The sequence below is a fragment of the Vigna angularis genome, chromosome 10, assembly GCF_016808095.1.
Source record: "Vigna angularis cultivar LongXiaoDou No.4 chromosome 10, ASM1680809v1, whole genome shotgun sequence".
NCBI lineage: Eukaryota > Viridiplantae > Streptophyta > Magnoliopsida > Fabales > Fabaceae > Vigna > Vigna angularis.
This window is the reverse complement of record NC_068979.1, coordinates 27586744-27698244: the sequence shown is the minus strand read 5'-3', so window position 1 is coordinate 27698244 and position 111501 is coordinate 27586744. Positions and strand designations below refer to the sequence as shown.

The 111501-nt window shown below is 32.1% G+C and overlaps 6 protein-coding genes across 7 annotated transcripts; 4 read left to right on the top strand and 2 right to left on the bottom strand.

Moving 5' to 3' along the window:
- The first annotated feature begins 25405 nt into the window (after window positions 1-25405).
- On the top strand, window positions 25406-27067 carry LOC108334646 (AP2/ERF and B3 domain-containing transcription repressor TEM1). The gene has a single exon (XM_017570541.2). It carries the CDS (start codon window positions 25629-25631, stop codon window positions 26799-26801), a length of 1173 nt encoding a protein of 390 aa, XP_017426030.1. The 5' UTR covers window positions 25406-25628; the 3' UTR covers window positions 26802-27067.
- Window positions 27068-33461: 6394 nt separating this feature from the next.
- LOC108335687 (methionine aminopeptidase 1B, chloroplastic) lies at window positions 33462-59704 on the top strand. Of its 2 annotated transcripts, none has more exons than XM_017571790.2 (11): window positions 33462-33700; window positions 33808-33889; window positions 36067-36304; window positions 38140-38301; window positions 38402-38443; window positions 44474-44545; window positions 44726-44805; window positions 53481-53578; window positions 54350-54397; window positions 59136-59285; window positions 59398-59704. In XM_017571790.2, the coding sequence occupies exons 1-10, from the start codon at window positions 33565-33567 to the stop codon at window positions 59279-59281; spliced, it is 1104 nt and encodes a 367-aa protein (XP_017427279.1). In that variant the 5' UTR covers window positions 33462-33564; the 3' UTR covers window positions 59282-59285; window positions 59398-59704. The 2 variants fall into 2 exon arrangements, with proteins under 2 accessions (XP_017427279.1, XP_017427278.1); XM_017571789.2 differs by having other exon boundaries at window positions 33463-33700; window positions 59387-59704.
- A 1276-nt stretch (window positions 59705-60980) lies between these two features.
- On the top strand, window positions 60981-62181 carry LOC108335689 (allene oxide cyclase, chloroplastic). The gene is made up of 2 exons (XM_052870099.1): window positions 60981-61292; window positions 61408-62181. Exons 1-2 carry the CDS (start codon window positions 61055-61057, stop codon window positions 61929-61931), a joined length of 762 nt encoding a protein of 253 aa, XP_052726059.1. The 5' UTR covers window positions 60981-61054; the 3' UTR covers window positions 61932-62181.
- A 2461-nt stretch (window positions 62182-64642) lies between these two features.
- On the bottom strand, window positions 64643-65326 carry LOC108334958 (uncharacterized). Its single transcript, XM_017570878.1, has one exon. It carries the CDS (start codon window positions 65324-65326, stop codon window positions 64643-64645), a length of 684 nt encoding a protein of 227 aa, XP_017426367.1.
- A 6523-nt stretch (window positions 65327-71849) lies between these two features.
- On the bottom strand, window positions 71850-73590 carry LOC108335446 (zinc finger protein WIP6). The gene is made up of 2 exons (XM_017571467.2): window positions 72991-73590; window positions 71850-72368 (listed from the first exon to the last, which is right to left on the bottom strand). The coding sequence occupies exons 1-2, from the start codon at window positions 73435-73437 to the stop codon at window positions 71874-71876; spliced, it is 942 nt and encodes a 313-aa protein (XP_017426956.1). The 5' UTR covers window positions 73438-73590; the 3' UTR covers window positions 71850-71873.
- A 20356-nt stretch (window positions 73591-93946) lies between these two features.
- LOC108334724 (transcription factor HHO2) lies at window positions 93947-96459 on the top strand. The gene is made up of 5 exons (XM_017570650.2): window positions 93947-94359; window positions 94518-94810; window positions 94918-95212; window positions 95317-95393; window positions 96055-96459. The coding sequence occupies exons 1-5, from the start codon at window positions 94245-94247 to the stop codon at window positions 96382-96384; spliced, it is 1110 nt and encodes a 369-aa protein (XP_017426139.1). The 5' UTR covers window positions 93947-94244; the 3' UTR covers window positions 96385-96459.
- The last annotated feature ends 15042 nt before the right edge of the window (window positions 96460-111501 follow it).

The following is a 111501-nucleotide window of genomic DNA, read 5'->3' as shown; positions in this document are numbered from 1 at the left end:
AGATACACCCTAGTCATATCTTCCAACAGTGAATCCTAGTCCTATAGTGAAGCTAAGACAAATCGTGAGTGGGTAAAACCTATGCAGAAAAAAATTAAAGTTTTACAAGACAATGACATCTGCTTTTTAACTCAAATCCCTCCTAGAAAAACTCTCATTAGGTGTACAAGATCAAACAGAAAGCTTATGGCACCATAGAAAGGTGTAAGACATGCTTGGTAGCCAAAGGTTATACACAATAAGAAAGAATAGACTTCCCTATATTTTTTCTCCTGTTGTCAAGCTCATTATTGTCAAGTTATTACTTGTTTTTGCTGCCTCAAAAAATTGGTTCTTACACCAACTTGATATGGATAATCCTTTCCTACATGAAGACCTAAATGAAGAAGTGTATATCGAGTCACCACCAAGTCTTAATATCTGTGAAAAAGATTAGGTTTACCGATTAACTAAGTCTTTATATGGGCTAAAACAGGGTAGTAGGTAATGGTTTGACAAATTATCATCTTTCCTTCTTTCTGTTAATTATACTAAATCTAAATCTGACTATTTTATTTTCATTAAGAAAACATATATAGATTTCACAACCCTTCTTCTATATGTAGGTGACATTATTTTGGTAGGAAACTCAATAATAGAAATTGACCATATAAAGGCTCTTCTCCACCATAGTTTTCGGATCAAGAACCTTGGAGAACTCAAATACTTTATGGGCTTTGAAGTGTCTATGTCTAAGAAAGGAATACATCTATGTCAAGGGAAATATACTCTTATGATTATTGAAGAAACATGAATGCTAGGAAGCAAGCCCTGCTCTACCCCTTTCTAAGTGACACAAATTCTTTATATAAAATAGATAATTACTTGACTAATCCTAATTCCTATTATAGATTAATAGGGAATTTACTCTATCTCACTGATACTAGTCCTAACTTATGTTTCTCTGTCAATTTGCTAAGTCAATTTATGCAATCCCCCACTGACTATCATTATTAGGCTTTGCAGCATTTACCTAGGTACATCAAGTTCATCCCTTCAGAGGGCCTTTTCTTTGCTTATGATTCTCATATCTAGATAAAGGTTTTTAGTGACTCGGGCTACTTGTCCGAACACTAGAAGTTTCACTACAGGTTTCTGCATCTTAGAATCTTCCCTCATATCATGGAAGTATAAGAAACAAAGCATTATTTCCAAGTCTTCTACTGAAATAGAATATCGTGTCCTAGTTGTTATAATGTGTGAAATATAGTAGATTCACTATCTTCTACAAGATCTTAACATCGAGACAGCTGCCACTGCTACTCTTTATTGTGAGAACAAGTCAACCAAACATATTGTCCACAATCAAATTTTTCATAAAAGAACAAAACACATTGATTTGGACTGCTACATTGTGCACGAGAAAATCCAAACCAATTCTTGTATCATCTTCCCATTCACTCGGATGAATAGTTGGCGAACATCTTCACCAAGCTTCCCATCGCATTCGTTTACGATCCATCATTCCCAAGCTCAAATTGGTGAAAATACACTATCCAACTTGAGAGAAGACTATTGAATCAGTTAGGATTACTTCTTAAAAGCAGTAATCAGTCAGACAATTAAGTTTTTATTTAGGATCTTGGTTGAGTTCTTTGGTTTCGCCCTTTTCTCCCTTTTTAGTTTACAGTTTAAGTTAGAGATTTCCTTCCTCAATATATAAGAGAAAATTACAAAGCCTTAATCATAAGAAATCGGTTTCCTTACCTCTGTTTCTACCCCTTTTACTTTTCTCGTTTTCTTCAAGATCTGGCAGCCATGGAAGCCCCTTCCGTTGCAACTCCAAGGTTTGCATACCATTTCTACCTGAGTGATCGAATCTCCATATTATTAGTGAACAATGGGTATGGAAATATTTTATATGAACATATCAAATATAAAGCTTTAGAAGTTTTAATGTCATAATTGAAGTTTTGTATTTGAAGGAGTGTTACTGAATTTACGTGATGCATAAACTTTTAGTATAAGATTTTGACTTGTTATGCAAAAACATATCAAACTATTTTTGCTTTTATATGAATTTACATATTATATATATATATATATATATATATATATATATATATATATATATATATATATATATATATATATATATATATATATATATATATATATATATATATATATATATATATATATATATATATATATATATATATGCTGATAAAAGGACATTGTTCTTCCCTTTTTTTCCAAAAGGACAATAAATTATTCTGCAAACAAGTATTTTGTTTGAGTTTAAGTATGGTTCGATGTTTGGGTAATGAAATAAAATGATCGAGAAGTCATTAATTAATCACAAAGTAAATTTTACGGATCCAAAATATATTTTAACCAAAAATAAGAATATGAAATCCTAAAGTTAAAACGAAAATGATATCAAAGTAATGCTTCATTTTAAAGCCATGCTCATTCTGATGATAAGTTTAATTATAATAAAAGATATTCACTAAGCTGTTTGTTAAAGAAAAATAAATAAGTATACATTGAAAAATATGAATTACTTTTATTCTAGAGTATAACATGCTAAAAAATAATTGTTTTCTGTACTTTTTTCTCTAATTTTCCAAAGAAAGCCATTATGTTTTTTAATGTGAAATTAAATAGAAAAAATATATGAATAAATAAAGTATTTATTTTATTTATAGAAGTAAAACTGAAGAAAAGTACAACAGAATTTCAATACTTTTTTACTTTATCTATGAATCTTGAAAAATTCATAATGTTTCTTATCTTTCGCTTTCTTTCTTGCAATAATCCAGAGCATTGATCTTGTTCTGTTTTTGCTTGCATTTGTCATGTCAATTTATTACACATTGAAAAAAAGAAAAGTGCTAAGTAAGAGAATTATTGCTAAAGAATTGCTTCATTTTCCTTTTACTGAAAGGACATAATTATTAGTATAGATTTAAAAATGAAAAAAAATAATGTCGATTATGTCATAGGTGACGTCATAGACAATCCACTGTCCTGTCCTATAAACAAACAAATAATGAGGACTATTGTGGAACAAACTTCCAAACCTCCAAATGTTGTATCAGAAAGAAAATAACATTCTAAAATAATTTTATGCTTCCCTTTTGACTTAATGAATAGTGGAGTTTGATTTCATGAAACTAAAGGGACTTATGAAAAGGGCATTTTTTTCATAGAGGATTTAGGAATTTTTAAAATTTCACAATATTTTTAGTTTTTATTATTTGAGAGAAAGAAAATGGGTTAAATTTAAATCTTAGTTTTCAATTAGTCCTCATAAAAAATGGAAGAAATATAGAAACAACAAAACTATGGTAACCAACCATTTAATGTTCATTATTCCCTCAATTATAAACATCACATGCACATTTCTCTAGTCTTGTTTATGACAACAAATGCCATCAAATGTGCTGGCTCTCAGTGTTAGTTGGTTAATTAGTATTCTTTGTTATATTTAGATTATTAAAACTGAAAATAGAAAAACCATGAGAGAGAATACAAATAAAATATAGTATGTAATAGACAATTTTAAATTTTAATAATTTATATTAACTTTTTTATGTTAACTTTTATTAATATAAATCATTTATAATGTTTTTAACTATCCAAAACATAACAATATACAGTCGAATTTTTTATTTTGAAGTACATATTACATATTTTTGTTTTATTCTTAATTATATTTTAAAATTGTAAAGAAAATAAAGATAAAGTATTCCTATATAATCCAACCCGGCAAGGCTGTTTAATCAATAAAAGACATGAGAAAAAGAAATGAAGTGTTGTTAATGGTGATGGCTTAATGATGCAAAATCGTACACTTATTTATCTGCGTAAAAAAATCTTATCTGCATCAATGGGACAAAGGTATTGACTTAGTTGACCTCGAATTCAAAGCCCACCAAAAGGTCTTCCACGACTAAAACCAAACACAAATTCCGCTGAATTCGAAAATATCAAGGATTTATTCAATTTTCTTATAATAGTGGTTGGAGACAGCCTTGAGTACGTGGATGATATTAACTAATAATTAGGATCCGTCTATTAAGTTTGTGAACTTTGCAGTTTTGCAGTTTTCCAGATTATTACAAGTTTTGTATATGAAATATATGTGAACATAATAGAGTTAATTCACACATATATCTCTCAATATGGAAGACTTGTAAACTCTTTCAAGGCGAGATCCGGGGTAATAATAAAGTATTAATCGAGTTTAATATACAAAAGATTAGCTAACTTTTAGTAAGATTATAAAATAATAAAAGAAAAATTAATGTTTCTTTTAACTAATTCATGTATTTATAATTTTTTATTAATGTATATGAAATTAAGAAATGGATTCACAACTTAAAGAAACATATTTCTTTATGTTATATTTAGTTTTATAATTTTATACATTTCACTCTAAACATTCAACAAAACATTTAACAATGTCAAAATAAACAAATGGAACTTTGTAACTTCTGAGTTAATTTCATTCATCACAAATTTGAATTCAAGTTTGTTTAAAAATTTATATTTTTGTTTATTATGAGTCAAAACAAGCATGATTCACTTCATCTATGAATTATACAGGTTTGAGTTTGGTTAAAGTGAACTAACACAATTCATTTATATTTCAAAAATAGAAAATAATTCTCTTTTTCTAACATTAAACCCTAAGTTTTATCGACTTCCTTCACATTTCTCTCTCTATCATTCCTTCATGTATACATTCTTTTATTGTTCATAGGTGACTGACTACCTTAGAAGGATTTGTCGTAACATCACACTTTCCACAATGACAACTAGATCGTCGACTCCATAAGAATTTCAAGAACACTTGTTCTTCTCTCACACAACACTCCTCCCTCTGATCTTGTCTCAATTCAACATCCATGAGCTAGCCACAACGACTCCTTCACTCTTTGTCTTTATGGTGAGTGTTTCCCTCTACCTAACCCTTCTGTGAACTTTGATCCATCATATTCCATCCTTTGCTGCTTCTCTGTCTTCTTTCACCATTAGTCCACCTTCTTCTACGATTCTCTACTTTCTTCCAACGCTCCTCCATGTTTCTTTTATAAAGCTTCATAATGTTATAACAATGTCTTCTACCCCACACTAATGCAAAAAGGTTACTTAACTTTGTCTAGTTCGCTTCAGTTTCAAATAAAAAAATGAAACTTTTAAAACCACGGTGGCATTTCTTAAAGTATTTGTACAACTATAGGCTTCAGTTCTAAAATAACTAAAGTCTATACCTTGATTGCATGAGTATAAGCTTTGGTTCCTCCCAAAACCAAAGTCTACACTCATCAGGTCAAGTTTTAGGCTTCATTTATTTTAGAACTCAAGACTATAGTTGTGCAAATATTTTCAAAAATGTCATCATGTTTATGAAAACCTTACCTTAGGTGTGAAAGTATAGACTTTAGTTCTAGGTTAAACCGAAGTTTATACCTTGGCTACATGAGTATAGGTTTCGGTTGTTTGAAAGAACCAAAGCCTATACTCATGCAGTTAGGGTATAGATTTGGTTTTACTTAGAATTGAAGCATATACTTATTTGTAAATGGTAAATATGTGAATTTTTACAACTTGCGAAAGCTCCTATTGCATAGCAATATTGTTGCATTCTTTCCTTGCACCATTGCAAACTCGTGTTTTCCTCCCTTGTTGCCTTGGTTAAGGATTGTTCTTGTTTATTTTCTTTCCTATTTCTCGTGTTACCAATAGATGGATTGAAGCCTTGAGAGATTTTGATGATGATGCTTTTAAAGACTTGAAGAAAAAATTACATGACTGGAAGAATTTATGTTAAAACTTTTTGTTGTAGATTTCATTATAATAGCTTTAAATTTTCAATTATAACTTAGAGAAATCTTGTAACTACTCTTTAGTATAGAATACTTACGACAATAATCAATTATCACTTAAGATAATTGATTATCACAAGAAAACTAAGAAAACAATTTGATTTGGAAATAATTGATTATCACTTAGGATAATCGATTATCACCAAAAGCATAAATTACCAAAGGTTCGCAGATAATCGATTATCACTTGAAATAATTGATTATCCCCTAAATGAAACTCTTTTTAAGGGTTTGAAATAATCGATTATCACTTTGAAGAATCGATTATCACTAGCAGTTGGGAGCTGTTTGTCTCCAACCACCTGAATACCATAAACTTGTATTTATAGATTTCGGGATAGATTTCTGATTAGTGTTAACCTAATTGTGGTCAAAACGGTAATGGTCTAACTTAGTAATAATATAATTACCTTTAATATTAATTTCTAGTCTTTTTATAAAACTATTTCAAGGTATTTTATTATATATATATATATATATTATTTATCGAAGTTATTTTTTGACATACATTATGAAAAAAAGAGGTAAATTAGGAAGAAAATTAGCGAAGAATTTGGTAAATAAAAGGTATTTGGCCCGTTATAAACGTGGAGTTGAGACACGAGGGCATTAAACAGGACCAACACGCCTGTAAGAAATATAATATGGCAAGTTGAAGAACAAGAAGATGAGAGGAAGACGTGGTCGTTTGAGAGAGAAACAGCAGCAGTGCTTAGAAACGCAATGCTTATCTGCAAGCAGTACCAAACAAAGAAAAGAGAAAATAAAAACAAACAAACAAACGAGGTGGTAAGGTAACTACTAATAATGTGAATCCATTATATACGACTGAATTAATGTTGTCTTTCTCTCTCCTCAATGGCCACAGCTTCATAACCATTATGCTCGCCAGTTACGACACCCTCCACTTGGCCAAATATTATTTGACTTTCCAACACGTTTATGCGTGCCATGTCGGCAACATAACTTCAGGTCTTTGCTTCTCACTAAATTATTACTACTTCTTCTGCTTCTTAAATATATACCGTCTGATTAAGCATGGTCCCACTACCTTCTCGGTCTAGAATAATCAACTTGTACGTTACAACTGAATAACACAGTGAATGGATGGTTCAGATGAGATAACTATAATTTTTTCCATTTTATTACAAAGTTTGTTTCTTTTGTTCAATTTTATGTGTTTTTAATCCTTAAATTTTGATCCAAAAACATTTTAATGACGTTCGTATTTAATATATCTAATATAAATAGACACGGAATACATTTATGATTGTTAACTACTTAGCTTAATTTCACAAAAAATCCCTTTGATAAAGTCAAACACAGTGAGACCGGATAATGAGATATGCAATCTGTGGATCTAAAGTCCAAAACCACGGAAAGTTCAAATATCAACAACCAAAAGCTGTTTTGTGTGGTTTGGCATAATTCAAAGAAATAAACCCAAAATTAATTTAAAAAAAGAAGCAACTAATACTTCTGGAAGAAAAATATCTAATATGAAAAAGCCATGGGACAGTGTTGTAGTGAAGTCTTCTCTTGTTCTTTTCTTATTTTGAGGAAAGAAAATGAAGATGAAATTAAGAAGCATCTTCTTATCTTCTCACCAGTTCTCACCTCATCAGAGTGCAGGAAAAGGCTTTATCTGACACAGCTCTCTCAAACAATGTTGAAATGGCTATGTGGCACATCTAATACTTAGTCAACAAAAGCAACTTATTAGGGTTTTTTGAGAGAGGCACATGAAGGGCTATAGTAGCACTAGCTTCCTACTTGCCATCCTAAGCCAATCATATGCTTTCATCAACAAGTGGCTCTCTCACTCTTCTCATTGGTTGCTTTACAAAAACAATGCACTGCACCAGCTGTCACTTTTCTTCTCATTGCCTTACTCTAACAGGAATGGAATGGAAACAGAATCTTCCTATTTTATTTAAGGGAACCTTCTCACTCCCATTACCATTTTTTCTTATTTTACATCAAATATCTATACATTACTTCGATTTAAGAATTTTTTTTTTAATTTTACATTGATTAGAATAAAATCAATTTATAATATATAAATGAATATAAATTTTATTTTATAAACCGATTTTATAAGGTTGAATTAGATTTAAAATTTATTATTTAACAAGTTTTTAATTAGGTTTTATTGTTCAAAACAAGTCTTAAAACAAATAATTGCTCTGATTTTTTAATGACTTCAAACTATATCTATATAACATGAATTTTCTTCTTGTCAACTAATAATACGATTTTAATATTTTTTTTAAAATTTGTTATTGAATTATAGTTTTTCTCTCTTTTCAATTTCACTATATAATGTTGATCTTTTTCTTTTTTGCTATTTTAGTTTCCAGTTCAGAGAATTCACAATTTTTTATTTTATTTAATTAAATTTCCTTTTTATGATAGCTTAAATAAATATGTTAGTTTTTTAATTGAGTTGAATCAGAATAAAAGAAAAGATAAGTAAAATTAAGGATTGCATCAAAATTATAATATTTTAAAATTTATAAATTTGGTCCTGAGAAAATAGAAGAGCAAAATCTTATATACAAAAAAAGGGATCGGGATTTTAATTTATCCTAAATAAAATTTAAATGTGCTTTATTGAAACAAAGTCTCACATGCTTTACTGAACTTCGAATAAATTGAACTTGATAATTAAAATATGTCATAATTTCATTCCATTATTGAGGCCTTAAAGAAAATGGTATCCCGATGGTACAGTATTAGAGCTAAACTCCACCACGTGAAGCTTTGTGGACATGGTTTGGTGAAATTTATTTAGATTTTTTATACTACATTTGAGGAAACAAATTTAATTAATACGTAAAAAATAATATTTATTTTTATTTTTATTTTGCCTACAACGTCAAAAATTAATTTGATTTCAGTTAGAAATATACATACCATGATAGAAATAGCTTTCTTAACAAAAAATAATATTTCATACACAAAGCTTCAACCTATACTTTTATTTAGAGAAAAAAAAGTATGTATATGTTATTTAAACTAAATATCGTGTGAATTATACACACAAATTAAAATTCGAATCTACGTAATATCATCTTTTTTTTTATTTTTATGTTCAAAACGTATTTTTTACATTACTTCAATATATGTACAGGTAAGTATATTAACATATTTAACATAAACTCGCGTACATTTTATAAACTAAAAAGAATCTTTCATGCATATATAACTGATAACATTATGTTTTTTTTTATTTAATTATAATTAATGATAAGTACTTTTAAATATACACGGCAGTAATTTCAAATAATGAATTTAATTTGCACTATCCATTTTATTTCATTTTATTAATTTACAAATAAAAAGTAACTAATTTTTAAGTAAACCTTTGACCACGAGTGAACAAACTCATTTTAATAGTTAAAAAATGTCATGAACTAAAGTAAATTGATTTTTGGATATTAACTTAACTCCTGTACAATGATAAGAAATAAATTTAATTCTAGATATGTAAAATGAAATTTGACCTATTAATATAATATAAATTAACTTTATCTTTTTTTTATGTTAGACTTTCAACATTAAACTTTAAATTGGGTAATTACAGAAATATTAAATCCTCCTTGAATGTTCAACTAATTGAGGGGGCCATGAAAGTTACCCCGAAAATACTCATAAATGATGATGATCGAAATCAATTATAGTATTTTTGAAAATCTGAAACTTATGTATGACCATGTAAAGTAGTTTACGTTTGTAGAGTATAGAGCTACACTTGGCCACATGATTATGTCATTCGATGATCAGAATCAGTTAATTAATCAACATCAACAATGGTTTAATTAATCACACATGCGAATATTTAATGTTATAGGATAACCATCAAACTGCCCAGTGAGTTGTACAGTTTATACTATCACGTGCTTTGACCACAAAAGATGGGCTATTTTCCACGTCGGTAAGGCATCAAGCAACCGTCAAAGATATAATAAGCACATCATATTCATATATACCATCAATTTATATATCGTATGAGTTTTTTCTTTTTCCTTTTCTGAAAAGGAAAACATAAATAAAAACAATTGGTGTATTAATTAATTAATTAATATAGTACCTCGTTTTTGGAGCTTTACGACGTCGTGTGAATGGGCAGAAGAAAAACGGAAATAATTGAATCCAACAAATGCGTGTAGTTGACCCATGAGAAAGTTCTATACCATATGTAATTGACAATTTCTTTTTTATTTTTCTATAAGTAGAACGGGTGGCTCTTTTCTTCTATATATAAATAATAATTAGAGAAAAATGTAATATTGTGATTTTTATCAAGTAAAAAATGTAGTATACTTCGAACTTTTAAATAATGTTGATGGAGATTTAGAATATTGTAAAATATTAAGAGTAAATGAAAATTTAGATTAAGAAATATATGAATAGATAAGGATAAGTGTACCCTCAAGATTATATTGGCCTTTCCAATCACCACTAATAGGCATGCATATGAGCTGTAGCTGATAAATATTAACCAATGTTTAATATTATATTTAGTACTAATTATGGTGCTACTCAATGGGTACAATATTAACTATAAAGAGTTACTGCATTTTTTTACTTAAAGAAAAAAAAGGTATCCGACGGAATCCAAAGAAATACGAAGTAAATTTCAACGTATATAAGTGGGTAATTCTAAATAAATAAAAATGAGCAAAATAGATAATTACGACCGAGTTTGAATAATGAATTAGAAATATGATATTCATTTCAATCCATATTTATATTTTAATATTTATAAATATATTTTAAATTTTAAATTTTAAATTTTACTTTTAATATGATATATTTGTTAAAATTTAGTATTAAGTTATAAAATTATACTCTATTATAATAATTATTATTAACATTATATATGTTATTTTTCATAGTTAAAATTAACTATATTTATATCATTTATTTAAAATATAAAAAAATTAAAAAAAATAATTTAGGATAAGTTCATAATTTGAAAAATTCAATTGAATTAATCTATTACTCGAGCTGAATCCGACTAACTTGATAGATTAAATGTTCAAATATCAATTTTAAAGTATTAAATTTGAGTTATACTAGATTGATCAGGTTGAATACAAATCTCATCCAACTCCACTCATGCTCACTTCTATTGCATTTTTTGAAGGGCATGTGACAATAAGACGAGACAAAAGGGAATGAGGTTTTTTACGGGTTTTGTTAAATATGTATGAATTTAATCTTTATTGTATTATACACTATTTATAATAAAATAAATATGGGATAAACCCAAAATAAAATAGACTTTGTTTTTATTTGTATACTGTATAAAGCCTTGCGGAAATAATCGATTACCTTGGAGGATAATCAATTATCATGTGTAAAATGAGAAAATACACTAGTACAAAAACACTATATAATGTCGGTGTTTTTTGGCCTATCACGTCAATTTGAGGACAACATCATATCGGGAGACGTTAAATTGATGTCAAATTTAAAAAATTCGACATTAATTGACGTCGAACATAGAACAATCCGACGTCGGATATAGAGCAAATTGATGTCTGTTATAAGAACAACCGACGTCAATTTATGGGTTTTTTTATTTTCGTCAAAATTTTCTTTCACTAAAACCATGAAAAATCAATATACAACACAAGAATATACAACAAAAACTTTCATAATTTTAGAAGTAGTAACAACCAATGAAAAGTGCAACAACAAATAAAAATGCAACAACCAATACACACAAAAAATAAAAAATGAAACTAACCGTGAAGGTTAGGCAATAGATGACAGGTGTCGCTGTGAGGATGAGGAGAAGACAACCACTGCCGAAGAGGGAAAAAAGAGAACTCAACGATGCTTAAATTGTGTATATGCACGAAACTAATCGGTTAAAATGAAAGGAAATCATACATAAAGTCATCAATCAACGGACATTTGCGTTAAGTGGAAGAAACATTACCTTTGGTGGTCGCTGAAGAGAACTCAACGGTGCTCCAAATGGTGCTTATGCACGAAACTAATCGGTTAAATGAAAGGAAACCATACATAAATTCATCAATCAACGGACATTTGTGTTAAGTGGAAGAAACATTACCTTTGGTAGTCGCCGAAGAGAATTCAACGGTGCTCCAAATGGTGTCTATGCACGAAACTAATCGGTTAAAATGAAAGGAAATCATACATAAAGTCATCAATCAATGGACATTTGTGGTAAGTGGAAAAAACATTACCTTTGGTGGTCTTCAAAAGCTTCCCTAGAGACGTTCGACCCACAATGAAGAAAGTGCACACAAAAATAGTAAAGAAGGTATTCTTTCTCGCGCTCTTAAAATATCTTCGCACTCAAATTAACGTTTATTCCTCTGACCAAAAGACGTGTAATGGGTCTCTTAAAATATCTTCGAACTCAAATTTTTATCAATTTAAACATCAATAGACATTTGTTCTTTGACCAACCGACTTCAAAAAGACAATTAATGTTTGTTCCTTCTACAGGTTTGAGATAAGGAGATAGGTAATTACATCTACTGCAACATTAATATTTGAATTGTCAAATGTTAAATTAACTTTGATATCCTTATGTAGGTCTTCTCCAAAGAGTTTGAACGAACTACTATAAAAGACTTAGAGCAGAAGACATTTTTTAGACTCCTTAGACTACTTTCTTGAACCTTAACCTCGACTCTACACTCTAAAATACTTCTATTGGAAAAAGTTATATAAAAGACAAAAAAAAAACGTGGTGACGTGTAAAGGATTGTTGTGTGCACATCGTGTTACACATTTCTGCGTGTGTGGTTGTGTTGTAATTTATATTGCAGGATTACAGATTGATGACAGAACTCCAAAGAGTAAAAAGAGTGCAGTATTACAAATTGATGACACAATTCCAAGTGGTTAAAGGGATATAGAGAAACAGATCCTTCTATCTTGTTGAAGCCAATGAAACCAAAAAGGAAATCCCATTTGAAAAATTAAAAGCAATTGATGATGCGATCATCGCAGTGAGATAATCAAGTCATGATTATTAAACACACTATATGAAGCACGTTACGAAGAAAAAATGTTAATATATTAATACGTGTGTGACATCGTTATCTCAATTGCGAGAATATGTGCTTGTAAGATTATGTTAAAAGCACCTCATTAAAGATTCCACGAACGATGATGATTTCAGCACAAAACGTGTATGTGGGGATCGACCCTTTTCTTTAGAAACAAACGTGTGGTGTTTTGTTTTTTAGTAATTTGTTGCCATGCCATCCCACCTTTGTTTTTAGTTTTTTCTTGGCTGACGCGGCAACATAATCTCTGCTCATAAATCTAAGTCATCACCAACTAGAAAGCAGCCTTAGGGAAGTGAGAAGAGAAACTAATCTCATATATTAATTAAAGATAAAACAAATCTAAAATATATAAGTGAGTGTGGATTTTATTTTATGAATCAATTTTATAAAATTAAAATAAGCTAAAATTTATTTTTTAAAATTATATCAAAATTATGTTAAAAAAATCTATTCATGCAAGTTTTTTATTATTTGTTAGGTTTATGATACTGAAATATAATTTCAAGTCATAAATCTTAGTCATGATCAATTTGAAAGCAACCTTTGGTAAGGGAGAAGGGGAAGTGGAAACTAGTGAAGCACTTAAATGAAATTAATTACTTGAATAGTAAATAAAATTAGGTATATGAGATAATTATAGAACTTTTTTTAACAGGGAGAAAAGTCCAAAGATAAAGATAATAAATGGGAACTTTTGCTTTTGCTTTTGGCGAAGAAGGAAAAAAAATATATTAAAGTAAAACATAGGGGTGAAAGACGTGGAAAATAATGGGGTTCCTCACCTCAGCTCACTCACTTATTCTTGTTGTTGTTGTTCCGTTGAAGAGGGTTTGTCGGAATTTGTTTGGTTGATTTGTGATAAGGGTATTCTGACATATGGGAAGAAATGAAATGGCACCCAATATCCTTGAGATTACCTTTTGGATTCTTTATTATTAAAAGTGAGAAAGACACTTTTGCGCTGTTATCTAAGATCAAAAGGTGACTTGCGTTCATATTGTGAAAGAACATTAACAACATCAACCACCTTCAAAAACTGGATCAGATTAAACAGATTAATTATTCACCAACTAGTTACTATACATTCAATTCTATTGGTTGATTATACTTTTTGTCGATTTTTATATTTAAACTCTTATTAATTCCAACACTTTCATTTGATTGAGTTATGCAAGCATCTCAAGTGTATAATACTAATCTTAATTAGTTTTTAATTGTTGTAAATTGAATATCAAATAACATGATTGTAGGATTTAGTTTCTTCTTTAGCTCACATATGTTGATTTTAAATGATGTAATGGCACGCTTAAAAAGTTTGAAATGGTGTAAAATTGAAATATGTTAAGGATTCAGTTGCTAAAATTATATTTTAGGAGACTAAATTTTTTAATCAAAATTTAAGAATTGATCTCTTCTTTAGATATGGAGATATAATTAGGAATACCATTGTATTTAAAAAAATAAAACCAGATTGATCTTGTGAGAGGAAAACTTTACCTTCTAAGTATAGGGGAAAAAACTTTAAATGATTAAAATTTCACATTTGCAACCATAAAAAAGACCTAACTTATATAATTAGTATATATAATTGTGATATTCTATGATCAAGATGCTAATTAGATGCCGAAGATTAAAACATCCCATTTGTAATACTGAAAATATTAAATTAGCAAAATTAATTACATATAAAAGATACTTGAAAAAAAATTACAATCAAAATTTTAATATATATAGTGTAAGTAAGGATGGTAAAAAAATCCGCGTCAGCAATTATCCGCAGATAAAATCCGTAATGGATACTATAGATATTTACTACTCGTAGGTTGTGGGTAATAGATATTTTAATACTCGCTTATAAACGGGTCTGGTGCAAGTATTATATTACTTGACCCGTGGATACATGTTACCCGCAAAAAATAAAAATAATAATTTAATTTATATTTAATTTAATTTAAAATAAAATTAATTTATATTTTTTAGATTAAATTTAATTAAAATTAAATTAAATTTTATATTTTATTTCATTTATATTAAATTTTATATATTTTTTTGTAATTTTATTTAAATTTTATTTTAAAAATGTATAAAATATATATTTTTTAGTATTTGCAGGTATCCGCGAGTACTCGCAAATTTTAAAATATCTGCAATTTATTTTAAATGGATATTCGTATGGATAGTAAGTTGAGTTACTGTCAGAATTTTCATTTTTGAAACAGATTACGAATAAACATTATTTGTACCTCACCCCTTTTCATTCCTAGATGAGTTCAAGCTTTATTTCCACTTAAAACTATTTATTTCACTGCCTTAACTATATAATTTCACGTATAGGATAAAATAATAATAAATAAAAATAAAAAACACTCTGCTGCAAAATCCATTATAAAAGGTTGTGGAAAGAATATGATTATAAAGAGGAAAGGGTAGTGGTCGTGCTTAAGTTGTGTGCATGGGATTAGTTAAAAGTGGTTTAGGGCATGATTGGTTTGGTGAATTAACCACACCTTGGTGCAGTCTAAATTCGGTTTTGAAAGTGATTAGACCCACAAAACACAAACAACATAGTTTCAAGGATTATTATTGAAGAAAAGAAAAGGAAAAAAAATATATTATTTATTTATTTATGATTAATTTAATATACTTGTGGTGTGTAAAAGGCCATAGTATCTAAAAGTATTACATGTTTGATGCAACCATATAATTTTATGAGATTTGGTGGACTTTGACGTTTATATTATTTTATTCAGCAGCCCTAAAAGTGCAAACCGACAATTGACCTATTTGATATGATAAACAACAATCTAATTATATATTCATATACTTTTGCTTGCCACAGGGGCATGGGGGAGAAGATGCTCACAAAACAAATTATATTAATTTTTAAAATTAAATTATTTATTAATTGTTTGGTTTTCAATTTTAATCATTGTTGAATGATGTTACAAGAACGAAATAACACTTCAATAGGGTTTTGAATTTTGGATAGATAGCCTTCTGAAAAATACGGAATAAAGTTGAAAACCCTTATATTTTAATTTCTTGAGTTTCTTTTTTTTTTCTTTGCGATTTATTTATGTTTCAATCCTTTCATCTCGTGAATTTTTATAAGAAAATAGAAGTAGTTTTCACATGGAATACAATATTGAATTAATAATATAACAAAATGTTCAGTAAACATCATGAAAACATTATTCTTGGAAATAATTGCACATAGGTATCTTGGAGAAATAATAATCAATTTGTTATCAGAAAAAAAAAATGGAATATTATATTTTAATGAACATAGGAAATAGTGAATATGTGATCGTTCTTGATGAGATTGAAACACTGGATTCTAAAGAAAAAGAAGATTACAAACAAAAATCTCAAGAATCTTACACAAGAATAAGATCTTATCTGAAAGAGATTTAAAATGCAATAAAGATTGAAACACTCGTCTCTGAAGATAATTCCGATGAAGTGAGTAACCGTCCTAATCTTTTTCAGATAAACCTTAAGAATATCTCATTCTTAGGGAAATTTAAATACCATTAATTGTAGATTCCAAAACATCTTTGGTAATTAGCTCTGAAAATAATTAATGATGAACATGTGGAGTTGTTTACGACAGCAAAATCATGCATTTTAATTCTATTGATTCCCTTAAGAAAGGTTTAAAAAATATTGATTAATACTATACTTTATACACATAATAAATTCATATAAATATATTTAGATAATTAGCATAAAAATGAAGTGCAAACCAATGATTGTACTAGGTGTTCACTTCCCTTGTCTGGAAGTCTGGTCTAATCATTGGTCAAGCTCAAACATCAACTTTCAGGATGCAAGCAAAATTTCATTATCAAATTAACATGATAAACCAAAACTAACATTTAAATACAATTTTAGCATAATTATGAATCCAGTATTATATCAAACGTATCAAGTAAAATTTATACAGTCATCACATGGAAATAAATCTCTCTCTCTCTCTCTCATATATATATATATATATATATATATATATATATATATATATATATATATATATATATATATATATATATATATATATATATATATATATATATATATATATATATATATATATATATAAAGAATATATGATTTAATTGATGGTTGGTGCCAAACTTGTGAATCAACGAAATAATTAATATATCAAATGTTTATAATACATGTGGATATGTGTGTGCATATTATGGGTACATATAAATGCACAAAGAAATACATGTATATATAACCCACTCAAACACAAACACACAAGCGCGCACCAACATAAATTCACACACACTAACATATATACATATTCGAATAATTTATATAATTTAATTTTCGCTGTTCTACCAAAATTTACATCTGGATGATAATCATAAAGTTGCTAAATCATTTGTACACATTCCATGTATACGTATTTCATAGGATAATATGATTTGGATGAGGTCAATGCCTCCTCTTTATGAACAATAATATTAACGATTTTTCAATTTTGAAGTTCTTTGATATTCAAATGCAAGATTCCCAAAAGGAGCAACAAAATTCCAAACTTTATATTTGTTTAGTTATTTTTGAGAATTTGTTATCTTTTCTTTAGATGGATTTGATTTTACTCTTATAATAATTGTTCTGTTTTTATGTATAACTTTTCATGTAATGACATATAATCATTGAATCTCTATATAACAACTTAATTCAGATGTGAAAATTCAAAGTGGTGAATAACATAAAAAAATAATTAAAAAATTTTGACAATTTCAGCACGTTAATCAAAATTAATCTATGAGAATAATTCATAATAAAAAGATATTAACTAATTCTTAAGCATACTATATAATAGATACATCAACTCATGGATCACAATCCATAATTATGAATGAGTACTATCTCTCTACAAATAAAATAATTTTCACGAGCATGAGTAAAAATCATAACACTCAAAAGAAAATGTACCAACAAACTTTTGTTTTTTTGTTTTTATTTTGCATTACTCTTATGTTTTGTATCCCATGACTGAAATTATCTTTGCTCATTGTTAATTTTACGAACTTACACTACTTTCTTGATTTAGCATTACTTTAAATATTACAGTAAGCGGTGACATTTTTGTAAATAAATACAATTATTAAATGTTGTTTATAATTGTATTTCAACGTAAAAGGATATAAAACGTCGAATGCCGTTTAAATTCGACGTCAAAAGATTAGTGAATTTAATAAAAAGTTTGAACGGGAGATTGAAAATTCATTCACTTCATCTTAGCGCGTGATACCCTCTTCTCTATCAAACTTTTCTAGAACGAAGTTTGACGAGCATCACATGTAATATTTCTTTCATTTAATACAAATGCATGTTAATTGTGTATGATTTTTGTTTGTTTTAACCGATTATTTTCGTGCTCTTATCCTTCATAGGCGCATTCTGTTTTCTCTCTCACTGGTGACGGAACTTTATTCCAATGAACCCACCTTTTGAAGGTTAGTTTTCGTTTTTGTTTTGAAGAACTTATGTGTTGAACTTGTTTGTTATTTTTTTTTTGTTGTTGTTTGGTTGAACTTGTTTGTTGTTGGTTATTATTGTTTGTTGTTGATACTACACTATACGTTCACGGTTCATGTTTTATAAAATACCAAAAACTGAAATTTGTTGTTTTTTTACTTTTTCAGGTTTTCGTAGAGTTGTAGAAAAGGATCACAATTAATTAAAAAAAACAAAAAAAAATGATTAACATCAAATTTTTTAAATTCGACGTCAATTTAACGTCTCATAATATGACGTCGTTCCTGAATTCACAGTTAAAAACCCAAAATATTCTACGTACGCGATTTTTGTAGTGTTAAACAATTCTTTTAGGTGAATTTTGTCAACGAAAACATAATTTGATTAATATTTGAAAATAAATAACTTAATTTGATAAATATTTAAGAAAAACGATAGTTTACTTCAAGGCGTATTATCCTTTATCATACATTCTTTACCTTAGGTGTAATTATTAAATTATTATAAATTATAAATTAAACATAAATATTCACAGACATCTTTATAAAATAATAATATAATTTTATCCGACCTAATATATATACAAAATAGTGTAGTGTAACAAGACTCATTAAGCTTTTTTATTTTGGAACCGTCCAAAATTCATCTATTAAAGAAATATTTACATATCATAATTAATAACCTTTTTAATCCATCAATCACTCAATCTCATACTCATACTTAAATTTTAAACTTTTTTACTGATCTGAGTATCGAAAAGTCTGTTTTATAGACGAATCTTCACCTGTACTCAAACTCTCGAAAAAATCTACGCCCCTAGAATCCCAATAAAAACAAAATATATTTCTCAAAACAACGTGTATAAACAATAAATAGACAAAATGTATAAATTAAATGATAACAAAAATAAAAGAAATAGACAAAATGCATAAATTAAATGGTAAAAAAAAGTAAAGGAAAACAATAAAACTACGCAAAATAAATTATTAAAACAAATAAATTGAAAAAAAAAATACTTGAATATAAATAATTGAAATGCAATTATTGAAAACATCATCTTAACTCGTCACAAAATTTAAAGATTTATCTGGATATATAATTTCCAACAACACTCGTTACGTGATAATTGAAGCGTTTATAAAACTCTAGTTCTAACTATTCATAATTTCCTTGTCTTACGCATTTAATCTTTATTAATAATAGTTTTCATGATAACTTCCATATGATATCCATTTAATCTTTATCTACTTAATCTTTATTAATAATAGTTTTGATGCATGACATACACCATTAATAACAATTTGTTCTTCATTTTTTTAAAAACAAATTATAATATTGATCAAATTACGTGGATTATCCAAATGAACAAAATATTCATTTTCATGCAAGCAAGCAACATTCCTTAATTCTTTTTTCTATATATTCAATTCATAAACCATCTCTTCTTCACATTAAAATATTATGTTGGAAAAAATGTTTGAGTTTGGAAGAGAACGTAGAAAAAGATGTAAATTCAACTTTTTCACAACTAAAATAGTTTATTAAAACAATGTTAAAAAAATGTTAGAAATTAGGTTAATTTGGAAGAATGGCACGTGCGACGGAGTCACTTAATCGGAAAGAGATAAGAGTCCGATAAATACGTTAACAGAGTGTAATATGACCAAATCATTGGCCACTATAATAATTATTATTATTATTACTTTTTAAATTTTATCCTCTGTGTATGTGGCACCACAAACTCTTGTCACACGCACGTTCCCACTTGGTAGGAAATAGGAAACGGACATTATACAACGTGGACAACTTTTCCGTATGTACGTCTTTCTTTTGTTCCTTCTACAACAACAACAACGTATGTCTACTTTTCTCTCTCTCTCAAATACCATTTATTTCAATATATATATATATATTCCTCTTTTAATTCACTTAGATAATCAAAATTATTATATATGACAACTAATAATTAACAATTTTTTAATCAGCCAGAAGAATTATGTCTCTGTTATAGCATAACTGAGTGTATTGAGGTAAGATTTTAGGGAAAAGATTCCATTTAAGGATTATCATTATTGCATTGCTTTATGAAAACAAAATACTAAAATTATATAAATCTAACATATCTTATCAAAATAAACCTAATAATTTATTATATTAGAATTAAATTAGAAATACAAATTTATTTTAAATTAATATTTTGCATTAAACTTATTTAAAAAATTTGAATATTAACATATTGATAAAAATCTCCCATTAACCAAACAATTTTGTCGATAAAAGATTTTTATTTATAACATATAAATAAATATAAATCTACATTAAAATCAATTTAATATGATTGAATTAAATTAAAAGTCAATTTTTTTAAAATACTATTATGATTATTTAAAGTTTAATCTAACAAAAATTTATTGTGTTTCATCCAAAGAGATCTATTAAAGATCTTACAAGGACTAAAATCACTCTCAAATAAAAATGATTTTTCCAATAATTATCATATGTTCATTTAAAGCACAAAAAAATACCAATGCTTTAGTCAGTGTATCTGTACCAAGCGAAAACTGAGTATAATAATATAAAAGGTGAATCCAGTTCACAATGGTAGATCCGTGAGGATGATATGTACCTATAAAATTAAAAGAAAAATTATAATAATTTTTTTACTATGAATTGAGTTTATTTTTTTATATTAATGATAAATTTTTTAAATATTTATTAACATGTTGACTATATTTTAAAAAAATAAAAATGATGAATCACATTTCAAAACACTATCTAAATAAAAGAAATATTTAAAAACCCAAATTTATAATTATTTTTTATCTCAAATGAAAAATTCGATTCACTTTTAAAATTTTATATTTTTTAATTCAATTTTTATGTGTGGTGACGGCAACTATTAGAGTTTTATCTTTATAAATATAGAAAAGGAATATATTTTTTACTTGATATCAGATTTAACTATTTGAATGGGAAATTTTTTGTTTTTTTATTGATAGATTTTTTTGACGAAAAAATGCTCAAATAATAAGCATGTTAAATTATTGACAAATTTTACTGAAAGATGTTAACATTTGTAATTACTATTAGAAAAATTTATTAATGAATTATAATAAATATAAACTAAATCTATCAATAAACAATAAAATCCACTGATAATTCATAGTTATTGACAAGTTTATTTTTGCTGTTAAAATTTTATTGATAATTTAAAAAAAAAATTAATAGTGATGTTAACATCATTTTCAAAAAAACAACCAAGTTTTGTTAACATCAAATTTGCACAAATGTTTTTGGAAAAAAAGTAGGATCATCAAAGTCAATAAGGAAAATACTAATAAATTTATAAATAATTATATACAAATAAATTTATAAGTAATTACATACAAATAAATTTATAAGTAATTACATACAAATAATTATATAAGTAACGTATTTATTTATAAATAAACTTATTAATAAATTTGTAAATAATATTAACAACGATCAATTTATTTATGATCTGTTAAAATTCTCTTATTTACAAATTTTGTAATTACTTGCCAATTTTGCAATAGAAATAAAAAATGTTCTTATAATATAATAATTACTATAACTTTTACATCTAAAAATTACATATATACTTTATTTTTTTCTACTTTAGTATAAATCCTCAATTCATCACGTCTTATATAATTTATAGCATATCATAATAGTTCTTTTTGAAATATTAAGATAAAATTTAAATCGAAAAGGGTGATAACTATTTATTTTAATTATTATATATTTTAAATATTACATTATTTGTAAATAAAAATATTAGTTAGAATTTAACTGATAAATTATAAATTATAATTACCTAATTTTTTTTTGCTACATATTCAAAAAAGAAAAAGAGCGTTTTTCAATGTTCACACTAATTTATTCGCTTTTAGCATGTTTGTTTGACTTATTTATTTTTCTCAACAAATTTCACTATTTATTGAAAAATGGGTGTGTGTTCAAATTTCTTTTTCATTTTCATCATCAATATCGATCGATTTTTAGTTGAAATAATATCATTAAGTTTAATTATTATATTTCAAATATTATTTAGTTTATAATTTAAAATGTTTTAGGCTTCAATTAAAAAAAATAAAAAAATAATTAACTTTAATAATATTATTTGAAGGAACTTGAAGTAAAAACATTGACATTAATTGTGAAAATAAAAATAAAAATAAAATTTTAAATAAAATTTTTCATTTCTAAGAGAATTGAAATTCTCATTTTCTTTTAACCTCAAATGAGATTTGTTACATACACTAAATAATCTCAAATCTCTTAAATTTCTTAAACGTCTACACTAACAACAATTTAAATATGTTTTATTTTCTCAATACTTCTAAACGTTATTTTAAAATAAAATCGTGTTAAAATTTCGAGTTTCAAATCAAACAATCTTCCAAATGAAATAATTGACTATATCAATGATGTATGAATAAAATCTAAATGGTTCAAGTCGGAGTTTTTATTGTTTATAATATTTTATTTAACTTCAACAAGATTGTATTTTGTATAAATTGTACCTTGTAAAGAGAATAAAATAAAATATTTTAGAAAAATAAAAAACATGTAAAGAAAATCAATCTTGCTACCTTTACTACTTTTTTTTTCTCAATTATATTTTTAATTGAAAAAACTGATACTTAAAGAATCTAAACTTAACAGATTGAAAAAACTAAGATATTTGAATCTTTTAACATAGAAGATGCAAACTTTAAACCAACGCGTTTCTTAGCGATACTTCTTTGACTTGTGTAGAAAAATGTGCTCTTTCTCTTTCATGAATTCTATGTTAAATTGCAAAATATACAATATATATATATATATATATATATATATAAATATATTCTCAGTTATCTAGAAAGTAATCAAGTCCAGATTTGATTTGATGACGTGACTGAAGTTAATTAAAATTAAGATTATATATTTAAATAATGAGTTGCGAAGACAACTGAATTAATTAGGTTTGGTCATTCTTAACCCTATTAATCTGAGTAAATTCATTCAGTGAAACATTTAAAAAAAAGGGTATTTTAATACAAATATATATTGTTTTCATTACATTTATACCCTACAAAATAATTTTTCCATAGAAAAACAAATTTATGTACAAGTAAAAAATATTTTAGAAACTTATTATGAACAAATATTTCTACTACTTTGTTTATAAACGAATTTCAATTCTAGAAATGTTATGAATTAATTTACCAAACATACAATACTAAAAAATTCGGACTTAAAATGTTTTTAGGATTTAAAACCTCTTTATCAGTTATGGTCTCGTAAAATGAGGAAGACACAAACATAACTAGTAAGTCTTATTAATAAAAGTTGGCTGTTTTTATTGCTCCGACAATTAAATTGAGTGAACATTTTTTTTACTACTTTTCTCTGTTTTATTTCTAAAATATAATAATTTCAATATATTTTAAAATACCACAACATTAATATATTTTAAAAACACAACACTAAACACCAAAAACTCAAAATATAAATCATAGGGCTATAAAATATTGTTTTAAAATGAGATTATCCAGAATAATTACTTAGAGTAGCAACTAAATACAAATGGGTGAGACAAGTGAACCATATTTCCCATTAATTCAGCATTTAAACAGTACCATCTTTAAAAACAAGGAAAAGACATTATGATAAACATATATTTATAAATATTTTATTTAAGTAGAAATTTATGATATGGTATTATTGAAAAATTTGGTGAGATTATTATTGTTAGTATGATGTAGAATTGAGGGCCCACGGTCTGTAGCACCATGGTTTTATGAAACTATTCCGTGTGAGTCCCTGTAAAGAGGAAGGACTTGTCCGTACATAATAAAATAATAATAATATTATTATTTTGAAATGCAATTTCGGAAGGCATTCGATAATGGATAATATATTTGGACAACATTTTTCATAACATTTTAAACACCGTATGTATTATCATGTGATTGATTTATATTATTATTATTATTATTATTATTATTAATTATGAAACAATTTTGAACCAAAAATAAAATTATATGATGATGTTAAAATGTTATTAAAAGTATTATTATTTTTGGATTATTAACCGAGTAACCGTTGTGTGAAAGTATGAGGTTATCCAAGAGAAGAGAGTGTGGCCCCAACACAGTTTGTCTGAATGAATGAATAAAATGGGTGGGATGGTTATATAATGCAGCACAAGGGTTGTCTCAATCTGTACCTTGAAGCGTTCTTCCAAGTCATTCTAAGAAGTTTCATTTTGGACAATGAATGCAGAGAACAAACAAGAGAAAGCACCCTCCTCCCACTTGAAGGAAATATGAGATTTTTGTGTTTCTAATTTTGTGGTTGTTTTGTTTTATTTTGGAGAGAAGATACTACTGGGCTTGAACCTGGCTAATAAGACAAAGTGGAACGAATGAGATGAAGGCAAGTGGGGACAAATTAGGAGGGAGAGGGTAAGAATTTGTTGTTGGATCACCATGTCCCTTCTTCAATGCATATCCATGCCTCCAATAAAACTAAAACCCCACCACCACCACCACCACCATCACCACCACCACCCATTTACCTCTTTCACTTTCCTTTTTTACACTACATATTATGTTTATCAGCATTAAAAGAAGACCAAATAATAATAGATGGGGGTTAAAGAAAAAAAAAAAGAAAAGAGTTGTACAGGGGGGATGAACTTCACTAAATCAAGGTCCACCCTCCTCTCATGTGAACCCCATCAACTTGATAATAAAGTAGGACCCACCTCACATACAAAGCCCACAACACTCAGTCTTCTTCTCCTTTTTACCCTCTCCTTCCCACACCATGAATCTTCCTACTCCCTCACCCATCCATCCCAGTTGACCCACACCCCACACTTACACTCTCTCTTCCATTTACAACATTATTATTATTAAACACATACTATATATCCAACTACACCTCATCATTAATAAATTCTCCCAACTAAGCATATTTCCTTTTCCACTTAGGATAATATTAAAATAACACATTTACTAGGGACACCTTCTTTCTCTATATATTACCCCCTCAAACAACCCCTATTCCCACCCAAACACATCTCTCCTGCTACCTCTTAGTCAAACAAACTAACAAACCATCCTTCCTCTCTTCTTTCCTTTCTCACTTCAAATTCATACAAAATAATAATTTACTCAAAATGGACTGCATGGATGAGAGTACCACCACTGAATCACTCTCCATCAGCCTTTCCCCCACCGTCTCATCCGAGGACAAGCTCCTTCTGCTTTCGTCCAACAATCCTTCTCCTCCGCCGCCCTCCACCACCTTGTGTCGCGTCGGCAGCGGCGCCAGCGCAATCGTAGATCCTGACGGCGGTGGAAACACCGAGGTCGAATCCAGGAAGCTTCCCTCGTCAAAGTACAAAGGCGTCGTGCCGCAGCCCAACGGCCGCTGGGGCGCGCAGATTTACGAGAAGCACCAGCGCGTGTGGCTGGGAACCTTCAACGAGGAAGACGAGGCGGCCAGGGCATACGACATCGCCGCGCAGCGCTTCCGCGGCAAGGACGCGGTCACCAACTTCAAGCCGGTATCCGGCGGCGCCGGAGAGGGCGACGACGAGGACGGCGAGGCCGAGTTTCTCAACTCGCATTCCAAGTCGGAAATCGTCGACATGCTCAGGAAACACACGTACAATGACGAGCTTGAGCAGAGCAAGCGCAGCCGCGGAGTCGTACGGCGGCGCGGCGGAGCCGCCGCGGCCGGGAACGGTAACTCGATCGCTGGCGCGTGTTTTGTAAAGGCGCGTGAGCAGCTGTTCGAGAAGGCGGTTACCCCGAGCGACGTGGGGAAGCTGAATCGGTTGGTGATCCCGAAGCAACACGCGGAGAAGCACTTCCCGTTGCATAGCGCTAACGGCGTTAGCGCGACGGCGGCGAAGGGCGTTTTGTTGAACTTCGAAGACGTTGCGGGGAAAGTGTGGCGATTCCGGTACTCGTATTGGAACAGTAGCCAGAGCTACGTTTTGACCAAAGGTTGGAGCCGGTTCGTTAAAGAAAAGAATCTGAAAGCCGGTGACACGGTTTGCTTTCACCGGTCCACCGGACCGGACAAGCAGCTCTACATCGATTGGAAGGCGCGGAATAATAATGTTAACGAGGTTGGGTTGTTCGGTCCGGTGGGACCGGTTGTTGAACCGATTCAGATGGTTCGGCTCTTCGGCGTTAACATTTTGAAACTACCCGGTTCGGAGCCGAATGGTAACAATAATGCAAGCGGAACTATTCCCGGGTTCTGCAATGGCAAAAGAAGAGAAATGGAGCTGTTTTCGTTGGAGTGTAGCAAGAAACCTAAGATTATTGGTGCTTTGTAACATTACGTTAGAAACTTCGTTTTTGTTTTGTTTTTGTTTTTTTTTTCTTTTTGTGACTGATGAAAGGAAGAAGGTACAAGAACGGCGGTGCAGAGGCAAGTTGCAAAAGGTGGATTGTATATTACTTAATTAGACGCAGAAATTAGGTGTAATGTGACCAAACTGTACAAGGGAAAAAAAAGGAGAAGTAAAAAAAAGAAAAGAAGAAAGGATAACTGTTTAATTGTACATGTTGAATCGTTTGAATGATGATTATGTTGATGGCATCTGATGTTTCTTTTTTTAGTGTTGTGGGGGTTGAGGGAAATATGGGACATAGGTTTCCCAAAATATCAGTGTTGACATACAAAAAACAAGTTTTTTGTTAGGCGAATGAAAAGTATGATGGTTAGAGGGGGTTGTAATTGTGGAAACTAATTAATTTTGGTGGTGTGTATTTTGGGTAATCATCATAATGAGTTGTTTTGGCATGTTGTGAGAAATACTCATAAATAAATAAAAAAATGGTTTTGGTGGCATGAAGGAGAGGGGGACCCTTAGCTAAGAAAGTGTGAACAAGTTGATAATGAGACATTTGTCCAATAAAGAAAGAGGCTTGTTGGCAAGTGGGCATGGTGATTGTGTTGTGTACACTGTACATACCCTCATTGCTTCTAATCTTAAAAACCCTTCCCAGTACGTCGCTTTTGGAACGGTCAACTTTTCATGAAGCTTTCTTTGTGGCATAATTCGGCACTACTGCAGAATCTGGAACTCAGATTTTGCTCGAGACATGTTATTGCGAATACCAATATCATTTTGAAAACCACGATTCTTCGCATATGCTCCATTTCAACCTCACCATATTCATATCACTTCCACATTGCTTCTAATTCTTATATTATTTTTTTAACCTAAACCTCATTATATACTTATCCTCTTCACTACTATACTAACCATTTTTACATAATGTTCTTATCCCCTCGTCAAATTTCGGAAAGAATAATGTTGACAGGTATCAGATAACTTATCCGTATTCCTTTACTACACAACATATTCTTCTGTTTTGTTCTTCTTTATATTCTCTTCACCAGTTCAGACAATGTGCTTTTGGAATCAATGAACTTTTAGTACAGTTTTTTCTCTTTGCCTGTTGCCATATTGCTTACCGGATTATGACTATATTTTTACACTATTCTAAATTTGTTAATCTTGTAAACTTGGTTTCCGGTGCATAACTACAACAGTAATCATCCATTTCTTATTTTTGAAAAACTCTACTCTAAATATGCATGATTGTGTCGTTGTAGAGATTACTTAATATACATATGTTAATAATAGTTCATTGTCCCTTGCTTCTTTTAAGAAAATTTCAAAGCATCTCAATGGTCAAATCGCTATCTACAAGTTGATATATATCGAATCGAAAGGGACCAAATTAATTTTCCACATTATTCTTTTCGTAAACTACTATATACATATATGTTGATTCATCATATCCATAAAGCTCAAATAGTTATAGATATATAATTTTCGTAGTAGCATACTAGCTACCTACTGTTCAGATTCAGTTAATTATTTCTTTTAAAAATAACCACTTAATTAAATTATATTAAAGATATCATATTAGTCACATATAAGATGAATTTTTAATATATAAACTGAGTATAAATATTATTTTATAAATAGATTTTATATAATTTATTTAAGTTTAAAATTATTTTTTAAAATAATATCATAATTTTTTAAAATATGATAAAAATTTCAAATTAATTAAAAATAAAAAGAATTTACAGCATATAAATAAAGAAATGCAAACATCAATTTATATACTTTTTTTAAACTTAAAAGTTAATCTCTTAAAAATTATTTTTTATACCATGGTAATAGGCTGAACTCTTGTACCGTTTACCACGAAACTTCAACGCACTTATAGTTGAAAGCAGGGAATAAATCATAACATGATACAAAATATATTAATTGTTTTGAATGGCTTAACGTAGTTGGTCTTTCATTCTTACATGTTGTGTGAAACTAAGAACACTATAAAATGTTTGAGTAAATGCACCTAATAAAAACAATTTCAGATGCCATTGCAACTATTACTGTGAGATAATTAACAATAAAATTTTACTAATATTTTGGTTAGTTTATAATCATTGTTCTGTTTATCTCACACTACAATAATATGATTTTGCAGTTGACAATATATATATATGATCAGTTAGGACCCAACTATCTTGCTAGTTAGCAACGTTGACAATGTTTTTTTGCCTAAAATTTCCGTCGACGAGGTTTTTGTCAAACCCTTTATTATGAATGAGCAGCTACGTCATTTTTTAAAGTTGACAATGTTCCAACATTTATATTATATTGCTTAAAATGAAAGTTTTGTTAATATTAGTATATATAATAATACAGAAAATGTTACAAGCTGAAATTTATTTAAAATTGATACTAATTCTAAATATAATTTGCCAGTACCTTCCTTACAGTTTCCACGCAAGCAAGAAGTTCACGGGAACCTTATAACAATTGTCCTCTTGTTTTTATTGAGATTTTTAATGACTTAATTGTGCAGCTTATGTCCTGCCACATGTTGCATAACATCATGCTACGAAAATTGTTGATTTCAAATGCTTGCTTTGAATTGGGTAGCACAACACATGATTAATTAATTAAACAATTCTCAACTACCTTCAATAACAGCACATATATTAATAAACAAATCTAAATATAAAAATAAATCCATCTCAGTTATACACACACACACACACACACACACATATATATATATATATATATATATATATATATATATATATATATATATATATATATAAAAAAAAATCTAAAATATAACTTTTAATATACATGAAACGGTGAGGAATTGGTGAAAATTTTCAGTTTAGAAAGTCTTTATTTAATTGTTTACTTAAATGTCAGAACTGAATGGCCAAGTTAAATAGGCTAGTAGTACACATCCAACTGAGAAAATAAATTATGCAAATATACACTCATCTAATTATAAATGGTTTTTCACTACACTATAATTTTTACAAGATCAAATAGAAAAAAAGAAAAAAGTGATCTAAAAAAAAATTGAGTCAAGAAATTAAATTTCGAAGTCAAAAGGAGCAATGGCACAAATTTAACTTGCCACATAAGCAAGTCATATCTTTCATGCTTGTAGGCTCACAATGAAAAACATTAATCATAGTTTTCTCTCCAATCTATCGCACCAAATTAGGATTAATGTATCTCCTCTTCTCAAGCCCAACTCTTTCTGGATTCAAACTCCATTCTAGGCTCAAAAATCATCTAGGCCCAAAGAAAATCCTATATTATTAGGTCTAGAATATAAAGATTAAAACTACAATCATAATCTAATATTTACGAATATACAGTTTTGGCTAGTTCTTCACATCCTCCTTAGCTCACGTCAACTTTAGTTTGAGTCTGTCATGTTAAGAGAAAATTTAGTTTTTTTGTATCCTCTTAACCATAACTCTTGATGGTAGGTCTCTTAATCAGAGGTATGTCATCACACTAGTGTAAAACACGTTTTTTATAGCGACTTTTTATACTAGTTATAATTCACCAAGTATAAAATATGACATGGTGGCATAATAGTAAATATTGTAAGACTTCTTTTACCGGTTCTAACTCCAACTGGTATAGAAAGAGGCACAATGACAAAATTGTGATAAATTACAAAGTTTTTCTAAACTAGTTGGACCTACAACCAGTATAGAAAGTGACACAATGACAAAATTATAATAAATTACAAAGATTTCCTATACTAGTTAGACCGAGAATTGATATACAGAGTGACATTGTTTTATACCAGTTAGTCACTGCAACCAGTATAGAATGTTGAATTTTCTTCATTCCAGAATTCGTCCTTCTCATTTATCTATGCAATAAAACTGACAAAAATGACTAATACATTAACTAACAATGAGACTCCAACAACTAATATATTAACTAACTCCATTCGAAACCCAAACAATTATATGGTGTGCCACAACCAACACCAAGAGCAAACGTCGTTGTGAAGAGCTAAAACTTGATCCCATTGTGAAAAGTGATTCATAATATCCTTTTCAACATCATCCTACAATGCACAATTTAGGAGTCACGTCTCTGAAAAGAGTCGATTCGTGTTTTTTCCATCCACTACTGACAAGGTCAATCAACTTGTCCTCTTTCATTCTAAAATGTGGGAGTCTGCCTTCAAGGACAAGTTTGTACGGAAGTGGAGCAAGACTTCTATTGCATACTGTATCCTATTCATTAGGACCATGCATCCAGTTGGCATATACACATAAGAGCTACCAATGAAGATAATGGAGAATTGAACTGCTCCATTCTTTAAATGAAAATCCTAGCTTCATAATAGTCATTAACCCCTTCATTTAGTTTGAGAAGGAAGCTGCCAAAGCACAACATTAAGCAAACATTGAACAAATGCAGTTGGATATGACTCTAAGGTTGAGTCTTGTGGTTAATGATCTTCAACAATGCATGATAGACGTTGTTCAATTATCAATAGAGATATAAGTGATTGAGGACAATAACCGTGGCATAAGACGATTGACATCCCTCATTAGATAAGATGAGAATATAGACATGAATGATATGACCTGGTATGACAAGGTCATTGATGCAAGGCCTCTATCCATGGTGTCCTATGGTGATGTAAATATATATTGAGATGATTGATGCTTAAATGATGATCGTTTTACCCAATGCAATGCATATATAGATTTTTCTTTGCTAGAACATGCTTCTAAGGATGGTGATGATGATGATTCTCTACAAACATGTGACTTCACACATACACACCCACCCACACACAATATTAATACTTATAACACTTTTTATATTAAAAAACAAAATCAACAGTCGGCTCTAAAAGTTTTATAAAAATAAAAGGTTTAATATCTTATTTTGTCCTCAGTTTTACTGAATAATATCAATTCAGTCCCTTATTATAAAAGTGTTTGAAATTAGTTATCAATTATTAAATTTTGCGTCAACGTCGTCCCTTCTGTTAAATAGAAATAAACGGTGTTAATAATAGATGAATTTGGCAGAAAATATTAGTAACATGTCATTCTTTTAAATTGTATGGGTGGTGACGTGTTTAGTATTTGCTTTAATTATAATTAATTTGGATTATTGTTTTCTTTTTAATCACTTTTATTTATAATTAATGTTTTTGGCAGAGAAGGGAGACACCTTTTCTTGTCCCTCATCTCTGCTGCTGTTTTGATCTTAGCAAAGTAGCCTTCTTTTTCTTCCCATCCTGGTTCGTTTCGTAGGAAGGGAGGCTAGGTCTAGTGGCTCAAACGCGACTCATCTCCACGATGTGTGGGTTCGTTCGCCGGCATCTCTACAACGACGACGGTCTTAGTTAGTGGGTGTTTTCGTGGCAGTGCATGGCGTTGGCTTGGGGTTTCGTTTGGGGGATCTTGGGGTTCCTTTTCGGATTTTCGTTTTCTCCTTCTCTAATTCGACTCTGCAAAGGACTTTTGTTCTTTCCCTGTGCTCTGTTTCTGACTAGGGTTTATGAAATCTGGAATTTGGGGATTTTTGAATCTGGTTCTTACAATTGGGGTTTTCCTTGGGTATTTGGGTCTGCGAATTGGGTTTCTTTAATCTTTTGTGCAAGTTGCGCGATTTGGGGGGTGAGAGTGTTGATTTTGTTGATGAACATGAAACTGTCTGGCATAACTGCGTTTGATGAAACCAAAATTTTGTTGATGTCGCTCCATGACCTTTTAACATGTCCATTTTGTCTACCTGATACCAAAAGTGTAACCAAATGGGCTCTGTATGATCCAAATGAGTCCAGATTTGCAAGCATCCATCTTTCTTTTGACAACACCAACACCATCTTCTGCCTAATGAGAAGATCTTGACGCAACTTAAGCTTTAGAAACGGGATTTTTTTCGAGTTTCGATAAGGAATTGAGAAGAATAAATGTTGGGGCATGAGCTTTTAATGAGATTTTTACAATCTGAGACAAGTTTCTGGTCCCCTTTGGATTTTAACAAGATATTTCTTTTAGAAAGATGGGAACAGGTGCAAGTCTTGCTTAAGATTAAGCTTGTAAACGAACCAATGCCAGTACATGTTTTAATATAGTTTTAGTGGGATTGATCAATTTTATTTTCTTAACAATTAGAAAGAGGAATATTGTTCATGACAGAGAAGGAAAGAGGGTGAGGGTGGGTGATGCATGGTGTTGGAAGAAGAAGATGAAGATACAAATTTGTTTGGCTATGGTGGGAGAAAGAGGAAGAAAAAGCCATTTAACATTTCATTTCATAACTCCATTTCATAAGTGACGCAGATAAACCAAAACTAATAAAAAAATAATAAAATCACCACGCATACAACTTAAAATTCCACGTGTTGACGTAAAATTTAATAAGTGAACCAATTTTAAACACTTTTAAAAATGATGGACTGAATTGACATTATTAAAAAAAAATGAACGTAAAATAAAGTATTAAACCAAAATAAAAATAAAAACTTTATTAAAACAAAAAGCAAAATATAAAAGATTATTAAAAATCTCTACTTTATTTTTATAGATATCCATATTCATAAATATAAACCCTAAAGATCAAAATTAAGAAACAAAATTTACAAATTTACCAAAAATAAAAATTATTTAGCCTGGACAAAAACATTCTAAAACCTCAAAATCCCCCGAAGATTCGAATTCCGTTATCCTCTAACCAAGACTCACACATACTCCCTGCTTCCACTATGGCGCTCACTGCTCCTCTAGTTCACAACGCATTTCCAAAAATCCCAATAATACCCTTTCATGGCGAAGCTTTACCGTCTTCCTCATCCTTTATTTGCTCTCCGCTTACACTCTCGCGTTCTTCTTCCGTTTTTGGTTCGTCAATTGCAACTCTATTCATCCTTATTTCTTCAGAACAATAAATAAATAAACTATTAAATGAAAGCTAGCTCTTATTCGAATGCTTTTGCGGTGTGTTGCAGGGAACCATTCGCTCTCGAGAAAACAGTTCGTGGTTTTCGCGAGGAAGGTTTCGGGTCTGGAGGAGGCAATGAATATCAAAAGGTAACAATATTCTATACCGTGGTGGAGTTATGCTATTGTTTTTATAGTATTTTAGTGGATTGAATTTGGAAGTTTCAGTTCAAAAGGTAAGCTAATGATCTGGATTTCGAGAGCATGAAAGGGTTCAAAATTTTAGTTTTTGTTTGGTGTTGTAGGTTTTAAATTGTTTTTGCGGTAGTGTCTGGCTGATAGAGTCCACACTTGCAGCCTGACGTTATGGCGCTGGTCGCCACGACTGAAAATTCCAAAATGTATATTTAAAATTTGTTTGGCTATGTGCGTGTTTGAGTGTTGGCTTAATAGGGGTCAGCAAAGTGAGTCTATCTAACTGATTAATTATATTCTATTTATTACTAATGAAACTGAAAACCCTTTTGAAATCTGGAGAGCTAAAATAGACATAACAAGAGTTGTTATTATGTGGAGTATACCATATTTGGGTAGTTAAATTCTTGAAATAGAACTTCTCCTGTATGGAGGTATTTGATGTTAGAATAAGGAGTTCAAGAGGGGATGAATAGAACTATCATAGATTTTTCTAAAGCTTTAGAATGAAACTTTATTAGTCCAATTACTTTTAAGATTTAGTTACTTTTACTAAACTTTTTTAGAACCAAGAACACTCAATAACAAGTATAATTCGCAAAAACATCAATAAAGAGAGAGGGAAAAACAAATGCACAGGTTTTTGTAGTAGTTCACTCCATGCATGAGCTACATCTAGTTGTCCAGCCACACCAGCCAAGCTCACAGTATAACAATATTGGAAACACATGACCAATACAAACAGTACAAGAAATCAACTCTTGAACCCTACAAGATTGAATTTCTAACCTAGTAGCAGACTCCCTATTCCTGTATTGTGACTTGGAAACCCTATCTAGAAACAACAACACAAGACGAAAACAAAAAATATACAATGAAACAAGTTCACTTGAAACACAACAAGCATAACAGTAGAAGAAAATCATGGTGAAACGCAATGTTTCTCTCTTACAATGAGAGAATGATCTTGAAAATCACTCGAAGAAAACCCCAAGAAATGTGTATTAGCTCAATAATAACTCTCTCAACAGTAGAAATGTAAGTTCAAAAGTCGTGTCAAAAAGTTTCAGAATAAGAGAGTTACATAGATTTTAAACTAGCAATTTTAATATATTAAAATTGCATTTTAATATGTTAATTTCACTTACTAGTGAAGTTAATGATTAAACTGAGTGAGTTTTAACATATTGGAATAGAGAAGCTCAAATTCATTTGAAAGCACCAACAAGACTAATATATTAAAAACTTGTTTTAATATATTAAAAAAAGTCCCACACAATTACTTATGGATCTGAGTAATCTTAAGCGATTAAAACAAATATCTAATCAATTAAAATGCTCTCCATTCAATCCAGACTAAAATAAGACCATTTTAATAGATTAAAAATATCTTTTAATAAATTAAAAGCTTCCTATCTCCAAGATAAGTTCTAAACTGATATAAAATAGCTTTCTTGTAATTTGTAAGGTCAAGCTACTCAAAGAGAAACTTAAATACAGTCGTGTTAAGAAGTGAACTTTAAACCTAACTCAATCCTATAAAACTTGCTTGTAAGATGAGGTTTGTCACTTATATACTCTAAATTGGTTTTATTTCTAGTCGATGTGGGACTTCCAACACAAGTCCTAATCAACAAAACACACTCCCTAAACACATCTAAGTCTTCAATCTTCAAGGAAAGTTAGATTCATCAAATCTTGCTCAAGACCAACATTTGATAGTCCTAATTTGTATTTTATATATTGTATGTTGAATTGTAATTGCGTGGTATATTGTAAATGAGAAATAAAATTGTTTAGATCTCTTTCTTTTATGAAAAAAATTTGAGAGATATCAATGTTGTACATTTCTTTCGTTTGTTCTTTCTCATAACTGCTTCATGTCTAGTAAGTGTTCTATCATTTAGGTCTTAGAATACAAGGAATTGATATCAAACAATCTATTTATTCTTTCCTCCCTTTCTTCTTTGATAAGCAATATAAAAATGTTTTGTTCTGAAAAAAGTTTTTGAACTTCTTTACTCTTGCATATGCTTTCTGATTTCCAAAAATAGGGTTTATTTCTATTTAGAAGTAGAAAAAAGTTGATGCAACTTTACTATAGATTCTTACTTTATGTTTGGTCTATGAAGAGAGCGTGAACTTCGAGTTGTGACAAAGTTCAAGAAAAGGCCTCCATTAAAGCGGGGCCGAGTGTCTCCAGGTCTCCCTGTCCCTGATCACATACTAAGGCCTCCTTATGTTGGTACAAATATACTTCCAGAAATTGCAAGTGAGCATCAAATTCATGATTCTGAAGGCATAGCTAAAATGAGGGCTGCATGTGAGCTTGCAGCACGTGTCTTAAACCATGCAGGAACTTTGGTTAGGGTAAAGTTTCGTCCTTCAAGCATACTTCCTCCGTCATTTATTTACCTGTTGGGTGCTTTCTCTTGCAGGATAGTGGTCATTGCTAATTTTTTAATTATTCTCTTTCATTTGAGCTTTTCTAGACAAATTTATTAGTATAGTGCCTTTACCATGTGTTGGTGTTTGATTTTATTAGATTTGATATGAGGGGCATTGACTGTGGTTTCTTCTTACACTTAGACTAATAGGTTTGATACAGTTTACAAAAAGAAGGAAAAAAGAGGGTAGTTAGTACAATTGTAATTACATAACTGTAACAGACTATAATAAATAGTCTTTTTAGGAGGTGAGCAGAGAGTTTCTGGAGTGTTTTGAAAAGGGGAAAAGTTAGGGCAGGCAGGTCCTCTCGAAAGACCTTGAGTGTTGTACGTGATTTTTCTTGTTCTCACCACATTGGTAGAACTGTTCTGTTCTGTTTCTATTAAGACATCCAAGAATCTGTCTTGGAATTCTCTAGTAAATTCTGGATACCTATCATAGACACTGGTGCTGATCATCAAAAGTACTTTTTTCTCCCTATGTTGGAATTAATGACCAATTATTAATGACTTTTGGTTAATAGAAATAGTTGTCTGGTTAGTGTGAAAGACCGGTGGGTGAATTTGGTGTTATATGTTTTGCTTATCTTGATGGTAGGTCATGGGTGAAAATGGTACGTAGCAATTTGGAGACGATGGAAGTTTGAATGGTGGTCACTGCAGAATGACTGCTATTTTTGCAAATTTAACCTTCTTTTGGCAAGTGAATCATTCGCAATGAAAATTAGTTTTCAGGGATCTCTTCAAGGGTTATTATATAAACCAGTTGCTTCTTGCAAACTGATTAGTTTTAATCCACATTTTGTTTATTTTTCTATTGACAGTGGAATGAAGAAGTTTTGAAACTTCAGATTGAGGTAGTCAAAATTGAGTGTTTGGTTGGGATTATGAGGGCTTACAAAATCATAAATTGTGGGATCGTAATACAGAACATATATCCTACTGCTACATAAATATGGCATATGTACTCATATGAATACTATAAATAATTGAAAAGATTAAGGGACAGGTAACACTTTAAAAGACTTAGTCAAACTTAAATGCAACATAGACCATAGGAAAGAAAGCTTTTCAACATTAGTCATAACACATGAGTGATAAACAAAACTTAAATACCTATTTACATATGTCTAAGTAGCCTAAACAAAATACAAAATTATCAAATACCAACTATCAAGTTCAAGACAAGGAGCACCTTAATAGCTCATTCTTCCACAATCACATAAGCAAGCTGGGAATGACAGATATCTATCCCTCTGCTTGAGGGGATGTGTCAGAATATGTGTATATATTTATTGTACAATAAATATAGAGATTATTTGAAATCCATAAAATTAAGGGATTGGGATAAGGAGTTATTTGGTAGATTTGCTCCTGATTTAGGATCTTTATTTCACGAGATTTATTTCCTTAATTAGGATTTTTTTCCTTCTTAAATACCTATGTATTATTCTTCAAATAATCAAGGAAAATTATTACCCACTTATTGTTCTCTGCCTACCTCATTTTGTAACACAGGACTCCCTTATCAGTAAGATGCACCAACCATAAGCAATGTTAAAAGTTTGGTCAATTAAAGGATGTTTTTTGGCAGTGAATGTTTATAGCTTATTTAAAACTGTAATGGGCTTTTTGTCCACAGCATTCATTAAATTTTATTTATAACCCAATGTTTTATATTTTGGGTTTGGTAATTGGTATGATAATCTACTTTGAGCTGATATTTTAATCTAACTTAATCTTACTTTAAACTGTCAGCCTTCTATAACAACTAATGAGATTGATAAAGAAGTACACCAGATGATAATTGATGCTGGTGCTTATCCCTCTCCCCTTGGCTATGGTGGATTTCCGAAAAGTGTGTGCACATCAGTTAATGAGTGCATGTGCCATGGAATACCTGATTCTCGACAGTTACAGGTTTGTCAAGCCTATATTATTATTATTATGATTACTATTTCTAACATTCCCTTTTGCATTCATTCTTTCCATAACTACTCATAATTGTCACTTTTTGCAGAATGGTGATATTGTTAACATTGATGTGACAGTCTACCTGGATGTATGCTTCTCTCTTTCTTAAATTTTATTTAGGTGTAAGTATAGGTGTTATGATGTCTGTTATTTATACAACTATTTGGAGTTTTATTATAAATTACATTTTCATCCTCCTCTAATTCTCTTTTATCCTTTTCCTCTGTCTTTATATTATTATTGGTGCTTGCAGCTACAATGTTTAGTTATTAGGGTTGCTCTTGTACTTGAACTTGGTTTTAGCTTATTTATATTAATTTCTTCCCATGTAAACATCCTTTGATGGGAAGGAAAATATTCCTTGGTTATGGATAAACATGCATTGGTAGTGGTGACTAAAGCTAAAATAAGCATCTTATTGATAGTGATTATTGTTAGAGATCCCACGCTGGGCACCACTCCTGGTAGCAGCATATGGATGGCCTCTGACTCAATGTTGACCTTCAACCTTCTTTAACAGCTTCAGGTCAACCATGCAGATAGGCGTAAAAGCAGCCCGATAGCTTGACAACATGACAGCTCGGCAGCATGGTAACTTGGGAGCATGTTAGCTCGACAGCATGGCAACTTGACAATATAGCAGCTTGACAATATAGCAGCCCGACAGCGTAGCAGCACAGCAGCCCGAAAGCACCAAGTCAGAGCACAACTTGGTAGCTCGGCAACTCAGAGACAGAGCAAACTGATATTAAACAAGGTCAAGGCATGGAAGGGTTTGTTGACTTATTGGAATGCAACCTCTTCATGCCTCTTCTCTTGGTTAAGCTCTCATTGTGAGGTCCTAGCCATGCTTCCATCATTGCCTTTGGGTTGGAGAAAATTGACTTCAAATTTTGGCACTTTATTAACTACAGACAAATAAGTGTTGAAAGTACGTAAAATTAATGTAGTCTAAAATCAAAATGCTATCTAAATTGAGATTTGGATCCTGGAAGAGGTCAATCTCTTATTACCAAATGTTTGGAGATCCGCCTTCAGGGTCAAACACCTACCTGCAAAACACATTAAACAATTTTAAAGCAAAGATCCTATTCACAAATAGCCAAACTAAAAGAATGACTTTGACTATCCAAAGTAATTGGCAAACATGCTAATAGATTATTAAACACAAGTTCATCTAGTTCCAAGCTTGTGTCTTCTTTTTCTGTCATCCTTCCTTCTTCCCATTTTTTATGCCATTTTTCCTTATAATCAAATCTTCCCTAGGCAACAAAACAAGAAGAGATGAGTTAGTATGTTTTTCCAATGAGAAGTCAAAATGTTGTTCTTTATTTTCTACTTCTTTTTTCTCTTGTCCTCTCCCTCATTTTTTTCGTATTCCTCTTTTTTTCTCTTTTCTTTTTCCTCTCTCTTTTTTTCTGCTTTTTTTCTCTCTCTTTTCCTTATCCTCTCTCTCTTTTCTTGGTCTTCTTTTTCTCTCTTTTCCTTTGTGTTTCTCTCTTTTGTAGTTCTTATTCCATTTTTCTCTTTTTTTAGTGCTTTCTTCTATTGTTTTCTCTTTAGCCTTTGCTCTTGTCTTTCTTTTTCCAACCCTTCTAGCTTTTGCAATGTCCTCCTTTCCTCCTCTTTCAGATATAGACTATAGTTCTTGAGGTCTTCATTAGTCCTGCAACTTTCATTCCAATTAGGACATTGATGAGTTTCATGCCCATAGCTACATTTGGAGCATCTAACAGCACTTGCTTTGACCCTTGGCACTGATTTGCTGTCATGTTGGTGCTTTCTTCTAAGCTCACATGTTCTGCCATTTAGATGTATTATGCATGACACAATGTGTTACGATATTAGGTGATAGGATAGGAGAAAGGGAAGCCGAACAGTAGGGTAAAGCAAGCTGAACGGTAGGTGGTAGGGGTATGCAAGCCGAACGGTATCAAGAATGGGGAAGCAAGCCGAACGGTTGGAGGCAGAGTGAAGCAAGCCGAACGGTTGGAGGCAGAGTGAAGCAAGCCGAATGGTAGGAGGCAGAGGCACACAAACCAAACGGTAGGAGGCATGGTGAAGAGATGTAACCGATCGGTTGAAGAGTTGCGGTCCTAACAGGTAGCGGTGAAGATGGGAGGGAACAATTACAGTAAAAGGAGCCACATTCGAGGAGAATATCCAATATAAGTTAATTAGAGTAAATAAATATATATTCCAGGGAAATATTCAATATAAGATATTTATAATTAAGGATATATGCCAGGGAAATATACGGGGGGATATTTATATTAAATATAGGGATATTTATATTAAATGCAGATATATTCTAGGAAAATATTTAGTATGAGATGAGCGGGAAATAATTAGTATAAATAAAGCTAGAGGTTATTGTTAGGGTTATGCTTTTGATTATTGAGTTTGGTTGACATGCGACTATGCGTCTTGTGAGGGAGGTTATGCTCCCAAGTAATTGAAGGAGGTTATGCTCCCAATTATTGTTTACTTTTGTTATTCAGATATTGCCATCAATAAAAGAAATTCTTTAGTTCAATTTCATTATGTCATTATTATTTTGCTTACTTTGAGTGTGTGAGAGGTTGTTCTGGTTAAGTTTCGTACTCAGGTGCGTAACACAATGGCATTGACATCTTCCACTATAGCCAAATCAATGCTAGGTACATTTCTTCATTCCACTCTCTTGGTTCTTTTAAGTTCGTTAACCATGGATCCCTGTGAACAATAGGATAGGTAAAACCACGTCTTGAAGATGGCCTCTGTTGGAACATGTTGAATTGCATAATTAAAACAAATTACTACACTTAGATGTTGTGATAGGAGATTGAGAGTATATGAAAGGAGAAGGAAGAGTTAGTTAGCCTAACTGTCCTGACAGTTAGGAAAGGCGGGAATGGGTTTGTATAAATAGTTAGGCGCGTTAGTTGTGGGGGGAACTTTTGGACTGTTAGTAATCTGTACTGGAAGAGTTAATCCTGTAGGGGGAGGTTAGGCTCTCATAGTGGCTCTATACTTGTATTCTTTCTGTGAATAATAAAACGAGAGGTTATACAGTGTTCTGTTAGTATTTTCGTAGTATTAGTTTGGGTTTCTTTGTCAGAAACCTATCATGTTGCCACCTAGAGCAGCAGGAAATGGCTGCTGCATTGGCTGTGTTGGTGGCTGGATTATTTCTGCTATCACCGCCTAAGCCAAGTGTGGCTGCTGGAAATTGCTGCTGCTGTGTGGAATTTTGGTGGCTGCCACAGAGAGTTCTATAAGAGGTGTTGGCTGCAGCAGTTTGTTCGTTTGGAATGCTGTCACAGCTGTTTGATGATGCCAGCAGTAGATATTGTAGTTATTACAAGTGTGTTACTTTAATATTGATAGGAGTTAATATGATAGGTTATAATGGGTAATAGGTGTGCAGGAGAGAGAAAACAGTTGAAGAATTAATTGTTCAGTTTAGGAATTAATTGTTGTTGGGTAGCTAGAAGTGGGCTGCCTTTATAAGAAGGCAAGGGGGGGGTCTGGTAGACAGAGTTTTTGATATCAATTGTATAGACAGGAACCTTGATCCTGTGGAGGGGGATTATGCTCCCAGTTACTGGTTGTACATGACATTGGTTGATGTGAATACATATTTTCATTCTTTTCTTACCATTTGGGTGCTATTGTGTGAGTGTGTACTGTGAGACAGTTAGGTTTCATACCCAGAAACCTAACAATTTGGTCCGACCTGCCGGATCAAAGTGGGGGTGAAGGATCAAGAAGCTGCTCCGCTTAGGAGGGGACTGCCGGATCAAGAAGGGATCAAGAAGTGATCAAGAAAGGGTGGAAGCATGGAAGGAAGAGACAATACCTTGGAGAGAAGGGTCAGTGAACAGAAAATGGGGATGGCAGAATGGAGGAGAGATATCCAAGAAATAAAAGAAATGTTGCAGGAAATCAAGATTCACATAATGGGCTCAGAAAGAAGTGAGAAAGCTATCATGAGAGGAAAGAAAGATGGTTCAGAGGAAGAGCTGGAGGAAGACAGGGGCAAAGGGCAGCAGAATTGGAGGCAGCGGGTAGAATTGCCCAGGTTTGAGGGGTTGGACCCGTTGGGATGGATCTCTCAAGTTGAGAAGTTTTTTGACACCCAAAATATCACAGAGAAGGAGAGGCTCAGGTTGGCTTACAGCTGCATGGAGGGAGGCACAATTTATTGGTTCAGGGCCTGGAAAAATAAAACCAAGAACCTTTCTTGGAAAGGGCTGAAAGAGGCATTGATAATGGGGTTTGGAGAAAGAGATAGAGGTTTTGTTTTTGAAAAGTTAGGCCAAACTGCAAAAATCACCGAAGCTGCTGATGAGAAAGTTGTTGGTGTTACTCCCAGGAAGTGGCAAAAGCTGCTCTTTCTGGGAAGGAAAGAGAAAGAGATATCAGTGCAGAAGACAAAAACTGTGATGGAGGCATTGTTTGTGTTGCTGCCCAGGAAGTGGCAGAAGCTGCCGTTTCTAGGAGAGATAGTGGGGTAGGTTGTGATGTGTATGATAAAACAGTGAAGAAGGGTGAAGACAGAGGAAAGAAAGCAGAATATGGTGGGAACAGGGTGACTATGATGGCTGGAAATAAAGTAGAAGATGCAGCTGTCTTGAGTGGGGAAAAAATATGGTTGTCACAAACATATAAAACACTAGAAGACCAATGGTAGAGATATTTCTTTGCAGGGCTGCAATTTAACATTCAGAGGAAACAATTAGCTCAACATGATGATGATGAAGGAATTGGATGGTCACATCAACAAGTTCTTTCCTTTTTAGCTTCTAGGATGAACAAATTTGGGCAAGGAGAGGGCTTCGCCAGTACTGCTGCTATAAAAATACAAAAAAGGTTTTGGGGGTGGAAGAAGAGAAAAGAATTCTTGATCATTCATCAGAAAAGAGTTAAAATCCAGGCCCATGTAAGTGGTCACCAGGTCAGAAGGCAATATAGAAGAATCATAGGGTCCATGGGAATTCTGGAAAAAAAGCAACTCTTAAAGGAGTTAACAATTCTTTCATATAGACCACCACCCAAGCCTCCAGACCTGAATTGGAGGCAGCAGCCAGTGGGTTCCCTTCCTATGATGAAGATGAGCCATGGGAACAAGCATTACTGTACCAACCTTGAGGACAAGGTTGTTTTGCAGCAGGGTGTAATGATAGGATTTAATATGATAGGTTATAATGGGTAATAGGTGTGCAGGAGAGAGAAAACAGTTGAAGAATTAATTGTTCAGTTTAGGAATTAATTGTTGTTGGGTAGTTAGAAGTGGGCTGCCTTTATAAGAAGGCAAGGGAGGGTCTGGTAGACAGAGTTTTTGATATCAATTGTATAGACAGGAACCTTGATCCTGTGGAGGGGGATTATGCTCCCAGTTACTGGTTGTACATGACATTGGTTGATGTGAATACATATTTTCATTCTTTTCTTACCATTTGGGTGCTATTGTGTGAGTGTGTGCTGTGAGACAGTTAGGTTTCATACCCAGAAACCTAACAAATATACTAGAAATCATTGTAATCTTTATCTAGGGGTAGAGTTCTTTGTATATATCCTCTGGAATTGATTTACGTTGAATCAGTTCAATAAAGATCTTTTTCCAATGATAGCTAACCCTTTTCAAGTGTGGATATTTGGAGCAAAGAGATTCCTCTCTTGCCAGGGAGAGCTCTGCTTTCTGGAAACTTGGCTTCCTTTCTCTCAATTCTTTTATTTTCATTCTGTGATTGCAGGTACCTCTATTATATATTGTATCATTGTTGGTTTAATTTACACTTTTGTTTATAACGTGGTTAAAAAGCTAGGTAGACACTGAGGGAGTAGGAATTTCTTACCATGTTCCTGTAAAAAAGTATGTTCATGTTATTCGTGGTTGTAATTTCTCATGATAATTTAGGCTCATTAAATTTTATTTTGTGAATTTATTTTATGTTCAGTATGGTAGTTTACGTTTTTTTGTCAAACAGAATAGCTGTGTGGTCTAGTTTATTGGATTTTGGATGTGGGTTACCTATATTCTTTCTATGATGTTTACTTCTTTTAGTGTTAATGATTAATATGATGAAAGCCTTTCTATGATTATATGAAATTAATACCCTTCTGTATGCTATAGGGATATCATGGAGACACATCAAAAACATATTTTTGTGGGGAAGTCAGCGATGAACTGAAAAGTTTTGTCAAGGTAACTAATTATCCGTTGATTATGGGAGAAAATAAACTTTGTTGTATTACTGATTTGACTGTGATAGTATGGGCAAACTATTATTGACCAAATATCACTTTCTTTATCTCTTTGGTTTTTTCTCATCAACATTTCATTTATTTAAATTTTTCATTGAGTAGATGCTTTATGTGTTGGAAGGTAACTGAAGAGTGTTTGGAAAAGGGAATAGCTGCGTGCAGGGATGGTGCACTTTTTAGGAAAATTGGAAAGAAAATCAGGTAAATTATTTATCATACTGGAAAAAACACCTACATGCATGATAATCAAAATCATGAGTCAACATGCAAACTCAAACGAGTTTCCATTCTTCACCATTGAAACTGGTTAACTCATTTTTCAGTAAGCTTGGGCAAACTCGTCAAAAATCACGAGTCTAGTACATAGCTTTGAGCTTGAAGCATATGGTTTGGAGATGTACAAAAGCAATGGTTCCCTTAAAATCAAAGACTGAATTCAAGAGGGGGGACGCAATTGAACTATCGCTAATTTTTGAAATAGGATGTCAACTTTTTAATTAATTGATTGATTTCACATAATGTGGATAAACTTTTGGCAAAAATTAGAGAATATTTTGAATATTTCTTAAGATGCAACATGTATGTCGTGATAGGTGATATGGCAACTGTATGTAGAGAGAGAGATACACCAAGATTTATATTGGTTCACTCTTAAAGAGAGTTATATCCAAACTATAAGCCAATCCACTAATCTTTCAAGATTTTCCAGTCACTAAAAAACAAGAAAAACACTTAAGGACTTAGATCTTAAACCCTACAAGACTTTAGGTCGACCTGTTTGTGACACCCTATCACAAGATCAGCTGGGAAGCCCTATCCAAGCAGACAATGAGATGAAAACATGCACTACTAGAACAAGATCACCTGAAAAAAGATTGAGCACAATATAGAAGAAAGATTAAGGTGATCGCACAAAATGTCCTTCTTGAGTCATCATAGACTTTAATCACAAGAAGAAAGCAAGACAACTTCAAGAAGTGTTGCTAATCTCAAGTCAAGGTCTCTTTCGAATGTAAAGTTTTTTCTATTTGTTTGATTAATTTTTTAAGAAAGGAGATATATATGAAAACTTGATGGTTTTAATTGATTAAAACCAGTTTAATCGATTAAAATTGAACTTATATTCATGATGTATGGGTTTTAATTTGTTAAAATAATATTTTAATATGTTAAAATCACTGAAGCATTATTTTTAAATGATTTGATTGCATTAAACTTATTTTAATCAATTATAATAGAGCCAAGTAAACAAAATTTTTCTTTTTAAGTGATTTTAATCTATTAAAATATTCTTCTTTATTTTTTCTAGTAAATCTCAGAACATTTTAATAGATTAAAACACATTTTAATCTATTAAAATGTAACTAAACCACAAAGTTCTCATAAGATAACCAATGGCTTTCTAACTTATCTAATGATTAGATCAAGATAGAAGGACTTGGAAGAAATAAAAATCTTAAAAAACACTATGCAAACCATCTCAAATTTAGCCAGAGTAATATATTTATTCTATATTTCAACAATAAGGCCATTATAACTTTAAAAACATTTGCCTACTAGTTATTTTAGAAATTAGAGAGCTGATTCTAAGGAAACAAAATCCCCATAACTATGGGATCATTTTTAAATACATATATTAATAGCAAGATACACCTGTCATAAATAATGAAATCGTAACAAGGATAAAATATAAAACCTCCTAAGCAACATAATTTTGACACTACCCCTCAAGCTGGTAAGTGTTCTCCATTTCTCTATTTCATATAATTCTTTCAAAGTTAATGCATTATAACCTTTTGGGGAGTATGTTTGCAAATTGATTTTTTGTGGACACATATGGCATGCAAATCAAACCATTATCTACCTTTTCCTTTATAGAAATGTATATCTGCTGAATGTATTGTGTCTAATGCAGACCACACAATATGTATTTATACTAATTTTCAGAATCAATTATAATAAATTCCCCTTAATAATTAGGAATTAATCATCCTAATTTCCTAGAATATGTAACTGTTATTTCCTACAAATTTTTAACAGTTGATAACATTGTAACACTTTCCCTCAAGTTCGAGTATATATGTCATATGCACCAAGTTATTACAAATGTACTCAACTCGAAGGCCTCTAAGGAACTTGGTGAACATGTCAGTTAGCTAATCGCTAGAGTTAACAAAATCAGTAGCGATTTCTCTAGAGAGCACCTTTTCTCTAACAAAGTGACAATAAATCTCAATGTGTTTGGTTCTTTCATGGAAGACTGGGTTTGATGCAATGTGAAGTGCAGTTTGATTGTCACAAATAAGCTTTGTCTCATGGATGTCCCTTATTTTTAGCTGTAGTAGTAGTTGCCTAAGCCACGTAAGCTCACAAGTGGGAAAATCTTATTGCTAATGGTAAAATTTACACATTTTTGTTTAGCAAAATCACACACCTCACAATGGACTCTTCACCTTTAAATTCTTAAGAAAGAAAGGAAAACTCAAATTTACAACTTGAAATGATGTCCTAGTTGACAATTCTATATAGTTGAGCTTTCTCTTTACGGGTCATGGTGGATTATGATATAAGGTAGTGACTGTTGATAGGTTGATTAGGGTTCTCCATGTAGTGAAGGCCATTCCATTCTCTAGCATGTCCAATCATCCCTTGAGTTCTTGTCTTGTAAAATACAAGAGTTGCTATGAAAAACCACTTTAAATGAAAGATCTTGTGTTTTTGTATAGACATAAAATTCTTGGACAATTTAGGGACATGCGAGACACTTATGGAGGTTATGATGGGCTTATTTGTAGCTTTCTTGGTCCTGCTGCTGTTGTCAGATATCTCCTATGGAAATTTTCTTGTTTAGGGTTTAGAATTTAGGGTCTAGTATCCAATAATGAGTAAAAAGTGGAATTGAAGCATTAAGACCAAAAGAAAATGGAAACTTATTAGAATATTTTAAAAAGTTAGTACTTGTGAGCTTCTCCAATTCACTAGGGAAGGATTTTACCCTTTCTATGTCTTCATCTTCATCTTTTTGTTGGACAGAGGCAGGTCTGTCACTTTGTTTATTATCAATGAGTGCTTGCCCTTGCCCTACCCCTCTTTTGGGGTCATTTTTATGCTCCCATTCTGTTAGGTTCCTGGGTTTGGAACCTAACAAGAAAACACTCAAAAGATAGAAACAGAAATGAAAGAATGAGTTTTGCTATTATTCACCGTAAACGAATCTCTTTACAAGGACTGGGTTTGGGAGCATAACCTCCCTCTAGAGAGCCTAACCTCCCTCTAGAGAGCCTAACCTCCCTCCTCAGGATGACAAACCCTGTTAGACTACAATCAAACCAAAACCTCCCACTACAATTGATTATTTGCTATTTATACAACCAATAATCCCGCACTTCCTAACTGCTAAGGCAGTTAAGGCAGTTAGGCATTTAATGTTTTATTCCTTCACTCGTAAACTCTCCATCCCTAACATTACACCCCGCTGCCGAACAACCTTGTCCTCAAGGTTGGAAACGGGAGGCTTGATCTCATGGCTCCTCTTCATCATCGTGTACTCATATGAATGGAACCCTCTGGCAACTGCCCTCCAATTCAGGTCTGGAGGTTTGGGGGGTGGCAATTCCTCCTCCAATGACTTCCATTCTTCTTGGATTTTATTAGCTTCCAGCATTCTGGTCACCTCTTTTCCAGAATTATAATCCCTGAAGAAATGGTCTTCGATGTCTTTCAAAGCTTCAAAAAGTTCTCTCCCCTCTGCAGGTGCCTCACGAACGGCAAAGCCCTTCTTTTGTTCGCTGGTCCACCTCTTCACAAAATCCATCCTTCTCTCCCGGCCATTGATTCTTCCATCCACCTTTCCCTCCTTAGCCTTCATTCTAATTGTAAGCCCGTTCGGCCAATTACTGAGAGATTGTTTGGACTGTAAGACCGTTCGGCCTTTGAATGTAACTATAAGACCGTTCGGCCAATGACTAGGAGATCGTTTTGAGTGTAAAACCGTTCGGCCTTTGACTGTAATTGTAAGATCGTTCGGTTCCTCCTGTCCTTTCACGTTCGGATTCGGCAGTTCTTTCCCGTTCGTTTCCGGACCGTTCGGTTCCTTCAGTCCTCTCAGGTTCACAGCTTGTAGTGCTAGCCCGTTCGGCTTCGTCAAGCCTCTCCCGTTGGGTCCAGCAGTCTTCTCCTATTCGGATCCGTCCGATCGCTCGGCCACTCTCGATCGACCTGGGCTATAGCGCTTGGCCTCCGACCGTTCGGTAACTCTCGATCGGTCTGGGTTATAGCGATCGGCCTCGAACCGTGTCACCTCACCGCTCGTTCGTCCCCAAGACGACTTGTCTTCTATGGCCTCGGACCGGTCGGCCACTCCCGATCGGCATGGGCTATAGCACTTGTCCTCAGACCGCTCGACAACTTTCGATCTGCTTGGTTTATAGCAATTGGCCTCGGACCGTGTCACCTCACCGCACGTTCGTCCCCCAGACAATTGGTCTTCTATGGCCTCAGACTGCTCGGCCACTCCCGATCGGTATGGGTTATAGCGATCGGCCTCCGACCGTGTTAGCTCACCGCTCGTTCGTCCCCAAGACAATTGGTCTTCTATGGCCTCAAACTGCTCGGCCACTCCCGATCGGTATGGGTTATAACGATCGGCCTCCGACCGTGTCAGCTCACCGCTCGTTCGTCCCCAAGACGACTGGTCTTCTATGGCCTTGGATCGCTCGGCCAATGACTGGTAGATCGTTTTGACTGTACGATCGTTCACGTTCGATGCTGGGAAGTATTCTTCCGCGGTTCCCGACTGCTTACTGGCCGCCACCCTTTCAAAAATGGTACCCCCGTTCCGTTCTCCAAATCGCACCACCACTGCCCCCTTCAGACCTTCCCAAGAACGATTCTTGGCTTTCTCCTTCCATGCTCTGAACCAGTAGCCAGCGCTCCCCTCCATACTGATGTCAGCTAGGCGCACCTTTTCCTCCTCTGCTACACCTTGCAACTTGAAGAACGTCTCTGCCTTAGAGACCCACCCCAACGGATCAAACCCTTCGAAAGTGGGTAGTTCTACCCTTTTTCCCCAGTTAGGTTGGGCGTCTCTTCGGTCTTCATCCAGTTCCTCCTCCGAGCATTCCCTTCTCCTTCTCTGATTCTCGTTAACAGAATGTTGATCTTCATCTACAGACCCTGGACTGCCTTCTAATCCCTTTTCCTGGGTCCACACCCTTCCTCCAAGAACTCGCAAGAGTTCTCTAGTTTCCTACCGCATTTCTTGCATATTTTTTGTCCATTCAGCTAGCTCCCTTTTCTGTTTGCTGATCCTCCTTTCCCAAGAATTGTCTCTTCCTTCCATCACGCTCCTTTCCCCAAGAATCCGGCACCCCTCTCCAAATGGGATCCGGCAGTTTCTTGATTACTTCTTGATCCTTCACCCCCACTCCGATCCGGCAGGTCGGACCAATTGTTAGGTTCCTGGGTTTGGAACCTAACAAGAAAACACTCAAAAGATAGAAACAAAAATGAAAGAATGAGTTTTGCTATTATTCACCGTAAACGAATCTCTTTACAAGGACTGGGTTTGGGAGCATAACCTCCCTCTAGAGAGCCTAACCTCCCTCCTCAGGATGACAAACCCTGTTAGACTACAATCAAACCAAAACCTCCCACTACAATTGATTATTTGCTATTTATACAACCAATAATCCCACACTTCCTAACTGCTAAGGCAGTTAGGCATTTAATGTTTTATTCCTTCACTCGTAAACTCTCCATCCCTAACACATTCTATATCTTGGCTTCCTTTTTGCCCCATTCTCTGCTTGGGGGTCTTCCATGTAAATTTCACTATGTCTTCCTTGTGTGACTTGGCTTGTTGCAATAGGTGCAACAAACCTCCTCATGTTTTTTCTCCAAATTCGGAACCCAACTTTTTCTGTAATTAGAAATAATTGGTGTTCTTTTTTCAACTATCGCTGCTGAGTTTTCAGTAGTTAGAGTAACCAACATCAGTCCTCTCCTGCTTTTTTCACTCTAGATAATGGTTACCACTTTAATAATCCCTAGAACCTTCTCTTTTCCCAAAATTTTGACTCGAACATGATCATATTTAAGATTCAAGCTTACCACAAACTCAGATTCTATCTTGTCCAGCATACTCTTTTAGGATTGCTAAGTCTGCTGAACACTATGCTTTTATAACTCTATAGTGATCCGATTCTATCCATAGACTTAAGTTGATTGTCATACTTTGTAACTGATTTGCTTCCCTTTTCAGCAGCCATAATTTTTACCCTTGTTAGATATATTGCATTTTATGTTAATTAGGGAAACATGTCCCTATGTTAATTGTTACTTTTACATATTTATTTGTATTTGGGGTTTAATCCACGTTCTCTTTATCATAAATACATTATGCTATGTGTATTTTTTATACAAGGGAGATTAACCTTATAACTAGTTATTCACTATATTCCACAACCCTTGAATAATAAATTTGGGCAGCATCCTTGGCCTTAGAATAGGTTTATTCTACTCCCTCCCAAATTTCCTTTGCTGATCCCAGGAACATGCTGGTATCACTAATTTATGGAACCATTTTCATCAAGTGCATTATTAGTCAGGTGTCTGACCTTGCCTTTTCGTTTTAGGATACAATAAGTTTAAACCATTTTAGATAATTTTTTCCATTTAATCTGTAAGCAAAATAAAGATTTTGAAATTTTCCAGTAGTCTGGGATCTGTTCCTAATTTCAATTCCAAAATTCACAAATTCAGCCATTCAAAAGCATTGTGCTGCACTAAAGGCTGTAATCAGGATAAGAGAGGTGCAGCAATGAAGGCTGCGTTTTAGGATTGATAAACACGGTCAAGACTCCAAAAGATAAGGAACTCTGATAGTATCTCAAATTTAGAAAGAATAATATATTCCTTTTATATTTCAATAATGAGGCTATTGGACCTACAAGTACATGTTTTTGTTGGTTAGTTTAGGAAATAAATAACTAATCCTAACGAAACAAATCCCTGTAATGATGGGATTGTTTTTAAATATGTAATGCTAGTATTTAATATCACGATACATATGTAATAAATAATAAAGTTATAGCAAGGATAAAATTAAAACTTCCTAAAATACATAACGAGCACCACAATTTTGACAAACAAGATCAAAACATTATTGGTTCAAGATCTCCAACACTTCATCTTCCATTCTTCATTTGGTTTTGTCTCAAACAATATCGAGGAGGGTGGAATCATAAATACTTCACTCTTATGTCATCACTTAGGCTATAAACAAAGCCAAAAAGATTATACTTTATTTATTAAACTCTCCATTAGAGATAAAATTATACTACTATTGATCTATGTGGATGACATGATTATTACAAGAGATTGTAAAACAAAGAAAGTGACTTTAAATAAAAACTTGGCAGTTTGTTTTGAAATAAAAGACTTTGGGAAAATAATTATTTCCTTGGAATAAAGGTTGCTTATTTAGAGAAGGGGGATTTTAATCTTTATAATACAATATTTACTTGAACTTCTCAATGAAATAGGAAAGATGGGATGTAGAACCTCAGGTTTTTTATTGAACTATATCATAGAATTGTGTTGAGATATTTTTGGAAGTTTTAGATTTTATTTTGTCAATATATTTTAGGAAGTTTAAGATTTTAATCCTATTGGTTTTAGTTTTGTATATTGGTTGTGTCTTGGTTTTATTACTAGCATATCCAACAATCTCAGTGATTTGTTTCCCAGAATAGACTGTGCTGGTTTCCTAAATTATCCAATTAATGTGTGTGTATATATATATATGTATATATATATATATATCAGATGTATGTATATATATATATATGTATATATATATATATATATATATATATCAGATGTATGTAATGATACCGAATAAGAGAGAAATTATTTTCTTCTAATTTTGAGAAATTGGAAGTGGAGAGTTCTCTTATAGAAAACATCCAATATAAGAGATTGGTTGAAAAACTTATTTATTTATCACACAAGACACTAGACATTGTTTATGAAATTAGTCCAATAAGTCAATTTATGCATGATTTGAGAGAAAGACACATGGAAGCAGTGGACAAAATTCTTTGGTATTTAAAATTGTTGGATGTCTCACATAGGCTAGAGATAAGATGAGTTTATAGTATATATATGGGTGCAAATCTCACCTTACTAGTTGATTTTTTGGGATTGAGTTAGACTTAAAGTCCACTTCTTAACTTGGGCTCAGAGCCATGGGTTAGAGTCTACCTATCCTAGCGAAATTTGTTGTTTGTTGGGTCTATCGTTCCACCCGTCATCGGGTTACTATTAGACCATCCATTAATGTCTAGTCCCTCGATATATATACCTCGGTGTGAGATGGTGTGTTGGAAGTCCCACATTGACTAGAGATAAGGTGAATTTATAATATATAAGTGGGTATAAACCTCACCTTACAAGTCAGTTTTGTGGAGTTGAATTAGGTTAACTTCTTCATAGAAATCAAACACATGGAAGTCCATAATAATTGAATACTTCTAAATGTATAAATTATGATTTAGATTTAGGAGAAATAATAAATAATTTATAGTGTTGTTTAAATAGAGATTATATTTTTTTAAAAAAGTTGACCAGTGTTATTGCTTAATAATATCTGGTAAAAGTTCTTTCGTTTAGGATAATCATTCTAGTTCCAAGACACACATATATATGCCTTTGGATTTTCTACTTTCATTTGAAGTTAAAGTTGTTAATTATGCATTTTCCTATTTGTAATTTCTTAATGCAATAATTGTGTATGTTAATTGATCATACAATCTGTAATTGATGGCTTATATATATATTTTAAGCATTTTCTTTTCTTTGAAAAATGATCTCAGTGAGCATGCTGAAAAATATGGCTATGGTGTAGTGGAGCGTTTTGTTGGACATGGTGTGGGAAGAGTGTTCCACTCAGAACCAATTATTTTACACAATCGTAAGTGGCCAGTTAACTTGCTTAATTTCTTCATCGTTTTGATTTTCAATCATAACATAACTGTCTAAAATTGCTCTACATTAAACTGCAATATTTATTTCATGGTTGGCTAAAATATGTTTTTAACTCCTCAAAATTTTAGGTCACTTTTTCTTTTAATACTCCAAATATGAAATTCCTTTTTATATTCCTTAAATTTCTGAAAATGCTTTTTATAGGTCATTATATTTTAGTCCCCCAAATGTAAAAATTTGTTTAGTCCCCAAAATTGAAACATAAAATGAATTAACAGTTCTAGTTCTATATTGAATGTGAAACTTTCATTCATTCGACTCCATTAGGTAAAATGTTAACGGATAGAAAATTAGAAAAAGAAATCAATCCATTACATCTATGTCAAACTTTTAATGTTGTATGAATATGTTTAAGTAACTAACGATATGTTTTCTAACCATTTGTATAAATTGTTGTTGTAAATAGCATATTATTAGAATAAAAATATTCTCAATATCTCCATAGTAATTAGGAAATATTCATTTTAACATATTTTTATTTCTTTACTTATAAGTATTAGGATATGAACTTTAAACATAACCCAATTTTACAAAATGTGCTTGCAAGGTGAGTTTTTTACGACAAAGTGAATGCGGGTGTAATATAAAAACCATTTATGCAACTTCACACAACATAGATTGTCCTCCTCTGTTACCTCTTGTTTTCCTTGTTACTATTTTCCTTACAGATTTTTAATTTTGTACCATTTCTTTACAGGAAATGAAAAGCCAGGCCGCATGGTTGAAGGTCAAACATTTACTATTGGTAAGTGAATTGTTAATTGTACCAAGAATATGAGGTGATAACTAATAACTATTTTAGTAGTTTGTCAAGTAATTATAACCAATTTAGTTAGTTGATAACAACTAACTAGTAGTTAATTAACTCTAAATAGTTAGAATGGAAATGATGTGATGCACTTCTCACTTTTGATAGACAATTGTGGTTCTCCTTCTCTGTATTTTTTAAATATGAAGAAAGTCTCAAGATTCTTTCTATTATAGAGCTTCCTGCAATTTGATAGTTTTTGAGCTCATTAGTTCCTAGTATCTTGTGCTCCATTAGCTACCACATCAGCTAGTATGGACAATCTTGTTCCTGTGGCACACTCTTTCAGCCATCGAAAATTTTGTGATCTGAAGCAGCTTTGCATGAAGTAGAGGAAAGATTGGAAACTTGCATTTATTCAGAAAATCGAAACCAAGACAGTGGAACTTGCAGATGCAATGTAAAAGACATTGCACAATTCATTGAATGAGACATTAACTGAATTGTTGTAGAAAAATCATGATGATGGTGAATCAGGAGGAGGAAGGCATCACAATTTAGCGCATGATCATGGATCATCTCATCAAGATTCTAGTTCTAGTAAGCATTGTTATCACTCTTGCGCTCCTTAAGCTTGTGGCACTAGGGTGGCTAGAATCAATTTCCCTAATATTCAATGCTACAAATGCAAGTCAATGGATTTATCAATGCAAAATGTATTTCGCAGTTGACCTAACTACTGAGGAATTCAAAGTGCAGTTAGGAAAATTTTGCATTTGCATCATGCCTTTGCAAAAATCCATAATAAACTAAAGTATACAGGAAAATACTAGAGGGGGTTGAATAATGTTTTCCAAAATATTTTCGCAAGACGGCGTCTAATGACTTGTAATGAGAATATACAGAAGTGAACTATGTTTAGATGCTAGGTTTATAAGATGAGAAAATAAAAATTCTTTCAGACGATGTCATAGGAAACTTAACAATAGTTTTTAGAAGAAGAAAACAATAAGACATTTTTTATACTGGTTCACTCAATCTTGAGCTACATCCAGTTCTCCCTTAACAACTCTTAAGGGGTTTCACTAATCTCTTCAAGATTACACGAGTTTTACCCACTTCTAATTACAAGTATTATTACCACTCTTTATCTCCTAGTCAACACGACTAGTCCAAGTATTCTTACACCACTCCTGGTCCCCTAGACAACACATCTAGAACGAGTTTCCCCACTCCTGGTTGAATATTATTCACCACTCTTGGCATTCGAGTATTCTAACCACCCTTGGTTTACAAGTGTTTGATTACTAGATGGAAAATAACTCTTTTTAAGTAGGATGTTTATCTAATACAAAACATTCCTAGAATCTTGTAATTACTCTCTCTTTTTGATTGAGGATATCAGAAGATATAATAAGAAGATATAAGCGTAGAGCCATACACTTGATTTTGGTTGACTCTCTTGTCATTTCTCTTCTCTTTTTTGGAATTTGCGTTAGATGTTATGAGCACAAAGATGAACTTCAAAGTAGATTTTCAACAAGGCTTTCTTTTCTTCTCAACTTTCTTTCTCTCCTCTTTTCTTCTTTTCTCTTTCTTTATGAAAGCTTTAAACTTTGTATGCTTGAGATGAAGTAGTAAGATAGATATGTGATGATGATTCTTTTCTTCATTTTTTCTCATCACTCTTCTCATTCTCTTCTAATAGAGAATGGTTTCATTTCTTTTTCAAATCTTCATCATATTTCTTGAATTGAAGAGCATTAGACGATATAAGCTTTGAGATGAGGCATAATTGACTAATGATGATCTTTCTTGAGCATACTCGCTCTCTCTCTTTTTCTTCTCTTCTTTTCTTCCTTTATTTTTCATCTCTTCTATTTTCTGCTTCAACCACCCACACACCTCTTTCTCTTTAGTTGATCTTCTTTATATAGGCTCTCTGAAGATCTGAGCGTTGGATGCTGAGTTGATTTCAAAAGAACAAATAGCCTTTGGGTGGGAGGTCAATCTTTAGTCTTTTCTGCAGAGGTATAGTGCTTTATAAGAGTTTTCATTGAAGAGTAGCTTGTATGATTTTGTCAGAGTAGAAGTCTTCAAGAGTGTTGATATTCGTGTTGTCTGTCATTCTCTAGCTGTGCCTAGTCCACCATCAGATTATCCTCTTCCACCTCCACTTCATGTTTATAGTCGAAGACATCGCTCCCAACAACCACCAAGTGACTCACTTTAAGTGTCAACTATTTTGTCTCTTCCGACTCCAAAAACTGAGTCTAACCTTCCAATTACCCTTCGTAAAGGTATACGTTCTACTCGTAATCCCTCTCCATATTATATTGCTTTGAGTTACCATAGATATTCTTTACATTTTTATACATGCCTTTTGTTTATTTCTTTTGTGTGAATTCCTAAATCTGTCAGATCATGCTAGATGAACTATGTTCTTTTTAGAATAGTGGAACTTGGGAGTTCATCCCATTATCGTCTGGAAAATCTGTTGTTGGTTGCGGGTGGGATTTTGTTATCAAAGTTGGTCTTGATGGTACTATTGATCGCCTCAAAGCTCGACTTATAGCCAAAGGCTACACACAAATTTTTGGAATGGATTATGGAGATACTTTTTCTCCAGTGACAAAGATGACTTCTATTTGTATATTTTTGGCCATGACTACTTTTCAACAATGGTCTCTTTATCAACTCGATATCAAAAATGTTTTTCAATGGAGATTTATTGAAAGAAATTTATATGGAGCAACCTCTCGAATTTGTTGCTCAGGGGGAGTCTTCCAGATTTGTTTGTCGTCTTCGCAAATCTTTATATAGCCTAAAATAGTCTCCTAGGGCCTGGTTTGACAAATTTAGTAGTGTGGTTCAACAATTTGGTATGACTTGAAGTGAGGCAGATAATTCAGTCTTTTACCGTCACTCAAGTGTTGGATGTCTCTATTTGATAGTATATGTTGATGACATTGTTCTTACAGGTAGTGACGACCATGACATCTCCTAGATGAAACAACATCTTTTCCACCATTTTCAAACTAAAGATCTTGGCAAACTTAGTTACTTCTTGGGTATTGAGGTAGCACAATCAAACAATGGTATTGTTATATGTCAAAGGAAGTATGCGTTGGAGTTTTTTTGGAGAAAACTGGGTTGATGAACTCAAAATCTATTGACACAACCATGGATCCTAATACCAAACTCTTACCAAATCAGGGGGAGCCTATTTCAAATCCTGAGCAATATAGAAGATTGGTTGGGAAATTAAATTACCTTACTGTACTTGTTCTGACATTTCCTTTGCAGTTAGTGTGGTGAGCCAATTTCGCAATTCCCCATGTGAAGATCATTGGAATATGGTCATTCATATATTAAAGTACATTAAAGGATCTCCTGGAAAAGGTTTGTTATATGGTTCCAATAAGCATACAAAAGTTGTTTGCTATTCAGATGTTGATTGGGCAGGATCTCCTTCTGATAGAAGATCTACCTTCGGGTATTGTGTCTCCATTGGTGAAATTTGAATTTCTTGGAAATGCAAGAAACAAAGTGTTGTGGCAAGATATAGTGCCAAAGAAGAATATAGAGTTACGGCCTCATCCACTTGTGAACTTGTTTGGCTTAAGAAATTGCTTAGAGAATTACAATTTGGAGATATTACTTGAATAACACTTATATGTGACAATCGGGCGACTCTTCACATTAGTTTTAATCCTGTCTTTCATGAAATGACCAAACACATTGAAATTGACTGTCATTTCTTCGAGAAAATATTGTATCTGGAGACATCAAGACTGAGTTCATTAACTCAAACTATCATTTCATTGAGTCTTTAAGGAGATTGAGAATTCATTATATTTGTAATAAGTTTGGTATATGCACCAGCTTCAGAAAGAGTGTTATATATATTGCTTTACGTTAATTGGAGAAACATAGATGTTCGATATATTACATTTTATTTTAATTAGGAAAACATAGACTTTTGATATTGTTTAATATTGGTAGATATTGTTTTTAACAATATATATAAGGGAGATTAACCCCATACATGCTTTTCATTATATTTAACAAGATATATATATATATATATATATATATATATATATATATATATATATATATATATATATATATATATATATATATATATATATATATATATATATATATATATATATCGTGAGGGGAGTGTCTTACAAGTTTTACATTAACTACTCATGTAACAACAAAAACGTGAAAATTTTCGACTCACTCATTCCTTTTTTTTATGTCAACCTGTGGGTGCTATAGCATTTTTTCGAGATTCATCAACATTTCTACATGAAATAAAAATTGTTACATCATATTTTAGAATTAAAATTGTCCTTGTTGCAAAATTTTGTGATACCTTTATTGTTCGTATCCACCTGTTTCCATTTCAGAATGTATGAGATTGTGAAATTCTGTTATTAAACTAAGCCAATGCAGATGTCATGACAATTGTGTTTGTGCTACGCTTCCTCATTAGCCGTGTCCTTCTCATCCGTAGATCTTGTGTTCAAATGAAAATGATAATCTAAATCATTTGCCGTTAGTTTTTGTTAGTGGCGGAATTCACCTAGAATCGATCCCTCCTTCCTTTCATTCACCTATACCATTAAACCAACCTGATATCTCCCCTTTGCTCTGTATTGATGAAGCTGGGTGTTTAGTCTTTTAAGGTTTTGATCCCTTATGAACTCTACTTAAATTTCAGAGCCGATTCTTTCTATGGGAAGCATTAAGTCTATTACATGGCCAGACAACTGGACAACATTAACAGCTGATGGTAGTCCAGCTGCACAGTTTGAGCATACAATTTTGATAACCAAGACTGGAGCCGAAATTTTGACTACATGTTGATATGGTAATTGTTCTTTTAATTTGACTTCTCCGTGTTATGAATTCTGAGTAGAGTTTGTGTCTAAATTGTAAATATGTGCCTTAAAATCAATTTGGTTTTGGAAGACTATGCTCAGGCAACTAAAGACTGTCTTCCGGAGCTACAATACCGAATTCTCTAGTGCATAAAATTTCATATATGATGGCAGCAGTTTAGAGACATATACTAAGAACTACATATTTCTATCAGAAAATACGAAGGTATGACAGTGCATTCAGAGTCCTCTGCTCAGATAACTAGTGGCTACCAATTGCTTAATTTTATGTTAGGAAGTTAAAGAAAAAAAAAGTTAAACTGAGTTTTCATATAAGACATCAGCCATGGAACTCCTTGAGTTTTAAGCTTAATTTTTTCATAATAGGATTCTTCAAAATTTAGATTTATATATGCCTTTTGGAAGGTCGTTTCATCTTATCTACGTGGGTTTGGTATGATTTCCCATATTTTGTTTATCTTTGTTATTTTTTTAAATAAATTTTCATGTGATAAATTATAAATATATTTTGATATGTTAATGCAACTGTGATGTTAAAAGTACGTAATAATGTATAACACGAGTTTTATTAAAAAAATTGAAAAATCTCGAATTAAATTTCATATTGATATAGAGAAATTTAGAATTAGAAAAAGCTTAATCGATAAAAAATCGATGTGCGGCTTGCCATTCAGTAATAATCCCCCGAGACAATGTTAGTGTTGGCGGTGTGACAATGAGAAAAAATGGGGAAAAGGGAAGAGAAAGATAAGGACAAAAATGCCTTTTCAGCTTGCCAGCACTGTGCAATTGGAATTGGGTTGGACATATGTTAAATCGAGTAGTGCTGTAAGGGAAATTGCTTCCTGAACCCCTAAATTACTAAATGAAACCTCCGAATACTGAGAAAATCACTCTTCACTGTTAACACCACACCACATCATCACTACCACCACTGCCTTCAACACATCACTGTTGTAGAGGAAGAAGAATAGCGGAAGAAATATATAGAAAATAAAATCATTTCAGAAAGTTATTTTCGAAACATTTTATTTGTTTTGAAAGTTTATTTTAAAACTTTATTCTAAAAAAATGATTTTTAAACATATTTCATACGCTATGAAAATCACGTTTCAAATATTTTGTTCCAAAAAAATTGTTTTAAAAATGTTCCGGAGAGCTTCAGAAATATGTAATCCGAAAGTCACTTTTTTTAATAGCTAAAATATTTATTTGAAAAATTTGAGGTGTGCAAGAAAAAGTTGTGAGGTGCAGGAAGTAAAAGCCGTTACATGTTTCTTATTGAATCCAAGCTATTACATGGTTTTGCACATTAAATTAACAGCAGCAGTAGCTAAGGAGTACCAACTTATCATGAAACCTAGTTTATTGACATTTAGTTACATTTTCTAATAAAGAAAGACCAAGCCAAGCGATGAGTAGTGTGATATTTATGCGTATGGAATTATATATATATATATATTAAAATATAAAATAGCAGCCAAACGTGACATGTCCAAGTTTTTTTTACTCTAATACTTGAGAAAAAGGACCAGGGAAAGAAAATTCACGAAGATGGTAAAAGGAAAACTCCTAATTTGGGAGAAAAAAAAAAGCACTAGTGGGCCTCTTTTTTTAACCTTAGCGTTCATTTTCCTTTCACAGGTCCCAAAATACATCCACGTTTCAAAAGCTAAAGCAATAATATTCTGAGTTTTCCATTTATAAAGCTCCTTTGACGAGTCATTCATCACCATCAATGGCTTCCATGAGCTCTCTGAAAATGATTTCTTCCCTCAAACTCTCCCGTTCAAGTTCTATCTCTCCTCTTCAAAGCCGAAAGAAAATAGGTTCTAGTCTCTTTCAATCCCTCCCAACAAAAACATTAAAATTCTCACCTACTCTTGTCTCCACCTCTAGAAGAAGTACCAACCACATCACAACCACAGCATTCTTCTTCAATAACCAAAAGCAGCATCAAGATTCTCAAAAGCCAGGTAAGTGCTTAGAGAACTAGTTTCCTCTCAGCAACCGCTTTGAGTAGCATTTTTTTAACATTAGTTGTAGAGAACTAGCTAGCACTCCTCACAAATAAATTTGTTCATTTATCAGTCAAAGTTCAAGAACTCTTTGTCTATGAGATCAATGAAAGGGACAGAGCCAGCCCTGCATTTCTGAAGCTAAGCCAGAAGGAAGTGAACTCTTTAGGAGATTTAGTGCCTTTCAGCAACAAATTATACTCTGGAAACTTGGAAAAGAGATTAGGGATAACTGCAGGCTTATGTGTGCTCATACAGCATGTTCCTGAGAAAAAGGGTGACAGATATGAGGCCATTTACAGCTTCTACTTCGGAGACTATGGCCATATATCAGTTCAAGGAGCTTATCTCACATACCAAGACACATACCTTGCTGTTACAGGAGGTTCTGGAATCTTTGAAGGTGTCTATGGACAAGTCAAACTTCAACAACTTGTGTTCCCTTTCAAGTTGTTCTACACCTTCTACTTGAAGGGTATTCCTGATTTGCCTGCTGAACTCCTTGGGAACCCTGTTCAACCTTCACCAGCAGTTGAGCCATCTCCAGCTGCTAAGGCTACTGAGCCTCACGCCTGCATCACAAACTTCACCGATTGATGATCCAACCGAGCCCTTTTTCTTCTTTCAGAAAGTTTTAATTTTTCTTTGGTCCCAGAATAAAGTCTTGCTGTTCAATATTTACTATATCATTGAATCTTCTTTTGGCTATGTTGGACTACATTTAGCAGATGTACTAGGTTAAACATCATTGGAGTTTCGTTTGTGCTCATAACTGGGGGAGGCTATTCTTGAAACAACAGTTCGATCATGAGTTTAAATTTGAAATAGTGATGAATCTTTTGACAGCTATTATTTTTAGTTTTCTTTTTCTGAAGTTGGTAAGAGGACAGACAGAGAAGCGTACTATAGGAAGCACTGTTTGAACAGAACATTGATTGATATTTGAAGCCTGTTTGTGATTAAATTAATGAAAGGTTTCATCTATGTTCATGTGACCCCTTATGGAATGAAATTATTCGTACATATTATTGGACTTAAAATATTTAGCGCTGCACTCTTTGATTGAAAGTAATAACTGCAAAAGCTAGAAAAATGTTAGTCTGAATGAAGAAACGTGGTAGGGCACACTTTTAGATGTGCAGTGACATGTGGGTTGTGGCTGAGAAAAACAGCTTCGACCAAAGGAGAAAGGCAAAATGACATTGAAGATGACGACAGATAATAACTCAGTTGCATAATAATGGCTGTTACATTTACAAATCGTGCATAGTTGACTATTTTATGTGGAGAATTCCATCATGCTATAAATTTTATTTAAATGGAATCCAATGTATGGCCTACAAATATTAAATTTTATTTAATATATAAGACTGGGCAAGTGGTTGATATTATCATCTTTATTAATTGGATTCTCCTTTGTCCTTTGTGGTGTGTTTGGTAGAATAGTGAGAGTAAAAATAGAAATGATACAAACAAATAGGTTTATTTTTGTATCTTATTGATAAATTTTTTATCCTATTTTTCATCCATTTTTTACTATTTGTTTCTATTATTTTCTGTTTGTTTTCTACTAAAGAAAAATATAAGCTTTCGTGTAAGTTCGAGTTAATCTTATTGTTTTACTTTTTTCGAAAGCTTCTTCTTCATGAACTCTTTCCGTTTGAAGTCATTTTCCTTCTTTAACTTTAAAAAATATATAAGTTTGAAATCAATTTTCTCAAGCAATTTGCCCTTCCTAACAAAGATTGCATTTGCTTTCTATTTCTAGACGAGACGTCGAAGTCTTGATTATTGCCTTTGTTTTATTTTTTAACCTGAATTCCTTTTACATGAACAATTAATTCTAAAATGCCACAAATCCAAAAACAACTTTTATATTCATTTGCAATTCATATTTCTTATTCTTCAAAGGTTAATTATGTTTTCTCATTTTTTCAAATGATAACATTTAGTCTACATCCTTCTCTCACTACCAATTTTCAAAGCACAGTGAAAGAAATTTCGTGTCGTGTCATTTCTAACTATAACTGCAGTTAAACAATTGCACCGAAACTATCCTGTTTGCGGTATTTCTTCCTGCACCTCATCAATTTCTTCCTGCACTCCACATTTTGTAATTCCATTCCTACCCTTCTGGATTTTATTTGAAGTTGTCTCCGTGGAGACCTTCCCATGCGCAGCTTACATGTGTTGTGGTATGGGGTCTTTGAAAACTATGGTGAAAGTGTTGCTTAGCTGTTGGTGAGGTATTGGGAAGGTGGTGACGATTTGCACAAGTGAGGGACGTTTCGGGATCGTGGAATGCAGTATGGTTCTCCTTTTCATGGTGCATTATTGGTTACCCGGAAAATACAAGCAGCTTCCGGAAAACATGATCCAGAATAGGGTTGGGAGGGGTAAATTGGTTTCGGATTACTGATTCCAGACTAATAGTATATGCTTCCATTTAGTTTGCTATATAAACAACCTTTTTGTAAGACTTAATATACACTGAAATAAAAATACTTCTTAGAATAATTATAGATATAGACCTAAAAAATAAACATACTTCTTAGAATAGTTATAGATGTAGACCTAAAAAATGTATGGGTAAAATTCTGGTTTATTTTTTTTTTCTTCTTATTTATTTTTTTCTAAAAATTGGTATCAAAAATCAATTTCTTAGTATGTTTTTTGGTTGCAGCTTTGTCCGATCTTTTACATTAAAAATATTTAGTTTTTTTTTCTTGACAATCTCATTTAAAGAAATAGTGGGAGCTTTCTTCAAAATAGCATAGCAATGGCATGGGAAGAAGGGAAGAAGGGAAGGTGAAGATTAAATGGTAGTGACTTCTGGTTTTGGAAGTATATAAAAGACTACCTGTATAAAAAAAATTGTATCTACCCTTAACACGTCATAATCAGACGACATGAAACAATTAGATTGGGAGTTGTGTCGGGAAAATCTCACGATACATACACTCAAATATTTTCCTGAAATTGAGTCTTATTATTCATTATAATTGAAGGGCTTTAAATAGCCATAACACTTACAATATTACGAGGAATAAAAATAAAATATCAACTATCTTAAAAATAAAATCTGCTTAATCTATCATAAAATAATATTGTATTTAGATAAACCGAAAATCATAACTACGTGTCTCTATTTTATCTCTATCAAATCAAACTAAATATTACTATAACCAAAAACTAATAAAATAAGATTTAAACAAAATTATTAATAAAACCCTAAAATTTAAGTTTATCCCAACAAACTCCCCCATAAACTTAAATTCTTCCTTCCTTCGTTCGACTTTCCATGTGCATCATCCTACTTCGGGTTTGCATCTTCTCTCCAAGATTTTCAGCTCCAATTCATACAACCGGTTCTTCTTTGCTTTTACCTGGGTTGTTAGACGACCATGCTTATCCTTTAAATACAGTACCTGATTTTTCATAAAAATTGAATTACCTTTTTCAATTATCTGACCCATGCTAAAAGTATTGTTCTTCAACTCCGGAACATAATAAACATCCATAATCTCTCCAACTCGTCCATTAATCTGAATATGCTGAATTGTTCCACGCCCTTTCACGGCCACCTTGGAGTTATCTCCAAAAGACACAAATTTGGCCTCCACCTTGGTGAGTTCATAAAAAAAGTTCTCGTTCTCACACATATGATTGCTTGCTCCAGTATCTAGATACCATATCGAGTTGGTACAAATCTCATCATCCTTCATCTCTTCTTCATCTTCTTCCCTATTTTTATCTAGTTCAATAATGCTAGATGCTTTCTCTTCCTTTTCAGGAGCCGTCTTCTTCAACTCCTCAAGCTCAACCCTCTGTTTATTCATAATTTCATTAGCTTCATCTAGAAGTCTCCCTATCCGCTGAATCTCTTCATCTTTTTGTTTTAGTTCTTTCTCCAGGTTTTCCTTCTCCACAATTGTTGCATCCTTTACTAAGATCACTTTATCCATTGTTGGGATTGGGCTCTCCATGTCCATGCATCCGAGCTCTTTGCCATCAAGAGGATTCCACACTCTTCTTCAACATCTTCAATAACGAGATTCGTCTCCCCCTTTGTCTCGAACTTGCAATACTTTGCAATATGACCAAACTTGCCACAGTTGTAGCACTTTGTTGACCTACACTCATTTGCATAGTGGCCGTACTTGCCACACTTAAAACACTCCACTCTTGACTGATCTCCTCGGCCTTTTCCTTGTCCTCGGTCATGCCAATTCTATTGACTGGTTTGATCTTCATTATCATTACCTCGGCCACTCCACCTCGTCCTCAGCCTCCTCGCCATCTACCGCTAGGACCTCGGCTCTGAGTAATCCGAGATTTATTCGAGTCAAACTATACCTGTAATGCTTGATCGTCGGATCCCTCTTTTTCTTTTTCTTCCTCAATTCGTGGGCTTTTAATGACCCAGCTAACTCCTCCACAGTGAGAGTTGACAAATCCTTTGTCTGTTCAATAGTGACCACGATACTTTCAAAATCATCCGTCAGATTTCTCAAGATCTTTTCCGCAACCCGATTAGGAGGAACCTCTTCTCCATTCATTCTGAGTTGGTTGGCCATCTTCTGCACTTGAGCTATAAACTCGACAACTCCCTCATTTTCATCCATCTCCATATGTTCAAACTCTCTTCTGAGAGCTTGTACTCGAACCTGCATCACGCGAGTATCTCCTTTGTATGTCACCTTCAGAATTTCCCATGCTTCTTTTGTTGACTTTGCATTAGCTATTTTCTCGAATCCAGATTCATCCACTGCATTATACAGAAAGTACAAAGTCGATCTATCTTTCACTCGTGTCTTTTTCAATGCAGAAATCTGGTTCTCTGTCTGATACTCATCATTTGCGGGTTCATTGTACCCGTCTTCCACTATGTCCCATACATCTTCGGATCCAAGAAGAACCTTCATCTGCAAAGACCAATTGTCGTAATTGGTATTTTCTGAAAATTGTGGCACACTCATCCCATTGAATACCTTTGTCATCTCTCTCAAAAAAAAAATCAAGCACTCACTTTTTCTTTCACGGTGTTTGACTCTCTCCTCTCTCTCTATTTTTCTCTCTCTCGGTACTCAGAGCATAAAGCTCTGATACCACTGTTGGGAAAATCTCACGATACACACACTCAAATATTTTCCTGAAATTGAGTCTTATTATTCATTATAATTGAAGGGCTTTAAATAGCCATAACACTTACAATATTACGAGGAATAAAAATAAAATATCAACTAGATTTGGAAGCAACTGTTACTTCAGTTAGTAATTCTGCGAGTAATAGGAAGTTAAAATTTGATAACATTGACTAGATCTTAGGCGAAGATGTTTGCAGAAAAAGATTAGTAGAATCTTCTAGTTCTAATTCTGGTTTAGCATTGTGTACTAAAATTATAGGAAGAAGTAGTTAGAAAAGTTAATTATAATCAAGGCTGAGGCAAATGAAAGTCTAGAGGGAGATCATTCACAAAAGTTCAAAATGATATCACTTGTTTGAATTTTCAGAAAAATGGTCACTTTACAAATTAATGTTAGGCTTTAAGGAAAAAAAACACAATCAAAAGAAGCAAGATGATGATCAATCAACAAATGCAATAATTGATGAAATTGTAGATGCACAGATATGTAGTTTAGATAGTTCCATTGATTCATGGATTATGGACTAAGGTGCGTCATTTCATACTCCACCTTCCTTAGAACTACTATCTAACTACGTTTCAGGAAAGTTTGGGAAAGTCTACCTTGCATATGAAAAATCTCTTGATATTATGGGAAGATGTGATATTAAGTTCAAAACCTCTAACGGAAGCTCGTGGACTTTGAATAATGTCATATATATATATATATATATATATATATATATTCCTGCCTTAAAGAAAAAATTAATATCTATAGGATAGTTGGATGATGAGGGGCATTACACTACTTTTGGAGAAGGATACTAAAAGGTAATGAAAGGTAATCTTGTTGTCGCTCGTAAAAAGAAGTAAGGATATGTTTACATGATTGTAGATGAGGATATGATATCAGCTGTAGAAGTTGATTATACCAAAATATTTCAACATTCGTATAACGCAGAAACATATATAAAACCTCAACATTTAAAACATGTGGAATTAAATCAAATCATATTAGTTCCAAAAGCATTATCTAATTACATAGTTTCGAAGTTAATGAAAATAACTAAGAAAATAATAATCCAATTACATTATTCCAAAAGTTTGTATCATAACTAACTTTAAATAACCCTAAGTCTTTCCCGTTTTCTCGTATATCTATCATGCATCTGTAACATTATCTACTCATGTATAAACCATTATACAATCATCACAACAATCACAAATAACAGCAACAAACAAGTATAGGGTAAGTTACCCTTAAGATAAACAATAACAATACAATATCTGAATATCAAATAAACACTATATACTAACAACATGCAAACCCCATCCTTATTGTTATTAACCTTACGATCACTAATCCTCTAATCATCATCATCATAAATTTCTCAACCCTCATTGCCGTCATGAAAATTCGCACACAACCCATCGATCTATCACTTCATCGACCTTATCACTATCATCACCATTATTGTTACCATCAAGAACACCATAACAACATCGCCATCATCATTAACCTCATTACGAGAATTACCAACACCATGAACATCCTCATGCACATCATCATCAAGAACATCATCATGAAAGACATTACAAGGGGTCAAACCCGATGAGTGTAATATGAATAGTGCTTTTTAAAAAGGTTGTTTTATTCGGTCCGACTCGGCCTATCACAGGTTGACACTTAATAAGTCAATTCGACTTGACTCACTTATTAATGAGTCCAAAAAATTTCAATACGGTCTGACACCATGGTTTGATGTTTTAAAATTGACTCATTTAATTACAGTTTTTTTTTCTTCCATTCTAAAAAAATAACATTTTCTTTTTAATTGAAATCTAAATAAAATTCAATTCTAATGATGTTAATAATATTCCTTAAAAATAAAAAATTGGATGGATTGGTGAGCCAACCTAACTCACTTAGGTTGGTATTGGTAATCCAAAAAGAAAAACAAATTTTGTAATATAATAATATAACATAAAAAATTAAATATTAAATGATCAAGTAAGCCAGATTTTTAGTGGATCGAGTTTAAAATTAATCTATATTGAATTTTTTTTTAAATCTAACTTGATCTAAACTCGTAATAAACCGAGTTAACTCACAAATTTGAACTCGTTTTGACAGCACTAAATATGTGATATTGTTATGTTTGGACATGTCTCGGTATTGATATTACAAAGAAGAAACAACTTACAATGTAGGAAGAATACCGTCTATAAACAAATAGATATTGCTGTGATAATACATTTTCTAATTTATTTATTAATATTTTATAAACATTGATTTTTTATTTTTAATTTAATTATTGATTTAAGAACTTAACTAAATAAATCAATACAAAAATTCATATGGTTTATACATGAATTATTGGTATTTTTCTAATCGATATTTGAATATAACTTTACATTTGAATTTTGAATTTATTCATAAACATTAATAAAATTAATAAAGAATAAAAATTTAATGTTAGAAAGTTGTATGCAAAACAAACAATAAAGGTCTTTGAAACCTACATTGAAAATAGGAATTATATATGACAATTTAACAGAACTAGAAAAAAAATATGGAAAATGAATGTTCAAATTTTGACTAGAAATATAGAAGTGAAGTTAATATATCTGACATAATATAATGTAGGTGAAAAATAAAGTGTATTGTTATAACATAAATATATTAATTGATTATTAATTATTTATATTGATAATTATATATTGCACAAATATGTACAAAGTTTAGTTATATATATAAATACATACTTTGAACTAATTATTTATATGCACTATAATTTGGTTGAAAAGGTTTAACCATGGTGATAATAGATTAGATAAGGATGATAATAGATTATAAATTCATAATTGCTAAATAATCAATCTTTTTTCACATATTAATAAAATAGTGTTTATTCATTATGTATGAAAACATAACTTAATTAGCAAAATAATTTTTTTGTGAAAAAAATTGTAATATATATTCAGAGGATAAGAAATTCTTGGTAAAAGAAAAAAAGGTCAACACTCCACCAATAATAAATATTAAAAAATATGGTATTTAGAATACCAAGGATGTCTGATGTTTAGTTAATCAATAAAAAGTAAATAAACACTATAACAGTAAAATTGCCTACATAACAGGGAACTAGACCATTTAAACGTTAAAGTAGTTGTTACTCTGAATTGAATCTTTTGCCTCGGATCTGAAGCTTATGTCTCTAATGTTACTTCTCTATCATCCTACACTGAACTCTTGTGCTTATAATGCTTTTGAGAATTGTTTTTTCCCAATAACCAGACAAACATTATTTAATGATTCAGGTTACTTGGATCCATGTAGCAAAGCTAAAAGCAAAAGCAAAGAGTTTTTTTCCCTTGGAAGATCCAAGCATGCATGCACAGTATTAAAATTTATTCCCTTTTGTTTTTTCAATCTTTCCATTTTCTTCTGCTCTCAATCTGCTTTTCATGCTACAAAAGAAGAAAGAGGGAGCGAAAAGCATATAAAAGGAGGCAAGATATATATATATAAGTACAAGCACAAAGATAAAGCCTCGAGCAAAGAACAAAGATCAGAAATGACCATGTACATGCATTATTATTTCATGAATGATTGCTTCTGATCACTATTATAGCATGATGATGAATAATTGAAACTGTTGCAAAATTATTACTGACCAAAACTTTCATAATTTTAACGCTAACTCGTAATTAAACAGTCAAATAATCTTTTTTGAAGCCAAAAGTTAAAATAACAGGAACACATGTTGGAAGTACTTACTACACTGCAATAATGTATACCTGGTAACAAGCAACAAAGGATGACGGATGAATTAAGGTGGAGGTTGTACAAAGTTACAACAATGTCAGATTCTAATTAATGATTAATTAATTAATTCCCATAGTAGTGGGCGAAGGGTTAAAAAAGTGGGTGAAGGGGGTAATAATAAGAACAAAAGTGCTGAAGATGTTTTGTAGTATCTGTTTGTAGATGGTCTGAAAAGGCAAAAGGCAGCCCTTTGGGTGAAACCCCAAAAACAGCAACACATAGCAGTGCTTCATCTATCGTTACCCACACACGCTGACAGTATCAATCCATCAAAGGTGTGTCACCAGTGCAGTGCTAGTCCATGCTCAGTAAGTATCACTGACCACTCAAACAAAATTGATGCTCTCTCTTACCTTTTTTTTATATAACAAAAATTTTATTTTTCCTAATCACACAAACATTTAGATATATAATGTATCTATAAGATTTGTTTAGTCATAAAAAGTAAATAAGATGTTTACGCCCTTTGTTTAAACATCTCTTTGAATGGTAAAACAAACTTTACTATATGATCAATAAGTTAAGATGAATTGAAATGATTAAAGATGGTTAAGCATATTCTTTAACAAAAGATTAGTTATGAATATCTATCAATTTTTCAAACAATCTAAGTCTCTCTCTCTACTGGTATGTGTTTCCCTCTTTCTTTTTCTCTGCGTGATATCTATGGCTATATGGCTATGCAAATGCAAAGTTTTGAACAGTAGAATCTGTGACTGTCCCTGTCTGCATGTCTGTCTTTCATCTGCAGTCACTGAATACTCTTGACTAGCTCTTGGTGACTCTCTCTCTCATTATCACAGGAAAAAGTAGCATGAAAAAGAAAATGTCCTTTAATTAGATAAGACTGTCACTTCTGCCATTAAATGCAAGAACCTTAGCTTTCATTTCACTGTTTGTCTCCATCTTCTCGCATCCTTCTCTCTCAGAGAGACAACAGACAAAGGTTCAGTGTCTAATTCATTCACCCAAATCTTAGTTACAACGAAAATCTACCAAAGTAAATAACCACCAATGACTTGTCTTACATCAATTTTTAACAAATTTTGTATCTGCACATTTCTTAATATTAGACTTGTGAGGTTTGTCTAATACTGAGAAGTGATAAAAAAATATTCCATAGCACATCTTCCACAATTAGATAAGTTTGATCATTTTATTTTATCATTGAGTAAAATTTGATAATATTATAACTTCAAAAAAAACAAGTTAAAAAATATAGTGAAGAATACCCACTATATAGTATTAGTAGACAAGATTCATATCATACTAATAGTATAAAGAGCTGGTTAAGAAAGTTGTATTACTTTGCTATGTCTCTTTTTTTTTTGAATATTTGTAAAAGTTTAACTACTGGTGTAATACTAATATAGTTAAAAGGACATTTTTCTTAGTTTTTCTACATTATATTAAATGGTTTAAGCATTAACATAGAAAAATATTTTGGAATACAGACCTAGAATGGTATTGTTTATAATTGTAAAAAATAAATAAGTAATTAAACCTGGTAAAGTAGAGAGAAAATGGATGAGAAGAGAATCCATATTAGAGAATCCACTCTACACTTTATTGTTGTTGTTATTATTAATTAAAACCAAAAACCACTTCATTACTGTTATAACCTTCATCATCATCTTCTAAATCTAACTCCTCTTCATCTTCGTCACCGAACAAGTCATCCTCCCCAATCTGATCACAACTCTCGACAGTGTGTGGAGCGTGGCCATCACCAAAGGCACGAACATGGTCTTTGAGGGACCTCTTGTGCTTGAAATCAGAGCCACAGATGCAGAACCAAAGCTTACCACAGTTTTTCTCGTGTGTCCTCCAATCCCCTCTCACAGCAAAAGGCTTGCCACACTTTCTGCACCCAAAAGGCTTTGCTCCGTGCTTCCTCTTGTAATGAGTCTGAAGAGTCCTGAAGTCCTTCAATGGCCTTGACCTTGGATGGTCTATGTTGTTTTTGCAACCCTCAGCACAACAATAGCAGGGAAGCCTCAGCATCGAAGAAGCTGGTTTTGCTCCTCTCAGTGATTCAGGTCCTTTCCTATATTGTGAACCGTGTCCCCACATGTGCATCTACTTTGTTACAATGCATTAGGGAAATTTGTATTACATACTATTGATTAATGCACCACTCGACCATGAAAGAAAAGCAATAAACTGCAAAAGCAATGAAAATATATTCGTGCTCACAAAAATATTTTTTGTTATGTATTTTGGTAAGAGGGATGACAAAGGTACACAAAAAATGGGGTGGATTGAGGTGAAAATATAAGGAAGATAAGATAAGAAGAGAAAAACAATAGATATTTGGTCATGAATAATGTTCGGCATTCTTTTGGGTTGTGAAAGGGTTAATTAAATCACAAAGTCATGATTAAAGGTGATGGAAAGGGAAGAACTAGAGATAACAAAAGAGTAGTGATTTTGAAACAAATCACAGCTATTTTCTGTAAGAAAGAAAGCAGAAGCATTCAAAGAAGGATGACTAATGGTGTCAAATTCAAACGTTAAATAGAGATAGTGTAATATAAACCTCTGATAAAAAAGAGGTGGTGGTTTTTCTTTTACATACTTTCTTTCAAATCATTTTCACCTGGGCTTTAAAATTGATCATGAAATTATGATGGAGTTGATAGCTACACATTTTTGACTGATTTTTTGTTTTTATTTTTTTCAGATGCGGTTGATTTATCACCTGCATGTTGTTGAAACGGTTGAACATTTTGTTGCAGACAGTGCAAGAGAACTGGGTGGGTCCGATGAGGATTTGAGCCGGAGAAGGGATCCAGTACTGGCCCTGAGTGGGAGCAGAAGCCAAATGAAGATCAGGCTTGGTGGTGGTGGTGGTGGTGATAGGACTGTTGGGTGAAGTGGTGGGATTGGGAAGGCCAATGTGAAGGGCCACAGTTACGCCTCTCTGGTCATCAGAGGTAGGGTTATGCTGATAATGGTGAAGAGTGGAAGGGAGGTTTGAGGAGGAGGAGGAGGAGGAAGTGCCTTTGGGGTGGTGGTGCAGTTGGCCGGGAGGGCCAAGAGAGAGGGAGATGGAAGCCTCATCCACAGGTTCTTGATGATGATGAGGTTCCAAGAAGGCAGTACTACCAGGACAGGAAGATATGTAGGAGAAAGGGTGAGTTTGCATGGTTTGATCTTTGAGAAAATGGTTGATGGAGTGTCTTAATGTTATTGTATGATATGGTGAGAGAAGAAGGTGGTGGTTAGGTAGGAGAGAGTAGAATAGAGAGAGAGGGAGAGAGGGTTTTGTGAGTGAGAATGTAAGTGGGGACGAGAGAGGCAATAAATAAACAAATCTCGAGGATGTTAACTTTGGCTTCTTGCATTTTCAACATTGAAAAACAGTTATTCTAATCAAGAAAACAGCTTATAATATATACCAAGTTTTATAATGTTCATGTGAAAAGCTGCAGATAAAACGTGGTCATGCAGTAATCACAGACATCCTTAAAAGCTTTGACACTGTAATTAAAATAGATATCACAGACTTTTTCCTAAAACATTGCAATGTACACATCTAAAATCAACATCAACACTAACCAATCCAGCTGGTTTTGAACCTTTTTTTTTCTGAGTTCTATAAACAAATTAAAAATGCGAGTGAAAAAAAGTTGGTTTAAAAATGATCAGAGAGTGTTTTGTTTTGTATAAAAGTTAATTAATTATGAATAAAAGTTTGTATAAAACTGTGTTGGAGTGGCATATGAGTGTGTATGCGTACGTGGAATGAAGGAAAAATGGTGATATGATGCATTTTGGCGTGTTTGGGAATAGAGGAGACACAGCACCGGCAAAGGAGGAAAGTGTGAGAGGAGCAATGAGGCAAAGGAGGATGCAATGCATAGAATATCGCACCAATATACGACACTATAGTAGCAGCACTGCCATAACCTCTTCCTTTCTCTCTCTCTGTCTCATATATATTAGTGTTTCATGCTACCATCAACATTATATTCTCAAAAGCCTATGTACAACTCTCTAAAATCTTCTTATTACTCTTTTTTCCTTCTGCTTCTTTTTTTAACTACAACAGTACCAGTTTCTTTTATCTTCCTAAACATTTACATAGAAAATCAATATCAAAGAACTTCACATAGAAAAAAAAAACATCAAACACGCTACTTTTGTTCTTAAGTCAAAACACATTAATATATGTTTTGGCGGCATATGAAACATTTCATTAAAGTTCTTTTGTGTGAACAAAAATCATGGGAGTAATGTCAAAATGAGTTGATTTTAATGTACAAAACAATAATTTATATCCAACTTTCTCTACACCATAATTTGCCATATATATTTTTAGTTTTTCTCAGTTCCTTTATTTACTTTCCATTATCTACATTTTACTTCATCCTATACACGGCAACAATTTCAACGTTTTCCTTGATAATAATAAGTTACTAAATGAAAATTTTCAACATTTAATGCATTATTTCTAGTTGATCTAATATAGTCTTATCTTTATTGAATAAGAAATCTTTAAAACACTCTCGTGCAAAAGTGTATGCATAGCAAATGTGATATATGTGGGTGATTTGATACTAAATGGAAACCTAACAAATAGAAAACTTTATTAAAATAGATTTAACATAAAAAGTGAAGTTTTCAATTTAACCTAACAAAATTAATTTATAATAAGATAAAATTTGTATTAATCTTATCTTCAATATATTTTATACTTATTGAAATCATAAAAAAAGTTTAAAATAACTGGAGAAACTGGTTATGTAAAAATATAAGAAGCAAAGCTCTCACAAATATTTACAAAATTTATATGCATTAAAAAAATAGAGTAATGGTATTATGACACACTTTTACATTCATTTAGTTAAAATGGTTATAAAATTATAAATTTCTGTATTTTTTCAAGGAAAAAGAAAGTAAAAAATAAGAAAGAGTAGTGTGAAATGAATCTAAATATATCTTTTTTTCAAAAAGTAACATTTGTGTGTTTTAATGAAAAGAAAAAAATATACACATATGTACTGACTTTTTCCCCTAAGGTTTTTTGTTTTTGAATTCTGTTGTCTCTTTTTATCATCATGTTGCTTTCTATTTCTGATATCTTCGACCCTAAAATGGAGTCCTTTTTGATAGCCCTAGAGTGTGCAGGAAAGCAAAGGGTGAAGTTCAATAATTGTGAGGCTGTTATATTAATATTAACAATAATGTTCATGTAAGGGTGTGTGAGTGATGTTGTGCCCACATTTACTCAGTCTAAAAAGTTGAGAGTGAGTGGGCGATGGCACAGTCCCTTTCGGTTTCAGAGAGAGTGAGAAAAATCAGGACAAATGGAAAAGTGAGAGGGTATAAGAAGAACAGAGGGAGTAGACATGGAGACCTGTAGAAGGTGGAGGCGTGTGTGTGTGTCTCTCTCTCCCCCACTTTGTTATTACCAGAAAGGATACTGAGAGCGACCCTGATGTTGATGCTGATAGTGATGCTAATGCAACGGAAGTGATAGTTGCACTGTGTAATTACAACGTAAACCAACACCTTTCTGTCTCCAGTCACAGATTGTAGAAAGGAGAAACATCTATTTTAATAATGTCTTCTCTCATACACCATGTGAAACGGGGTTTTCTCACAAACAAACACCAATCAATAATGTATCACTCATGACATGCATAAATGCATACAAAGAGACAAATATAGTGTTTCTAATCAACCAATACAACCGTTTCACCCACCCAGAGGGATTATTAACCTTTTTTTCCCTAATAACATAATAAATCATGCTTCCTCAACTTTAAATTCTATTCACTATAGTATCATTTTATTAAAGAAATCAGTACAAAAGTAATAAATCTTTTTGATACTATACTTTTTGATAGTATCATTGAAAATCCGACCAATAATTCATTGTTTTCTTTTCTTCTTTGTTAACTTACTTATTTTCACCTTTAAAAAAAAAATTTAGTAAACATAGCATCAATGCTCAACCATGTCTTGAACAGAATTTCCTCAAACACATGGGGAAATCATCATATGAAATCATTAAAAGAATCTTCCTGATTATGGACGTGAGAATCTGTAGGTATTCACTAAAAACCATAAAAAATATGTATATTGGTAAAACTTTTACAAGGCTTTAGTTAAAAGTCCAATCATAAACATTACAATAATAATAGTTAGGGGAATGAAATCCTACTATATATATATATATATATATATATATATATATATATATATATATATATATCATTATGACAATATTTTATTATAGTGATAGGGTATAAAATATGGAGATGTCAAATATCAACATTCATGTAATAAGGGAAATGATGAAAAGTTGGGGGCAGGAAAATCGTATGAAAAGGGTGGTAAAGAGAACTTTAGAAAAACAATTTATGAAATAAGTTTTCAAAAATTGTGTTGTGAGTAATTGCTATTTTTCCAAATAATATTATTAATGAAAATTTGTGTAACAATCTTTTCTAATTCATCATCTTTATGTTTTTGGTAGAAAAACTAAACTTGTATCATGGACAAAATCTATATATCTATATCTATATATAAAGAGAGAGGAAACTTTGGTTGCAACATATATTTAAAAACAAAAACAAAAGGAACATGTGTTAGACAATTCCAAAGTTTTCAAAGCAACATTGTTAGTAGCGCTAGGGCAAATTTATTAGACAAGACATATTGAGATAATTTTACATAAAGTTAAAGTAATAAAACGAACTTTTCCCCTCTGATCTGGCGAGGTATTATTAGAACAGTAGAAGGTGTGTTCGATTTTGTAAAAAGAGAAGAAAAGAAACGTCGAATAGTTCACGTGTTGGCACGCCCACATAGTAAATTTTTAACCCTAGTTTGGATATTAGTTATTGTAATGTTTTGGCACCACTGAGAATCTTTTGCATAAGTACCATCACGGGATACAAATGGAGAAATTCTCAATGTTGGACAAAAAGTCAGAGAAATATGGGATGATTCTTTGTCTTGCCTACTCAATCCATTAATGCGAGCACGGTACGTGAACAGTTTACAACTTTTGATAGGAAAGAAGAAAGTAAAAATTAAGAAAAACGAAGGGGACAACATTAATGGGCCGAAGCAAATGGTTGGTGTGGGCCATGTGTTGATTGGACATAGCCCAAAACATAAATAAAACCTTTGATTGACTGTCACACCCATCCCATCAACAAGCATCTTTCTCTAAGCTTTCATTGAGAGAGTCCACCAAAAGGGCTAGTAAAAGGTGAGGTACAACTTCCACTTTCAGAACTTCATCTAAGCTAGGTTCATTATGCCTAGCTTCTTGTAGGGCTCTACCCTATTTTTATCTATGGCTCATATTCAGTTTCCACTCTCCTACACTTTCTAGTTGTTTAATAATAAGAAGAAACTACATATAGCATAATATTTACCAAACACATAGCTATTTAAACAATGGAATGAATTAATGACCCTGAATCTTGGACTCATGTCTTTCCCTTTTTGCTTCAAGCTGATTTGATGTTACTCTGAATTTTCCACTCACCACTGTTCTCACTTGTTTAATGTCCATTGCAAACACCAATTCAGTCAAACTAAATCACAATCAAATTAAATGGCCCTCTTGACCTTGCCAAACTATTCACAATCTGTTTCTTTAGCCACACAACTTTTCTTTTTCTGCTTTAGATAACCCACGCTCACCCATTTTTAATGACACATTTATACAATGAATCATTGTAAATTTCAACTTATTAATTGTTATACAATGAATGATTATTGAGTTGAACTAGGACAAAATATAATTAGCTATTGCTGTACATGTTAGCTCTTCCCAACATAATTTAGATTAATGTTAATTCTATGTATGTTTTTTCATGGAAAGGTAGGAATATACTTTTTCATTGTTGATATTCACTAAATTATCAGTGAGAGTGAAATCCATATTATGGTATACACTTTATAATTAAATATTGTATAGAAGAATATCCTTATCATCAAATAATGAATTCTTATTAAATTTTTATGGAAGTATACAAAAGTGTTATATTAATGAAAAAAAAATGTTGGTTTTGTTATTAATTAATTAATTTGGACACAGTTAAGCAGCAAGATTATCTAGACTATATGTGAAAATTTATACCAACCTTATTTATGACTCAAGTTCCAAACAAAAGTGTCCAGCATTCACATGGAGGACATTATTACAGAGGCTCTGAACCATGCTAAACACAGTGACAGCATAACTGGCCTTAATGAGCTTGTCCTTACATAACCAGCAGAGGAAATAACATTTTCCCAGACAACATCAAACCGTCAACTCAACAGTTGAAAGAGGAACATCCTCTGGAATCAAAATCAACACTGTCAAAACACTCATGTCATTTCAGATTAACTTAATTGCTGTATATGTTGATACGGAATTAGGGTTTAGGAATTATTAGGACACACCTTTGTGAAAAGAAGAAAGAAAGTGCAACACACATGCATGCATGTTGTTTGTCACCAAATGAAAAAGATGATATTTCTCTTCAAACCCCACGTGACCAAAAGGGGTCCAAACTTGGATAAGAGCAAATTTTGCTTTCTGGTGCATATTAGGTTATGAAGAAAAGAGACATTTTTTTAGGGTAAGTTACTGAGATGAGAAGAGCCCCACTGAAAAGCCATATGGGTTCAATGCTTGGCTACTACTGCAAAGGCAAAGTCTTAAACTAGTCCAGAATTTGAAAGAGGGTTGATGAAAAGGAAGAGAGAGAAGAAATAAAGCTTTGGATTCTATGACATTGATTGAATGAGATGGGCCAAACAAGTACAGAGAAGAACTGTTGGTCATGCATGTTGAGAAGGGTTTGTGAAATTGGTATAAGAAGGACTTTGAATGAAGGAAAGAGAAAAATAAGTATTCCAAATTGTTGTTCTTGTACGAGAAAGGAAACTCGGACAAAGCCAACAGTGGCATCTGAGACTTTCATAGCCGCCCCATCATTGATACGTCACTGCCTCATTTCACTGGTTATGTTATCCTATTCCCAGCTACCCCTTATTCAATGCTCTTAGATCTCTCTTACACACACTACTTTCTAACTAGTCATAGACTACATCTTTGACTCCAATTTAGTTTCTCATTTTATGCAGATTTTTATTTTTACTGTTTTTTTTGTAGGATGTAATGTTGATGATGGTATTTGTTCTTGGTTGTAGATATGTTCCGTCTCGTAAGTTAATAGTTTATTGTAAGCATTTCATTACATTCATTAGTTACATTGGTGAATTGACGGCTTCTAGTCAGTTTAGAATAATATGGTCCAACCAGTTAAGAATATTCTATAGACCGGTCGATTTGATAACATGGATCGAACCGTCACTCTTAAACAATAATTATGATTAATGGTGATTAGCTTAAAATCAAAATATGATTATTATCAGTTGGGTCATAATTAGGCTGAATTAATCTGAAATTCATTTTAAAATTTATAAATACAAGTTTGAGGTAATGAAGTAAGATGGTTACATTGAATATGCATTTATTGTTAAGATTGCTGAATCCTTGCTGACTTTGGTATCATAGAATCTTCTGTAAGTAATTTCTTAGTGTCATCGAACAAGGTGAAGGATGAATGGTAACTAGGACAAACGGTTGGACGAATGGAACATGGAAGACTTATAACATCGTTCCATAAACTGAAACAATTGTAAATAAAGATTTGTTAGAATATTATATCTCAATATCTATGTAATAATTTAAAGATATTTCTAGAACCTTTACTATTTTAAGAAAATGAAACTATATCTAGAGCAAAAACCATTTTTTATAGAGACTTTTATATAGGTTATAATCTACGCAATATAAAAAGTGACGCAATGACATAATTATAAATATTTTAAGACTTTCTACATCGATTCTACTTCCAACCGATTTACATATAGATTGAACTCAAAATCAATATAGAAAATGGTGTGGTGACAAAATTATAATAAATTATAAAACTTTTTTATACTGCTTAGACCTAGAACTAGTATAGAAAGTGGTGGGTTGGGGTTTCCTTCGTCATCCACCTCCTCAATATTTTCTTCATTAAAAAAAAGCTTAGCATATAAACCTAATATTTACATTGTTTTACCATTGATGTTTTTATATTATTTTTAATTTAAAAACTATTAATGTTGTATGTTGGGTTGGGGCATATTAAATGTTAGAAAAAGACAGAGACAGTTATAAATAGAATTAAGAAGAGAGAATATGGGTGGTGAAAAGCTGAAACATTGCACAAGTTGGGCAACTTGAATGGTTGTGGGGCATGGGTTCTGGTTTTTGATGCAGTGATTCAAAATAAGGATGGAGCTTTTGAGTATTGTCAAGTTCGTATTTATATTTACATTTAGCATTTACCAGACCATCATGTTATTATTGGAGAAATTATTGCATGATATACAAGACCATCATGTTATTAAATCTTTTTAATTTATTGTGGTTTGGGAGGAAGAAGTGTTGAAATGCTTAATGTACCATTCATACATTGTTGATTTAAAGAAGAATTGAACTCAAATTTTTGAAGTAATCTCGTATGTTTAAGCTTTTAGATAAAAACCATGGTTATTTAGTATCTTGACATGTATGGGCTTTTTTGTTTTAAAAAAAGAATAATGAAAATATAAGTAACTATTTTTGTCGTTATGACTTACATTTTTTAAATGAATTGAAGGTGTTACTTTTTAAAATGTTTTCCCACGGCAATTATCCTTCCAGTATTCTGATGGGTGTTTTGTCTTGAACAAAAGATTGTTGCTTATGTGCATATTCAAGATTCTATGTGTACATTTCTTCGCCTTTGATACGCCTTAACAAGAAACCGAATGCAACAATTGAAGACATTGGTAGCCCAGAAAATTTGATTGCTTCTCTTGGCCCATTTGTCACTTATAGTTTTGCTTTTACATGTTAGAAAATAAAGAAACTGAATGAAGTACTCAACCAATAAGTTTAATAATTAATAGTCTTTTACTTTTTTCAACACTATCACAAAATCAATGGCAGAACAAAAATGTTCCAGTTGAAGCACTTCTCTAAAATGACCATGTAGAAGAGATTTATAGACAGATGTATCATACAAGTTGCAATAAGAAATTACAGAAAACAAAAGTATTTAAAATTACAGCAAACGGAAACATTATTGTTCTGTTTGTGGTCAGTGCCAATGACAAGCAGTGGCAAACTTCTGAAGAGACTCCGTGCTTGATAAATAACAACTAGAAGAAGAGAATAAAGATGTTCAATGTAGTAGCCGATTCATTGACTTCATTATCAATGGTTTCCCACAAGTATCCCAGAAAGTAACATGAAGAGTCTTAATGGCTATAAGGTCTATTTTGCTAGAATTTGTATCAAAGCTACATTATTTATTTTAGTTCATTACATTTTGAAGCCTTGATTTTTTTTTCATTTTGTTGCTTCAGGTCTTTATTTACATTGCATTGATTCTTTGTGATTGATTTCTTTCTATCTCCATTGGAAGGTAGACAAATGGAAGAAATTAGAAGTAAACTTTTTTTCATTTAAGTATTAGTGACTTGTAAAAATATCTTGATTATTATAATATTTTACCATTTTTTTGGAGAATATTTGTAACAATTGTCAACATTGTACATAGGTTTATTTATATATAATGTAATGTTTTTAAATATTATTGAACAGTTAATGTATGAATTGATTTATTTACCTTGTTTTTTTGATGAATTTTTGATATTTGCATATCAATTAAATGGACAAAATGATAAAAAAAACTATAAAAAAATCTAGTTTTTTATGACAGTTGACACTATCTGTCATAATAGTTTTCTCCAAATACTAGTAAACGAAAATCTATTATAATAAAATTGACTTATTATGATAAGTAGTCAAAAGTAAATCATAATAGTTAGACATATTGTAACAGGTAATCGAAAGTACATCATCATAGTAAACTAAACTTATTATGACAAATTTTTCATCATGTCCCATAAAATACAGATTTCTATGACTGTCACAATTATTACGCCAAAATAACTGTAATAAAAAGATCATTTCACCTCTCATAAAATGTCTTATATGCACTAGTGTATCAACCTTTCACTTACCTCCATGGTTTTTTTTTTTAGTTTTAGTCTAACATAATTTTAGTATTGCTATCAGTTTAAAACTAATTATTTACTTTCCATATATTTATAGATAATGGAAGGAACAATTATTACATACCAAAACTATAATATCTTAATAAAACAAACTCACATAATCATAAGACCAATCCAAACTATATTGCATATATATTATAATATAACTAAATGAATGATATGCAGCATATTATCAAATATATTTTTTTCTTTTCATTTAAGACGCAATTCGACAATTATTTAAGACATTTTGTTAACCGATATCAAAACATTAATCTATCTTGATGAGAGATCAATTTCCTTCTATTAGAATCAACTTTAGATGTAATTATAGCTATGATATCATATGCTTAATGGAATTGTCTGAAACATGGAACAGGGTTGCCAAAGGGTGTGTAACATTTATTTTATTATGTACAAACCAAAATATAACATAGCTAACGTATATTAGTAAAAACTAGCAATTTCCATAAAAATAGGCATTAGTTAAGATCACTTCCAATCTTAAAGTTGAAGAGTTGTCTATTTTAATCATGAATGTGTTGTTATTATCTGAAGTCCGAAAATAATCAGTTGAAAACCAAACTAAATATTAGTCTTTAGTCTCTATTTTCCTTACATAAATTATATGTTATAGCTTAAAAATGTATTTATTAAAAATAAAGAACGTTAGGGTAATTTTTCAGCCACGAACAATATTTTGGTTCTAATGATTTTTGTCTTGATAACTAATTTTAAAATATGAAAGAACTATTCAAAAAACACAATACAAGCTTTGACCATATAATCATCCGGGAATAATGGATAGTGTGTATTTACTATATGTTCGATCTAGAAAATCTTGTCTTTTCTAGTTAAGTATTTTGAAAAATTTTCTGTTCATTTTTTTATATATGCAGATATTTATAGATACCTACAAATATTTTTTTTTATTTTTATAAACTTTAAGTTAAATTATTTTTAAAAAATTTAAAATACAAATTTAGATAAAAAAATGTAATTTTTAAGTATAATTTAAATCAAATTATTCAATAAAATAAATTTAATCAATGTAAATAAATTTTGCCAAAATATAAATTTTAAAAAAATAATGTTTCACAAAATAACTTTAATTTCATATATCTAAATAAAAAATATAAATATAAGAAATCAATTTCTAAAACTATTTTATGATTAATATTTTTTTTCTAATAATTTTTGTTTTGATGAATTAAATTTAAAAAACATACTCAAATAATAATTAGTAATAACGAATATAAGATTCTATAAGCAAACGATTTGTTAAATAACCATCTTCATTATTCACAAATATCTATTTAATATCCATTTGTATTCATGGGTATGTTTTAAAAGAAAATCAATAATAATACTGTAACATTTTTATATTTACAGGGAAAAATGAATGTGTGAACGAGTGAAAAGAGATTCTGATTTTGATGAAAAAAAAAAAGCACGAGGATGGATAAGAATGTTAGATGAAGTAGTTGAGTTGTGAGATAATTGCAAACGTGGTTGTGGTTTGGCCATGAGAGCCTCGAAACGCCAACTTTTTCTTTATGACGATAAAACATACACGAAAGAAAAGTCGTACCGAATCTCAAATAGTCTGCAACGATCTCTTTCCTTGATTCCTTTCACTTTGAAACTCCCGAGGTATATTCTCGGCATATTTCACACATGCCAACAAATTTCATATAAAATTATTCAGGTTTAATATTTTTTTCCCAGTCTACAAGGATTATTAAGACATGTCTAATCATCGGAGTTCACAAAAACACATTAATAATAGGTTTAAATGAAGAAGATAAGCGTTTTGCAAAGATATTGCCTTAAGAAAGAAATTAATTAAAATCATATGACACATGCTTAACTAATAACGTCTGATTAGTAAAGAAAACCTACGTAAAATTGTGAGATAGAAATATAAACACATTCACGTGATGAGTGGAAATTTGTCTAAACGAATCTTTAAAACAATAAGCGTGAGAAGTTATCAAGCTTAAATATGTCTTTCTTATAAAAATCATTCTGGAAATTTGATGAAAATCCATCGAGAAAGCTACAACTTAAACTAGGACTAGGAGAATAGAAAAAAAATAAGGACTTCAAGGATTACTTTTCTTGTGGAAGATGGTGTTTTTAGTCAGGTAAATATATACATAAGTATTTGTTTTGGACTTTGTATTTTGGTCAAAATATCTTGTCATTTCTAAACTTAGATTTTTGAAGTTTCACACAACCAGCTCAAAGGTTCTAAAAGATACATGCTTATGGTAAATGGAAAGCTCTTTGAGTCTAGTTTCCTATAAAAAAATTCATCTCCATTAGAGCTCTGATGAGTGCATATTTATGTCCTCCTTTAGCCTTTAATATTGGATTCTTAATTGATTTTTGTACTTTAAGAAAATATTTTAAGTATGATTTGTTATAATTGGGTTTATTTAGCATGAGATACAAAAATATGTTAAAAATAGCTTTTTAGTTGCATAAATGTTTTTTTGGATATTTTGATATGTTAGTATACAGCTAAGTTGAGCTTATTAAGGTGTGAAAATAAATTGGTTAAAGTTTTATGACATCTTAAAGATAAATCCAAGAATAGCAAATAATCAAGACCACAAGAAGTCAATCCAAGCATAGCATGAAAAAGTCAAAAAATATGGCTAAGCTAATAAGAGAGAACAGACAACAAAAATTAGATCTTGCAATTTTCTCTATTTTTTTTCTACAAGAAGGACTTTGATAATTGATAAATGTTTATGATAAAAGATAATTAGGAGAAAATATATTTTAGATCTAGAAAATGTTTATTGGTAAAAAGATAATATTTACCAAATCCTTTTGAATCTAGAAAAAATATTCTTAAATATTTTTAGATCTTCACAACAATGAAATATATCTTGAAGATATTGGATTATTTAAAAAATAATTAGAGGAGATTACATTATCATAAAGGAGATTATAATAACATAAAAGTCCAAAACAAAGCCCAATCTAACTCATATATAAAGAGACCGAGGAAAACACATTAAGGGAGCCTAGAGAACCCTTTCGGGGTTCGAATTTTGTCCTGTCTCATGTTCTCCACCATCTCTTCTTCTAATTTCATATTATTTCAACATTCCATAAATGTTAAGCCTCTATGGTTGATTCTATTGTAATTTCTTAATGGGATTATGAGGTTAGATAAATAAATTTGTTTGTTTTTATTCTTGTGTCGATTTATTTTTATCACCCCCACACTTATCCTTTCGTAGTCTTGGGAAAACTTAGTAATTTAAAAACTTTATTCCGAATCAATATTCATATCAACATTCAACCAAAGGAAAAGAAATTCACTAAAAACTAATCAACTTTCTAAATCAAGTTGCCATGAAACATGCAAATGAGAAAAATCTATTTTAAAGACATGATTTAATCTTTTGAATTTACCAAGAACCCAAGTATGAAAGATGTCACTCAAGTTAAAATATATATTCACTCATCAATGCTCTCTTAAGTGTTTAGGTTTGTGTTTGCACTTAGAATACTAATGTATGTAAACACTACCATAACTTAGCAAGATTATAATGTTCACATACTTTTGGAAAACATGCATTCAAAGATCATGAGGATTTTTCAAAGGTTGTAATGTGCCCAAGGAAAAGTTAGGAAAAATTTAGGATACAGAGGCTTAAAAAATTTGGAAAGAAAGAATTAAGGAGCAAAAATTTTGGAAAACAAATATATTATTTTCTTTCTTCACTTTTTGAGAAAAAAATTATCTTTTTTTGCTACATTTTGTTTCCCACTTTTATTTTTTCTTATCTTCTCTTTTTGTCCTTTCACCCTCATTTTTTCATGAAACTTTTTCTTCCTTTTGCCATTTTTATTATTTTATGGGTCAGGTACTCACCCACACACTTTATTCATCACTCATTTCTAACACAATTCATTAGCTCATTATTTCATCCTAATATAAGGGATAATATGATCTTTTTCTTTTTAAGATTTTGCAATGGGCTTTAAGAAAACAAGAAATGTCTTGATCATATCAAATTTTGCATATTATAGTACAAACAAAACATGAGCAAGTCACTCAAGAAAAATAGGAATGGAACATGTTGGTTCATCTATCACAATTAGGCTCAAAACTCACAAGGCTAAAAATTCTTTCACAAAAGATTCAATCAAGTAATTCTCAAATTAATTCAATTAATAATTTATAGTTATGAATAAATTAGGCTAGCTACTAATCAATTCAACAATCTATTCAACATAAAATATGACTACTATTTCAAGATTATGATAGTTCCAATTACAAAATCAAATCCTAAAATCCAATTTCAATATGTTTTATTGAAAATAATAAAATATTTTTGGGTGAATTTCTTATGAGACATACTATGTAAAAGTTTCACCAAATAGAAAGTTAATACTTTCACAATTTTCTAAAAAAGAAATCACAATATTTTTATGGAAATAAAACAAAAAGTGAAACAAAAAACAAAAATGAAAAACAAACAAAAGAAAAATCCTAGTTACTATTTGTCTCCCCTAGACTTATTTCAAAAATTATCTTTTATATTTTAGCGGGTAGACAATTTATTTTTGAAACTTTTGGCTTAATATGGCCATATGTCGAAATTTATTTTCTTTAATTTTATGAACTACAAGTCACTATGTACAATTTTATTAATTTTTAAATTTTTATTTTGATAGAGAAAAAGAAAATGATTATGATAAACAAAAATAAAATCAAAATCAAAATGATAAAATTTCTAATCGCATTACCCAACAACAGTGTCAAATTTAATATATTGTCGTTGACGCGATCAAATTAATACTATTAAACTATAGCAATTTCAATATTGCTAAGATAGTAGCAAAAACAATAGAAAGAGTAAATTCAATCCTAAGTCATCTCCCACAAACATGAAATTTATTTCTAACTAATTAGTTCTTATAAAAACTATATAAAAGGGGTTAGTCAAATAGAATAATAGAACTAATAAAAGAAAATAAAAGATTAAAGAACAAAATAAAAAAAGATAGAAATAAATTTATAAAAATATTTAAAAAGATATAAACAATGATAAAGAAAATATATGTTGATTTCACTGCTTTCTCAAAATAGGATTCATCATCATTAGTTATCTAAAGATTAATGTTCAATTAATTACTATTTTAGATTTTCAAATTAATGAATGTAAATTCTCAACTAATTTGATGTTGTTCTCACTCTTAACCAAAATACATTCTCAACTAAAAGTAAGAATTTTGTAGATTAATTATAGTAACTTTAACCAAAGTACATTCTCACCATGGTCATAGTTGAACCCTGTTCGGCCACCACTGATGACCTGAGAACGATGATGAGCTCACATACGAACTTAGAACGGGCAATTGTGACTGCAACTACTGATGATGAAGAACAATGAATCCAGAATGTAATATTCAGGGATAAACTAAGAATGCTTGATTTGGGGGATGAACGCAAAATGCTTAAGAACAAATGTAAAAATCTTAATTTGGGGAAGAAGTCAGAAATGTGAAAATAAAACGCATAATGCTTGATATGAAAAAGGTCGCTCGAAGTAAAAAAAAACCCTTCATTTGGAAATATGAGGTAAAAGTGGAAAACTTTTGAGTGTTAGGAAGGAAGGTTTGGAGGAAATTTGAGTATAGAAGGAAAATTATAACGGTGAAAAATTAATTATGATTTGTGGACATCATAAATTTCTTTAAAAAACAATTAAAACTCCTACTACTATAAGCTTTGAAACAACTCATTATAACCCTCTTAAATAATGTTAATTTGTAGAGGATTTTTATAACTTTCACTAATTTTTTTGTATAATTACGAGTTATTGCATTAATGAGTAGTGGAAAAGTAACATTCTATGACGGGTAAAAATCACCAATCATAAAAGGTTAATCGGTGACGAAATTGTAATAAACTTAAATTATATTATGTAGTTATGGAAATCAATCATAATATATAATGCGGTGATAAACTTGTAAATAATTTCAGAACATATTATGACGAAGTTATGGACAATCAGTCATAATATAAAACATGATGACAAACTTGTAAATAAGTTCAAAATGTATTATGATGAAATTATGAACACCTATTGTAATATATGAAAGAAGTGAAAAATTTTGATAATGAAAAATTAATAATAATTTATAGACATCATAAACTTCTTTAATAAACAATTAAAACTCCTGCTACTATCAGCTTTGAAACAACTTATTATAACCCTCTTAAATAATGATAATTTGGAGAGGATTTTTATAACTTTCACCAAATAACTTTCACTAATTTATTTTTTTTTGTATAATTACGAGTTATTGCATTGGTTGGAATTATTTTTTTCACTTCACTCATATGAAGAGATGGAAGAAACAATCCAACCAATTCTTTTTAATTAATTGGACCATGACACACAGATTAAGAATTTTATAAGCCTAACTTTGCAATTAAATGAAATTATATGTACTCAAAAAGAATATTACAATTATCTTTGAAAAAAATCATATTTAGAATTGTAATTATAAGAACTAAGTTAATTTTTCCAAGAGTAAAAAGGATTAAAATGAGACAAAACCTAATATTTTATTATTTAAGTTAACAAGTTTATAATAGAAATGTAAGTAATTCAAAGTTTATTTTATAAAACTGTCCTCCTTTTAAAATAATTTATCCTTTTTTAAATTATTAATTAATCCTTTTTAGATCTCAACCTATAACAGTAAAATTAATCGAGAATAGAAGATATTTATCCGATCAGATATGTGAATGTGTATCTCCACGCTATGCACTTGCATGTGTAGTTCGATAGTCAAATATAAATGTGATAATTTAGGATCGTAATGGTATATTCAATTTGATGACCAAAATTTTATGTGGTTTGAGTTTTTGATGTTAAAGTTTTGTTGGAGTTGTTAAATTTTTAAGCATGGGAAATTAGTTTATTTAGTTTTATTTTAATTAAATTTGTAAATGTTGATATAAGTTGAAAATTTGTTGATATTAATATTAAAATGAACATTGAATTTGTATATGATATGCACTGTTAGATTAAAAGTTTGGAAATGTATCACTTGTGTTGTTATGATTGTATTATATACATGAATAGATATAGGTATAGATTTGAAAATTATACTTAAAAACCATATTATACATAGCTTTTGAAATTCGTAATATTTGAAAAGGTGTTATCATAATTAATTCTAGAAAACCATATATTGAATAGAGTAAAATTTAAATTTTATACTTTCAGTAAATATATTTTTAGTTTGAGATCTTTTAGATAAACAAAATACCTCATTAAAAATTTACCGTTAATAAATTTAGTAAATTGTTTAGATCAATAGCATAATACTTAAAAATTATCTTCAAATTATTTAATAAATAGACTTAATTAAGTTTTAACTATTTAATAAATTTTAAATTTTTTTATTAAATTTATATTATTATGGATTTTATCGTTAATGAGATTATGTTATTGGTAGTTTTGTTTTTTGTTTTGTAACTCGCCGTTAACTAACTATTTTCTTTTCTGGTATCCTCCAACTTGTTGCCAACTCAATCTTAAGGAGAAAAACAATAACTTGATTATTGTTGGTAGATATTTGTTAGAAGACATTAAAGAGCGAAGAAGTGAGTTAATTCACGGGTTGGAGATGAAAAGACAAAACTAATAATCACACTTTTACGTTGACGACAAAATCTATAAAGTATTTAGGAGACAAAAAAAATATTTTAAATACTTAATGAAAAAAATTTTTAATAGAAAACTAAAAATAAAATAGTTAAAATTTTAAAATATTATTTTGACGTTTTCAACTTCTACTTCAATTTAATATAGTGATTTTATTATAAGTAATTTTAATTAGAAAATTTGTTTAAGTTATGTGTAGTACGATTTTGTGTGAGTATGCTAATCACTCAGGTTAGTTACTAGGTTGATCATTCAACATTTAGGACAACCACCTAGGTCTACTACCAAACCTATTATGAGACTGGCCATTCAGGCTAACCACCAGGGCAATCATCCAGGGCGACTACTAAAGTGATTATCAGGGCGATCATCCTAGCTGACCACTAGGTTGACCACCAAGTCGATAACTCAGGCTTACCACTATGCCGACCACCAAACCAACCACCCAAGCCAATTAACTACCCAGGGTGACCATCCAAGTTGACCAATTGGGCAACCACCCAAGCTGACCATATAGTCAAACAATAATAACTCATTAAAACCCTAATGCAGATTAAGGTGTGATTGAACTGTTATTAGACCAGCAAAAGGTAAAGGTCGATTACAACAACTATATAAAAGTCTTAGATATGACTCGCGTTATAGGCTTTGGTTTAGGTGAAACCAAAACCTATCAAAATGTGGTGGCATTTTTTTAGTTTAAGCGAACTTATACGCCTCGGTTCAAGGGGAACCGAAGCATATAAGACATATTACCTTGGTTGATACTACAACCGATGCCTAAAAGTCCACCTACCCCCTGACAGGTCTCTGAAATGGAAATCTGTGCAAAGTCTATGGTTTCGGTTCATTCTGAACCGGTGCGAAACCATTTTTATGCATCGGTTTAAGTGGGAACTGAGGCGTATAACCATTTCATATTTTTTTTTTCTTTTTTTCTGAAGACTATATGCCTCGGTTGAGATTAGAACCGAGGCATATATGTGTGTATTGCTTCGGCTAAACATAGAACTGAGGTAATATTGCTTACCTCTTAACCCAGCTACCTCAAAAAAACTTAACCTACAAGTGTTTCATTTCCTTCTTCCTCGAGAAACAAATGTTCTCGCTCTCGCCCCTTTCCCCTTTTCCTCTTCTTTTCTCGTCAGCAACCAAAATCTCCCCCTCCACGCAGAGACCAAACTCGAAACCGAAAACGAGATCACCTTCCTCTTTATTTGCCAAAACCCTACTACCGGGAGCCACCGCCACCTTGTCGTCACCTGCGAGTGCGTCGTCTCTAGAGGGAAGAGCAAGCGGTGGCCGTTGGGAGTGAAGTGAGGTTGCTGATGAGCGACGACCATGGAGGTTGAACAGGGTTAGGCCATGGAGACGAACATGAAGATTGGGGGAATTAGAGTTTGACGACGGTGGGGTGAAGATTGGGGGAAATTGTTATGCTCTACCGCGAGTTCTCTGCGCACGATGACGGTCACGGTGAAGGCGGTGGTGGCGCGATCTGTTGGTCACCTTTCTGATTGCATGTTTTGCGACGGAGAGAGAGCTCTCACGGTGGTCATGGCGGTGGCCTCATGGAGCTCGCGAGGTTTTGTGGCACGATTGTTGATGGCGGCGGCACGGCGCGACACAATGTGGTTGCTGATGATGCGCGATAAGCGTGGTTATGGGTGGCGGTAGTCACAGCGGTAGTTGCAGCGACGTCCTGGTTCTCTGGCTTGGTTTCTATTTCCTACAGGTTGCCATGGATAGCTACATGATTCTAGAGAATGCCATGGTGGCTGTGACGCGTTGGAGAAGAAGACGCGTGGTGGCCTGTGGTGGTCCGATAAAGGTAGCACGGTTGTTGAGTGGTGGTCCGATGTGAGAATGGAGGCTGAAATGTTAAGAAGGAACTGTAGAGGTTGCTCGTAGGATCTTTTCAAAGGTTGAGGTGGATAACACTTGTCTTCTAGAAGCTACTGATAAGTACATTCAGCTGCAACCCAAGGTTGAATTACATATTCAATTAATATTGAAATTTGTTGTCTGGTTGAGTTTAACTGCTAGTCCTACCGAGAACCCCAAACGTTCAATGTTGGGACGTGATTTGGAAGCATTGATTCAGAGAGCTAGGGACCACAAGAAAAAGTTTGGGGATATAATGGATGAGCTTGAAAAGTTGGAAGAAGAATGCAGACTAGAGGATGGGAGCTACCACTTCGGTTCAGTACATGCGTAAAATATGAAGAAAAAAAACACGTTATTACCTCGATTATCTAAAAATCGAGGCATAATCCTACTCTCTTTTGATTCGGTTCGTACTCAAGGCAAAAAAGTTACTCCTTTTTATGTGGCTTCTATATGTGTCGATTATAAAACCGATGCTTATAAACAAAATTAACCTGTGTCTTAGTGCCATTTTCATCAATAATATATCCAGTATGCTACCGTACTCAATCAATCTACTATACATCTTACTTAATATACTAAAGTACTTTTTAACCATCTCTAATATTGAATTCGGTCTAAAATCTCTACACTCCAATAGAGGTTAAATGGTAAGAATCTCAAAATTTTAATTTATTTTTTCTTAAATTATATTGTTTTATTTTCTAAATCTTTTATAACTCATATTCTTATATAAAATTCCAATTTTAATTAATATTTTATTCAAAATTTATATTATATAATATACTCTGATAAAAATATTATAATAAGACAATTCTTAAAATTAGCGAAAATGATAATGGAGATCACATGCATTCCGTGCACCTTGACCTAAATTTCTCAACATTGATTACTTGAAAGGTGAAGGAATTTTTCAAAATCACTAAACCCTAAATACTTAAAAAGAAATAAATAATTAGAATTGGGATGATGAGGAAAGAGAATATAAGAGGAAGCAGATAGTCTTTGTTTTTTCTTATCCTATGAATAAAATGTGAGAGGCGGTGAAGAATATGAGAGAGAAGAACGCTGACGCATTTGCCAGCCCACAATGAACTCAAAGGGGAATCACACTCCAGAATATTCATATATTATACCCTCTCTTTTTCCCCTTTCATTATTTTTCCCATCTTTTTCTAAAACAAAATTAGACTTGGTAGTTAGAAATATATTAAATAAAAGCCAATTAAATATGTTAAATCAAACAAAGTTATTTTTTTCTAACCTAAAATAAATAAAGTATGTTATATATATATATATATATATATATATATATTATTATAAATATTCATATATTAACTATATATATAACTATATCATATTTCATCAAAAATACATTCTCTTATATTAAGTCATTTTTACTTAAAAATATTTAACCTTTTTTTGTTGTTTGTTGGTGTGTCAAAAAGTTTTTTATAGATAAATTTTTACCTGACCAAAAGTATACATTATCATGTTTAAACTTTTTCAGATCTTATCATTTATCTAAAAATTATGCTAAAAATTTCAATAAAAATAAAATAGTTTAATTAAAAATATAAAATAAATGTATAATGTCATAATTCATTTCGTGTTTTCATCTCTAACACTTAAAAGCAAACCTTAAGAAAAAAACACATCATATTTTAAGTCCATTAATTCATTTTAAGGCATTAAACATTGAAAGAAAATATTAAAACATTTATTAAACTAGATAAAAAAAATTTCTAAAATTTATTGTTCTAAAATTTATAGCATTCTTGTTCAACTTTTTTTCAGAGACCAATAAAGAAAATACACAAATGACAAAACAATGAGAGAGTGCAACATAGTGAAAAAAAAAACAAAACACAAGAGAGTGGAATATGCAAGAATATAATAAAACGCATGAAATATTCGTTTTTGTACGCGACGGCCCGACCTCGATGTTCACCTCGGTTCATCTCGACCGTCCAACTACTTTCTCTCTCTAACTTCCTATGTCTTCTCTCTCTTCAAAGTTTATTCCAAATTTTGATTCTGCTCAGATTAGATCCCATTATTACAAATTTTCTCATTGTTGGATCCGTTTTCTTTCCACGCTTTGACAAAACACCATTCCCTATATATTCCTCCTCATCCTCTTTCTCAAACTGTTTTTCTCTCACACCAACAAAATTCAAAACCCACCAACGCATAATCATCCATCGGATAGAAAAAGAGCAGAAGTTTCAAATTTTTGAGAAAAATGCTTCCCCGGAAAATGGGGTTCCGTGAGTACATCGAAGCATTGGAGGAAGAAAGGAGAAAAATTCAAGTTTTCCCTAAAGAGCTTCCTCTGTCGTTGGAGCTTGTCACGCAAGGTAAAACCTTGAAAAAAAAGCCATAATCAGATACTATTTTGCGCTGTGAACTTGAAGTTTCCGGCTTCTGGTTTTTGGGTGTGTTAATTCCAGTTTTGCCATTTTTGGATGCGAGTTTTGATTTTGTTTGTTTATTTGTCTGTGTGAATTTGATGCAGCAATTGAGGGGTGCAGGCAGCAATTGTCTGGAACGGTTACGGAGTACAATTTGAATGGCCAATCGGAGTGTTCGGAGCAGACATCAACGGATGAAGGACCTGTTTTTGAGGAGTTCATTCCTATTAAGAAAGGAGCATCTCAAGATTCTGTTGAAGAAGAGGAAGAAGAAGAAAATGAAGATGAAGATGAGCAACATTCTCATCAGCACAGGAAAACCACTTCTGATAAAAAGAAATCAGATTGGCTTAGATCCGTTCAGTTGTGGAATTCCAATCCCCCTCCTACCAAAGAGGTAAAAACAAAACATAAAACACCCAAAAATTATTTTATTTAATTTACCTTTGCATTGATAATTTTCTTCAAAGATGTTCATTTTTGTTTTGTTTTGTGGGGATTTAGGATGTGCCTAGAAAAGCAAATGTTGTTGAAGTAAAGAGAAACGGTGGAGCTTTTCAACCGTTCCAAAGAGAGGAAAAAAGTGCTATAGTTAACGGAAAGGCTGATAACTATGCATCAGCAATTGGTAAAACACCGTCTTCACCACCAGTTCCTGCTACAAGTTCCACAGGACCAATTACAATAGACAGCAGAAAAGAGGAGAAAGGACAGACTCAGAGAAAGCAACGACGATGTTGGTCACAGGAATTGCACAAGCGATTCTTGCATGCCCTTCAGCAACTTGGTGGTGCAGATTGTGCGTATATTACTTGGAACTAGTTTTTGTTCTGTGCTATAAACAAATGTTTCGAATTTACTTGGAATTGTTTCAAATGTTTGATAATTTGGTTTTTGTTGTAGCTGCCACGCCCAAACAGATCAGGGAGCTAATGAAGGTTGATGGCCTCACCAATGATGAAGTCAAAAGCCACTTGCAGGTTAGTATGTAGTTTCTTTGGTCATGTCAATTTCTTTCCCAATTTCCATGATACTGCATAATTTCCATTTTTGGTACTGTGCCAAGAATCTGAGAATTGGCTTCTAAGGCATAAATGGGGTGTTGTATTTTGTGGTTCTTCACATCACAACTTTACAAAAACATGATTTATTATTTTTAATGAGATTTATTTTCTTAATCACTTTTTTTTTTCTGTCACTTGAAGTCTATTTATCTCAGAATTCAAAATCATTCCTAAAATATCTTATTTATTTTAGAAAAATATGGTTTGACTTCAATGTTTGTAGGAATCTGTTTCAGAAATTTTGATTTTTGTCATGATAATTCTTGTCTGTCAATGATGACTTTCTTCTTCATAAATCTAAGATATTTAAGGTGGAAAACAAAATTCAACAGTCATTCAAAGAATAAACACTGTAATCTTTAAAAGGGTTAAATACATGTTTTATATTTTCATAATAATCTGTATAAAATGTTAGGAAATATTTTTCAATATAGATAACAAGACTAATTTTTCATCAAAATTGAAGAGTCAGAACAGGTTGCATCATTTTGTTCAATTTTCTGTTTGAATTTTCTTGAGTTTACTTTATATGTTTATGAATGATGTCTGAGATATTTTGTTGTTTTGTTCTGTTCAGAAATTTCGTCTGCACACTAGAAGAAGTCCCATAATACACAACAACGGAAATTCACAAGCAGCACCTTTGTTTCTTGTGGGGAAAATTTTTGTGCAGCCACCAGAATATGGTGCAGTAGCTACCTCAACAGCTTCTGGAGGAGAATTGACCACAGTTACTGCTCCAACTGGAATATATGCACCTGTGGCTGCACATCCTCCACTTGTCACAAACACACCAATAATGAACCATTCACGTTCACAAGAAAGGCCTAATTATAATAATAATAATAGTGCTCAATCAAACTCACCTGCCTCATCATCTTCCACACACACAATCACAACTACTTAATATGTCCCTTGATTGATATTCAAACTTGCTGGTGTAAAAAATTTTGTAATCTATATTGTAGTTGATAGAAAGAAAGTCTATGTCATGTTATCATATGTTTTTCTTTTTCTCTCCTTTTCCTTTTCTTGTAGTGCATGTGTAGATTAATCTGGATTAAGAAAACTATGTTTCTTTTTCTTAACTTTGTGTGAAGCTAAATAGAGAGGAAGTTACAAATTGTATTGTGTGTATGTCACCATTTTGGTTGGCTACATGATTATATTTCCATGGCACAACATCACTTGCTTTTTTTAGTTTTGAACACGTTCCACAACTGCTAACGAGTTTGGTTTAAAATCACTTATATTTTTGTTTAGTTTAGAGAAGAAAGGAGAAATAAAGAAAAGGATGAGAAGGTGTGATCAATTCTTGGATACTCTAGTAAAAGGTCAACCTTGTAAAAAGTTAGCAAACTATGCCTAGAATGAGACAAGTAACCTACCTACGTAAAGAAAATTAAAAAATTGTCATTTTATAATGGATCGCGATATTCTAACAACGAAATTTTAACACATTTTTGACGTCACGTGTCATGAATTCATTGGCTTGTATCTATTTTTTTTTGTTTTAAGAAATGATGTTAAAATTGAGGAGGGTTTCAGAATTTCGGAATTCCAAATATGCCCCTTGTCCTATTTCATTAGAAAGCAATGTTCTCTGCGTTCTTGTCCTCGTTCTCATTCTCCCTCTTTGTTGTTGCTCTCGATCTTGGTTGTCGTTCTTTTTATACGTTTTCGTTGCATCTCTTCGTTTTGCTCAACATCGTCCTCTTTGTTGAGGGTATTGTGCGAAATGGCAAGTTCCGGTAACCATGGTCCTTCGAACAAGGTAAATGCATTATTCCTCCTTTTTCGTCATTGCGTTTTTGGTTTGGCTTTTGGGTTTTCCCTTTTGTGCTAAAGTTTTTGTTGTTTTCGTTTTAGGGATTTGCCCTTTTGCTTATTTTGTTTGTCGTTGATGCAAAGAAAGTTTTATGCGTGCTTTAGACGAGCAAGACAATCTAATTGCAGAACTTAAACGGAGGGTTGTTGTCCTAGAGGCAGAGTTGGCTGAAGAGAAAGCTAGAAGAACAAATAAAGATGATGGTGGACAGAGTGTGCCTCGTGCAGAACCCTTCATGAACAATGGATTTGTTTCCCCAGGAGGCATGTCCACCAATCCACCTCCTATGAAGACATATGTAGGGTCGGATCACGAAGGCGTTACAAGAGTAGAGGGCTTAGGACTCCTGGAGATGGATTGTTTAAAATAAAAAATGAGTGATATATTGATTGGTTAAAAGAATGTAATACAACATTGTAAATAGATGAACAAATTCTGTAATGTAACCTATTTTGTTCAATGATATAAAATATGCATCTTTGCTTGTGTTACTTATTATTAATGTTAATTGAATTCCTTTTTTATTGTCATTGTGAAATGAGCTTTTATTTGGAATGTGAATGAATAAAGTGGCCATTTTGATTGAGTATTCATGTATGTGATGGATGAATGAAACAATACTTGTGAGTACAGGGTGAGAAGTCATGTTTTGGCAACCCATGATGGAGGAAAGGAACAATGTTTATGAGATGAGCAACTTGGGTGAAGTCCACAAACTTTTGAACCAAAAAATTGACTTGTAATCGTTTACAGGTTCCTGGTAAACGATTACACGACAAAATCTTTGTACAAAAACTTGAACTATAGGAACCAGCTGTGGTAACTTAGGTGACCATAGTCAAACTTTTTCATATTTTGGCATAAATCCCATGGTTTTCACTTGATTTTGTTGTTTAAGTGTGAGTATAGGGTGAGAAGTGATGTTTTGGCACCCCATGATGGAGGAAAGAAACAATGTTTATGAGATGAACAACTTGGGTGAGATAACATGTTGTCAACTTTGACCTTTGCTAGCTATTTTACTAATAACTTTTCCCACCGACCTCCAAATGATGTGATTCTTTATTTTATGAGAAACTAGACTCAAAAAATTTTCCAATGACTACTAATTTGTAATTTTTGGACATCTGAGTTGGTACAGTTTATTCTTTCAAGTTAGCGTTTCATATATTCTTGCCAACTCTGACCTTTGCTTGTTCTTTTGCTCATAACTTTCTTCACCGAACTCCAAATGAGTTGATTCTTGTTTTGTTGGAATCTAGACTCAAAGACCTTTCAAATTATGCCTTGGAAATCAAGTTTACACCTTTTGGAAATCAAGTTTACACCTTTTTTGACACTGTAATCGATCACAAGGACACTGTAAATGATTACACGAAAAAAAATCTGGTTTTGTACAAAAACTTGTGCTGTAGGAGCTAGTTGTGGGCACACAGGTAGCCAAAGACATTTTACGTTATTTTTCCATATTTCTTTAGTTGATGAGAGTTGTTTTTAGTGTTTAAGTGTGAGTAGAGGGAGGAAACTAGGGTTTGGGTAGTCCATGGTGAAGGAAAGACCCAATGTTGGTGTCAAGACCAAGTTGGTTCAAGTGCTGAAACAAGTGCAGGCCATTTTGTGCCTTGTAATCGATTACAAGAGCCTTGTAAACGATTACACGAACAAAAGTCTAGTTTTGTACAAAAACTTGTGCTTCAGGAGCCACCTGTGCGCACATAAGTAGCCAAAGGCAATTTGAGTGAAATAACATGCTGTCAACTTTGACCTTTGCTGGCTATTTTAATGATAACTTTTCCCACCGACCTCCAAATGATGTGATTCTTTTTTTACTAGAAACTAGACTAAAAAAGCTTTCCAATGACTACTAATTTGTAATTTTGGGACTTCTAAGTTGGTACAGTTTATTCTTTCAAGTTAGCGTTTCATATATTCTTGCCAACTCTGACCTTTGCTTGTTCTTTTGCTCATAACTTTCTTCACCGAACTCCAAATGAGTTGATTCTTGTTTTGTTGGAATCTAGACTCAAAGACCTTTCAAATTATGCCTTGTAAATCAAGTTTACACCTTTTTTGACACTGTAATCGATTACAAGGACACTGTAAACGATTACACGAAAAAAAATCTGGTTTTGTACAAAAACTTGTGTTGTAGGAGATAGTTGTGGGCACAAGGTAGCCAAAGACATTTTACTTTATTTTTCCATATTTCTTCAGTTGATGAGAGTTGTTTTTAGTGTTTAAGTGTGAGTAGAGGGAGGAAACTAGGGTTTGGGCAGTCCATGGTGAAGGAAAGACCCAATGTTGGTGTCAAGACCAAGTTGGTTCAAGTGCTGAAACAAGTGCAGGCCATTTTGTGCCTTGTAATCGATTACAAGAGCCTTGTAAACGATTACACGAACAAAAGTCTAGTTTTGTACAAAAACTTGTGCTCCAGGAGCCACCTGTGCGCACATAAGTAGCCAAAGGCAATTTGAGTGAGATAACATGTTGTCAACTTTGACCTTTGCTGGCTATTTTAATGATAACTTTTCCCACCGACCTCCAAATGATGTGATTCTTTTTTTATTAGAAACTAGACTCAAAAATATTTCCACTGACTACTAATTTGTAATTTTTGGACATCTGAGTTCGTACAGTTTATTCCTTAAAGTTAGCGTTTTATATATTCCTACCAACTCTGACCTTTGCTGGTTGTTTTGCTCATAACTTTCTCCACCGAACTCCAAATGAGTTGATTCTTGTTTTGTTGGAATCTATACTCAAAAACCTTTCAAATTATGTCATGGTAATCAAGTTTAGGCCTTTTTGCCATTGTAACCGATTACAAGGACTCTGTAAACGATTACCACAGTGTTTTTTCTGCAGATTAGCTCTGCACTTGTCCAACTTGGTCCCCTCAGTAAGAATGGCTTCTTCTCCACTTCTTGGGGTCACCTCCCATCACTTACCACTCTCTACCACCACTGAAACACCAACACCAAGTAAATACAAGTGGACTTGTGCCTGAAAGTAACAATTTTTGCCAATGATCACCCATGACACCACAGTTGACTACTTCAGTTCAACTTTCTGTAGAAAACAGTGATTTCTCTCGTGTAATCGTTTACCAGGCCAATGTAAACGATTACCATAGTGTTTTTTCTGTAGATTAGCCATGCACTTCTCCAACTTGGTCCCTTCAGTAAGAATGGCTTCTTCCCCACTTCTTGGGGTCACCTCCCATCACCTACCACCCTCTACCACCAGTCAAACACCAACACCAAGTAAATACAAGTGGACTTGTGCTTTAAATTAACAGTTTTTGCCAATGATCACCTAGGACACCACAACTGACTACTTCAGTTCAACTTTCTGTACAAAATAGTGATTTCTCTCGTGTAATCGTGTACGATGCCACTGTAAACGATTACCACAAAGTTTTTTCTGCAGATTAGCTCTGCACTTGTCCAACTTGGTCCCCTCAGTAAGAATGGCTTCTTCCCCACTTCTTGGGGTCACCAAACATAACCTCCCAACCAGTAATGACCCTTAAATTCACTTGTATGGTTTTTTGGTCAACAAATTCCACAACTTATATTCATTTCTGAAACCATTGCCTACATTTTAAATACTTATTAATATTCTGCGTTCTTTTTTCAATATAACACCTTTATTCATTATAACACACAACGTAAAAAGAATTAAATTCATGACACCCAAACCGCCACCAGACTTCGAATCAGAAAAAAGATACAAGAATAGATGACACAACGACATAGATGAAAGAAGTGAAGGTCAAATCCCAGAACAAGGTAAAACGCAACTAGAGTTAGAACGACAGAGAAGATAGAGGTTATATCGAGAGAGAAGATAGAAGGGATGAAAGAAGTGTAGAGGTGAGAGTGAAAAAACGAAAACGAAAACCGTGAAACCAAAAATGTTAAACTTGTAAACTTTTCTTCCAATTTTGCCCTTAGTCGGATAACCTCTCTCTATTTTCTTTTTATTAAATTTGGCCAATGCAAAGACGCCACCTGACGTTGTCAAATTGTTGGCAAATATTGGTTGTCAACATAACATTTTCCTTTTATAATATAAATTCTCTCTCCCCAATTTAATTAAAAACGAATATGTGAGGTGTATATGTAGGTTTTAATGTATTGGATTATTTTTTAAATATAATATTTGATGGGTGTAAATGATATCTATTAACAGAGTCCATACTTGTCTAGGGTTGTTTGATGATTTAATGTTACATCTTTTTAGTAAAGTTAGTATGATAGACATTTTACATTACAAAATTTTTTAGAATTACTAACGAACCTTGATAGAAATAAATTCATGATAAATTTAAATTACTTTGTTTTATAAACAAATTTTAAAATTTTAATTATCAAAGAATTCTATCGATAGATTTGTTATCAATAAAAAACTTTATTAGTAATATATATTTTATTCATTGATGAATTTTTTGTCAGTAAAATTTATTGGTAAATAAAATATATATTATCGACGAAATAATCAATTTATAAAACTGTCATTAAAAAGAGCAACAATTTTTTTGTCTAAATCTCTCGTATTAGTGTTTAAATATAAAACTATTTTTCCATCTTCAACCAAGCTACGCAACCTACCATTACTATAACCTCTAATTCATGAGAGGTTAAACCTCTTCATCTTCATCTCCTTTTCATACCCAAACTACTGGACGACCAAGTCGTCTTGTTGGCTAAGACACCACTCTCATTCTCCAGTACTTTACCCCTTTTTAATATAACTAATGTTTTACCACACAAAAAGTACCAACATGAAGAAACAAAAGCGAAAAAAAGAAAATGAAGGAAAGGAAAAATGGAGTGTGGTCATGGTGGCAACAGTGCTACACGACGGTAGCTTTATGGATGTCATTAGACCTTGAGATGGCATGGGAAACATGGCTACAACTTGGGATGTAGAGTTTCTATGTCGTATGACACCAAAATTAAAGGAGAGAATGAACATGTTGTAGCTGACAAACTGTTCGGTGATGACAAGCTTAGTTGGCAAGAGTCCTAGCTAGACAAGTGGCTTGATGAATGCAAGGTTCAATTGTCACATGATTTGGTTGTGAAGGTGTTGTAAAGGTTTAAGCTGCTAGGAAGCCGATTTTTCAATTATTTTGTTGGGCGGGAAAGAGGCATGGGTTTGCTCACGATTCCAGAACTTATAACTGCATAATGAATGTTCTTGGTTAATAAATTAAGCACTTGTAATTCAAAAACATTTAAATTTTTGAAACACTTAAAAACATATTTTTTCAAAGTTTAGCAAACACTCTCACTTAGCCATCTTCATTTAATAATTAAGCACATGTTATAATTTTCCCAACCGTCATTTTGTTTGCTCAACCAAAGGAGTCAACTTTCACAACGAAATTTAGTCACCCAATGACCAAAGTATTTTCCGAACAACTACACCATTAGGAGTTTTCATAAAAATAACTAGCTTATTGAGAATTTACTCACCAAAGAACCAAAACTCTTAGGTTTTCAATTAATAGAATTTTTCCCGGCAAGAGTTGGTTCTTTCAATGACCAAATCATTGGGAGTTTTTATTTAAACAACTTGCCTAATGAATTTTATTCACACTTCAACCAAAACTCAAAAATTTTCAATTAACTTTGCTCAATGATTTTGCATAATGTAGAAATTTTGCAAAATAACAAGTTGTCCAATTGGTTCAAAGCTAAGATTTTTCTTTACCTTTTATGCATAACATGAAATATTTTGTTCAAAAATAACAATTTCAATCAATTTGACTCAATTGAAATGGTCTAACTTTTAACCACTATTATATATGGTATATATCTCATGAAAATCTATTCACTCAAAGTATAAATTTTTTATCTCAATCAACTTCAACCTCATAGTATCCCAAGCATATTATACATAGCAATCCAACATATCCTTACAAGAAACATTTAATCATCTTACAACATGAACATCTTCACTATATCTCTAAACATTTATCAATTTATATATCTTTCATCTCTAAATTCAAACAATTAGTATATGTTCAAACAAGACAAAATCATTGCATGAAAATCAAATATTGCAACCACGGTACCTTTATATTAAGATCATATATCCTAAAAGACTATTAAAAAACATATAACTAGCTTTTAATTTTTGTTAAAACTATTTTACTCAATCTTAAGTTTCCAACTTCTATATCTTCATAAGAAAGCTAAATTCGTACATAAAAGATTATACTAAACTGAAATCACTGGAAAACACTATAGGGGAGTCAATAGTGTTTTTGAAATTCTTTCGTAAAAGTTATATAATCTATTTAAAGATGTTTAAATGCGGGCTTTTATGAAATGTGTATTGAAGACTTTTCAAAGAGCAGAAACACACCCTCTTCGTAAGTTTACTCTAAAGTGTTTACTAACCTCTAATTTCAAAAAGAAAAAAAAAAGATTATGATTTTTTTATAAAGTATATGACCGAGAACATCTTAAACAATCTAGTGAGACATATCTCAACTAAGGATAACAAGGATAATTGACAGGGAATTAAAACGTAATATGAATTATTGAATCCTTAAAAATCTCAACAAAGGTAATCACCTCGATAACCTAAATCAAGCCATGTAAAAACCCATAAATCCTTTATAAATACTACACATTCATTCAATATTTATTGTCATATGATGCACATGCCTGACATGAGCATGAGAGTGTCTTGTAGACACACCTCGATCTTGAATGTTGACGACATCTAGAACTAGATACATCTCGAATTACCTAGAAGTGAAGGAAAAACATTTCAGTAATAGAATTAATAGAATTTAAGTTTTTAAAAATATGATAATATATATATATATATATATATATATATATATATATATATATAACCTTCCTAATTTAAATTGCAATGGTAATTTTTTTTATTAATTTTAAATATATCTTTTAATACCTTTCAAAGAAAAAAGTTCTTACAATATAACATGTTTAATTCATATAAATAAAAATTTAAGTGATTGAAAGAACCCTAAAAGTAATTAGACAAAATTTGAAAAATACTCATTTTATAGTTTAACATTATATGATGTTTTGGGTGATTAAAAAAACCTCATGAAGATTTTCATAGGACATTAAAATAACAAAGTTATCTAGATGTAAAGGTGCACTTTAAGGAGTTCTAAAGAAGGAGAGAAGTTCACTTAATCAAGAACTTGAAAATAAGAGCACAAAAATAACAATGGCCAAAAATAGAGAGCATAAATAACAAAATAATAAGTAAAGATGAAATAAAGGCTAAAAGACATGAAAGAGGAAGGGGAGGCTCAAAGAAGACATGCCACTTAGGGGAGCACCAAGGCTCACCACCCCAAAATAAATGGGGATGTCGTCACTTGAGTGTTAACTTAAGATGAGGCTAACGAACAAGACAATCACAAAGGAGAGCACTCTCGCACACAAGGTCAAATATAGAGTATATATCTTCAAAATATTCAAACCCTATAAAGGTTTAAGAGAGTCATTCTTATAAGTAAGGAAAATGGCCTCTTTGCAAAACAACAAAGTTAAAAAAAAGATGCAATTACATACAATTTAGGCTTCTTGAAACTAGGTCTAAAAGGTGATAACTTGGTGGGAGGAAACCTAGCTTGGCCACCAAGCCTTCAAAAGTGCGACCTTGACCTTCTATTTTAGAATGTCAACCTTGCTCTCCACTCTTCATAATATATACATGTCATGCTTGGATTCGATACCCTTTTCCTATTTGGCATAAGCTTATATCCTAAAAAATAAATCAGCAAATATCAACATGTCAACTTAAGTCAAGTCAACAAAAGTCAACTTAGGTCAAGTCAATAAAAGTCAACTTAGACAAAGTCAACATAAGAAAATGGAAAATAAAGACAAAGAAGTAGGACTAGAGGTATTCCTTCTAGTTACACTTCTAGTCAGTCTCTTTGGAAGATCCTACAATGCTTCATGGTAAATCATAGATTCATCAAATTTTCTTACCAGAAATGGTTTGCACAAAAATATTTCAAACTTAAATATAACTTCAAAAAAATAGGTGAACGAAAGTTTTGGTTTCTAAAAATATAAAACTATGGGCAATTTACTCTTTAAAAGAAAAATAATTTTGATTTAGCTCCTATAAAAAGTACGAATTATGGTTCCTAAACTTTGCAATTTAATGTAATACCGCTCCTTAAAAAATACAAGTTAGTGGGAAATTGATCTTTAGACATTACAACTTAATGCTAATTTTGTCTGATAATGCTTAACACCAAAATAAAATTGTCACACTTATCTACAATCTAGAAGACTTTCGTTCTTTTAAAAAATAAACAAAACTGATATCAATTTATATTTTTTTTAAGCCTAGAAAGAACTTTTAAAAAATATCATACCAATAAATATTTATAACTATTATCTAATTAAGCACGTTTATTGCTCTTGTAATTTGTGAGGGGTGGTCCAAATTTTTGTCATGGCTATTTTGTTATGTAGTGAGTATGATTGGGTTGACATGATTCTAGTGATTTGATGATTCTGAGGAGAGAATCTGAGAATATCCCACAGAATAAGCAACATGCTCGCTCACAAAATCCAATTTCGCACTTGACAAGTAACTATTACATGAATAGGACAGAGACATTTTATACATACACAATTGTGAAGCATAATTTATCGGTAATACCAAATAATAATAATATCCTGCTAAAGGTAACAACACAAAATTGGGTTTTTGTTTTTTTTTTTTTAGTTTTGAAAAGTATATCGTAACATCCCAAAAATACAGTATAAAATCATATCATAGAATACTCACATATTAACAATATTACAGATGAATTCAGAAAGGAAGGATACGTTTATGGCCGAACGGCCTTACAAAATACTACAGAATTTAAAATTTTACAAAGCTAAATACTGGACCGAACAGTTCCAACAAAACAATCTTAACTGAACGGTTATACATAATGAAAATCTCTAATTGCCGAACGGTCTTAAGGTTCCGCCTTAACCTCCACTTCTTCCAAGGCTTCTTCCAGCAAACATTATTTCCCTTCTGCTCACATCCACAGGATGATCATTGTAACAGGAATGACAACAGAATGGACAAAACAGACAAGACAGGAAATAGGTTAAGCTTATGTAATTTAATTAATTCAGTAAGACATATATTTCTCAAAAATTTGATATAATTCAATAGTCAATTATTCAACAACCAATGATACATTTCCAACCATAATTATTCATCAATGCATGCAATGACCAACCATTTGACTCTGACTGTCCGGACTGTATGAATTCTGTGTAGCTACGACGTTTTTGCATCCGGGTGATGTAGTAGCTAGGATGCCCTCAACAGCTGCCACACGAGGTTAGTCTGTTCTTACATCGCCCATCTTAACCTTATGGACTAGGACCTCCTGCAATTCTCACACATGATTTACTCCTCTCTACTTGAGAATGAGTAATCATAGAATATCAGGATAAACGCCACCTTAGCATGACCACATTCATACTTTACCATTCAATAACAAATTCTGAGATATTCCTCCCTGGAATACTCTTTCATAACCATACTATTTCATTCATTTCCCAATTTAAATACCATCATACTTCGTCAGCAATACATTCAAACTAAACCAAGAAAACAATATCCCATCTTAGAAGCAAGACCGAATGAGAGGATACCTTTTAGACTAATCTAACCGAACACTTAGTGTAAGACCGAGCGGCATTTCACTTATCCACAGAACAAGACCGAACGGTCCATACGAGACAAGACTCATCAGAAGCCTAACACTTATAATAATAAAGAACGTTTCCTAGATACTCAACCATTTTGACCAAAAGGTCTTTACTAACAGAACTCAAGGAATGTATGGAATACTATAGAATACATGTAATTAAACCTAACCAAAGATGATGAAAGTTTTTATCTGAGACCTAAGAGTTTAAACCGAGCACTACAAACGAGGGCCGAACACTTTTATTTCAAAAATAATATAATTAAGTATTATGATGAGACCAAGCACTTGGGTTAAAACCGAGCACCGCTGAGACCGAGCGCCGGGTTTAAGGTCGAGCACTACTTAGTTTATACCAAAATGAAGGAGTATAGATATATCTAATACCATTACATAACACTTATTTTTAATAAAGGATAATTATAATATCTACGACTTTAAATATTAAAGAATACCTTAACTAAGCTAATTTACAAAGAGAAAGCTATACTTAGACCAAACGCTTATTTACCAGAGTACTAAGAGAAAAATCGATCGGCCATTAACTGAAATTCTCTACATAAGAAGAATTCAGTTCAGACCGAATACCCAAATCGAACGGTCAATAATGACTCTCGGTGACAAACCCAGAATTACGCAGAATGCTGCAGACTTAAGATCAAACACTATTTCAACCCAGTTCACATCATTTATAAATTATCTCCTCATTCAAACAAACATGCAGTAACACCCATACTTCATATTCATCAAATGATCAGACAAACATACAACCATTTAGAACAAAGAATCATAATCAAATTATATAAGCTTCCCTTACCTCTTAAACTTAGCCGAAAGCTCACAGTTTGAATAGAATAGCTCACCACTAGAAATCTTAGAATTCTACAGGTCAGGATTTATGAAACTAAACCAATCAAAAGACCAGAAGTGTGTTCAGAATGAGATGATAAACTCATGCAACCAAAAACTTGGTTTGCATGTACCAGAAAACAACAGTGCTAAGAGAGGAATGAACTTACCAGCTCAAACCAGCAACTTGATCGGTACAAAAGAAAGCTCCTCACACCAGGAAGACTCAGATGTGGTCTGATTGAAGATTGGAAGACGAAAAAGATGAGAATTCTTAGAGAGAAGAAGAATATTGTAGAGAGAAGTAGGAGAAATGAAGAACTCAGAATATTTGGAAGAGAATGGTGCATGCAGAAAGTGGCACGAATTTTGAAAACTTTTAACTTATAAACTACCGTCAAAACCGATCGTCCACTCTACAGCCTACACATGTCTTTCACTTTTTGAATTTCAGAACCCTTGCACCTACACCTGGCTTTCAGTAACTCAGGGTTTTTAAGGGTTCTGACATATATTTAGGTATCCTTGAGTTTAGATGTTTTGAAATATTTTTTTATAGATATTATTGGAGTTTCATAAATATTTTAAAATATTTTTCTTTTTTTATTAAAATTAATTTAAGAAAAAACCTTAAAATAGAAGTGGGTCATATTTATAAAAATAGTTTTTTTAAGAGATTCACTCACTTTAAATATACTACTAACTGAACCCTAAAAAATAATGATATTAAAAGTTAGTTGTTTAGAATAAATAAAAGTTGATTCATACATGTTAAACGTGGTAGTTAGTTATATTATAGAATAGTGTAAGGAGACATTAAAAGTTCTTTTAAATGTATGAAGAGTAACTAGATAAAAAAAATGTTAGCTAAATGATTAAGAAACGATAGTAAATATTAACTTGAATATTACTCAATTATGAGCTATCATGAGATTTTTTGTTAGATGTGAATAAAATGTTAAATTAAGTCTATTGAAGTCAATCTATTGAATACGACACTTTGATACAACATTATCATAAATTATAATCATAGTGTTTTTAGAGTATTTGTATGCTTTTTATTCAATATTTTGTTTCTTCTTTTTTTAATTTCTACTTATTTATTTCTATTTGAAGGAAAACGAAATGTTGCACAGGATTTTTACAACATTTTTTACAGGCTCATGTGTCCTTCGTTGATTAGTCATTTTTTTTTTCATGTTGATATGGAAATCAAAATTTACATAAGGAAGCAATGGCGCATTGGTTGCAAAATTTTGAGTTTTTGTTTTCGTTTTGTCAGAAGCTTCGTTATAGAAAATCCTTCTCAGTCATTTTATGTTTTATGTTAAGTGATGATGTGTAATTCAAATCAATTAACTTTGGTTGTTTTATATTTTGTTTATGATTAAGTATTTTTCTAAAACTTTCTTTATATCACTATATTATTAAAGATTTTAAGCTTAACAAATTATGTTTTTGCTTATCCTATTATTTTAATAATAACATTTTTAGATTCTCGTTTAATATTATTTGATTAAATTTCAAAATATATAATATTTAGATATAAAAGTTTTATAAACGATTTTGTTTTAACAAAGTGAACTTTAATTTCAAACATTAATTATTTACCTGTCCCACATTCAACTTAAACAAGTTCATAGGGTATTTAAAAAAAATAGAAATCAAAGAGAAAAGTTGAAGTTGGAGCTTTGTGCTTATAATTTATTGCCCTGATATCCATAGCTAGGTATCTATTGAGAAAAGGAAAAGCACCAATGTGCTATGATCCACCCGAATATTCCAGAAGAAAAGGATCACATTCTTTTCTATTCTTCTCTAACTTATCAATGAATAATGTGCTATTATATTCTCTTTTCTTTATCTTATCTTCATTTGTGCATGGACCTAACCTTCTCCAAGATTCCACATAGCCTCAACAAAAATACAACTTAATTATTAAACTACAATTTTAAGAGTGGCACAATTTTGGTGCATGTGATAATGGAACCTACCCATTACTTGCATCCACATATACACAATATAATATGATTATAATAATTAAGTGAAGGATATTCCCGACGCAAATTCCATTACATATTTTTCTTCCTTTTTTTTGTTCTATATATTTTTCATGCATGATCGAGCAAATTAATTATCACAATCTCATCTTAAAGTTGTATGGGCACAAGGACGGATCTTCCAACAAATGATCATTTCTTATATGTATAAAATTCATTATTGTAATTTGTCTTAGGAAAAAGAAAATGAACTGAACTAAAACATTTTATTTTATTGGCTATACTTACAAATTACATTGTACAGTATATGTATTGTTTCGGAGGTGTAGGGCTGTGCCGTTCCAAACCTTCAATTTCTCCTGCGATCTTGTCTCGGCGGCGGATCTTCTTCTCAAGCTTTGACTTTCTTCTTGATCCGGAGGGGTGGAGACCTACAAAAGATTCTCCGATGCCAAAGTCAGTTTCAGAGCAATGGCTTTTCTCAGGGAGTAGCAATAAATGTGCATTCAATGTAACCTAGCTACCACTCACCGTGAACCTGTATTTATAGTTTTCGCTATGGGCTTGGGATTAGTGAAAAGTTAATCACGGCCCAATCAGCCCAATAGCTTCTAATTTCTACTTACCTCTAAACCAGGTCAATTTACTTGAGCCACAATGATTAGTGATTTAGCTGGTCTGTGTGATATGGTCGTCCGCCCAAGTGATACTGGCGTCCGCCTTTCCTATGGACGACTCGGGCACTAAATTGGGCGGACGATCCTCTACGCGATCACCCGACACTAAATTGGGCGGACGATCCTCTACGCGATCGCCCGACACTTCATTGGGCGGACGATCCTCTACGCGGTCGCCCGACACTTCATTGGGCGGACGATCATCTACGCGATCGCCCGGCACTTCATGATACCAGACGTTTCGTCTCTCAGCATCTTCCTGTAGAACACTTTTTGTGAGTGTAGAGAGTGCGGGGTTGTCCCGTGGTGCTGGAATTCCATGTGAGTTCTTCAAAGTTTCTCTTACAAACAGAGGTTCTGCCCATTTGGGCGACGTAGGCACCGAGACGGGCGGACGGCCTTATTAGTGGGCGTCCCTACGTACGAAGCCCGGCATTTGCTGGTGTAAGAGAGTTTATACGGAGTCTAGGTTCAATCCGTACCTACTTGGGCGGTCGAGCATTTATCCCTCCGGGTGTGACATGGGCGTCCTTTGTACGGCGCCCGGTACCTCACGGGCGTCCTTTCTACGGCGCCCGTCACCTCACGGGCGTCCTTTGTACGGCGCCCGACACTCCCTAGTACAGGTATATTTATTGTTAACGATTTGTATTATGTTGTAACCATCATATATAGAAATTGGGAGTGAAAATTCATAAACATTTTCTAAAAAAGATTTAACATTAATGAGTCATAAACGATTATATATGAAAAATCATAATATTATTTTCAATTCAAAATATCTAAAATTCATGCTTATAGGTTTTTCTTTTTTATATATTACTTAACTTTATCATTTTTACTTCATCTAAACTTAAATTCATGATAAAAACTAATTTATGATATTTTGTAAAAAAACATTCTATAATATATCTCTGAAACTATAATACAT

Bases quoted from the DNA above. Each gene is read 5' to 3' on its own strand.
- LOC108334724 (XM_017570650.2), top strand. From the start codon at position 94,245: ATGCTTCCCCGGAAAATGGGGTTCCGTGAGTACATCGAAGCATTGGAG. The intron at 94,360-94,517 runs GTAAAACCTTGA...AATTTGATGCAG, and splicing joins GTTGGAGCTTGTCACGCAAG to CAATTGAGGGGTGCAGGCAG. The intron at 95,394-96,054 runs GTTAGTATGTAG...TGTTCTGTTCAG, and splicing joins AAGTCAAAAGCCACTTGCAG to AAATTTCGTCTGCACACTAG.
- LOC108335689 (XM_052870099.1), top strand. From the start codon at position 61,055: ATGGCTTCCATGAGCTCTCTGAAAATGATTTCTTCCCTCAAACTCTCC. The intron at 61,293-61,407 runs GTAAGTGCTTAG...TTCATTTATCAG, and splicing joins TCAAGATTCTCAAAAGCCAG to TCAAAGTTCAAGAACTCTTT.
- LOC108335446 (XM_017571467.2), bottom strand. From the start codon at position 73,437: ATGCAAACTCACCCTTTCTCCTACATATCTTCCTGTCCTGGTAGTACT. The intron at 72,369-72,990 runs GTGATAAATCAA...GTAACAAAGTAG, and splicing joins ACCGTTTCAACAACATGCAG to ATGCACATGTGGGGACACGG.
- LOC108334646 (XM_017570541.2), top strand. From the start codon at position 25,629: ATGGACTGCATGGATGAGAGTACCACCACTGAATCACTCTCCATCAGC.
- LOC108335687 (XM_017571790.2), top strand. From the start codon at position 33,565: ATGGCGCTCACTGCTCCTCTAGTTCACAACGCATTTCCAAAAATCCCA. The intron at 44,546-44,725 runs GTAACTAATTAT...ATGTGTTGGAAG, and splicing joins AACTGAAAAGTTTTGTCAAG to GTAACTGAAGAGTGTTTGGA. The intron at 54,398-59,135 runs GTAAGTGAATTG...CTTAAATTTCAG, and splicing joins AGGTCAAACATTTACTATTG to AGCCGATTCTTTCTATGGGA.
- LOC108334958 (XM_017570878.1), bottom strand. From the start codon at position 65,326: ATGGACATGGAGAGCCCAATCCCAACAATGGATAAAGTGATCTTAGTA.